Source organism: Nyctibius grandis, chromosome 5 (assembly GCF_013368605.1).
Source record: "Nyctibius grandis isolate bNycGra1 chromosome 5, bNycGra1.pri, whole genome shotgun sequence".
In the NCBI taxonomy this organism is placed as follows: Eukaryota; Metazoa; Chordata; class Aves; order Nyctibiiformes; family Nyctibiidae; genus Nyctibius; species Nyctibius grandis.
Window position 1 is genome coordinate 76,009,520 of NC_090662.1, and position 104,800 is coordinate 76,114,319.

Sequence of the window (104,800 nt, forward strand, 5' to 3'; positions counted from 1 at the left end):
AAATTTCAAGCAGGAATCCTCAATTATTTTGCATCAGCTAAAGTAATGAAATGCTGTAAGAGATCTCTCTCTCAAGATGAAATGCAGTGAGAGTCCTGAGTGTGATATCTGTATGGTAAAGCTATTTGGCTTATCAAAAATCTCTACTCTGCCACCGAAAATACGTGGAGTGGTGATGGATACATCTGAGGACAGTTTTAGAGAAGATTTTTAAAATAGCCTTGGATACAGCTTCAGTTGCTGCTCTTGAAGCTTCATCTGCATTTTCTCATTTCTGATGCTCTCCGTCAACAATATCTCAACTTAATATCCTCAAACAAAGTGGTTTGTTTCAGGATGAATTTCATAAGAGCTTTATCTAGAATACACTGAGAGGAGAAGAAACTGTTAGAGAAACAGTCATGCATTGCACTTCTCATATCATTGAGCTTAATTACACAAATCTTCGTTGCCTGTGATAGATAATGATAGGAATTTGGAGTCTCTACGTTTCACTGCAAAAGCAGTGCAGTTTCATCTGCCAAAGTCAGAATAATTTCTAAGGAACTTGCTAAACCATTAAATAGTGATGCTACCCATGTTCTTATTAATCTGTAGGAACGTGCTTGTCTATAGGTACCTGTCCCTGTGGCTAGTTTTCAGGTTCGGCATTGTCTCCTATCCCAGACTCCTGTCCGATATGGAAGTTGAGTATACTTTTGTGGTCTACCAGGGTGGGACAGCACAAGACAGATCATTCACAGCATCTAGTTGAATTACAGCACACCTGAAGTTGTTGCTTTCAGACTTTCAATTTGAAATAAGAAAGAGAGAAAAAAATGAAAGTCAGAATCTTCATCCTTATTGTCTTGTGTCTGGGCTGTTTTAGAGAATGTCATTGAAAATGAATGATATTGTTTCTACCAGTCAAGCTCTATGTTGTATAATGGATGTTAAATCCTCCTGAGACTTGCAAGTTTGCCATCCTTTTCACACACACACATGCTTCTCAAGGTCCACAGCCTTCTCTGAAATACACAGAAACACAGCCAATTATTTCTGAGTAACTGAGATCTATGAGATGTTTCTCATTTCCTCTGGTCATTTGCCAGAGACAGGATTATTTCACAAGCTTATTCTAATGAGTTTTTTTCCTTACTCCCCCTCCTTTTCCCTCAACGATACTCTGTTCATCTAAGAAAGCTGTGAGAAAGTAGCATGTCAAGATGTCTTCCATTCATGTGCTAGAAGAGGATCTCTTATCAAATTATTATGCCAATGTTAGCCATCTGTTAATTTATCTATCAACATGCCCATTGCTTTCTTAGCCAGTGCATCTCTAATGTCTCTTGATACCTTACACATCTAGAAGATAATACTAGCAAGAGTTTCCATGATGAGGCCATTGGACTCATTGATTGAAAACCGATCATATCTGCTATTTCCTATAATGAAAGAAAAGAGTGCTTCTCTCTTTTCCAAAGTAGAAACTTGCACCATCGAACAATCTCTTTCCCTTGATATAACCAGATATGTAATTAGAATGCAAATGATTACACACACACATACACACAGAGGGTGAAGGGTACGTCCATCGATGGTCCAGGTAACAGGTGTGCCATTCCTTGGCCAATGGTGCAATCACAGAATCACATCCATTTCTTTCTTCACGTCCATTCCCTCCATCAGTTGTTTCTTGTTGTCTTGTGTTTGGGTCGCAGAGAAAGAATCTTTTAATCATATACTTATACCTGATAAACTAGGCCCTGATCTGTGGCTGTGACCTCAGTGCTAGCACTTGGAGCTGTGTTCAAGGAAAGCATTGCACTGTAAAAGGGGTTGGACAAAGCAGAATATAAGAAGGACAGAGATAAGAATAGCAGCAAAACCTTCCTGAGTATTGTCTTGCTTGCAGACTGCTTTAAAACTCAGTGCTGTTGAGTTTTTACACTTTCTTTTGCTCAGATTTAGCTTGAAACGCATGCATTCTCCCACAAAAAGCTGAGTATGATCTTGTGACTAGCATGTGCCAAGGGTTATTCTGTTTACGTAGTTTGCATGTGGCCAAACTGCTCTGGAAGGAGAGCTTCACTGCAGAGAAGTGAGTTGTGTCAGATCAGATGTCATCTGAGTCAGAAAAGGATATTGGCCTATTTCACTTCCTAGAATAGACATTATGTTAATAATACTTTCCTCGTTTACTTGCAGATCTTTTTCCAAAGAGAGAAAACACGATTATTTTTTTTATCAGCAGAAAGATTTGCAGAAGTTTAAGAACGAAAGGAAAAAAAAAGATCAAGCAGCAGAGAACTGCACTGCATTGTCTCAAGGCCTAAGAACATACAACTACAAGGGCTGGAATTCAGGTAGACTGAATTCAGGTAGACGCTGAAGTTCTTATGTCCCATAAGTGTGAAACACACATAAATAGGTGAAGAACATAAAATGTTTTAGTTTATTTCCTCTAAGCTATTACAACTAGACCTTGACGCTTCCCATAGAGAGGCACTGTTTTACTATGAATGGATGAGCTGCTTGTGTTTTGGAGGAGCTTGTCACAGTCTGGTGCCAAAGTGCTGGGTATTACTGCCCCATTTCCAATCACAATTATCCATAAAATTCTCCTTGTGCAGTTGTACATTTCAGAGACAAATCCAGAGCCCCAGGTCTCAGCTGCTTGGAGACACAGCCAACAGTCCACCCTGATCTTCAAATTTATGATTCCAAGTTAAATTTTCTAATAAACTAGGTCTGGAAATTAGGGAACATAGACTTCAGAGAAAATTTTTTTAAAAAAATCTTATACCCTGAAACAAATACATGGTTTCTGAACAGGCGTTGTTTTTCACACTGAACTGGTTTCTAATGCAATCCTGACATATCTTACCCTAAATCAAATTTTCATCTTAAAATTAAGATGGACAGTTTATTCCTCACATCATGCCAGATTTGTACTTCACCTTAACTTTTCTCCCTTCATCCTAACCAATTCTGATACACTTATGGACAATAAATGCATTCCTCCATATGTGCAATTCACTAAGCTAGTCCATGCAAACTTTCTTTATCATCTCTTACAAGATCCATCCTCTCCATATTCTGGCTCTGCTAGTTATTTTTCTTTGTAATTGCTACAGCTGATGTTCAGGTTCAACATGGGTGGCTTGAACTCTTCATATTACTACAGATAAAGGTGTTTTTTCCTGTAGAATGGTAGTAATATGTCTCATCTCTACAGGAAGTATTCATCCAATACATTCTAGGACTGCACTACTTTTTTTTTTTACAGCTTTGCTATACTGGTGCTTCCCTGTCACTTAGCATTGACTAAGGTGCACAGGTCTTTTGTCATTTCCAACTGCTAAACTCCCAGTTTAATTCTTGTTATTAGTCTGCACCACTGCACTTTCTGTTGTTCCATTTCATTCAGTTTCTGTTACTACAGTCCTTCTCAGGTCATGCGGTTCTTACTGTATTAGGCTTGGATTTTTATCCGTTTTTACTTTGTCCTTCAGTCTTGCGTTATTCAGACATAAACTTATGTCACTTTAGACAGTACTAGCAGATGTCTGCATTTTGCGACAAAGCCAGTACTGAACATATTAAATATGACATTTTTTTCCAAAAAGCTTATTAATAATTTCCTATGTGGAATCCTAGTCAAATGTTTCAATAAAATCCTAATTTCAGATGAGTCAGTCATCTCAGAGAAAGCTGACCGGGAAGAGCTATCCTTGTGGTCATATTCACGTTGATTTTTTTTCTCCCGTTGACCTCTGTGATTTGTATTACCTTTTCCTTCAAAATTTACTTGAAAACTGCTATGTTATTGAGGTGAGTCTAGCAGTCTGTATTTTGTCTAGATATAAGGAACAGGCAGTATCTCTCAGAGAGGGTATTTGGAGAGCGTTAGGTGGTCCTTTGTCCACAGCAGTCAGTGAACATCCAGAAGCCCTGTGGCAGAATAAATTTCACCTGACAGCAAGTGGAAGGTGCTGTCACTTCATCAGGGCTGCATCTATGCTTTACAGGCCCTTTGAAGAAGACTGGGTGCTTTAGAGACAACAAAGGAAAAGGGAATGATCAGATGCCACAGACTTATGGTATTTACCACCAGCTTTAACACCAGCTGGCAGAGGCTTGTGACCCAGAAGGGTCCTCCGGGATCACAGATGCCTACACATTACTTGTGTCTCATATCAAATGTCTCTAAATGGCATTAATTATACCTAGTTCTCCTGTAATTAATAATTTCAAACTTATAAAAATAAATTGAATAACAAACAGGCCTATTCATTCTCTGAACCTGTGGGGTCTCCAAAAGCCTTTCATTGTATCCCATTGTGAAATTCTCGTTGAAGAAATGAAGTAACTGCAACTACAAGATGAAATCCTGTTGTTGATTTATGAGATAGGAGAGATGACTGGCATATTTCAGTTAATGGTACAGTATCTCTTAAATGTTGTGCAAGGCTGGAAGTTGCTGTTAAACGACTTGGAAAAGATGATGAGCAGGAAGTAGGAAAATAATTTACATCTGAAAACAAATTTTTGAGATTAAGTAAAACATGTTAGCATGACAATTGATACCCTCAAGTCTTTGGTACAGTTGCAAGTTTTTACAGTCACCTATGCTATCATCAGTTAAAAAAAATAATTCCTAAGCACATTAAGAACATGAAAAAGTATTCAGTCCTGTGTTATTATTTATTACAATACTAAGTTTCCTGATATATGATTTTCTGTTTGTATCTTAATTACAAAAAAAAAAATTTAAAAGTGTGTTGAAGCCCAGTGTGGAGAAACCGCTTACTCAGCAAACTCCATATTTTTCTTAAAAACTACATTTAATCTGTTCTGTAAATGCACTTTATTCTCTCAGAGGATTCCTGCACAGTTGAAATAATTATTTTTTTCTATTATGTGTCTGGTTGTTTGATCTTCAAATTTTGTCCAAGCCCTTATAGTTCTCCCTTTTGATGATGTTTTACAATTTGCACTCCTTTCCACTTACTTCTTGCAGAATATATTCCTATGTTCAAAAGAGGCCCATGGGACTCATGTCTCCTTGAAAGCTGAGCATTTGTCATACTTGTTTGTTGCTGTGTTGTTTCCTGTTCTATTTGAAAATGTGAAATGCTGTTTTCTTAAGTAATTTCTGCCACAATCTAAAGCTTTAGTCCTAACTTAGTGTCCTTTTGAACTCATTTCTTTAAAGCCTCCCTCCCTAAAACTGTACTGCAGTTCCCTTCAGAGCAAAACACCTTGGCTAGTTTTAAACACATCCACGGTCTCCATCTCTAGCAGATAAATCTAGAATCTTGGTGACACTAGAAGTGAGATTTACCTGTCAATGTTTTAGTTTCCGATTAGCACCTAACTGCCTTGATCTCCAGTCGGATTTCCCTTTGGCGACTTCGTTGATGTATTTTTGTCATAAGGCTACTTTTTCTAGCAAACCATGCTGATTTCCCAAATTCAAAAATGAAAGCCAAAACATGTTTCAAAAAATACAGTACTTCAAATATGTTGGCTTTTTTCTTTGTACTCTGGGGTTGTCTAGTTCTCTAAAAAGATAAATACACGTATATAAATACCCACAAAGTCTGGAAGCCAAATAAGCTGGAAGCCCCTGTATGTGTAAAACTTGCATTTCCTATGCTGGAAATTATCATTCTTTCCTCTCGTGGTCCTCCTCCTCATCTAGTAGTTGATCCAGCAGAAAAGGAAACATTGGAGTTTTCTTCTTTTCAGAATGGCACCTCCTTAAAATGAAATGTGGGCAGAGCTTAATCAGCAAACAGTTTTAATCAAGGAAGATTTTCAGAGGGTTAATGTGTATATTTGTGTCTCTATGTATGCATATATACACACACATTTCTTCTTTAGCATGTACTCAACCACTTAGCTCTGTTTGTTGATACTTTCATGAAGGGATCATTCTGGTCAACTAAAATCAAACTGTGCAGGAGGAGAATTGCATGGAAATCATGTTTTTATGTTAGTGGCATCACAGCTAAAAATGGAGGAGACAACTCTTACCAACTAGAGAAGTGAGGCTGGAGGAACATTGCCCTAGTAACGGAGCAGAGTAACTTGATTAATCCACTGAAGACAACATTTTGCTTGAAACACACTGGGATATAGGTCTATGAAAATAGGATAAATCCTGAGGAACACCCCTCAGAGGTGTCCCTCAGTTGCAGATTCTTCTTGATAATGATCACTGATGGAGCCTGCCTTGTGTCTAGCATGTGCCCTATGAGGCTGACACTGTCAGCCTGACCTATCCAAATGAGTGTCAGCCTATTGCCCAACTGCATAAAGAATTAAAACCAGCCTTGTAATTCTCTGTAGCACCAAACACAGAGGCTCTGAGAGGTTAGGTTTGGATTAGTTTGGGATTCCCTGACCTTGTCATGAGGATGAGACTGTGACCAAGTCAAAGTTACTGTGAAGTGTTTCACCTTTTCCTTGTAGTGGGCATGCCAAAAGATAATAAAGGAATCCCGAACTGTAAACTTAAGGTTTATTTAAAAACTAAGATAACAAAATCAGAAAAAGATAACTTTGTGAACAAAGAAAGCACAGAGATAGAGTAAATAAATCACTTCAAATCAAACTTCCTCCCTTGTTGGAGATTTCTTTGTAAGCAGTGTTTGTTCCTTAGTACTGTGACTTTCTGTGGCTTTCTGGATTTGATGGACTTCATGTAGTTCCACAGTGGCCCTAGGGCAGCTTCCCCCTTTCTGTCATATCTGATGCGTAGCTGCTTGGATCTGCTGCTTGCTGAAGCCTCCAAACTCCCCCTAGGTCCAGTGGCTCCCAGGGAAGAGATATCTTCCTGCCCCTCACCTTCAGTAGAGCCCACCTGATCAAAGGGCAACAGCTGTAATATGAAAATAAAAGGGCAATCCTCCCCCAAGCTGCTCCGTCACATAATATAGAGCCCTCTCCCACACTCTCCAGTAAACTGAGTACAAACAAATAGCCCCTCCAGCACAGCTTCCTTCTGAAATAATAGTTTAGATTCTGCCATTGAGATTATTCTGTTACAGCTACATATTCTTACTTTGTTTTTTGGTGATAAAAGCTCAGTGGGGGAAATATAAATATGTTTCAAAAGAGTCTTGATGAGCGAGGGCAGTGAGAAGTATTGCTTGTCTGAGGGACATCAAAATGTGCTTTTAAGTCAGAATGAGAGAGGTTTTCCTGTATGATCCCGTTTTCACTACCTTTGGCCACAACATTCTGAGTAGAAATGCTTTGATTAAGCAAACATTTTTTTTTCCCAATGAGAAAGCATGACATCACTGTCACTTCATCAAGGAATTCACAGAGCTTTCTCCATCCTGCAGATGAAGGAGAGCGCCATGAATGGCACCATTTTAAATAGGAATGATTCTGCCTCAAAGGGCACGGTAAGAATGATAATTTTCAGAGTCACAAAAGCCCCAGGATCCCAAGAGCCACGGAAGCATATTAGAAAAGGTCTGCTCTACTAGTACCACCTGTTTCTGCTGTTGGCTCTAACTTTTCTATGCAGCAAAAACCTTCATGCATGATTTTCTCCTTTGATCATTATCCGAGAAAAACAGGACAGTCCTCTGTGTTATCATTCTCTGTAGGTCACTCACTTCTCACCAGATTCTTCACAGATAACTGTGTTTTTGATTTGACTGTTTTCTGTCCAGTTGAAGCTATTATTGTGACTCTGTTTTTCAGGCTTTGGTGGTCTCTACTGCTCTTTGTCCTGTGCTCTTCCTCAGTAATAATAAGTCTAAATCTGATATACTTTACCTGACCTACACAGGACTAATGGTGATTTTATGCGCAGAGCTGTGGTGTAGGGTCATTTCACTTTTGGTGAATCACATTTTAGCCCCATGGGGTCTGGTATCCAGTGTGGTTTTTTTACAGAGACAGTCTTTTACAGAGTAAGGTTTATACACACACATATTTGACTTTGTCCTGTCGATCATATCTATGCCACATGACAATGAGTGTGGTTGCACTTTTCTACAAGATCCAATATGTAAGTAGATCTTCACTTGTGGCTACAGGGAAGACCAGTGCATGGCAGGGCTTTAAAGTGTCTCCTTGTGCGCAAGCAGGTCTGTGAATGTAGGGATATATATGCATGTGTCTATGAGAGAGAGGATCTGTTTGTAATCACACCTGTCACTGAGGCTGGACTCATATCACCTAACAGCAGCTGCCTGAAAGTCAGGCATCTGATATGAGCAAATCTCCCAGACTCCTAATGTGTGCAAATGCAGGCTCCTCTAGAGCGGGATCCATCCAGTCTTAGACACCCACCTTGGGAAAGAATGTGCTAAGCTTGGCAAGGTGTCTGGAGGGAGCCTGTAAGAGCCCCTTTGACTAAATATTTAGGTAGCTAAAGATAAGTGAGACAAATCCCATCCGCCATTCCTACAGGAAGCTGGGGATGACATTCCTGCCTGGACTGCTTGTTTTTAGCTCTCCTTCTGCCTTTTTTAAATATTTGCAGCTTTTTCACACATATTTTGTGTTGTTGAGGATCCACGACAAGGTGCAGTTGCTACTTCGCGATGTCCAATGACACTGCAGAAATAGTTACGGTTTCCTCTTATAGTAAACCTGAACAGGGAGAGAAAGTCAGATTTAGTTGTGTTCCTGACGTAGCTGGATGCAATGCAGTAACTATCACTTCCATGAAAGACAGAGTGGCACCTGGCCTTGCTGCTAAACTATATTATTGTCAGTGGGATTAGAAGCTGCCTTGTTGGAGTCTCCCTCCCATTCCTTAATTTTCTTCCCCAGACCTCAGCAAAAGTATATGGACTATGCTTTCCCATCCAGAGGCCTTCCCCGTCTTTGGTAGCCTCCATTCAATGGTGTTGACATCACACTCTCTCTTGTCCCAGCCTGGTACATCCTTTTTTTCCCCACTGAACTCCATCTAGTCAGATTCCTCCTTTCCCACCAGAACTACAGCTGTGTCCTCTCTTGCCATCTTGATGTGACATGCCTGTGTTCCCACGTGACTTACAGACTCCCTTTGACTTGTCACAGGGATATGCTAAAGCACCTGAATCTCAAGGAATCAGGTTGCTACAAACTGCAGTCCCTGATCTTGCTTGTATTCCCTGTTATTAGCTCTGGGTTTTGTTTTTTGTTTTGTTTTGTTTTGTTTTTTACTGTTTCCAGATGTTGCATCACAGTGACTTGCTGGAATAAGCTTACATGTCTGTCCTATGTTCCACGTTGTTAATCCACTTCCACTTCCTCTCACTCTTGGAGTATGTGAGACCAAGTAAGTAGTAATGACCTATTGATCGTGACTTAAGATAATGCTAGACAGGAAACAAACAATGATAATACATTAAAATTACATTTTCCTCACCAGAGGTACACAGAAAGCTTAGTGCTAAATAGCCACCACAGACAGTACAGTGTGCATCCAGCCACACAATCTCTTTCCACTGCTTCAGAGGCCAAGTTTTTCCATTTTTATTTAATCTCATCTCTCTTCCTGGGACTTCTTAGGAATAGACTAAATAGAATAATACACCTGTGATACCATTAAAGCTATACATTGTAGTTAGCCAGGTGTGACTTGATACCTGGAGACACTATTCTGATTGTGATGAGGAAGCCTTTTCAGTTTTTATCAAAGCAATGGCTCTCACTAATAAGTGTCTATTCGACTTGCTTGGTCTTTGTTTGTGTGCTAAATCTCTTCAAAACATAAGTCAGCTAGGCAGAGAGCTTGCTCCTTTCCATGGGAACATGCTTGAGGAGAGAAGCTTCCAGATGCAAGACCTCAACCACCCAGATGCATCTTACTGTGAAGGTGTTTGCTACTGTACAGAGGTGCTTGGTGTATCTATGGCTAGCAGTAGATTATAGACCCCCAAAGGCATCTAAGAACATAAGAAGACACAAGTGTAACCCATAAGCCCTTTGGCATATAGGTCAAGCAACCCTAGAAGCAGCCCAATGAGTTTAGATCTCACCAGTTCTTCCTCATTGTCAATGATCACCAGGTCTGAATTCATGTCAGTACATTCTTTACGAGAAGAATTCCAGTCATTTGCTTGCTGTATTTGAAAAAAGAAGTAGCATTTTTCCCCATTTTTTTCCCAGTGTTGGGGGCAGCCTGCAGGAGGGAAGAACAGGTATGGGAAAATCCATGTTCACACTAACAAAAGGATCCCATTACAAAAGAAAGGTAAGAGAGTAAGTTACAGCTGGAAAAGCACTTGTGCGGTCCTGCTTACAATTTTCTCCAGACCACCAGGGATCCCTGCCAGTCTCTGTAGCTATTACAGGCCCAAGAGTCACTAGGCATGAGTCAGAGAAGCAGAATCATGGATAACATCATCCAACCTTTTAAATCCTCGCTCAGGAGACAAAGAGAAATGGTCTGGGCAAAAAACAGCTTTCAGTTTTCATAAGTCGTCTTTGCCTGCTGCAAAGTATGGTAATAGTGATTCTACTGAAAGAAAGAACATTTCTCTCCATTGCCAGGCAGGGTACCAGGAGGAACAGAGACTGGGTCCTGGAAAGGGTGATATGATTCAGGGAGTCAGGGAGTGCATGGTATAGTTTTGATGGTTATGCAGCAGCTCCTGAACAGCAAAAGGGAATTGCACTTAGTTAAAATGCTGAAAATGGAGGGGTATTTGAAAAGTAGTACACACATTGGTCCATCACTACAGTGCTGTGATACCAAAGGGATTGTAATATTCACGTCCATTCACTTAACCGTGGTTCCTCTGCACTATCACGAAAGAGTAATCAGTTATTCTCTCTGAAACAGTAGTGCAGTGCTGACCAAGCACTATTTTTAAAGATGAAAATGTGAAACGTTTCTGGCCTTGAGAGTTCATCCTATGAGTGTACAGGATAAGGTTGTTTATTCCTGAGATGTCAGATTTTTTGTTTGTTTTTCTTCTGAACAAAACCTAGACACACACACATACACCCCGCCTTAAAAAGCAATCTAACAAGTTTCTGGAAACTGTCTTTTGAATGACAGAGGGTTACCTACCGAGTGCCTCTTCATAAGTAGTGGAGAATGTTTTTGAGTCAGGTGGGCTGCTTGCAGTTGGATGGTCTGGAAATAAGAATACAATTTCTGCTTTGAACAGCTGACCATCTTTCCATACACTGTCAAAGCTCTTCTGGACCTCTTTGACCCCCACCATCACCGTATGCAGAATGCCTACTCCTCACCTTTTTGCTCCTCCATTGAAAAAAAAACCCCAAACTGTAGTACCATATCATGGAGCAGTTTTCCAAAGAACCTGACTCTGAAACTTAACAAAAAATGCTCCACACATTTTCAGAGTAGCAGTAAATGTGGTGTACAGTATAGGCATAACTATAGCAATAAGAAATAAGAGCCGTCTTTGAGAGATCAGTGCTCAAGACAACCTGTTCCTGGTTAAGCGTGCTCCCACACAGCTTGGAGCTGCGGCCACTGTCTACTCCTACCCCAAACAACTGGGGTGACCTATTCAGGCAGAGCACACCTGTGCCCCAGCTGGAAACTGATCTAACAGTGTTGCTCCCCTATACCAAAATGAGACAACAGCATTAATTTTAAGTTTTAAAGCATATACCCAGGCTGAAATAGCCTTGATTTTCCTCTTTCTTCTGATACAGTGGTTGTGAGGGATTCGTGCTCCACAGGAGTCTTCTGACTCCGAGAAAAAGGGACTGTGGAGGAAGGCTTACAATTTTATTTTTATTATCTGATGACTGTCCAGACTGCATGAATCTATCACAGAGAAAAAGGAAAAAAAGAGTTTTGAGAGGGTGAAGAAAGTAGCTGAGGCCTCAGATGAATTTATGTTGTTTACTAGACAAGATCATGTGATTTTTATGCATTTTTCATGTCTTCTCAGGGCTTTGGTTTTATCAGTTTAGAAACTTCCTCAAGAGTTTAGATCTTGTTGACAGTATGGAGCTCAGGGATCATTCACAGTTAACAGGCTAAAGGAGGATTATGTTGTTCCAGCTGGCTCCATGTAGCAGTAAGAAAACCTTGATAGTCTCCTGGCTTCTCTGCTTAGAAAACCTCAGCTTTAAAGACACAATTGCCCATGCCATGAATGGGTATTATTAGTTCAACTGAGTGGAAGCTACTAAATCTTCTGTAACAAAGTTTAAGGAGGCATTTTTGAGGTTATTTGGAGTGGAATAATGAAGGGATGAATAATAACAGTAAAGAAACATTAAACTAAAAATTGTAGGAGTAGAATTCCTATGCTTGAAACCAGAATTGATAAATTCCCTTTAAAAAAGATTGTATAAAATGAGAAAAAATATTGAATTAAAGAAAATTTTAAGAAACTTGGACCCGAACGGTATGGAGCATGAAAGAACTAACATCTCTGCAGACTTCATTCTAGAGGCAAACGACAAAAGAAACAGAATATTAAAGGAAGAACTGTGTTTACAAGCAGTAAACTCAAAAATAAGATGAGGGAAAAGAAGTAGAGTGGCAGTTAGATTAGGTGACACCTAATCTCTTCTGGACATTAAAAACTGGTAGTGAAAGGATGGGTTACTAGCCCAAAGCATCCAAACTGCAACTATCAACAAGGAAGGTGGCAATTCTGAGCTCTTACTTTCCTTGGGGTAGAACCACTTCCCTAGTACCTACGCATCCTTACAGATGCAAGACCCTATAGTGCAGTAGGAATGATACCTTGGAAGGGCTTCAGCCCACCAGAATGCAGTCATAACTATGCCAACAAGAAGTAACTGTTGAGTTTCAGAGGTGAGCACCTCTGTTACAGAGAATCCACTTTTGCCTTGTACCCACCTCTGGAAAAAATAAGTTGTTTTATCATAAATGTAACATTTCTTCTTCCAATACATTTTCTATAGCCAAATTTTTATTGACAAAAATCCTTAGGAGCATTTGTGTCCTGATTGAATATCTTATTCTGATAAGATATTCCGTTTTCAGAGAATGCTGCAGAAGTTAATTATTCCCTCAAGAAACAAAGAATACTGGCAAGGTAAAGGTTTTCAGGAAAGGCAATACCTTTCACTAGACACACTTTTGTGTGTTATGAGAAACAACCTGTCCAGCCTTTAACATGTGGGGATTTTTTATATCGATCAACTCCATCTCAGAGAGTTCTTCATAGCCAAAATGAAGTAAATTTTAGCCCTATGACAATCGTGAAGAGAATATAGATTTTTTTGGCTGGCAACTACAAATACCCCTAATGGCTGAAATACCCCCTCAACTGCTACATTAAATGATTCAGTAGAATACTCAACATTGAAATCATTAACAAATATAAGCTTATCTAATACAACATATCACTTCTCCGTGTGCATCTTGTTTCAATTTTATCTATAGACCATCAAGGTTTCAGAAACCCTACTGCCAAAAATGTCCAGAAGGATTTCAAGGACCATCAGAGACTCCAAACTGAGCAGTGACATAAATGAATCTGAATTTTAGTACAAAGGATTAATCAGCTCCTTCCATAAGCCTAGAGCCAGACAGTGAGTGATGAAAGGAAGTAAGTATGAAATAACAGTATTATTTTGGGAAATGATTATACTTCCTTTCCCAGAAGACAGAGCCTCTGGCCAAGTTCCTCTGTTCTGTAATTTTGCTCAGGGTTCCTAGCACCTGAAGGGACCTAGGATTTTCTATACTGTCCTCTCTTTCTCTATAGCATTAGCTCTAATAAATATAATTTTAAATAAGACCTTGCAGAGTCAGGGTGCCTTTTTTTTACTGGCATTGTAATGAGCTGGCATCTCCTGGTGCAAAACAGTTGTCGAACTGCTCTTTTACAAATTGCTGAAGCATGAATTGTAAAAGCCACTACAGACTTCAAAACCACACCGCCTAGGAAGTCCCACTAATCTACATTTCTTTCCTGATAGCAAGCAAGAACTAGACTTGTGGAGCTGTGAGAAAAAAGTTTCACTGTAGCACCTAAAACCAAATGCAGGCAATGTATAATACTGTTTTTACATTTACAATTCACAGCTCAAAGCTGATCAATAAAAGTCTAATTTTGCAGAGACTAAATTGTATGGTTTACCCTGTTCCTTTTAGGGATTAACTTCCACTATATTCATGTAGGAGAAGCTGAGTCTTAGATATCACTATCAAAAAAACCCCAAGGAAATATGTATGTCTGAATATTGGAAAACAAAGGTTCTTAAAGCTCTGGTGTATACAATTACATCCAAACCTGTATACAGAGATACACATGATAAATTACGCATTATATTTTATAGACTATTAAAACAGATAATTGTGGTGGAAATAACGAAGTTAAAGCTGAAGATTGGGAAGCTATAGGAGCAACCACATGTTTGGAAGAGGGGGAAACAGAATTTACTCTTCAGGAAAAGTTCTCAAAAACGTAATATGAAAAATATAAGGACCATTTCATTTTAGAAAATGAAGAAGCTGGATTTTGCATATACCCTGAGCCTGTGGGTGGAAGCTTGAAGTACTGCTTATAAAGATACCCTGAAGTCCCTGATATATAGTAGTACCAAATCACAGAATCACAGAATCACAGAATCAGTCAGGTTGGAAGAGACCTCTGGGATCGTGGAGTCCAACCATTGCCCTGACACCACCATGTCAACTAGACCATGGCACTAAGTGCCATGTCCAGTCTTTTCTTAAACACATCCAGAGGTGGTGACTCCACCACCTCCCTGGGCAGCCCATTCCAATGTCTAATGACCCTTTCTGAAAAGAAATACTTCCTAATGTCCAACCTGAACTTCCCCTGGCGAAGCTTGAGGCTATGTCCTCATGTCCTATTGCTAGTTGCCTGGGAGAAGAGGCCGACTCCCACTCCGCTACAACCTCCCTTCAAGTAGTTGTAGACTGCAATAAGGTCACCTCTGAGCCTCCTCTTCTCCAGGCTAAACAACCCCAGCTCCCTCAGCCATTTCTCATAGGTCAAATACTGGTATTAATACTACCTAACATAATTTTAAAGCATTTATTTCTGTGAAAAATTATAAATAAATGCATACTGGTATGCATTACAAAAATGAACACTGCCCCACTCATTCTCCTGCTGGATGGAAATCAATTTACAACACATAAATGGTGGGTCAAGTTTTTCTCCTGCAGTATGGTCACTTTTGATTCTGAAATCTGCCTGAGAGATTCAGACAGCAGCGTTATTGAAAATAGTTCAAAGACACCGAAAGCTAACAAGGGAACAATGTGTTATTTTCTAATTGGAGCATCTTAACACTGTGAATTTTATGGTGCTTTTGTGATATGCTAATTGGGAACACCAAGGTTTCTTTGCCTTTTACTGAATACCTAGAGCAACAGGGAAAAATAAAACAGAAAAATCAGTTGGAAATCGTATGTTTTTCATGCATATATGCATTTAGATGCATATATCTTGAGGCTGGATATCAGCTCCTGGTTTCAGAAAAGAGCAAAATTTAGTCTATATGAAGGAGCATTTGAAACAAAGTCAGACCTGCCTGTTCTTGGAAAACCACCTCATGAACTGCAGGGCCAATTTTTTACTTACTAGCAGATAAATTTTCTCTCAAGAAAAAAGAAAATAATATGAAACTACTATAAAAATCATTAAAAATTCTGGTCAGGTTCCACTGGGCAAAAATGTTGTCAGTTTCATGAACAGAAATGGGAAATGCTTTCTGGCCTGCAGAGCTCTTGTATGATGGAGCAATATCAAGAGGTGACAGTTTAGTTCATTTAAACAAGCTGTTTGTCAACAACAGTATATTTGGCAAAACAAAATCGTATGGAATACTCATATGAAATTAAAACTTAGAAATAAAACAGTCAAAATGGCAACAGTTTTTGTTTGGAGTACAAGTGAAAACTGTGTGCTATTGAAATTAAAAACTAATTTGATTTATTTTCTCAACTTTGATCTAGATCTCAAGTTTCTTAGGAGTATTTTTTTGGTTCACTGAGGCAGTACTGAACCCAACAATGTAACTATAACTGAAGCCAGACCTGAATCAAAGTCTAATGACTCCTCATTCAAATCCTGATTTAAAGCTCTACTAAATGCTGGTAATTTCACCTTGTTATGTTGTGGGGCTTTTGTTTGTTTGGCTGTTTTTTTAATTTTGCCCTTCTTGTGGTATTTTACATTTTATAAAGGTCAGAACACTATATCAGACACCTGTCCTTTATTCTTTTTCTTGAAAAAGAAAAAACAGTTATCTCCCCCAACCCTATTTTTTAAGTTCCATAGATCAAAGGTTTTGGCATGTCTGCACAAAGAGTTTCTCTATATGCATCTCTGAGTAGGTGGCAAATTCTGTGACTTGAGTGTGATTGATTGTGGAAACCTCTTAAGCTTGCTCAACTATAAAGGATGAAAAGAAACAACCAACCACATCTGAAATTTAAAAATGATCCCGCAAAAATATTCAAAGGAAAGTACCACATGGCTCTATTAAAATCTGTTTTTTTTCTAATGGAGATAAGAATGTTTTCTTTCTAAAAAAATTAATGTCTCTTTTTATGTCATTCAAAGATTGTTATGAACTCTGACACATATGCAGAGATCTAGTACTAGGCTTTCATTTGAGTAAGGTGAAAACAAATTCCTTTAAGTTGTGACTTAGCTACCTCTTTCAAATGAGCTTTTATTATATTTATTTAAAGATTTTTTGGTGTTATGGACATCTTGGTGACATGACACAAGATCATTGTCTTGAAATGTTCTCACAGATAGCAATCATAATACTAATAGGCATTATCTAATGTTGACTTATTTCTTTAAAACATTTGTATAATAAATTATTTATTGTTTGAACATTGCCAGTTTTTTAATTGAATTTTGGCTTTTTTCTTTTGGAATTTTAAGCTTTCAAACCACTAGACTCTTACAGATTTCCTCTTACGGCCATGGTTAGCTAAAAAATACTGTCCTGTACCTTCAAACTCTCCTTCTGTTGCTACTGGTTTTGGATGTCACGACTTAGTTGTCAGTCAGTGGGCGAGATTCACAAATTAATTGCAGTTACGACATTTTAAACAGGACTTACATATGAATATCAGACACACCGCTAAGACCAGTAAGAGGATTATCACAGCAACCAATACAGTGACACGTGTTCTGGAGCAACGGCTTTTACCTACAGATAGAAAAAATAAAGATTAGGGAACAACTGGAAAAGGAGCCCTTTGTCTTCATTCAAAGATGCCCTTTTCAGGCTTATACTGAGACAACTCTTTCAAGTTAGGCAAAGCCCTTCGGTGCTGTCCCTTGAGATGTTTCTTCTTTTGTGATAGATAAGCTGTGGACACATTTTTTTTCCATTACAGACATTCAACCTGAACTCTTCTGCCATTGCCTAGAATACTTTGTTAAATTCTACTGCACTTGATACTAGAGTTAAGTGCTCACTGGGATCCTTATCTGCCCTCTCAAAATACTATTAAAGCAAAACCCAATCAACCTACCAGGTGAAGGTCCTGCCATGTTATACTCCTCAACAAAGCAAATTTTTCAGAGAAGCTGAACTGTGTCCTCTTTCTGTTTTGACTGTTGTTTATGGACTACAGGATTTACTTCAAGGGGATCCTTGTGATATTCGTTGGTCTACCAACTCAGTGGATACTGGCCAGGTGCTATAGAGCACAAGCAGGTCCAAGACGGGACAAATAATAAATTCAGTGGTTGACCGGACTCATCAGACACTGAATTAAAAGGTAAAGGAGAGCTTTCTGTCTCTTCCTGCTTTACGTATCTGCTATTTACTTACCCGTTCTGCTATCTTTGAAGTTTACCGTGTCTGTGTGACAATTAGGACCTGAAAAACAAATTGTGATTTTTACTGATATTACCCCTGCTCTGTAAAGTAAACAGAGGAAGCCATCCTGAATCTTCGTCCTAACTGCAGTCAGTACCTGGTTTGTTCTCTCTGGTAACCTCATTTTCGCACCTACTTGTGCATTACTATTTGCATTACTGAAATGCTAAGAAGCTGCCATATTTAGTATAGTATTACACTAGACTGATTTTAAAGCAGTCTTTGAAAGAAGGTGGCACACAAGAACTCCATGCTGTCAGGTTTTCTGCCTGAGGAGGTTTGGTCAGGAAATGGTTGCACCCTGAAAACATGTTGATTGCACTAATCAACAAATATAGGTGCAAACTATCTACTGATACACTAGTCCAGGTGACTACCAACAAGATTGGGAAGGATGGAGAGAAGCTCTGGTGGCAAGGAAGCTGGTGACCAGAAATCCTAAGGTGGCAATTCAAGAAATGTCCTAGTACCCTATGCAGGACTGGAGGGAGAAATGAAAAGACAGTATTTTAGCATCTGGCTGAGAAGATGGCGTAAGGATTCAGATTTCTGATTCTTCGGGAATTTGGGACACATCTGGTGCAGAGCGTCCAAACACCCTGGAGGAACAGATTTCATCTTAGCTATAAGGGAGTCAAGCTGCTGGACGTGACATCTAGAAGGTTTTATGTAACTTTTAAAATGAATAGGAGCAAGCTGGCAGGGGCTGAATGTTGTAAGTAACTCTTAAAATGAGGAAAGGGGAGATGACACAGGCTAAAGAGCAGTTTAGGGTGATATTACCATCACTTGTGACTTCAAAATCACTGTGTCATCAGGAAAAGGAAAGGTAGAAATAGTCAAGCAGGAAATGCAAAACTGACTGTCATTTAAATAAAGCGTTAAGAAGCAAACGACAGCTATGGAACACCTGCTTCTACACATATACTAGAAGTCTGAAAAATAAGATGGGAAGACCTGGAATGCCCCACTCTAGTCTAAAATACTCAGATATCAGGTACCTGAAAACGGGTGGCTTCTGGAGAACAAGTCTTATGAGGAGCAGCTGAGGGAACTGGAGTTGTTTAGCCTGGAGAAAAGGAGTCTCAGGGAGACCTTATTGCTGTATACAAGGACCTGAAAGGAGGTTGTAGAGAGGAGGGTGCTAGTCTCTTCTCCCAAGTAACAAGCGATAGGATGAGAGGAAATGGCCTCAAGTTGCACCAGCGGAGGTTTAGAATGGATGTTTGGAAAAATTTCTTCACAGAAAGGGTTATTAGGCATTGGAGCAGGCTGCCCAGGGAAGTGGTGGAGTCACCATCCCTGGAGGTATTTAAAAGACGAATAGATGTGGTGCTTAGGGATATTGTTTAGTGGTTGACTTGGTGGTTAGGTTAATGGTTGGACTCAATGATATTAAAGGTCCTTTCCAACCAAGACGATTCTGTGATTCTGCCTTCTGAGATACTCTCAAGTATCAGATAACTGCACAGACCTGGAAGATGTTACACAGGACCTCCAAGAATCTGTGGCCTTCTAGATTTGGATACTGAAGCCAGACTGAATTTCCTGATGCTTCCCAGATGGCTCTGGACACCAGTGGTTAGGTAACTGAACAGCATCCCTGTATGTATATGTATATGTATATGTATATGTATATGTATATGTATATGTATATGGGGAAGTGGTTAAAAGAAAGAGAGTCATAATAGTACTAGACTACATAAGCAAAAACAGAATGCTAATGCATAAAAGAGGGCACTACAGGAAGGTTATTAAAGAGAAGCTGAAAAGGACTGCTAAGAGAGAATTAAATCCATACAGGCAGGCCATATATTATTGAAGGGTAGCATCCTGGCAACACATGGCCAATACAAGACACTGACTAAGAATGATCTGGGAACAGGTAAAAGGAAGTTGACATAGCTATTAGAAACAGATTGTTAACTTTCCAAAGCTGTAGACATCAAATGAAGAACATAGAAAGTATCACAAACCCTGGGAGATTAAAGATTATATATAAAACCCTGCAGTTAGACAGAAAAGAACTTGGGAAGAAAAAGACTTCAAACACGTGTTTTTGAGCACATATATTTCAAACACATCTAGAGAATATACATTGCTGGAGATCTGTAGGCCAGTAGATTGTAGGCTATCCAGGAAGCATTCAGAAGATAAGGCCATGGTAGAGAAGCTAGGTTAATCCCTCGTATCAGGGTTGACTGTAAGAGCTGGGTGGATCTTACATTTCAGGGCAGTTCCTTGTGAGGAGCTGCATAAAATGGAAGACATACGGCCCAAATACAAAAATGGGTACAGTAGCAAATTCCAAGAGACATTAGGTGTGAGATAGCTGGATTACTAACACCATTTTTGCAGTCCCTCTCTTAAAGCTACCTTTCTACCCAGGGACTAGAAGGTAACAAATCTAATGTAAATTAAAAACAAAAAATGTTCTAGAGGACATCTGTGAACTTCAGGCCTGCTGTCCTGACCACGCAGTCACAGAATCATTTAAGTTGGAAGTGACCTTTTCAGATTACCTAGGCTAATTTCTCTGCTCAAGTGGAGTTGGCTAGAGCAGGTTATCCAGGACCATGCACAGTCAGGTTTTGAATATCTCCTAGGATGAAGACTCTACAACTTCACACACTAGGAATTATTCAGAAGGAAAATGAACAAAAATCAGGGATGTTTTGTCTGCCACATGGTTTTATAAATCCATGATTCACCTCTACCTTCATGGTGCATGCAGTTCTACTACCTCTCTTTCAAAAAGCACAGAGGAAAAGGTTCAGAGGAGAGAAGCAGTGAACGCTGATGTAGACTAGGGTTCTGCAGTGCGGAAGAGACATGACTAAGAAGCAGCTATGTCAGAGTTGTATAAAATCCTGAGTGTCACGGAGACCTTGGATAGGGTTTGGCTGCTTTCTGTCTCTTTCAGGGAACATCAGCTGAAACTAATAGGAGGCCAGTCCAGAGTTTAAAAATGCAGCTGTTTCTTCATGTGATGTTAAAAAGAACTGTGGATCCCCTCATCAAAGGATGTTACAGAAATCAGGGCTGTGTATAGAACCAAGGGGAGACTGAGCAAGTTTGTAGAAGAGAAATCCACTGAGGGAACAGAAACACATCTGTCTCAGCAAGTCCCTGAGTAGATGCACGCATGTGAAAGTATTACAGGAAGGTATCATATATACCTACCCTCTTCTTATTCATTTCTAGTTGTTCACTTATGCCCACTGTTGGAGACAGGAGGCTAGGCTAGGTGGTTCCTTGCTGTGGGCCAAAATATCCATGTGTTCCTATACCAGTGAAGCAAACAAGTGTTTAGTGGCATGTAATGCAACAAACCGACTGCCCCCTGCTCTGGATATGTAAAGCGGGCAACTGTGTCTTCCTGTCTCCCATACAGTTTTATATCACTGCATTTTTGGAAAATAAGGAATGGCCTCCTGTCCTCCCATTGTTTAAATCATATCAATTTAGCAGACACCTAAAAACTCACCGGACGATGTATGGCTAGCTGCAGCATTTGTGGCTAGGGATTGCACTTTCACTTCTGCGTATGTAGAACCTAAAACAAGGCAAAAATAACAGAGAACAGAAAAAGCTGAGAAACAACTTAAATGGAACAAAAATGACTGAAATTATGAGAAATGCTACACACATGACAGCAACTGATTTATATGACTGTGTTTAACTATGCCCGAATAATATTTTTGTCCATTGCATTTACACCTTAGAGGACTGGCTGTAGACAGAAACAGATCTGGTTTATCGTCCATGCAGACAATAACAGAGGAGACATGGGCACATGCACACACATTTTAAATCTAAAGAGAAGGGAAGAAAAATGTCTAAGGTTGTTTGATCGTCTTACTCAATTCACATCCGTATGTGAATGGTCAGAAGGGCTACAACATCGAAGAAAATCTGAAAACTGCAGATTATGCTAAATTTGAAGGAGTTACTAGTTAACGCTAAGACAATAAGAAAAGTGAAAACTATTCTAACATCTGCAGATAATAAGTACAAATGAATATGGAAGAAAAGGTGTGGGGAAGAAAGGAAGGGCAGGGACACATAAAAAGGGTGTAGAAAGTAAGATGTTGCAATTTTGTAAAATGTTCCGAGTCATTCTGATATACAGCACTGATCCCCTTTGTTTCTATCAACATATGCCTTCTATGAGTTTAAGTGCATTCTTCTGGCTTATGGAATTAATTTCATTCCTTTGTGAACACTGCATTTGATCCAGTGAATCGACTGTCAAAGAGAAAATAGCAAACTGGAGGAAAAAGAAAAGAAGACAGAAGCCAGCGTATGAGCTCTTTTGTGTCAGATATGTGTAATCACTGGGAAATACTGTGCATAAATTAAGTGAACACATAGAAGAAAAGAATTGATAGAGGTTTTCTGGAAAGGCACAAGCAGAGAAACATAAAAATGTTATTAAAACTGTATAAAAACTGTAAGTAAGAGTACATAGATTAAATTATAAGGAAAATGGAACTTTTAATCAGGTGGCATCTATTGTGGGTGCCTGTCAATTTAGCCATGAAGTAATCTGTCGAAAGAGGTGATAGAAAAACTGTTTCTTGGGACATTAGAAACTCCAGCCATCTGAAAATAGATACCAAGGGATCACACTTCATGCAAAAGACAAACACAGATGGCAAGAAATAGAAACTACTATTTCTGTCAAAGATATAGTAAGATTAAAAAGGAAGGGAAGAAAAAAAAAATGAAACACAGAGACAAAGTGTAGGAAGTCTGTTATTTTAGGATATAATTATATGCAGATGTAGGAAAACCAGTGCAAAAGTTTATGCAATAATTCGTAGTACATTAAAGAAAGATTAAATTAGATTAGAATTTATAAATCAAACTAAATCTGTCCATGAAACATTTTATGTTTGATTTATTAAACAAGTATTTTGTACAGACAAAGCCAGGAGGAAAAAAACCCAAAGCAATGCCTACTATGCTCAGCAAGCAGAAACAGGCTACGTGCGAGACTACTTCAAACAACAGAAACATTAGGCACTCAGTCTCCTGATCGATTGGTTTGCTGCAGAAATCAGTCTGCTGTGTGAGAACACACCTGGTTCAGGACCAAATGGCGTTCAGCTGTGGAATAATCTCCTAAATTAATAGAAACTACTCTTAATATCACACAAGAAACTCTCCCTCACACTTGCACCTTAACAAATGAAAAGTAGACCTTATAACCTCCTTTTTTTATGGTAAAAAACCTACATAGACACCCCACCTCTGCATTTTTCATAGCACTGGACCTCACATTTCCTTTGACCTATTTGGGGCTTCAGTGCTCCACGGCACTCTTTCAAAATATGTGGGAGGGAGGCTGAAGAATACAAAGAAAGCTGACCAATTGACCTACCTTGGACATCAGTGACATCCTGTAGTCTGGGCCTGGTTGATTCAGTCAAGTTCAAGTCAGCATAAATGAGATTTTCTGACATTCTTGCTCCCCCTTCTCCTTTTTTCCTCTCAACGCAGTTTTTAAAATGGTACTCTGGACTGAGGACGACTCATAGGTCCTTCCCCTCTCTAACCTTCAGGAAGAAGTTCTTTCCTCTTTCTGTCATACAGAAACTCATAGTGAGAAGGGAAGCCTACTTCTAATTTATCTTTTGATAGTAGTGTGTTAGATGTAAGGTTGTGACCTTGATGTGGTTACCTTTGTCAGGAAGTGGTTCTGGAATTAGTAGTATTTTGAGTTTTCAAATCTTGACACCTCGCCCCGCGCGCCCCACCCCCCCCCCCCCGCCCCCTCCCCGCCCCCTCCCTGCCCCGTTTTGTATTTTGAAAAGACAAGCTTTGTTACATGAAATGGAAAGCAGCAGAAAAGTACAGAGATTCAGAAGTCAGTCCCAGGAAGCAGAGCGAAGCTCTCAGGGTGGACCCACGACACGTCACGGGGAGCAGCCCTGCGAGTCCAGAAGGCAGTGCTCTCAAAAGCAGACATCTGAAAGCATGACACGTTTGCCACTGGTCCATAGAGAAATGTATTCAACGCTGCTGAAACAGGATCCTGCCACACTTTGGGGCTCTGTCATGTGTCTACAGCTCTTCTAAACCAGAACCGAGCTGACAGTCCTGAGGAACGTGGGTTTTGTGCAGCTCAGAAACATGTTCTTCCCCTCTGTAGGTAACTTCTGATGGCAAATGGGGATTCATAAAGTGGGATTGGTCCAGCCTGTTTTGAGAAGGGTGAAGGGTGCTTAACATGCAAAGGCAGCAACTAGAACAGGTTAGTCTAAACAAGACAAGCCCTAGGCTTTCCAGGTTTTTAATTCCCACATGACTAATCCTTTCATAGAGCAGCAGGTGGCAGCTATGTGGACATTGTGCTGTGAATCATTGTTAGAGGAAATATCCTATCTCATAGCAGCATTTACCAATTGAAAATGCCAGTTTTTGCATTGACGGCAGATGTAATCTGCCAGAAGAAGCCTGATCAACCAGCCTGATCTGCTGGTCAACAGCAGGCTCAATACGAGTCAGCATTGTGCCCTGGCAGCTAAGAGGGCAAACCACGTCCTGGGGTGCATCAAACACAGCATAGCCAGCTGATCAAAAGAGGTGATTAACCCGCTGTATTCAGTATTGGTGCGGACTCACCTCAAATACTGTGTGCAGTTCTGGGCCTGTCGTGGTTTAACCCCAGACGGCAACTAAGCACCACACAGCCACTTGCTCACTGCCTGCTCCAGTGGGATAGGGGAGAGAATTAGAAGGGTAAAAGTGAGAGAATTCGTGGGTTGAGATAAAGACAGTTTAATAGGTAAACAAAAGCTGCGTGTGCAAGCAAAGCAAAACAAGGAATTCATTCACCACTTCCCATCGGCAGGCAGGTGTTCAGCCATCTCCAGGAAAGCAGGGCTCTATCATGCATAATGGTTGCTTGGGAAGACAAAAAACCATCACTCCGAACATCCTCCTCTTCCTTCTTCTACCCCCAGCTTTATATGCTGAGCATGATGTCATATGGTATGGAATATCCCTTTGGTCAGTTGAGGTCAGTTATCTTGGCTGTGTCCCCTCCCAACTTCTTGTGCACCCCTAGCCTCCTTGCTGGTGGGGTGGTGTGAGAAGCAGAAAAGGCCTTGACTCTGTAAGTGCTGCTCAGCAGTAACTAAACATCCTTGTGTTATCAACACTGTTTTTAGCATAAATCCAAAACACAGCCCCATACAAGCTACTGTGAAGAAAATTAACTCTATCTCAACCAAAACCAGCACAGGGCCCCACGACTTAAGAAGGATGTGAAGGTCCTTGAATGCATCCAGAGGAGGGCAACAAAGCTGGTGAAAGAGCTGGAAGGCATGTCCTGTGAGGTGCAGCCAAGGACTCTGGGTTTGTCTAGTTTGGAGAAAAGGAGGTTGAGGGGCGACCTCATTGCTCTCTGCATCTTCCTGAGGAGGTGGAGTGAGAGGTGCTGATCTCTTCTCCCTGGTATCCAGTGATAGGACACGTGGGAATTGCTCAAAGCTGCATCAGGGGAGGTTCAGATTGGACGTTAGGAAGCATTTCTTTACAGAGAGGGTGGTCAAACACTGGAACAGGCTTCCTAGAGAGGTGGTCGATGCCCCAAGCCTGTCAGTGTTTAAGAAGCATTTGGACAATGCCCTTGATAATATGCTTTAACTTTTGGTCAGCCCTGAATTGGTCAGGCAGTTGGACCAGATGATCATTGTAGGTCCCTTCCATATTCTATGCTATGCTAAGCTATGCTATGCTAAGCTATGCTATGCTATTCTATTCTAAAGCCTTCTGCCCTAATTAAATACAAGGGAGGATGAATGTGTGACTCAGTACTACTGGTCTTGCTGTGACTTGGCTATACTGTGAGAAGGAATGTGATATATTCCCATAGGAACTTGAAGGGGAAAATATTTAGTGAGAATTAAGACCACGTTACTAAGCACAGCACAGTCATCTCAGTAATGTATGTTTTATTTGGGACATGGCTCTCAGTGTCTGGATGATTCTCTTGGAATCTTGTGGATTCTCTTCATGAACTTGCCTTCAAGACAAATATTATTTTTTTTCTGTCCATGCTGTAGTTTTAGCCAAGATAATTACTAGCTAATCAATGTGCATCAGCCTAATGAGAAAGGAATCCACTGCGTGGTTAGTTACTCTCCTAATCACTTCATTTTGTGATGCTTGCTTTTAAAGTCCGAGGGTGTTTTTATCTGGTGTACTAAATATTGTCGAAATAATCAGAGACTCTGTCTTGGGGAATGCGGGGAGAGAATTTATTGAAAAGTACCAGTATGGTGACAAAGAACACCACTATCATCAGATTTGCTCTTCTAATTCTCATATATACATTGGGGAAAAATACAAGAAAAGATAACAGCAAATGGTTTAGCCTTTGTAAAATAGGAATTCATTGGTTTGCTATATGACAGTGTATAAGGTTTATTTTTCAGTAAACACCAAGTCATTGCCTCATTATTACCTGTCAATCAGCAGGTAAATTCCTTGCCATGCAGTCATTGACGGATATGGCAGGACTAGTTTTAGAATAAATCACATTAATAACTAAGGAGCCTAGTTTTCTATACTGACCTAAGTACAGTGAATATGTAGATGGCTTGAGACTAGCTGATGATTACTGAAATAACAGTGAGCAAACACATATAGTAGGCCATCTATGAAAGCTCTGGATTTAATAATTAATCAGCAGCTATTGAAGAGATGACAGTATTCCTGTCTTTACTGCATCATAGTACATTGTTTTTCTGATTTAGAACAAACTGTACTAGAAGGAATTTTTATGAAAATAAAATAAATGCCAATGGCCATTGAACCTATTTCTTCCAAAGGGAGACAATTTTCTACTGTAAGTGTCCTCTCATGTTCAGGGCCATCAGATCTGGAATACCCTGCTACCAGGTGGTAATTACAGAGACTTCTTCAGCAGGCCAGTGATCTGTTCTAGTATTCTGCCCCTCACTTCCCATACTCAGAGGCCAAGATAAGCCAAGCAAACACCAGCTGTGTGACAGAAAGAAGAGGAAGTGAAGCAGTTTCTTTGGTAGTTGATGACTCAGAAGGGCATACTGCGGTCAAACGAAGATTTGCAGTGGCCCTCCAACCTGACAGTGAGAGGTATCCAGAAATATTGTGACAGGCAGCCCGCTCTGGAATACTGATGTCTCTGATAAGACCGGTCTCGTTTCTCTGGATTTCCTGGGGATGGAAGGAAAGAAGGGAACATAAAGTTACATGATCTGTTTTTAAGTTGGGAGCCACAAGACTCTGGCATAATACTGCAAGTTTTGGATGCGTTTTAGTCAGTTTTCTTGCTGTCTGGATGTATAACTAGCCATCTCAGAGAAAGTCACAACATGGGTCTCCCCTCTGAGAGCAGAGAAGCTCTCTGAGAGAGGAGAAGATGGAATTTTGGTCCTTTCTCAATTTAAGAGATTTTTTTCCCTAATTTACCTCTAAGATAGTAGGTACCAGACTGATGCACTGAAATGCAGTCAGATAAGTAAGAGCCAGGAAGCTATGTTCCATGTATGTGGATTTCCTGGATCATCCTAACTCCCTTTGTATGCATGTTGTCTGGGGACCTTCAGCACTATTTTGTTGCCCATTCTGTCAAAAACGTCCTTCCATGGCATCACCTCCTAGGCACTGTTATATTACCAAGATGCAAGAGTATTTTTTCTCTTTGGAGAAGGATTTTTAGCTTTTTTAGTTCAAAGTTAAGTGATGGCTAAATATGTCTTGGACAGTTACTTGCAACTGCAGCCTAAGAGACAGGACTTCACAATTCAGGCAATCCCTTTCAGTTCCTGTAGCCATGGATAAGGTATGAGCAGTTGGTGTTACTCAAGGTGTTGTCTGTTGGCTCTATCTCTCAGCTGCGCTTTACTCTTGGAATGTCAGAGCTGACTCCATTTCCTCAGCCACGAATTGCTCAGAAGCAGACTTACATTAATGGTTTTAATCATGACTACTTGATCTGCCTCCTTGGCTGCTTTCTCTGCAATTTTGACAGTCTCATTGTCCCAGTCAACAAAGTCCATGGCCATCATTCCTTCCACTGCACTGGGGAGAGAGTAAAGGGCAGTGGGGTGGTGGTGAAGAAAAACGATGAGAAGATGAAGAAGGGGGGCGGGGGGAGGAAGAGTAAAAAAAAGACAAAGGAGAAGAGATTATTAAAATATCACACTTGATAAATTCCTGCAACAACGGAGCTCAACTTGACGGATCCAGACACATGGATCTTTCTTCCCTATCAGCAACATTTCATTTTCATTATCTTTTCCATTTACCATTCTTCATAGCTACATTTTGCTCTGCTACCTCCAGAAACATGTTGACTCAGGACTCACTCTGAGGCCTCCTGCTTGAGTACATGCGCAACATACAAAATGTCAGGGTAGCCCATACAACTGGAGATGTTGTTACGAGGGTAGTAGAAGAGGAATGTGAGACACATCTCATTCATGGTGCTTGGCCCACCCTGCAAAGACACAAGGATGACTCAGAGGTCTGCTGAGACACAACAAGGAGACTATTTCTCCTCAGGAAAGAACTCTTGTTCACAGCTCATGAAGATCCTGTGTGGCGAAAAAAAAGAATTGGTTTCTTTGAGCATTAGAAACAGCGAATCGAAGTATCCTTTGACAAGAGTCTGATAAATAGGCTGCTCTGTGGTTTTATAACCTAAATCTACTTATCCTCTCCTTCAGGAAGACTACCATATTTGTATTCCAATCTACAAGATCCCAAAATCCCAAACTTTGGAAAGTTCAGCTAAAACATTCAGGGAATTAACTGAGTGTGACATCCAGACCAGAATTTTTCAGTTGATCTCTACTTCTGGAAAGGGCCCATCAGAATCACAGAATGGTTGGGGTTGGAAGGGACCTCTGGAGATCATCTAGTCCAACCCCCCGCTAAAGCAGGTTCCCCTAGAGCACGTTGCACAGGGTCACGTCCAGGCGGGTTTTGAATATTTCTGGAGAAGGAGACGCCACAACCTCCCTGGGCAGCCTGTTCCAGGGCTCTGTCACCCTCAAAGTAAAGAAGTTTTTCTTCATATTCAGATGGAACTTCCTGTGTTTCGGTTTGTGCCCATTTCCCCTTGTCCTATTGCTGGGCACCACTGAAAAGAGTCTGGCCCCATCCTTAAGCCCTTAATCAAATCAAACAGTGTTGCTCTCTGTGAATATATATTCTGTAATCCTCTTTAGTTGAATTTTAGTTACTTGTGCACATTTCTAAGCGCAATATCGTCAAATACTCTTCTACATGGCATATGCTCTAAAATAAGTAAGTTATGAAGCTTGAGTATGACAATAATTGGTTACATGTTAAGTTCTGCAAAACTGATGTCTGGTCTGAATAAGAAGAACTAAAAAGGATGTCTTCATATTTTGAGAAGTCGAAATCAGATCTAGCTGCCAGATTATGTCAGTTTCTGTATTTGTCTCTGCCTGTCCACTACATCCAAATGTTCAATGATTGAAAACCAACTCAGCTGTGAGTTTTGATACTTGCACTTGACATTTTGGGCAAGAGTTAACTTGTATGGTATTAGATGCAAGACAGCTTTGGGATCCGTCCATAAGCCTGTACTAGAAGGGTCTTGCTGGAGAGCAACTGTGCAAAGCATGCTTCAGTATTTCCATAATATTGTGTCTGACACAAGAAGCTTTTGCCAGGGATGTATTTGCTTGGGGAAGAAGGATATTTCTGCCCAAAAGATTTTGATGGTGATAAACTAATTGTGAAAGCAATGGAAGATTTGTAGGTAGAAAAAAACAAACTTACAAAAGTAACCCCTGACCGATCCAGTGTCTGAAAGTTGCATTCGACGAGGATCTCATCCCCCTAGAGAACACAGTAGGTCACACCATCAGAGCCATACATGCAAAGCATGCAAAACAACCACTCGCAACATAGGGAACCAGGAAACTGTGTGAAAGCAATGGGCCACACCCTGAGGTGGAATGAGGGACAGAATATGTCAAAGTGCTTTGAAACCTCTGGTGCTCACCACCTCCCCAGCCTGCCTGCCCATGGATACATCCCAGGGGACGAAGGTACCGGTTTGATTATGAGGATTTCCTTCATGTCCCGAATCTCCTGCAGTCTGAAGTCATACTTATTGTCCTCACAGATGATCCCCAGCTGCTCACCATTCCTTGGGAAGACAAATAAGGGAAGAAAGTTATAGTATTTCCAGGGAGGGGTATGGAATAACTGATTCCTGGATGAATAAAAGAGCCAAGAAAAATCCTCTCCAGAAATCGTGCCTGATTTCTTTTGAACCTTAACTCACAGCACGTATTTCAGCGACAGTCAGTCCCAAACATACACTTGAAATTTCTCATCCAACCCTCTTTGGTCTGGAGTCCAAATATGGACTTTTTACATGTCAGTAATCATTGTGCCTTGAAACTTTTGCCTTTCAGATAACAGTCTGGGATTCCAGAAGTAAGAACTCCAATGTTTGCATTACAAAAAAACTGTCCTAAAAAAATAAAAAAGACTCTCTGAGCCTAGCAGAGTAGAGCTGGCAGGCTGTTTAGGACCTCCCTTGCAGATGCAGAAGTATCAAATGTGAATTCTTCCTTGCTATTTCTACAGTGCATTGTGATATTGCTTCTTAGGTGGTCTCTGCTCTGCTTGAGCACTTCTCCATTCACATTACAAGTCCTTCGATCTTGCTAAGTACATCCACAGTGCACACAGCAAGGTGCATCAAGTCACCCAGCCCACAAATCCTTGTGGTGCTTGTGGCCAGGCTGTCCCAGCAGCTGTCACACACCCTGCTTGCTTGTTGTAGGCTTGCTTTGTGACTGCTGGCAGCTCTGAGCAGGTGAACTGGTAGGCTCACATCATCGTCCAGCTACACCTTATAGCAAAATGGGTTCAGGAGGGAGGAACCTGGCTTGAAGGCCAGGCTTCATAGAAGTTCAAGTCAAGAAAGAAGATGCTCTGTCACATGACACATGGTTTACGTATGCTATGAGACTTGCATAAAGAGCAGGAGCCAAAAGCTATCGCTATTGTCTGGAACAAAATAGCTCTTGCTACGTCACTCATACTAGCTATGTGTGACTTTTGGCCTATGCTGGGGTATTCTGGATTTAACACCTAAAAAGGAGACAGGCCTGCCCCTAAATTGCTATCAAAGATTACAATCCGCTATATTCTGTCAAGGTCAACCTCCAAAGAGTCTGAGGTCTCCATTAATTGGGCAAGTGACTAAGAACAACGTAGTTATCCTACATGTCAGAGGGGAAATTCCAGAAAAAAAAAAGCCACCCCAACTGCTCACTGTGCCTGAATCACCTCTGTTCAGAAGGCATTTCAAACACTTGGTCTTCTGCTCTGAAGCCTGTGCTTGAGATGGCTTCAGGACATGGTCCTAGCATGGTAAAGTCTTAAAGGTCCTTTCTCAGATATGTGCTCATCCTAAGTAAATTGAACTGTTGCCTTAGTCCTCTCTAGACTGGCCTCAAGTGATTTCTAGCAAAGAGGCAGAACCTTCCATTTTCTTCTGAAGCCTAAGGAAAACTTTCCTGATTATATCACCCCCTGCTACTTGGAGCATGCACCTGGAAGGTGCTAGCTAGTGAGACAGAGGGAGGCTCACTCGTCTTCTATTACTGTCTAGTATAGCAATCCAAGTGTCAGGCCAATTTGGGCTGGAGATCACTAGCATTGACACTGAGCAATAGCTTTGAAGCCAATAGGTTTTATTGATGTCTACTTTGCTCCTTTTCCAAGAGACAACCACGTTTGCCAGCTCTAATGTGCTCCTCATGAGAGACACACACATAATTGGGAAGCAGACATATTCACAATGCATCTTTCCAGTTACAAAATCCCCATTTATTTAGTCTAGTTATAGCAGACCAAGTTTGTTTGAAGGTTCTTAAAAAGTTTTCCCTTGCTTTTGCCATGTCACAGTTAGGCTGCAGAGGCTGCAAGGTGAGTATTTTGCAGACACCACTGGCCAGAGAGGGGAAAATACCCACCAGACAATTGTGTTAGTCCCACTTTTCTGAGGTTGCCTTTGAAGGAGCTTCTGGTCACTTGGCCCCATTCCTTGGCATGCTGGGGAGTGGGTAGAGAGGCACAGGGCCAGCGTGTTTAAACCATGTTTGATTGTAGGATGTCATTGGTGTTTAAGGATAACTGAGGAAGGCCATCTTCAAGGGAAGACATGCCATTTTGGAACAACTTGGATTCTTCTGAATGATATTTCGTATATCTGCTTAGAAGCCAAACTAGACTAACATCCGCCCTGCTCATAACTCAGCTTTGCATTGGTTGTGGGGCCCAGACACTCTTCTGCCTTCCACAGCTTGCCCACAGCGCAGTTCGGGTTCCCTACATACCTACATGATAAATTCAGTATGTGTGGAGCTTCTGCAGAGTAAATCAGCATGTGAGGCAGTATGTGAGACAGTGCAGGGATCTGGGGATTTGGTGTGAGAGTACAGACATCTAAGGACAAGGCAATGCCAAAGTTTCCCCTTGCAACTAGATGCAACTAGATGCAACTCACATCACACCCCAGAGCGTGCACGAGAAACACCATGTAGACATGCAGGGAACTTGGTCTTTAAGGTGTCGCAGTGAGCACTCTAAGATTAGAGTGTTGCTGTGACATCTTGGGCTACACCCATATTGCTAGATATCACAGGATCATGGATTGTTCTCTGGCTCACTGGCACAGACTGTCTGCCTCCCTGTAACTGTCTGCAGCATGATGCTTGGCTTACGTTGGGTTATTCTGAAATTAGAAACCTAAGGAGGAGATAGATAGGCCTTACACCTGTAGTACTGATCACTTGGACCTCTGTGATGCCTCTTTGGCCTAAAGCACAATTATTTTTTATTCCTGGGGTTTGTTTTGTTTTAAATTCTAAGCAGTTGATGTAGTGTTCAAATGCTAAGCTGCAGACCATAATTGGCTATTTTCATAGCTTGAAACTGAGAATTCATGCTTCATGGGCTGGGGTGTGATCAGAGAGCGCATAGGGGTGCTGAAGTTTTTAGTGTGGGAGGATGGTGGAGGAAATCAAACCCAGTGTAGTTTTGCCTATGCAGCCCATGGGAACTGGTATACACAGTCCCCAGAACTGTGCCCATGTAGCCTCAGGGTGAGTCTGGTTAGCAGGACCAAGCTATGCAAGGTCATTGCCTAGCAGCTGACTAGTGTGGATGAGCAGCAGTTCAGTGCTTGAGCTCACTGCCTGGACCTGTTTTGTTTAACAGGAGGCACAGTCCCTGCCTCATACTCTCTGCTCAGCTGACCCTTCTTTCCCAAGGAGCTAGTTCTTTGTACTAGTAGACACTGCAGAGTCTCTTGCACTGACAGACAGATGGAGGCTAACCTGGGAACATCATTCGCATCCATTCTAGCCCAAGAGGCAGGGACTGATCCTGTGGCATGGGCAGCAATACTGTGAGCTTGCTTCTCTTACCGGTATTGAGCAACTTTCACTCCTCTGCCAGACAGGTGGGTATGAAGCAAGTAGGCAAAGACATGCAGATCTGGAACCAGCATCCCATTCATCTGCAGTTCAAAATGAAGTAGGTCAGAGTCTGGCAGTCAGACATTAGCACTGTGTTTCAGGTGTGCCCATCAAGTCAAAAGCTTGATGGAACTTGTGTAATAGTCAGCTTAACTTTTTTTTTTAAAAGGGAAGTTTAAGCCCATTTCCTCATGTAGGTCACTGCTGATTGAAAGGTTGCTCTGGTGAGCCTTTGTGAAAATTGCTCTTCTGGCTTCAGGTACTGTTGCATAGTTGTCTGAGTTTGTGGTATCTTACACTGGGTACTGTAAGCATACCTTGCTATCAGCTATGTAAAAAACTAAGTCAAGATACAGGAGAGGTAACATGCAGATACATGAACTATAAGAAAGAGCAGATAACAGAAAGAGTAAGAGCAGAAATTGTAAGACATTGATCAATGGGCCATTAAAAGAACCATCAAAATGTAAACCTTAAAAGGTTAGAAGAAAATATTTGAAAATTGATGAAAAGAAGAAAAACAAGATTACCTCAGGCCTCAAAAAAGGAGCAAACTTATGGCTTGTTCAAGAGGGGTTGTGGGACTCTGTAAAACTTAAGGGATGTTCTAAGTGGATTATGGGAATGTGCAAAATTTATTGTGAGATGCTTAGGTGAAGAGGTCAAAGGTAAGGAAAGAGAGAAACAAACATGGGAAAATGGAGAGAGGAAGAGGAGAGTCCAGTTGTACTTAAGCAGACTGCTGGTCAGTGTGTTTGTCTGACCAAGCCTGGTACCTGATCGCTGCAACCTAGACTATGTTATTAAACTCTATTCCTAACAATTTTCTGTGTGAATGTGCTCTCTACACTGTGTATATGTGTGTGCCTGTGGTTTTGGGGTGGGATGATCCACTAGGGAACTTCAAGCTAGAAAGACCCAAGGTCCAGGCCAGGGACTGTGTAAAAGGGCTCTGGATCTGGGCACAGATGCTGAAAGGACTTATGGTCTGGATCAGAAATCAGAGAGATCAAAAAATGTGATTACATATGGGAGCTGAGTGAGTGAGCATATGGTCATGTTACTCTAGTGAACTTTAAGCCTGATTAGTCAGAGAGGAGGAAGAGGATTGGGTCATTTGTGTTGTCCATGCTCATGTGGGTGTTGTTTGTGCCTGTGTGGTGCCTGTAAAGGTACTGTACTCCTGTCTGTGTTAATCTATTTGTGGCCAGCTGAGTCTGCTCTCTGAGTGTGTGTGTTTGGGTGAGGTGGGGAGTATCTATATCTTTGGAGTGTGCTCCCAGCCTTAGCACCTCCTGGGCCTGGGAAAGGGGAAAGTAGGAACCTCACATCTAGCAGTCCTGAAAGGACCTGTGAATCCCCTTGATCCCACAGTCTACCAGAGCTGATTACTGTTAGCAGCCTCTTGGCTGTGATTTGAGGGATGTTAAATTTCTGCTCTAGAGGTATCTTCTTGACCTGAGAGAGAGCACCACATCCTCCTAGCCTAGTATCTGCCTTCCTACACCAGTATCACACACCTATGGCAGGACAAAGGCCTCTTGCATACTGTGGATCAGGCTCCCTTGGGGGTCTTGAGAAGTCACTACATCCTTTGGAGTTTGTTTCCCTTTCACTTGGATGAGGTGAATGGGTATTCGGGCCATGGTTCTGACATGCTTACACAGCTCTGCTGATGCTCTTGGGCCAAATCATGTATCTCTTTTGAGCAGTTTTATTGGAATAGATATCCATTTTGCAACATGCAGAAATGGAGGCTAAGATAGCACCCTGTGCGAAATGGCTTTTGGACTTGTCTAGAGCAAGATGAAAACCCAAATTGGGAAAGATCAAGAAGGATTTCCTATGGCTTTCCCCATACTCACTTCATCAAACTGGCTGGAATTGCAAAGGCCATAAGATGTGTAGGATTCTGCTCCAGGAGGAATGAAATGCACAGGGAAAGTAAAGATGCCTGTTTGCAGAACCCCCAAATCATATTTCCGTAGCTCCGGCGTATAGTAGATTCGTACTCCTGAGCTGTCAATCAAACCTGTAAAAGAAAAATGACCTCTCCTTCAGCAATGACTCTAGAAACAGCAGAAGCAGGACCTGAAGTAACAACACATATGTCTCTTTCCCAGTCACAGGTGCGGAGCAGGCACAGATAAACAGGAAGCCCTCCACCCTACTCCTGTGGTATGGTTCACTGTAACATACAGCCTCAAAGCCATGCAAGAAGCACAGATCTTACTCATAGTGCATCTGGATCCAGCCCTGCTTATAGTCTCAGACAATTCCCATAAAATCACTCCACACTTCTGTTCCCCCTTCTGTAAAATGATAGCAAATACTGTGGTGGCATTCTTCATCACCTGTCATAGGGGTTGAGTGCTGGAGGTCCTGGCAGAAGCCTGAGGAGGTATTATTAGGCTCTCAGGACTTCATCCTGACTCTTGGTACACCTATTTCTCCCACAGCCACTCTGTTCCTTCCCGCTCTGCTCCTTGTACCCATGATGGCCACATTTCCCTGACGTTTTCCCTGACGTTTTCCCTAACGCTCCCGCTAGTATCATAGCAGCAAGATGTGTTCAGCTTTTTCTGGTAAGATGTGTCTAATCTAAGGAGATATAACAATCTATGTTTCTAAAGTTAGTTTAAGTTTTTCCTGAATGGGAGCCCAGTCCAGTCTCTTTTTACTGTCCTGAAGGTTGTTCTGAGCAACATATGGAAGCGTTTCATGCAGAAGACGGTTTCTAATAGGCATGTAGGTGAGGTCTGAGGCTTCCATCCTGAGGCTGTTCTTTGTCAGACAACTGTCCAGCACTACCTACCTGGTAACAAGTCAAAATTGCTGTAGTGGATTTCTAGTCGGACATACTGAGGGTCCCAAGGTGTCCCTATGGAAATTGCAGCTTCATCTGGAAATTGGTAAGACTAAAGAGGAAGAGGAGGAATAATCAAGTTACATGCAGTAGTTAGCTTTTAACTCTTCTCTGTTGTTTCTTGACTGAAAACTTACAAAAAGAAAGTTTTCTTGCATCTCTGAATATTTATTTAGACATAGTTAGAAATCAAAATGTGTGAAATTCTGCCAGTTCCATTTCTTTTCCTCCTGAATCAGAACAAGGAAGAATTTTCAAAATTTATTTTTTCATTTATCCTTTTGATTGGCTTCATTTTTATTTTTACACTATATTTAATAGGAAATGGTTATAGTACGTGTACACTCTTGCAGCAAATTTCACATAAGTATTGGCAGTGCATAATGTAAAACCTGAATAAAATTAGTAAAAGGGTTTTGTCTAAAACTTATCTCCTTCCTCCCTCTGTCCCCACGTACACGCATACTATAGAAATACAAAATATGTTTTGCTCTGAAAGGCAAAGTGCCCATCACAAGATAGATGCTAAAATTTGTGCAGCACTGACTACTAACTAGGCCACTCAGCCAGAAGCACCAATTTCACTGAAATTTTAATTTTACTTGGCTGAAAAAGAGGCAGAGATAGTAGAAAAAAAGGCAGAAAGAAGGTGCACTTCTTTCTGTTACACAAGACTAGCACAAGGTGAATTTTGTGAAATTAATGGCAACATTACCAAAAGGTCAGAATGAAAGCCTTCCTGTGTGACATATAAAACTTTTTAAATGCAGGTGTGATAATAACATACACACATATGCAGAGTATCGACAGCTGCGTAGAAATCTCCAGCATCACCTGATGCAGCAGAAGTATGAGTCGAGTGGGGACAGTATAAGGAAACTTCCCCAGTTTAGTTGGCTGTGCAGGACTGTGGGGTGTTGCTGGACAAGCTGACAACAAGGGTACTACTGTTCATAACAAGAAATGGAGAAGGGAATGGGCCCTACAAACTCACCTCTCCTCCAACAGCCCAGCCCACAAGCACCTGAGAGCACAGGGCAAAATCTGGGTTGGCTCCATAGCAATCATCTATGCCACTGGGTAACACGCTGGCATTGCCACAAGCATAAACAAGAATATGATGAACCAAGGTTATGTTGTGGGGTGTTATTACAGGTTCAAACTGTAACCAAGAGAAAGAATGAAAAAAAGTTATTGACAACCCTGAAGTATTTCTTTCTCAGGCAACCAGAAAAAGCAGTTAACAATAGCTTAGGCAAACAGATATAATCTGATTGCAAAATGGATGATAAACTGAATGATGATTTATCTACTCATTTTGGTATGCACCTAGCAGAACTCATTTGTCCAGAAAGTACTTGCATCTTCCTCTACAGCACCTCCCCTTAATCAGAATCACAGGGGTGCCTATTTGACCTGTTATGCTGGGCAGTGTCGTTCCAGACTAGAAATGTAAATAGCTTACCTCATACACCATTGTCTTGGCTGCAAAGCAAGATAAAGGACCTTGATCTCAGGTTCTCTATGATTCGCTGCTCCCTCAGTTGTGCCAAAAGTACACTAATCAAGATAATTCAAAATAAACCACTCAAACTGGATCTGTTCATTAATCACTGAACTTTTCACCAGCACTGATGAGATCGGGTGTCAACATCCTGATGTTACCTCAAGAACTGACTAAAGCTCCTGAGTTTGTTTTGTAGGATTACCTGTCAAATTCTTCTTTTTTTCCAGTCCATGGAAAGTCTTGCTAATGAAAGTTTGCCTTATGCCATTGCAGTGGGACTTCTGTTTTAAATCTTCAAAACGCACAAAACTAAGAAGGGTTGCCTGACCTTGAAGCAAAGTTATCTTAATTTGAGAAGTAAGCTAGGCTTGCTTTGGAAAGTTTCTTTTTCTTTTCTTTCCTCTTCTTTTTTGCATATTGAATCTTGAAAACAGAACTGTAAAAATGTTAGTTTTGTTTTTTATATAAATATTCTTAGCAAATTCCAAAAACAAAAGCAAAAGTCCTTTCAAATATAGAAAATTTTGGAGGCTCCCTTTGCTCTCAAAGATACCAATAGGTAACATGGCCTGAGCTCACTACACTGAGACACAAGACTTGTAGCAAGGTTTCTTCAGACGTAATGTACATAAAGACAAAGGTACTTCCAAAGCTAGAAACAAGACAGAGCTTATCTCCACACAAGCCAGACAAATTAGCTGGCTCATCCCAATGGCAGTGAAGGACAGATGGAATGCTCCCAAATTTATAATAAAATGCTGTAAGAGACAGACTTGTATGCATGATTGAAGGAGCAAGTCCGGCCTGTCCTTTTTTTTTGCCCCAGTAATACAGCCTGCAAGTTTACCTTGTAGATATGGTGTTTCTGCTTGACCACAGGCAGTGGGATAAAGGTACAGGCATATTTGGTTTCTTCAACTGGAACAGCAAACTGGAAAAGAAACAGACATGAGTCACCTGAAGGTTCCCCTGGCAACTCAGCAATGTGCACAGGGAATTGGAGAAGCCAAAGGGAGGCAGTGCAAGGAGAATGAGACCCAGAAGCGGAGGGGGCAGGAAGGATTATGCATTTAGCAAGCATCTGATTGTTTTTTGGTTGCAATGGGTGAGAGGATTAAAGGGTCAAGATGATGAAACTGTATTCTGGTGAAGGGCAAACACATTTGTCAGCTCCACCAGGTCTTAAATTCTTTTTCTTTCAGATTTTTTTTGTGTATTTTTACAAAAGGGAATTACATTACTAATTTGCCTGTTGTAACATGAACTGAGCGTAGGAAACATCCATTCGGTTCAATCACCATTTTTAATTGCCAGTTTTCTGAAGCCACAAGCACAGCACATGATAGCACTAATCCCACAAATCTTTATGTAAAAATAGTGCCCCTCTTTACTATGGAATATTGCCCACACTGATCAGCAGATGCTGCTGTGTCTTGAGTGAGTGCTGACTGTGTGGGCTGATGCCGTTTAAAGAGGGAAGGTGTTAATGCAATACCACACTGAGCTGGTACTTTTGGGCTCCATTTGACAAGGATGGTGCATGTACCACGAGGTGATGCTAAAGGGGAGCTCCAGCTCTCCTGGTAAATCCTTATATCTGACACTGAGATGCCGGATAAGTTAATACTGGAGGCAGCACACAGTAGTGTGTACTGCATTTTCTGAGCTCTTAGCCAGACTTGTCACAAAGCATTTAAATGTATTCCCATTATTTCTCTTCTCTGTGATATTGTGTAGTTCCCACAAAACTAAGATGGGAATCAGTAAATATCTTCAGTATATTATAGATATTTTTCTCTGGGTCTACATGGATGGGACAATAGACCTGTATACATACATGCCTGGGTTAACTATATTAATTATATTGCAATTCAGTAGTACCACAGCGTGTGTTTGGATCCTTAAACTCTAGTCAAGGGAACAGGCTACACCTTACAGCATTTTCCTAACAAATAAGCCCTTTACTCTCCACACAGAAAGCCTTCTCTTCCCACTTCATTCCTACTCTTGCCAGCTCCGTTTGCATGTTTCCATGATCATTCATGTCCATTTTTTGACCTGTGCAATCCAAACCTCCAGCATGGGCATGATCAACTTTGCAAAGGAAGGCGGAAGAAGGGGAAATTTTTTAACATGCCAAGTGAAGCTCTTGTCCAATACTTACATTGTCCAGCCTCAGGTCATAGGTGAAGAATATTTTGGGGTCAGCTGATCCAGATGGGCCTCTGTACCTCATCAAGAAAAGAGACTTGAAAAATCTTTGGCCTTTAAAGAATTGGACTGTGTCATCAGTACCAAAGGCAGTAATGAGGCGTGCTGTGTCCATCTGTAATGGGAGCGTTTCACTGGAAACTCTTCTTCATTCTTTCCCGTCAACCACACACACAGGTATTCACCCCACATCACATGCCTTATACCACTACACATGTATTAAAATGCAATCCACATACTAACCATGTGCAATTAAAAGTAGTGTAAAATAATATAACTGTGTGTATTTGGTATGTACCCAGACACTCAGACAATATGTCAGAACACAACAGAAAATAAGCAGTTTAACTCACAAGATTTGACTTGTCCAGTCAAAGACATGATGGTTTTTTTCCCAAAGAGAGGGTACTGGCTAGAAAAGACCCTAGGAAAGCTGTACCCACTGTCATTTCACACACATTAATGAAACATGCACGGACTTAAAGTGTGGGTTTGTGAAATAAAAGAAAGCTAGAAAAAAAGCTGTAAGGGATTTGATAAGATTTCAGAACCTGCATCAATTTGTTTTTAAATGTTTAGATACTGAGTGTCTGGATACTTTTCTAGGTGTGGGAGCTGTACAATGGTGCTAAAGATCAGATTTTCAGATCTTTGCATATCCTGGAGCAAGCAGACACAGTTCATTTATCTGTATATACTGCTAATGCGCTTTGGGCAATTTTTACAAATAATTACTAAGGGACTTACACAAAAAGCTAACAAAACTCTGCTCCCTTGATTCCCCATTAGCAGCTACTGTTGAGCATAAATGCACTCAATGATCTGCCTGGATTTGCCCCATCGCGTAAGGACAGCCATGGAACTCTGTAGGTTCTTCCCATTCAGAATGGGATTATATTTCTTTCGATTAGTAAAGGTCATTAAAAAGGTTTGTGACTACGAAGGCATCTATCTAGTCATTTGCACATGTATTTGCACTCTGGAAAAATGACGAATGTATGCCTAATTCTGGACAAACATTTTTGAGTGGGCTAAACCTTGGATAATGCTGATTTACCCAGAAGTCCCTCAAGTAAAGGTGAAACAGTGTAAACAGTGTCCATATATGCAGAGTTCTGAAACTGTATGCATTAGTGTGCTTGTGAACCTTGGCAAAGTATATTTTTGAAAAATCTCTAACTTAAAATACTGATTTGTGTTGGCCAAGTTTTAAATGTCAATCAATACCAGTATGAAGCTCTTCCAAGAGAGAAGGACTGAGATTATCAAAGCGTTCTGAATTTTCTCAACATAATTCTTACCAAAATACTGCCTTATATTAGGCAAATAAAAACTTTATCTCCCATACTAGATTGTTTTTTTTATATGTGGCAAGCAGGAGAAAGACAGAGAAATGAGTAAAATTTTGAAGAGCTGTGTTCGATCTTAAGAAAATTTTGATATTTATATCTTCCCTATTCTTTGATGGAAAACATTGTAAAAAACACCAAATACATCAATATAGTGACCTTGAAATGGGCATTAAAAATGTGGCTGTATGGTCCCATATTTTTCTGTATCTTCCTGTTGTTGTACTGTTGTGAGAAAAATCTGTCGTTCACAGATCTGATTCTGGGGATCTGGGAATACAGTGGGACATGAGAGCAGGTTTGTTTGGGATGTTACTTGAGCAGTGCCCTTTCTTACCGTGATATCCAGGTCATTTGGGTCACACGTCCGGAGGTGGCGTTTGAACAGCATGGTGGTGGAGGTCTCATTCTCTGTTACTGACAGCAGTTGGTAGTCCTGGCTCTCATCTTCCTCAAGGGTTGCCTCATCTACCACATGACAATCCTGGAAAGAAAACAGTGGTCAAAGCAATAGAGGGAAGAGCTTCCTGCACTCTGGGAAGTCATGTTTCCAGGTACTGCTGGTGGGACCTGATTAATTATCAAAGCATTTCATTCTCCAAAAATCTCCTCTGCTTTTACTGGTGATTTCCACAAACCAATCAAAAAGAACCCACATCCACTCCCTGCTACATTCAGCTGTTCAAGGAAAGAGCAGCCCCTGGGTCCCATCACCCAGAGGATGGCCTGAATAGGATGGATTTTAGAGGATCTTCCCCGCTCCCTGAATGACCTGCTACACACTGGGGCATTTTAGCACATCTGGTTCAACCACACAGGGTGGGAAGTAAAATAAGCCCTGTTCAAAAACAGAGGTAGTTCAAAAGTAAACTATTTTAGGCATACCAAAGTTCTACTTTAACTCTTAGGTTTTCTGTTGCACCTGGAACCTGGGCCTGGTTGTGCATGCTAAGCTTTCCTAGAAACTACAAGCTAACCAATTGCCTTAGCAGCACAGGCATAGTGAAAAAAACAAATAATGCAAATAATGCAAATGCAATTGTTACTCATTAAAAAGCACAGAAACATGAGGCAGTGTTTGAAAAGCATCTAAATGTCTAGTTCCTGTAGAAATCTCACTGGGAACAGAATGGGCCACAATAACTGCTGCTATGAAAATACAAAGTGAAAAGGTGGGACTGTACACACAGCTGCCGAAAGGGAAGAAGGATAAAAAGGAGTAAAGCTTCAAGCTGACTGACTGAGATTGCATCATGTTTTTGTGGCAAAGGAGTTCAAATGACCAGAAATGAGAAGGCAGTGGCTGCAGACGGGATGAAAAACATAATAAAGCAAATGTCTCCCTCATGTATAGCTGTTAAATGCTGTATTGAAAGGTTTTACTGCAATACTCAACTTTGATGGGATAAAAGAGAATAGAAAAATTTTACCAGACAACAGCCTGGTCAAGGAAAAATATTTTTATGTGAAATCCTTCCTGGTATTTTTTCCTCCCATCTCTGTTCCTTTAAGTGTTTATTTCAAAACCTGTTTACAACTTTTGCTAAATTTCCCAGTATCTCCTCTAGTATTCTTTCTTCTTGAATTTGTCCATGGATTGGGACTTTCAGAATACTCTAAGCGATTTTTCTCTAACCAAAATGCTGAGTTTACAGGGGGACATATCATAGTTTGAAAATACAGCTTTTGTTTTCCTACTGTTTGGAATACCTGTTGCACTCTTTCATTAAAAGATCAAACTTCAAAGATATGTAGTCTGCAAATGAGCTACTTTGAAATAAATAAAATATTTAAAATTAAATATACCTTACGAAAGAGGAAGGCAGTAAACAACTGGGAAAAAAACCCCACCTTTGTGAAAACAAACCTTTTTGGCTAGTTTTTCACCCATTGGACATTATGTGGAAGAACACGTGGAAGAAGGCAAATGGAAAACAGTAACTACCTTGTTTTTCCTTCAAACTCTCTGTTCCACAGGTTCAGCAGATGTAATACACAGCCTACTGAGAAAATGTGGGGTTTTGTGGTCATTAATGTGTTTGCTTAATTGAATGTCTCCAGACCTAAATAATTGCGACATGTTTTCTGATATGTAAACAAGTTGAAAAAACCTAAAACATTTGTGGGACTAAAATTATTTTCTAACATAAACAAAGACTTTCAGCTACAAATGCAGAAAAACATTGAAAATGTTAAAGATCTCTTCTGAAAATAATGGAATGTTTCATATTTTTGAAACCAAACACTTCAGTTTTTCCTTTCAGGATATTTTTTTAGGAGAAATTAAATGTTTTACCCCAAATCACTTATAAAAAAATCATTATTAAAAAACAAAGAACAAGAATTTCTTCTAAATTGATCATATTTTTTCCGTGTAGTCATTCACAGACAAAAATTCCCTGTCTGTATCACAACCACAAAAAGATTTCAAATCTTGGTATTACAAGAGCAGTTTTGCAATCAACTACTGACCAGAAGTAAGGCTAGCTACCTCACCGCCTCCAAAGTTCACCCCTTTTAGACAAGCACCAATACATACTTCACGCGAAACACATTTTACTGTTGTGTGAAAAGGGAACTGAAAACAGCTGAAGAAAATAAAACCACTGTGATTGGCAAACACTTTATCAGTGTAAACTCTTTTTCTTTCTGTATCTGGATAACGTTAAACTGCCTGTTTCTCTTTCACAATCGAAACAAAAGAAAGCAAAACAGAACAAAACCCACCCTGTTTTTTTATTTAGCACCCTCAGTGGCATTTTGTTCCTCCAAACTCCAGCTGTTTTCACATAAGGCATCTATCCTTAGCAGTTGCCTTTACAGACAATGGGAAAACCAGCAAGTCCCAAGGATGTCCTATCCTATTCCTAATGGAGATACATAAGACTGTCAGGAAGAAACAACCTTTGGAGGTGAACACACATCTCCACTTACTACAAGGAAAACCAAATAAATTACCCTTTGAAGAGCTTCAGTGAGGAAAAACATGGGAGTTTCACATCTAACTCCTAGCTGAACTGACCTCTGGTTTGAATGAATCAGAAGTTACACTCCCAGCAGCTTCTTCTAACTTCATGGTTGGTAATTGTTTCAGTCATATCTAATTGGTTCTGGCTGTGGCTTTGACTTGCAGGTGGGATCAGTTTATTCACCTAAACAACATAATCTAGTGCCATCTGGGATACCATGGCATATCTCAGGTAGCTGTACGGGGCTAGCAAGCATGACACAGGACCTGCAGAAGATCTGGCCTCTTCTGGACTGTCAGTCAGAGGTCATGCCGACTAAGGATCTCAAATGGCCTCAGACATCTATCTTTAGCCAGTTGAGCCCATATGATTTCAAGCCAGTATACTTGGAGCATGATCCTTGGCAAAGGGGGATGAAGAGGAAGTCTTTTCAACTTACAGAGAAGTAGATGCTGCCATTTGGGAAGACACCTCCTATCACAATGTCAGATCCAGGCAACTCTCCATGCGGGCTGAATCCAAATGCCACCCAGCCAGTTGTATGGACGTGCAGCTCAAATGTCATCAGCTCCTGTTCGTCATGGTCCCAGCGGAAGTAGACCATGTTTGAAGGATCCAGCAAGATGGAGAAACGCAACAGTGGAGGTGTGGACTGACCAGAACAAAAGCATGGGAGGAACAAGAGGAAGAGCATACCCTTGATTCTTGAGAAGAGAACTGCCATCATCAACAGAACCACTGCAGTTTTTGGGTCTTGCTGATACCTTGGGCAGCTTTTCTGCTACAGGGGCCCAGTTTATATGGAAGTGCAGGAGGATGGGCCTGTTGCCAGAAAGGAGGAGTGGAAACCAACTGTTCTATATCCAATTTAACATGTAGGAAAGATCAACATTTTACATAACGTGTCCTGGCATCCTGCCTCAGTGAAACCGTACTAGGCCATCCCATATACATCTTAAAACACTTTTAAGAGCTGTTTTGTACTACACAACCAAAAAAAGCAACAAAGTGTTTACCTCACCAAAAAAAGCAACAAAGTGTTTACCTCCTACCTGGTACTCCTCAGGGTCGGTGAATGCTGGCTCTCCTCACCAGCGAAAAGGGTCTTTTCTGGCTAACTTGCATTTCTGTTGTAACTACTGAAATGAACCCTAACTATGCCACCCTATCATCTGGTGTGATGATTATTGGCAAGTTTGTTGGGAATGGGCTGGTGAATCTTAGCGCTATGGCTTATCAGAAGAAGATACTGTGGCACATAAGAAGGACTCCTGGACTCTAGTGGAGTAGTAGAATAAAAAAAATGCCTTTCCTCCATGCACTACACCTTGGTGGGAGTGAATGGAAGGAGAAAAGGGCATCATCTGTTGCGCTGCCTAAGACTTTTCAGCATAATGATATGAAAAACGAAGAGCCTCAGCAGGTTTCCAACCGGTTCTGCCAGGAATTGCCTTGTGCATCTCATCTCCAATTTACCCAGTTGCATAATCCACTACAAAACACAGCCTGGGTCTGTGGATTTTGAAGGACGTGATAGTTTATTCCTATTTATTTGCTAGGAAAGCCTAGAAAAGCCCATTTGTATTAATCTGCTGAGACAAGTGCTTGCAGAACAGATGAGTAACAGAGGAGGAGAGACATCTAATCTGATCTTCAGGGACAGGGCTTAAAAAGATCAAATTGCGTACAGATTGCTTGAATCCCACATTGCTTTTTTTGACAGTCCTGCTGTAGACAACAAGTATATTTGTGATTTCTTTTGTGAATTATGTAATACAATGCCAACATTTTACATTTTCTCTGCTACAGAGAGGCCCAAGACACTGTTCTAGGGGCACTAGGCAGAGCTGAGGGATGTGGTAATGCAAAGTGAGTGTTTCAAGGCTAGGAGAGCACAGGGATATCAAAACTGAAGGCCTTCAGTCCCTCTGTGGGGAGAATCAAAGACAGAGTTAATGATGAAGGGGGGGGAGGTAAAAGGGAAGGGAATCTGCATGGCTACATCAGGGTGCTTTGCAGAGCTGCTGGTGTGAGAAATTTTCACTGTTGCTAGTTCTCCACTCTTTTAAGCAGAAACTCCCTTTCTCACATGGAGAGGAACGTGAGATTAGGGAATGCAACTGAGACATTGCTGGAAGACACGACTATCCTGGGATTACAAGGAGGGATGGTTTAGCTGTGTGACAAAGATTAGAATTGCATGGTTTCTTTGATGGAGCAGGATGTGGTGTTTGCATGCCACTGCTGAGGGGCGTGGAAGAGATATCCAGGAACAGGAAGATACCAGAGATTGGCAGTGAGCAACATGCCAAAGAAGATTATAAAATTATATAGATGATCTGAGTAGAGGAAGGATGATAAAGCCCCTTCCTTTAGAAAACTGAGTGCTCATACAGGAACCAAGTGTGAAAAGAAAGAGGAGGGTCAGAACCACGGGGTGCAACAGCACTGTTGAGGATCTGCCTCATGTGGCAGACAGAGACATCCAGAGAGAAGAGGAAAGCAGTGATGTTTCACTGTGTTTTGTCTTTGGGGATTGCAATCATGTACAACAAACTCGGGAGATAAAGAATAATGAAAATGTTATGCCCATTATTCTTTTGAAATGACCCTGAAGGCTCCACTGCTGAAACCCTTTGCTGGCAGCACACACATCCTTGACACCCAGCCAACTCCAGCCCCCCTGTCTCCCCAGCCCAACAACTCCCTGTTGCAGTGCAGGGTAGGAACCATAGGATTCCTGTTACAACCAGTTGAAGCAACGTCAGTATTTAATTTCACAATATTTGACATTCTGGTGAGGTTATTTAACACCTTTGATTGTTCTTTTAGGCCAATTTTTAACAACATACTCCATTTTACAAAAAAAAAAAATGTCACAGAGTCTTGTTTTGGAAATGTGAAAAGAAGTGCAACCTTCACCTCAAAGACCACAAGCAGTCAAAATTGAATATCCAGTCAAAGGGATTTATTTAGGTTGCCTTCATGATCAGTAGCAGAGGGAGCCTAGACTAATTTAGACCAAACAACTATTTTTTAAATGACTTAAGTGACATGGAATGAATCAAAAGTGAAGCATTTCCATACTCTTGAAGTTTCTTCTCATTTTTGTTTGCATAAAGCTAATCACTCATTTTGAGACATTCAGTTCTAATCCCCCAACCTCAAACTTAGTGTGAAAAACCTCAGAATCTATGAGACTTTTAGGGGAGGATTTAACTTGAGTAACATGCCTAGATATATAGAAGTCTAAACATATACGGGTGCAGCCCTTTTCATAAGCAGTCAGTGGAACCTTGAATTAGGAGACTTAATTCAGTTGCCCACACATAGGTGTCTAGTGCTGTTTGAGATGCCCACATGTATTTCACCTGGCCTCACCCACTGCTCCAGGAGGGCATGGGTTTTCTGCCATACCTGTCTCACCTCTGTCAGCTCTGCGAGGAGATCTTCAGTCACTAGGCCATCTAAAATAGCTATCTATGCGTATGTTAAGACAAGAGATTCACGCCTGCAGAGACAATAAAAAGCCTGGATAACAGATTTATATCTCCTCAAAATGAGGGATTAATGAGGGAGAAAGGCAGCATTTTAAAAACAGCTACTTCTGCCGGTGTTCATGTGTAAGGATAGTTAAAGGAGCCTACCTCTAATAATGTTGACACTTCTGCTGTGATGGGTGATAGGAACAAAACTAAATACTGCTGTTAAAATGGTTTAAATTACCACTTTCTGACTTTGTTCTTCATTTTATCAAGCTGTTAAGCACCACTGCTCTGCAGCTATGCTCAGACTAAGATTAAAATCTATTTTTTAATTTACATTTTGTGTTTGTTTTTTTGGGGGGGAAATATGTCAATTATGGAAATATGCTAATTTTGGTTTAGAGCAAAATAGTGGGAAGACCACTGCCTGTTAGACAGTAAAGGGAACAATAGTAAAAGCAGTAGAGCTGATCACTTATTTTGAAATGAAATATTTTTCTCCAAAAATGTGGACTTACTGAAACCGCAGCTTTTCACATAGACATACTACACTGCCAACAGTTTGTCAGGGAAGGCTTTCAGTTCCAAGTGGAATTACGGGATGAAAAGAAAAAGAAACAACCGCCCAAATGAGCTAATAAGAAAGGACATTTGGTAGGTTGACACCCAGCTTCTGGACCATGTGTTGTGGTGTTTGGAGCAAGGCTTGAAGCTAAATCCTGTGTTTCAAGTCAATACACCATCAACAGAATATCTGCTATTTTTGCATTGGTTCATTACCCTCCTTTAAAAGGTCTTAGGTGTATTACCCAAGGGAACATAAAAGGAGGATGTTAATGAAAGGTGAGTGAAAGGACAGTGGCAAAGGGAATGCGCTGGGTAGAAATGGTTGTAAGCATTGGCAAGAAGCAGGGGGTGTCAGTGGGGAAACTGAGGTGTTCAAGACTAGAATAAGTGCAGGCAGCTCAACTCTGTGCCTCATGCCCAAAACAAGGTTTGCTTGATAGAACTTGTTACAGTGCTCGCAATAATTATTCCCTATTCTCTGGACAAGGCATATTGGTATGGTGCAAGTGCGTAGATTAGTGGTGTATCAGCTTATCTGCTGAAAAGGGCAGAAGCAAGGCTGCATTAGAGAATTTACTAACTTTGTTTCCTGATTCTCAGCAGTTCAGGTTTCAAGTACGACAAACACTTCTTGTCCCTCCCCATCTCCATCCTTCCCAATGACTGTGTCCTCTAGAAGGCCTTAAGACAATGCAGGACTACTTTCATTTGGGAACTGCATTATGTTGCACTATGAGCTGCTGCAGTTTAGATCGCTGTGCTTTGCAATGTGATGCACGGTACTATATCATACTGAGATGTGTGATACTCCCTTATAAGACATTGTATGATATGTTACTTTATATTATGCTCACTATTTGGAGTAAAATTACCCAGCAGGTTTAAAAATTACTGGAGACTGATACACCAACGGAGTGATAATGTGAACCTTTGGCAGCCAGGCTAAAAATATCCTTGCATTCAGCACCACACGTTGCTGCACTTCTTTGACAGCCTTCCTTTTCCGTGTTTGGATCCATCCCAGATCCTCTAGGTTTCAAAAAACTGTAGACTTTGTGAAAGATGGTGCCAAGCTGACTTACTTGCCTTTTGCCACACAATCTGCAGGACTGCTTCTACCACATCATATGGGGAGGACAGAGCAAGAAGGAGAGGAGATACAGCCTCCTCATTGAGTAAAGCATGCAATCCTGAAGGAAAGGTGCTGGCAGAGGTTTTTTCATGAGCTGCCTTGTGAAAGGTCTTCAACTTTCCTTAACATAATTTCTCAGCTCTTTCACTGCTGTTGGCTTGTTTTCCCATTGCAGTGTTGCACAAATACTCCCATTCCTGCAGTTGTCCCACTGTAGCTGTGAAAAGCTCGCTCTCTCTTCAGAGGCTGAAAATCTTAAATGCTCTGAACAAAACTCTGAGGATAGAGAGGCGATTGTTCTCTTAATATAAAGTAATTTGCAAAGTGGGCTAGGAGGGAAAGAGACAGTACATGAGCATGTGAAGGATATTTAGGGGAGGGGGAATTGTAGGACTGTAGATCTTTTGCCTCCTTTCCCTTCCCAAGCTTCAAAAGAATGACAGAAGTACTGTTGAAGGCAGGGGCATCATAGGTTATGGATAAAGGTCTTTTGGAACACATATAAACAATACAGTGTCTACATAGTCATTTTGCTGACAGACTTGTCATTTGAAAGCTAAGAGCACTGGGAATGATAGAGGGTCAAAGACGACCAGTTCCCAGGCTGACAAATTGGCTTTTGCTGTCTCACATAACAAATAGGATGGCACATAACACACCTGCCGGCTGATAAATCCTTGCACTGTAGACCACGAGTAATCAGGGGGGGTCACTATTTGTGGAGGTGACAGACCTGGGCAAGCAGCAAAACCAAAGATTAATTTCTGACAGAAGGATCATGAGAGGAAGCGAAACGTTGTTTGAAAATAGGCGTGGAATGGTGAGAGCAGAAAATGTCCCCTCCCATGCGAGTCCAGCCATGCCCCAGGAAGCAGGAACCCATCTAACTCCCACAAAACCACACAGGATCCTACTAAAGAAACTCTTGATTATTATCGCTTGTTTCTTCCTAACAGAAGCAACAGTTCAGTCAATGGTCAACCTTTTGCATGTGAAGAACTAGCAGTTTTAATGTGCTTAAATGATAAAGAGTGACTGTAACACCTTTTTTTTTTTTTAAATTTACTGTGCAATCTAGTTCCCTGTGTATGATCTGCATTATGTCCATCCCATACAGTGCAGTGCCATGTGGATACTGGTGCTGACACAAAGAAGTTCTAATCAAGTAAAAGACAAGACTGGATGTTTCGTTGGAAATAATTCTCAGTGCTTTGTCTATTCAATACTCCTGTTAAACAAGTGTTTGGTTCTCACAGCATGCAAGTAATATCCTTGGAGCATGAGCTTACAGAGCTGATGGTTAGGAAAGATTTCTTTCTAAGAGCTTTAATCTTCCTAGATTTTCCCTATCACAAATTACTGTAATTCTTCAATTTGTTTGGCCTACCAATAATTTTATTATGACAATTCTGCTTTTAAAAGAAACAAATCTGGAAATAATGTGACCAGTCTCTCAATTTCTCTGTCAAGTCTCTCTGCAGACTGAAAAATTCAAATGGCTTTACTCCATCTAGTCTGACAAACATTAACTTTTTTTCTAATAAATAGGTAGTAAAGGTTTGTTTCATAGATAAAAGCCAGCATTACAAATAATTTATACTCCTGGTTAGCACCTTGTCCCAGATGATCCCTGCTTATTCACACAGACGTTACACGAGTCGCAGCGTGTTATAGGCACATCATGCATTGTGAAATAGAAACGATGCAAAAGAAGGGCAGGAGGGAGCAAGCTGCAAAATCTCTGCTTTAGATTTCTTACACTTTGTTCTGAGAGCTTCTTAGCTGCATTGATTCAGTGAAGCAATTGTTAAACTCATTCATTTTTTCACTGTAGTACAGACATACTGCTGCACTCTCATGGCTCAACTCTACCCTTATATAACACGGGGTGCTTTTTTTTTTTTTATTTGGGTTGAGGTGTAACCCTGAAATCCCAGGTCGAGATACAATGTTCTAGGTATAAACAAGGACCCTATCACTGTTGCACATTGTTCTATGAGATATATTTGGTGGACTTATTACTCTTTTATAGTGGAGGGTAAAGAAGAGCCATTAGCAATGAATTCAAAATTGGATACAGGTAACCTGTAGTGGCACTAGATGTCATTGGAACATTAGTGAAGGATCTGAAACCAGTGTAGAGGCAGCACCTCACAACTGGCTGCACCTCTGTTACGTGAATTGGGATTGTGGTGTTTCAAGATGGTTGCAGATGATACCTTTATTGACCTGAATAAAAGATCTAACTTCAGGATCCAGCATGAGGAAGAGCATGGCATGACTGTTAAGATCTCCGTGGTGTGGTCTGGGCTCCAGCAGTGACTGTGCGTTTGACTTATTGCAATTACACTGAGGCAGCCTCCTAGGAGGGGTGGTGAAGTGCAATTTTTGCAAAATGCATTGAATTCCAGAAAGGTAGCAGGGCCTAGGAGCATGCATTATCATTAACTTTTACAGACAACATTTTCATAATGAGGTTTCAAAGACAGAAGAAGTATAAGAGCTTGTTCACTGAGCCTCTGTGTTCTCATAGCTTGATTTCCTACAGATCTGTGCCCTACAGCCTGTAAATACTCACTGTTGCTACAGTGCTGGTTCCTGCAACTTCTCAACCCAATGACACAATTTCCCAGTGCTTCCCCATACTGTGATGCCCCTTCTAGCCTTACACCCCAAATCAGTTATCATCTCCACTGTAAAATGCCCAACTCTTTCTATGTCCCACATCCCCTACAGGCTTTTGTTTGGTCTAGCTCCTGGGCAACGGGCAGCACATCCTTACAGCGATGCAGAAACATGAATGTGCTCCCTAGGCAGCCAGCGCTCTCGTGCTGCTCAGCAGGCCAGCAGAACTGACCATAACCACATTCTCCTGCCTTTCCCTCACTTGTAACACTAATAGGGTCTCACTCCTCTGTCAACTGTAGCACACAAAAGCAAATACTTTTGAGAACACTGTTCCTCTGCCTACTTCAGCTAATATCTGTTAATAAGTTGAAGAACTAACGGTGGAAGAGGACACCAACTGGAAGACAGGCAGACCAATGTGCAGAGACAGACAAGAAAGCAGCCACCTCATTTTCTTGGCAAATGTGGCTAAAAATGGCACTATCTCATACAGAAACAAAATATGATGCATGATTTGGGCTTTTCAATTGAGTAATTTGATCACTCAGTGTTTCTTTTCTCTCTGAGTCTGCTCCATTACCAGTGTGTGGGTGACTCAAGCAGAGCAGGAGTCAAAGGATTCTTCTCAACATTTTGAAGGCTGTTCTCTTACAGCACAGAGAAGAAGGTGCTACCTGTATCTGATGGATCTACTTGTTTCTGCAGAGGAATGTGAAAGCAGTGATGGTATCCGAGGGCTAGATCTTCCTGCCACGTCATTTCTGTTTATTTCTGTCACCTCTGAAAAAAATCCAACAGTTATCTAAAAGAGCCCTTATCAGGAAAGATTTTGAAGATGGAAGTCACTGTGGAGGGTGAAAGAATTAAAAAAAGATCAGCAGGTCAGCAAGGAAGGGAAGACAGGAAATACATGGCAGCTAGCTAGCTACAGTAAAACTCCATCCATCTGCCTTCTGTGAATAGAAGGATAATCAAACTGAATTGCAGTCTCAGGTGGCTTTGTTACTTTTCCCTCAACTTTATGAATGCCTTGAAAAACCCGTCAGCATATGCCATGAGAAGTAATATGGTGCTGGTTGCTACAAAATGCTACTCAGATGTATTAATTGTGAAGAAAATGCAGCTCCAGCACACAAGCCCATACATCAAATGAGGTTTACGACTTCATTGGGACTAAGCACTACCATCAAGAGAAGCTTGGTATAATTGATCCCAAACTTTACCTCTGAGGTAGAGCAGACAAATACACAAGTGCACAATTATGAAAAGACAGATATTTTAACTTGGAGCAGCCTAAGCAGCCACACGTACCACAACAGAGATCACAGAGATGGAGAATGAACAGCAACTGAATCAAAACAGTACCAATTATAGTTCCAAGGATATAAGGATCTGACCTTTTATGTTAAGTGGTATTAGGATAACTACTCTTGCTGTTCTTAGTCCACATTGAACCCTTGCGCTTAAACATAAACCCTTTGCTTCTTATCTTCTCTGTTTCTTGCAAACAAACAGCCAAAATATTTTCCAAATATCTGCAAAAACCTGTCTGAATATTCCCTAAAACTGATGATGAGTCTAACTAACTCCTTCATTCAGCTCCCACTAGGGTGGGACTCCTCTCTGAAATGTGATAAAGGCTCTGCACACATTCTACAAGATGCTCACCCACCCAGGGTATTCTGTGCAACCTCCGAAATGTGGTGCATAACAGAAATCACTTTTAGCAGTACATCATTCTGGTGATGAATGGGAGCTTTTCATAGTCTCCAGGAGGGTTCAGCTGCAAAGGAGTCTCTCTGAAGCCAGAGATACAGACAATTCTGGTACTGCAAGCTGGCCTGATGATCAGTAGTGTCTGCATCACAGCAGGATGATATTTGTCTGCCAAAATACCCTTGAAACTGACTGCTCAATTACACTCCATAATGGGCTGTTGCCCTGCTTGGGTCACTCATCTTCCAGGTGTTTCTTCATGAGTCCCGGGATTCGCCTGAAACCAAGAGAATAGCATTGTGCAGTCCATTTTCTCCAAGATGACTGTTACCATTAACTTTCTATTCAGTAGGAGAGCACACCCACTATAGGCCTTTTGTTGTGCAGGGACCTCTGTACCCTACTAGATGGCTTGTTTACTCACTGTTATATTAGAACTGTGTGAGGACCATTTTCATACCCTTTGGGTTTTCCTTTTGCACAAAGCCTGAGGGATTTTGCTGTCATGGTGACTCTTAATACCTACGAACACCTATTTCTCTTGGGATTGCTGCAATATCACTGCTACAGTAGCAGCTGCATTTTGTAGGACAATTTCCTCATTATTTCATTTTAAATTGTGGTATCTATAAGTCACAGTAAAGTGTAAGAGTCATAATGACGTGAATGCTTTACAAATGCAATGAAAAGACAGTCTATTGTCCAAGAGCTAAATGTTTACATTAATTAGACATAGAAATCATAGGGGTCATAGAAATCTCTTTTTTTTTTTTTTTCGGAGTATTAAGTTAAACTTCCTGTGGAGGACATTTTCCCTGAATCAAAATAGCTTGCTTTAATCCATCCTTCCTGTTGATACGAATACTGAGTGGAGTCTCGGCAGAAGTGGGCCCAGAATACCGCTCTTCTTTGTTGCTGCTAAAGAGCTAAAGAACATAATTTACATTTCTAAATGTACTAAAAAGGTGTGACAATGGCTTCCACCTAGCGCTTCACTATAAAAAAGAGAGAGATAGAGAAGGAGGAAAGTGAAGGTGCCGGGTTTGATTTCTCATATTTTTTATACAGAAGTAAGTTCAGTAATCCTATCCATTAATTATTCCTGATTTATGCTGATGTAAGTGAAAGGATTCAGATTCTTCAATCAATGCCTTTGTTCTTTTAGCTCTGGGAAAATCTAAAATTCGAAAGTCTATTATAACATCAAGAATAAGCCACTCTCCACCTTTACAGTCTCCATTTTATTGCTGCTGGTTGTGAAGGATCTCTGATCACAACAAGGGTGTAGATGAGGAAAAGGAATAGGTTTTAAATTCCGTTTTGGTTGCCTGGACTATTTCAGGGTAAAGTGAACATTAAATATACTTACAATGTGCACAGCCCGTGTACAGACAGATACAGCTTATATTCCTGAGTACAAATAATACCTACAAAATATACCAGGTATGCAACTCAACCAATCATCGCTTGTACTGTGTGTTACTTAATTGGTGGGAAAAAGAGAGAATTTTTTGGAAGAGCTGTTTCACCGCTGTGTTCTGCTTGGTCATTTTTTACAGGCTTTTCCATTTGGGTCTCCAAATGTTTCTCTGGAATAACATGTTTCCTTGTGTTCTGCACACCATTTTCTGTTGTGCCTGTGGAGGGCACAGTGGGAGTCAGTCTTTCATCCAGTTCACTTTTCACTTTGTCAGCCGTATCTTTCCAGATATTTTCTGTAATAATATATGAATAAAATGACAGGGTAAGACTGTAGACTGTACTATCACCTCACCTTACTTTAGACAGATGATACTAAATATAAAGAAATACCAAACACTGATATAAATGCATGTAGTTCTCCAGCTTAGCACATGCTTACGAATATTCTCTTCTTTCTTTTCCAGTGTAGAGAAAGAGCCATCACTCAGCTTCCTTGAAGTTTGTGGTTTTTGTTTTGCTCTGTATGTTTTTGGTTCCTGGATCCATGCATGCTTCATTGCTTCATCAGGAGTCATGCGCAGGGCAGGTTCCCACCTTAAATCCATGGTAGACAAATAGCTATTTAACAGTAGCTCTAACTGAAAGTCAGCTTAAGCCAAAAGATTCAGTATTGTCTTCTGAAAGTCATGTCATGAGGACATTTTTTGAAACAAAAGAATTTTAACTGAAAACAAGGAAAAATCTTACGTGATCTTCTCCATCCTTCTAAACTTTTTATTTACTTCAGCACTGTGTGCTTTGCTGATCAAACCCTCTGCAGCACCAAACCATTTTTAATATGTAGTTCACAGTGTTATTAGGGTGGGGACCCTATTGAATATTTGTTTAAAGGTTTTCACATTCTGTCAGTGCAAGCTCCAAGAAAGGGAACATAAATGAGAAACAGGGTAATTCATTAAAAGATATGTCTTTCCTAATTTAACTGCACCTGAAACTACTGTAGAGACTTAGTGTAACAAAACTCATGTGAGATCTTCTTATGCAAATGAAAGGTGATTTTTTTTGCAAAATCTCTACGTTGACTTTATCCTCTCACAGGTTTCATTCACTCAGTCCTCACACCCACATACTCACAAGTGTTCTGGCCAAGACCACTTGTGTGTCACACAGAGGACAAGGGTTGTCAGCTACTGAGTCCTCATCACAACTCTGGAGTTCTTCTTGATTGGTGATGATGTACTAGTCTTTAGACAGATCTTTTGTATCTTTTAGGAGTCACCTACTGTTTGGGCATGGTCCTTCACATCAGAACCTTGCTGACTTCAGTCTCCATAAATGTTAGGCAAGGTAGCTACTCATGGTCTGTTTTTCTTTGTATTTTGGAATATATGTTTCTTTTCCTTTTGGGCTAACAGGAAAATTAACTTCATATGTGATATTCTGCAACCCTGTTGCCATGCAATTGCTGAGAGCTTTGAGATTTTTCACGACTGGTCACCTGTGCTGTGGTCTCACCAGAGTGCAGGCTTCCTGGCTGTGACACAAACAACACACTCCCCAGTTTTACAGGTGGGAGCAGTGTCCTGGGACCACTATCCTTTGTTACTAATACACGCCATTCTTTCAACCTCTGTTCTGCTGTTTCTTCCAGTGCTTAAACATAGATACATTTCCATTTGTACTGCATTCATATCAATCCTAATATTTTTGTTACTAATTTCTATATCAGTTGCAGAATATTTCATTCTGATTTGTCTAATCTCAGTGCTGTCCAGAACTGTACAGAAATAATGTAGGAAAAAAAGATACTTTTGTCATCACAAGAGCTGAGTGAATTATTTTTTGGTCTGACATTTTCATCCACAAAACAGGTGTATAAAAGTTGAACAAAACTATTTGTGATGATCATGTTTGAGCCGCGTTTGCTTCTTCCACAGTACTTCATTTATTAAAAAGTCCCATTTACTTTGTGATAACAGATGATACGCTGGTGACACCTAATCACATCTCTCTTCCCCCACACAAACACACAGACACTTTGCCACTGACACTCTCACCATGAGTGTGGTTCGCTATTGGAACAGGTTGCCCCAAGAGGCTGTGGATCTCCCTCTTCGGAGATGCTCAGAACTCGATCAGACAAGGTTCTGAGTAACCTGCTCCAAGTTTGCTCTGTTTGAATGGGAGGGTGGGCTAGATGACTTCCAGAGATCCCTTCCAACCTAAATTATTCTGTGATACTAGGTAAAAAGTTCCTGGCACAGAGAATATGTGGGATTTATACCTTGTGTGAAGACTGTTAACAATTATATGTTATTTGCATTTAGAAGTTTACAAAAATGTGCAAATCGTCAGTTTCCTTTAAGAAAACAGCTGTGGACCACTTGTCATACTAGGTATTAGGTAGCAAAATCCTTGACTGGAGTAGAGTCAACAGTTTATCCTAAAAATGGCAGGATCTGAGACTTATTAGAGTCTTCTCGCATTCTGAGCTCCAGTGATTTATAAAAATCTATTCCAATCAAGAGAATGGAAAAATACAGTCTATCAAATAATTCTTGAAATATGCAATGTGACTGCTGTAAATGAAAAATAAGTATAACTATGATAAGAAGAAAAAGGGCTTAAATCAGCATGCAGACTACAAGGTAACACTCCAGTAACTGTGCTAAGTAGTTCTCCATGCGAACTACCACAGTCAAGAAGAAGCAAGCAAACAACACCATTGATATTGGGGTGGAGACATAGCTGAATGTACTTTGCCTTTTTATCCTCTGCTAAGGGGAAGGCATACGGTGTATTGTAACTAAACGGAGTCTAATCTCACCCAAGGGAACATGCATGCAGAGAGCAAGACCTTTGTGAGCAGATATTCAAAGAAGCAGAACTGTTTTCATACATATACCACAGCATATCACCTGATTGCCATTTCCAAGGCCTAGCACAGAAAATATAGTCAAGACATTTAAGCCAGCTAAGTCAGCTCCAACTATAACTGCTGCTGGAGGAAATTAGAAGAGTTTCTTCCCACTGGATCGAGAGTCAGATATGCACTGCCTTGGGACAGTGCATTACCATTAGCTATGTTATCTGAATGAACCTTTGTCTTAGATAAAACAGAAAGGATTTAATAAAAAGGCCTCAATGGGTAAAAACCATTGCTTTTAGAGTTTAGTCTCCAGCATGAGAAGATGAAGATCTGCTTTTAGATATGATGATGCCAGCCTTCTTTTGTACCTTGGACTAATCCCATATAGTTTTTTTGTGCAATGATTTCTCCCTGCAATAAGCTGTGAATAATAATAGTTATCTAAATGCTATTGTAAGGAAAAAAACCCAAAAAACCAAAACACCCCACCAATAAACCCCAACAGATACAAAGATTTTAAAGGCACAAGAGAATGAAAGCATAGTCAAAAGTAGCCTGCTGTGTATAAGTCAAAACTATGAACTCACATTAGACATCCTTTCAGAAAGTCCAAGAAACCAGCATCATGGGTTTTCAGCACTGTGCTTAGATCCTTGGAGTCTGGGCATCTCTTTTTCCCCTTGCTGTTAGTTATGGATTTAGGAAAACCTTTGGAATCTTAGAAAAATAAAGACATGCTCAAAAAATTACATTAAAAATCCTCACCAACTCTTTAAGAGGGCTGCAAAACCAGTACCCACATCCATCCCACTAACTGCAGTTTTGCCCTATTACATTCTAGAGCCTGCGTCCTACACAGTGTTTTTTTGTTCATTTTGTGTAATTTCCAAAACCAAATTATACCCAGAGGAATGAACTTAATCTAACTTAGTTCCCAAAACCCACTGCATTCCTTTTAGCAATAATATTTCTAAGGATTAACAGTGAAATGGATTTCTCAATCCCTTCCCTATCACTGGCCACAAAACATGAAAAGCACAGCACCAGGTTCATTTGTAGGCCTTATATTACCCATTTTCTTCTTTTCAATACTTCTTCTCGAAAAAAGTTTTTTCACCTAAGAAGCAGCTAGGGTTCTCTGACCCTACTCTCTACTGGTGCTATTAACTCGTGATTAACTAACAGGGAGGAATCCCACAAGGACAATCAATCAGAAGAAGTTACCAAAGAATGTTCGCTTTCTTGATGCAGCCTGGATAAAATCAGCTGGTGGAAGACCCAATACCTTCAACATAGAAAATTAATACATGGAGTTATTCTTCATTTCACAAACATACATAACTACTGTCAGGAGAGATGAGGTATTTCATCCTCCTCCATATGAAAAGAAGCTAAATGTAGCAGTTTACTGTGAAATGTCTACAAACTATTTCCTCTTGTGCCAATTTTTGTGGAAGGAATTAAGGGATTCCTTAGAGCATTCTGTACACAGAAATGTGATCTTATAAGGGATGACACTGGGATCTTCACTACCACAGAAGACTCTTAAGAACAAGGATCTTTGTTAATGACACACGTAGGAGGCCACATGGAGAGATGCTGTCTTTGAAAAATCTTGTACAAACTAACATGGCACTAGAAGGATCAGCACTTGGGGCTGAGTTCAACTTCAGGTTGCAGTTTAGTGATTAGTATGTAGTGACTAACTTGCTTTCTGGATCAGTTTTGCATCTGTTCTAACATTTGCACTGGGTAGGTGATCTGAGATAGGAGATGTCACAGTACATTCCTAAAACTCTTTGAAAAACAGTTACAAAGATGACAGAGCCAAACTCATTGGTAGGGGCAGACAGTAGGGGCAACATCCACAAATTGTGGCTTGAGAAGTCAGGGTGACTATTAGGAAAAACTTTTTCACCAGGACAGTAGAATAGCAGTTGAGCAGGTCATCCAGAAAGTTTCTACTCAAGCCTTTGAGGTTTTCAAGATTTGCTAGACAAAGACACAACTGACTACTCAAATGTTAGCAAAAATCTCTCAGCACAAGTTTGGACTAAAGAGATCCGATTTGACCAACACATATTTGATTTCTAAGAGCAGAGGAGCCTGTTATAATTTGGATTGCTTTTTCTTTCCCCTCAGATATGCTGCTTCTGTTCGAACTTCTCCGTACAAATTCTGACCAGATTAAAGCATGTTTCCTTCAGAAACAAGACAGTGAGTGTACAAAGCACTGTTTGGCACATAAAATGGAAATAACAGTTTTGTGTTACAAACCACCCTCTCAAAGAGCCCTGTGGCTGTAATAAACCTCCCTCAAAAAGGCCAGCCCCTACCCAATTATATTTCATTTTCTCTTGAGATTTCTCTTTGTTGCTGGCAACAAATTCGTAGTTTATCAAATGAGTATACAATTCAAAAGACGATCCCAAAAGTTACCTCCATGATGCAGGCAAGTTGGTCAACTTCATTTTCCCCTGGAAACAGTGGGTAACCTGTGTAAAGCTCAGCTATGATACAGCCTAAGCTCCACATATCAACAGCCATAGCATAAGGATGACCAAGAATCACTTCAGGTGAGCGATAAAACCGGCTCTGAACATAGGTGTACACTATATCAAAACAGAAAATTAGACAAGAAGCAAAATATCATAATCGGGACAGAAATGTGGATTCCAGATTTCACAGAAAAGTGAAATACATGTTCAGGCATCATATGTCTACTCTATCCATTAGCTGCCATTAAGGGATTTCTCACATAGGCTCTGAAAACCTTTTCTAATCTCATCCTAAAATCAATGGGTGATATGCTTTCCACTATTCTATTTGGAAATTGTTCTTCAACAAGTTTCACTGAAACAAATTATTCTACTAATGCTGTGATTCAGCTTCCTCCATGTTCATTTTCCTATTTAGAGCTCTTCCCCTTGCATCAATCAGCAGTTCTTCACTATCACAGGCTTGCACTGTAGGAAATACTGGTTTCACAGACACCTAGGGAACATCTCCTACTGCCTTCTGATTTCCCTGTTAATGCTTTATAGCCCCACAGCATGTCTCAAAAGATCTCATTCCAAGATTGGGACTCATCATAGTGAGTAGACTAATTCTTCTACCTCTTGTCATTCAGACAAATGGACATAATTATAGCATGCAAGCTTTGTTATTTTCTTATTCCTATCTCTCTGATGATCATTTTGTTTATTTTCTGCACTTCTTTGCATCCCCTCATATTCAACATCTTTCTGGAAGGAAAGGGCCCTGCAAACTAAGTGGTGCACAATATGTGATTTCACCAAATCTGTACAGTTAGAGAGTACCGTGGCGTCAATCTGTGCCCTTGTGCATTTGACCGACTGCATAATTGTTGTCTGCTTTTTGTCATTCCTGTCACAAATAAATAGCTGACTTTTTGTTTTCTACTCTCTAACCTTGTACCACTTTGGGGGTTGTACCAGTTCTTGTTTCAGCTGACAGAGTCTCCTCAGTCATGCTCCATCTTTCCTTTCACTTGTTTTGTGTTTCAATTTGTTACTCTCCGTAAATATTTTAGGCTGCATCTCAGATTACATTCTACTCAAACATGAGCAAACCTAAAATGATTAAGTGCTCCTACAAAATTGGGATGTAAATCTAATGGTCTGAATCCCAAAATATAGATGAACAGGTTTGGCTTAGCTTAAATATCAACCTTTCATAGGAAAAACGAGCCATTTAAGACTAGTTTTGTTTTTCTAAGTTAATAAAATGCAGTGCAGATTTCTTCCTTGGGTTTTGCTTTTTGCTGTTGTGTTTGTTTTTGTTTAACAGATGATATTTGCATTCCTGATGATGATATCATTCTTTCTTTACAATATGCCTATTAATGTTAAGATTTATTATTAATTAGGTGAATTTTTGTACATTCATTTCTCCTTTACAAATTTTGCTCTTGTTATCTCCTGCACATTCTACTTAAATCTTTGACAGAAAAAAAAATAAAACTGAACTTAGACTTTCTAAACGAAAGGCATAGTTCCCATTCCCTCCATTGCATTAATCAAAAAAGTAGCAATTATAATTTAAATAATCACACTGAGAAAGGCTCTCTTGACCTGGTAAACTCCTTGTTAAGTGAAGTATTGAGATTATGCTTATAGGCTTATTTTAGCTAACCACTCTTGCAAATGCAGTTTTGTTTTCAACAGGAGTAGAGGAGCTGATCAGGCTTGGGACAAAAAAAAAGCATGGTAATAGCTTACTTGTCTCCCACCAATATTTCTTCTACCACTAGTGGCTGAACAGTTCATCAGATTCTAATTAGGGGCTTAGGTCACTATGTTAGCTCAATCAAAGAAATAGTTTTTCCACAATTTTTAAAATTAAGAAAGCTTATTAAGAAAATTACATCAACTTGACTTTTCTGCAAACCTCTTTGGTGTTCATAGCAGCTTGATCCAAAATCAATAACTTTAACTGAACCTTGGCCTTTGTGGTATAATAATATGTTCTCCTAAAGAGAAAAAAAAATCACAGAGAAAAAAGGGTTTTAACACCACATTAGGTTAGTGAACACTTTGGACAATAAGCAATGCATAACACATTGGATTTATGCTTATCTGCATAATAAAAGGTTCAAACTGCAACTTCCTTGGGAATGTATTTGCTAACATGACTAGGCATCCAATAATGTGCAATTAACCAAAGCAGAGGGGAGATTTGTAAAGGTACCCAGTTTGAAAGTTAGCTAGACAGGGGACAGGGACACTAGTCCCTCACGTACAATCCAAGCCACTGCACTGTGCAGTGTGTGGTGCTATCAAGGCACCACCCAGTGAGAATGCTTGCCGTGTGAGCAGAGTGAGCTCCCCAAAACTCGTTGTTAATCTAGTAAAAGGCAAAGTGCATCTAGTTGCATGCTGTGCTAAATTAACCAGAACCATCCTTTTGTAACCACAGAAAGCCCTTGTCCATGAATGAGTTGTACTTCACAGTTCTTCCCTCCACTGCTTTCAACGTTCTCCAGACTTTCTGTAAGCATACCTCTCTCTCCACCTCACAACAGTGTGATGCAGAGATCCCAAGGCAGTGATGTATGAAAATGGTAGGGTCCTATGGATTATTAGCTGGGTTCAGATGGGTACAGCACTGTGTGCCTACAATTCCAGCTTGAGATTCTTAAGCAGGTAGCTCAGGAATATTTGCACAGATGAGTAAACATAGCCTATTAGCTCTTTTCTGCAGAGCTGAATTTTATCCTCATTAAAAATCTATATCTAAATCAAGCATTTCTTTTGATTTGCTTTCTCATCATACAGTCTTCTCCACTTCTCAGCAGAGAGATGGCTACCTTTATCAACCAGCTTTAAAGTGATTATACGTCAAAGCTTTGAAGGACTGAGCAGTTCCCAGGTTGATGCCAAATAATGACAAAGTAGTTTCTTGGGTGATTAGTGGACTCACAAGGAAATACTGTGTGTGACAGGAGGAAGAAGCTGCTACTGATGAAAGTCAAGGCAAGGACTGACTTCCACTACCCAGGTGCTCTTGGTTGTGTTATGGGAAGAAGCATCCTCTCTCTTCATCTGCCTATCCCTTCATGCTCATGGTAGGACTCTGTCTCTAATACTGAATCTCTCACAATGCAAGGAAGCTGATTAACTGCAAAACCAGGTTTTAGGGGCAGTGATTACCTAGCATTAAGTCCAGAGAAACTCCATACTCTACCTTATGTTGAGAAATATCATAGAAGGCAGATGGAATAACAGATGTGAGTTTAGGCAATGTAAATTAAATTCGTGAAACTGTACAATTGTAGAATGGGAACAAAATTCTCTTTTAGTTAACTCACTAAATGTTCACTAATATGTTACTCTGTTTAAATATAGGCTACACTGATTGATCATGCCAACCTCACTCCTTGTCAGTGGCTGCCTGGAAACAGATTTCCCATTGGGCTAATTGTTTCTGATTAAGATATTTTGGTTATCTTGCAAGCCTCCCTTCTCACTGCAAATTGGTCTGGCAAAGATGTTGGCAAGTGTCCTGGTTTGGCCCAAACCAGGCCAATTAGTCTTAGAGAACCCAAGGTCACTGCTAAATTCCTCACTGCTTACGAGTGAAGAGCCAAAGGGGGGTCGCAGATGCAGGGGGGAGCAGACAGGGCAGGTGACCCAAGATTGACCAACAAGGTATTCCATCCCACACACGTCATTCTCACTTTCCTATTTATCACTAACCCACTGCCTCCTGGAGGTGGGGCCCAGGAGGGAGGGGCCCTCCTGTCTCCCACTGATTGGTACCAGCTTTGCCAGTTTCCAGTTAAAAGCCTGCAGGTGTGATGGCAGAGGGAGCTATTGCATTTTCCCCTCTGCCCGTGCTGGGTGGAGCTACTGTATTTTCCCCTCTGTCCATGCTGGGGGGAGCAACTCTGCCTGAGGAGGATTTCCAAGCTCTCAATCTTGGTTTTGTGTATATTTGTATATATTTGATTATTTCTATTATTACTATTATACTCTTTTTCATTATTATAGTTTATTAAAACTGTTTTAACTTTCCAACCCATAAGTCTCTCTCCCTTTTCCCTTTCCCTTGGGGGAGGGGGGGAGAGGGTTATCAGAGAGCATCTGCCACCTGGTTAATAGCTGGCCCAGCTTTAAACCGTGACAGCAAGACAATGGGTACAGACAGTATGTGACTCTTCAGACTTCTGAGTCAAGGTAGATTAAGCAAAATGAGAGCAGAATTTCATCCTGAGCATTTTTACTTGAGAGCTTATTTATTTATTTATTTATTGGTTCATTTCCAGTTCTGAAAAAGAAATCAAGAGAAACATTGACGTGAAATGAAACTAGAATTAAAATACTTCAGAAATCTCAGAAAATTACAAAAGTTTAAGACTGGGGTTTAAAGAGAATGGAAATGTTTCACCTAGCGTGACTGCTTAGTAGATACAGCAGGAGGAATTGGATCACAGATGTTCCTCCAGAAACAGGTGAGCACTCTAAATACTGTACGATAGAATTGTTTTGTCATTTACTAGGCTACTTAATTTTATAGTTATGCATATGAAATTAAATAGACTTAACAGAATAACCTGAAACAGGCTCTCTTGTGAATATCTCCTTGCATTATAATGTCCCTCATATTGAAATACTTAATTTCACAAGTACTTTTTTCTTTGTCTAGGCAAAAAGTCATTGCTTGAATTTAATTCATATTTGCATACATTTTGGCAAGCAGAAAATCATGTATAATACTGCAGTGAATGAACTGAACCAATGGAAAGAATCACTGGACTCTAGTACTAGTACAGTCTGAAATAAACTAGTCCGACATTTAAGAGTTGGACTCTTAAATGGGTTAAAAACTGGCTGGATGGCCAAGCCCAGAGAGTGGTGGTGAATGGGGCAAAGTCCAACTGGCGGCCGGTCACTAGCGGTGTTCCCCAGGGCTCAGTTCTGGGGCCGGTGCTGTTCAGTATCTTTATAGATGATCTAGACGTAGGGATTGAGTGCACCCTCAGTAAATTTACAGATGACACCAAGCTGTGTGGGAGTGTCAATCTGCTGGAGGGTAGGAAGGCCCTACAGAGGGATTTGGACAGGTTAGATAGATGGGCCGAGACCAACGGCATGAGGTTCAACAAGAACAAGTGCCGGGTCTTACACTTCGGCCACAACAACCCCATGCAGCTCTACAGGCTGGGGGAAGAGGGGTTAGAAAGCGGCCCGGTGGAAAGAGACCTGGGGGTGCTGATCGACAGCCGGCTAAACATGAGCCAGCAGTGTGCCCAGGTGGCCAAGAAGGCCAATGGCATCCTGGCCTCTATTAGGAATAGTGTAGCCAGCCGGTCTAGGGAAGTGATCATCCCTCTCTACTCGGCACTGGTGAGGCCACATCTTGAGTACTGTGTCCAGTTCTGGGCCCCGCACTTCAAGAAAGATGTTGAGGTGTTGGAGCGAGTCCAGAGGAGGGTGACCAAGCTGGTGAAGGGTCTGGAGGGTCTGACCTACAAGGAACGGCTGAGGGAGCTGGGGTTGTTTAGCCTGGAGAAGAGGAGGCTCCGAGGTGACCTTATTGCAGTCTACAACTACCTGAAGGGAGGTTGTAGTGAAGTGGGAGTTGGCCTCTTCTCCCGGGCAACTAGCGATAGAACAAGAGGGCACAGCCTCAAGCTTCGCCAGGGGAGGTTTAGGTTAGACATCAGGAAGAATTTCTTTTCAGAAAGGGTTATTAGACATCGGAATGGGCTGCCCAGGGAGGTGGTGGAGTCACCATCTCTGGATGTGTTTAAGAAAAGACTGGACATGGCACTTAGTGCCATGGTCTAGTTGACAGGGTGGTGTCAGGGCAACGGTTGGACTCGATGATCCCTGAGGTCTCTTCCAACCTGGTTGATTCTGTGATTCTGTGATAGCTTATGTACAAATACCCTACTGGGTTTTAAGGATTCTTCTGAGAGTTTCTCTTGATCAATAAAAAATAGGATGAAGTTAAAGTATTCTGTACAGAATAACAGGTTATGAAATGACTGTACTTACAGGCTTCAGATCACAGTGAATGATTCTTTCCTGGTAGAGCACTTGTAAACATCTCAGCACACACTGAGCGAAGTGTCGAATTAAAGACAAACTGAAACCTTGGAAATTGTTCTTTTTGATCAACTCATACAAATTTATTCTGTGGGGGTTGTGGGGGTGGAAGAAGAAGAAGACAGAAAGCAGAAAAGAAATTAGGGAACTTATTTATAAAGGCATGATTAGTTTACAGTGCATTAACAGAGTATTTAGCCTGTCTTCCTACGTGAGGGAGGACCTATGCAGAAGAAAATGACTTTTTATTTTCCTCCTTGAGAACGCTCTTCTGCATGTAATATGCACAAACATCTCCCTGAGCCTCCAGATCTGAAGACGACATAAGGTCAGTGGACTTGCTTGCTTGCTAAACTCAGTGCTATGTTATGCAGCTGTGCTGGTTTTCACCAAGAACAACTATCATTCAGGAACTGAGAGAAATAAATTTTCTTCAGTCTTCTTTTGCTCTCACTTGTCTTTGCCTTGACACGTTGTGTAAATCCTTTTCGTCTAAAGAGTCTTTACTCAGCAGTAAATCTTTCTAGATAAATAGCCCCATAAATTAAGGTCTCGTTAGGTTTTTATATCCCTCCTGTCACCATCATATCTTAGCTCCTTCCAGTAGAGCATTAAATGATGTTGTTAACTTCTGATAAGCGTGTCTGGCAACATGTTAACACTGCCCTGAGACCCCAAGGGCACCACCAGCCCTGCTGGCCCTGCCCAGTAGCCTGGGATTCCCCACACCTGCCCACAGCCCAGGACCCCATGTCAGCACCCCAGGGCTGTCAGCCCCTGTCCCAGAGGCACCACAGCAGGGGTGATCTCCAGCTTGGGCCCCACCAAGCTGGGCCTACCCATGGGCCTATGTCCTGGCCCAGCCTCAGCCTGTCCCTGTCCCCAGGGAGGTGCCCAATGCCCAGCGCTGGGGCTTCCCCGGTGCCGCCCAGCTGCCCTGCTCCTGGCTGCCAGAACCTGCCCAAACAGACTCGAGGGAGCCCCCATAGGTCCCAGTGCCAGAGCCCTGGGAGCCCCCGGCCTGGGCTGTGCCCTAGGAAGTACTGAGTGCTTAACTTGTGGGCATTCTTTGGAGGAGGAAATGACCACAGGGATGGTGGCTATCAAAGGGATGCACAAGCATGTCCGCAGCAATATGATCTCAAGATATGTCCTCAGCAGGACCACACGCGTCTGCAAGGACATAAACAACTGTTGCTTTCTGCCTTCCCTGCTTGTGCATCCACTGGTGTCAGGCGAGGCCCATTCTTTCAGAAGTAAATGAAGTTACCAGGACTTGATGGAGAAGAAAGTTCACAAATTAAGGGGTTTTCACTATATTTTAGAAGCAATACAAATTTCACCAGACAAATAGTTTTATATGACAGACAACCAGTCTTCAACTCTTCTGTAAAGAGCTGAACATAGTGGTTATCCCATGAACATTTTCCGACCAGTTTCCGTAGCAGCTTTCTGAAAAGATTTGTCTGTGTCTTCCCTGGCGAGGAGTCAACTCTTATCCTTGTGTGTCTGTCGGTGACAGACTCACATGCAGCAACACAATGAATTTAGGTCTCTTTGAGATCAAGCCTTCTATACAATGATGAATCTTCAGCAAGGGCTATGACCTGTGCAGCAATGGGTAAAGCAACCCCATCCCTTTACTTTAAGGGATGGGGAACTGTGGGTAACTTCCATAATACCAGTTTGATGCCCTGATTACAAGATGACTGGTGAATAAAATGATCTGACTTCTCTAAAGTTTCCCCAGAATTCCTGCTAAGATGTGTCCTGCAGCACAGGTTCATAGAAAGCAAGAAGAAGCCATATTTTTAAATTATTTAATATTATTCATATTTCTATATCCTGAAGTTTACCAGTCCTGAATTCATTGTTTTACTCTTTTACCCATAGGTCTTTCAGGGAAGAATACTTCAATACATAGCACAGAAAATAAGGGATGGATCATGTCATTGTGTGAAGTCTGAATGGGGCCTTTTTCAGTTCACCTTTGGTGACCAAAGGCTCAGTTATGCAGTCTGTATTTAGACAGTATTCCTTCTTGTAACATGAAGAGCTGAAAATTCTTCTGAAGAAGACATAAAAATCAAAGCTTGTAAAGCACAAGATCTACAATGCTCCTTAAGATTTGTGTAAAGGAAAATATACTTTACCCCAGCAGTTCAAAGGAAATACAGAAGTGATTGCGAAAGTAGAAGTATTCCTTCATGTGGATGATATTGTGAGTATCATCTTTGTCCTTCTTCAGGAGAGCATCAAGGATCTTCACTTCTACCAAAGCCTGGCTGTGAAATCTGAAATATCACATGACATAGGAATGATAATATTAACTCAGTCTAGCATTTGTAGAAATACAAATACTACAAACACCACAATCTTACTGTAAACTCAACATGTGGGAAAATGATTAAAAATTTACCATTCACCCCTGTCAGCTACTGTAACTTTGATACATTACGGTTGTTTCCTAGTCTAAATATATTGGCCTTACATAACACTTAAGAGTAGTTATTTTGACTTGTCTGAAAAAATGTTTTAATAAAAAAGTTTCAAATGAGCATCCAGAGTAAAATCCTAGTGCTTTCAAAGTCCGTAGGAATGCTTCTGTTTACTCGAATAGGGCCGTGTTTCACACCTACCACAGTAAGACATTCAGTTTTGGAGAGCATCTTTACATTTAGTGTTCAGTGAAGGGGAAAACTGAACAGCTAAAACTGTTGCTGTAGTCAACAGCATCATTCTCATCTGCTTCCTTGACTCTGGTTCAAGCTAAATTCAACTAAAACTTTGTAACCAGTCACATAACAAGAAGAGGTTGCTTAGGAACATAGTGTAGATTTTTTCACGTTAAAATGAGCAACTGGAGCCTCCCAGCATATTCCTGTGGTTTTGGAGTCTTGAGGGGGAATGTGGGCTCTCAGCTCTCAGTCATGCAGGGCTGGTTACCTGGCTGTGTATTAACTGTGTCACAGATACAGAGACCTCCATGTAAGTCTGGAAAAACTGTGCCTGCTTTCATAGACTGTGTCTCCACTGGGTCCAGGCCAATTCTGAGTCCCTGACATCACCTTTCCTCACTCTGTTCTCACTGTGTTTAATGAAAGCCTGATGTACAGGGGTTTGATTTTTTGTTGTTCACATTATCCCAGATTGTCACTGCCCATGTAATAAAGAGCTGATTGTACTGGTTTAAAGTCAACAGATGTCTCACCTTTTCTTATTCCTTATTATTTTCAATGCCACTAATTCATTGGTTTTATGATCCAAGCATTTAGCCACCTGCCCAAATGACCCTTTCCCAATGACCTCCAACACTTCATATCGGTATGCAATATGGTCATGTAAAACCTTCAAAAGAAAACAAATGGTTCAGATTCAAATAGTATGACCAAGATCAGGCTTTAAAGCAGTTCATGTGTGTGTGACTTTACCATCTATGAAAGATGCTGGACTGGTAGCACATGAAGTCTACATTAAATAAAGGCGACAGAGAAAATAACAAGTGCGTGCTTCATTAATCCACCTACCTTGCATCAGTCTTGAATGACGTGCAAAGTGGGTCTCTCTTTAGGATTCCTTTCTGACCTTTAAAGTGATTAGTACTGATGTTTTCACTATGTGAATATTTATCTTCTAGAAACAACATTTGCCTCACATAGATCAGTTAGGAGCTGGCAGACAGCCACCACAAACTTATTGAGCTAAAAATGAGTACCATAGTTTTTCCACTTACCTTCAAGTAGGAACCATGCTCATCATCGTAACAGTTATTATTCTGGGTTTCAGGTAAACCTTCAATCTTTTTAGCTTCCAGACCAAGAAACCATAGCTCTGTATAATTGAAAATTTCTTTTTGCTCATAGACTGTTAACTGGTTTCTAAAATATTTCAAGGCTTCTAAATCAGAAAACAAGAATGTAAAACCAAAAATCAACAAAATGTCAGAAACCTTATGGCAAATTGCTTTTACAATGGAACACTTTACAGTAAAGTATGACACTTTGAGCAGGAGGCTGAGTAGATGACTGTTAGAGGTCCCTTCCAACCAACATTTCTATGATTCTACGGTGTTGGCATTTTCACAAACTTATGTTTCTTTTCCTTTTTCTGAATTACAGTATTAGGTTCCACAAAGCATTCATCATCTGTCAGCAAGAATTTTAAGAGATCTTAGGTAAAAATGATTTGATTCAGAGCAAAGTTATGTACTTGAAATGTTTTTGAAAATCCCGTCTGTTGTCTATCTGCTTCAGCAAAATTCATAGCTTACATAAATGGTATGTTTTTATTGGTTTGATTGTCATATGTAGAAAATGGCAGTAAGCTTTAGTTAACCAAAGCTCTCAAGTATTTGTTTTTCTGATAGAAAATGTCAGGTTCAGATGCATGAGGCAAGGAATTAAATCGGACCCAAATCTGCAGTTCTCCTAGTTCTGATTCTTCCTGATTCTGTTCCTGAAACATTTCAGCTATCTTAACACCTCTACTTACACCATTTAAATCTAGATAAATAATCAGACAGTAGCATTACAAATCAATGTGTTCTCTAGGCATGCTTGTGGGTGTTTTGTTAAACAGTGGCAAATCTTCATCCACTAATGCAGGGATTTTAAATAATTTCAAAGCAAAAGGCCACTACTTTTTTTTTTCCTAGAATCCGTCTAAAAACAGATTAACTCTGCCAGAGACTTTCCAGATCTGAGAACTCCCAAAATGCAGTTTAGCCCACATAGATTAAATTTTATCACTGTAATAGAATATTGCTGTCACGTACACGACCTGTCCTACATTTTAGACAAATATACATTATTTTGTATAACACATACTTCTCTCATTTATATATTTGTGTTAGTCTATTTGTTAGCCTATTGTGTATGTCCTCAAGTTGGATTTTTAGAAATCACTGAGCCCATCCATACTCCTTTCCTCCAAGTTGTTTGTTTAATATTTCAGTGACCATTTAGCATGGGACCTCTGGTTACTGAGTATCCTGACTGCATACACTCCCTATCTGTGCAGGCAGCCAGTCACTACAGTCTTTTTAGCATGCTCTGTCATATTCTACCTGAAGCTGTCATAGGCAGTTTGACACTGAAGCTGGTGCTTTCCAGTTCTGATGGTTTTGTCTGGGCTCTGGTGTCACTTTCAGGAAGACTGTCTGGAAGGTTAAATTGGGAAAAATTGCCTCGAGTTCTGTTTTCCTGCCAAGCAAAAAAAAAAAAAAAAAAAGTAAATTTTGTTTTCCGATATTTAATGATCATTCAACTGATCTGCAATTATATAAATATATACAAAAATATATTAAAAAATACTACATTCCCAAAGACAAAGCTGCAAGATATTTATTTTGGATTTGTTGAGTGATTTCTATGTCAATTTTGTGCTGAGGCAGAACAAGCATGCTTAGGGACTAGAACGCCCTACTTACCCAGAGAGCAAATTCTGCCAATAGCACTAGAGGCTATTGAACCATGGAAAGATGAATCTCTAAATAACAGACAGAAGTTCATCTTTCAGGTTCATTCAATATGTGGGCTCTCACTTTGTATAAATGCTACAAACTGCCATGGTGTCATTAAGTTGCAGTAACTTGCATGAGCAGGATCCAAGTAGGGTCTTCCTAGTACAGAGGGCAGGAAAGACAGTGTAATAGGCATTATCCATCTTGGATTTCTATGTGGGCACATCCACTAGTGAGTTGTGCTAGAATCCTTGAGGTTGCTTGTGCAGCCCACAGAACTGCAGGGACACCAGCTTAGGCCTGCACAAATACACATTTATAACAGAAACATCAAGATTGGTATGAATGGGCCTGTGTGGGTGCAGAAGCATTAGGAGGAAGAAATTGCAGAAAAAAAGAATATACAGATGTCACCTACATCAGCAGGTGATCAAGATCCCAGCACATGCAGATTCTCAGGGCTCCCAGAACAGGAAAACAAAGGACAGACTACAGAATCAAGCCATGAAGATATGATGGAGGGTTGGAGATAAGACAGCCAGATAAAGAGACAGAAAACAGTGTGTTCTGGGATAAGGGTGTAAGGTGTGGGAGCCCAGGTCATGTTCTTCTCAAGGGGAAAAGACTCAGCTGGAAACAATGCATGCAATGGATCAATACCTGGCTGAAGGTACACAGAGGGCTATGGCTTCTATGAACATAGGATGAGGAAGAACTGCTGAGCAGAAACAGGATTCATCTGATGAAGCAAGACAAGAGTGTCTGTAAAGAGCTTTGCTAACCTAGTAAGAATGGCTTTTAATTAGGTACATCAAGGCAGAGTCATCATAACCTAAAAGCCCTGACAGTCATGGTGTAATTCAGTCACCTCAATACCTGCTGAAGTGGCAAAAGCATTCTGGGAGATTTCTGGACTGTGTTCTTAATGCAGGTGATCAGAGATGCGCTGTTGAACCTGTTACTCAAATGCAAGGAACAATTGATTGAGGATGTGAAGGTCAAGGGAAGGGCAGTTTTGTTTGCAGTTACTATGTGATTGTGGAGTTTAAAATCCTCAGAGAAGTGAGTGAAACAAGCAGTAGAACTACAAACCCTGATCTTCAGGAAAGCAACTTTTGGCTTCTTCAGGGATCTTCTCATCATAGACCCATGGAAGATTGCCCTGAAGGGCAAAGGAAATCCAGAGAGCTCATTGATCTTCAAAGTCAATCTTCTTAAAGCACAATAGTCCGTTCCAACATGCAGAAAGTCGAGCAAACATTGCTGAAGGTCAGCATGGATGAAAAGGGAACTTGTGACCAGGAGCAAATACAGTAAGGAGCACAAAAAAGGTGGAAGCAGGGATGGGTTATCTGGGATACATGCAAGACACACTACCTGAACATACAGGTATGTTTAGGAAAGCCAAAGCTCAGCTGGAATTGCAGCTAGCAAGGGATGTGAAAGTCAGTAAGAACAGTTTCTATAAGTACATCACCAGCAAAAAAGGAAGGCTAAGGGAAATGTGAACCCACTGCCCAGTGGAATTTGGGACCTAGTGACCAAGGATTTGGAAAAGACCAAAGTACTCAATGCTTTTCATTGGTAAGTTTTTCCCTCAGGCCTTCCAAATCCCTGAGTCTAGAAGTAGAGTTTGTGTAAAGAAGCATTACCTGCAGTAGAGGAAGACAGTTAGGGCCCACTTAAATAGCTGGACATACCTAAGTCTGCAGGATCAGATGGGATGCACCTGAGGGTGTGGAAGGAGCTGGCCAATGTCATTGCAAGGCAGCTTGCTATCATCTTTGAAAGACAATGGCAATCAGCATTTCCTGACCATTTGGAAAAGGCAAACATCATACCTACCTTCAAAAAAGGCAAGAAGAAGGCTTCAGGGAACTACAGGCTGACCAGCCTTACCTCAGTCCCTGGGAAAGCTGTGGAACAAATCCTCTTGGAAGCCATTTGCAACCAAATGAAAGACAAGAAGTTGATTTGGAACAGCCAGTATGGATTTGCCAACATAAGTTGTGAGCAAATGGTGTCTGAACAACTGGATTGCCTTCTCTGATGAAGCGATTGGCTTGGCCAATGAGAGAAAAGCAGTGGACATCGTATACTTTGACTTCAGCAGGGCCTGTGACACTGTCTTTTACTGTATGCTTGAAGCCCAAAGAGTGAGATATGAACTGGATAAATGGATCATAATGTTAGTGGAAAATCAGCTGGATGGTCAGGTTCCAAGGACTGTGATCACTGGCAATTGGTTACTAGCGACATCCCTCAGCGATCAGTTCTAAGGCCAGTACAGTTTAGTATCTGACCTGGACAATGCACAAGTTCACTTTCCCAAATTTGCAGACCAGAGCAGGGCTGCTGTTCAAAGGGACTTCAGCAGGCTGGAAAAATGGGCTATGGGTATCTTCTAAAGCTGAACAGACAAATGCTAAGTCCTGCACCTGGCACAGAATATACCCATGCAACGGGACAGGCTCGGGGACAACTGAAAGGATGCAGCTTTGCAGGGAAGGGCTTGACAACAACCTGAACATGAGGTAGCAATGTGCCCTTGTAACAAAGAAGGCTAAACACATCCTGGGCTGTATTAGCAAGAAGATAGCCAGCAGGGTGGGAGAAGTGAACTCCCCCTCTATTCAGCATTTGTGAGACCACGCTGGGAATACTGTGTCTAGTCTGGGGTTTCCCAGTACAAGAAAGACAGCAACCAACTGGAGCAAATTCAGGGGAGAGGTCAGGGCATGGTCAGGAGCCTGGAGCACATGATGTACATGGAGAGGATACAGGAGATATATTTATTCAGCCTGCAGAAGAGGAAGTTTCAGGAATGATCTTACTGGCGTCTACAGTTACGTGACAGAATGGTATAGAGGAAGCAAAGCCAGACTCGTCTCAGAAGTGCACGGTCCTAGGACAAGACGGGTATGTGGCTAGTGGACACAAGTTGCAACACAGCAAATGCTGATTAGATATTAGGAGAAACATGTTTTACTGCAAGAGTGGTTCACTATTGCAACAGGTTTCCCTGAGAAGCCATGGACTCTTCATCCTTCGAGATATTCAGTACCCAGCTGGGCAAAGCCCTGAGCAATCTGCTCCATGTTTGCTCTGCTTGGAGTGGGAGGTTGGGCTAGATGTCTTCTGGAGTTCCCTTCCAACCTAAATTATTCCTTAATTTATTTATAATTCCTCATCCTTTGAGAAAGTCCTGATGACTCACAGATGTGGGACAGGATGGAGACACAAAATATCAATTTCTTTCAGTATCAGAAGGGTACAAAAACTATATTGAAAAACCAGCACATGGTTGCCAAGATAAGAAGAACCCAGGTGATGTGATATGGACTAATTAATGGGCAATACCAGTACACTATGCCCTTGCAAGAAGTCCTGGCTGGTACCACCTGGATATACGCATCTTGGTGCTTGTGAGTTTTGGGTTAAGGATGTGTTAGTGCAAGTGAAAATGGGTTTGTTTTAAAATAAAATCATTTTCCCATACTTGCATCTAACCTTGCTACTTCTTTTTTGCGATATTAACTGCTACAAAAGCAGGGCAGTCAGGTATGAGGGGCACCACTTGAACAGCTCAAGTACAGGTCTGTGCTGACACAGGTCAGTCCTACCGCTATCCTGCTGAGCCCCAGCTTGAGGACTGCATTCTGTCCCCATTCCAATACACACTCCCTCAGTTCAGCAATGCTGTGTTATTTCTAAGGAAGGGTAAACAAAGAAGGTCTCATAATCATGCTTTCTAGATTGAAATGTTTATTGTCCCCTGGCACTTCTAAGCCAAGCAAAAAGCTTTCTTAATGGTGTTTATGCCATTTATAGACTTCTTATAGAAGTCTTCTTATAGAAGTCTTCTTATAGAAGTCTATAAATTCCATTTAAAGAACAAAAAAACCCCACCTCTGTAAAACGCTTGGCTTCAATCTTTCCACAGAAAATAAAATGGGGGGCTGGTTCATTTTCAGATGCAAAGCTTAACCATAGGCTTTTGTAGGAGATGAGTGCAGGTTTGACTTATGAAGGCCATAGAATTAAGCTTTAAAGAAAATTTAAATTATTTGGAGACTAACCCATTCCACTTCATCATTCATGCTATCTTGCATCAAGCTGCCAATTTCAAAGACAAAGTATTTGAGAAGCCTTTTGACTTCCCAAACAAAATGCATTATGTGGGGACTTCCAGTGCAACAGATCTGAAAAGACTTCATACCAGAGCCCTATAGAACCTGACAAGTCTCTTAATAAAGAGACTTCTTTGAAGCAAAAGATAGATAGGTGAAAAAAGGAGTGATCAGAGTAGTGGTGGTGAGTAGTGCAGGTTCCTGTTTTGTTGGGGAGAGAAGCAGCAAAGGAAGAAGAGTGCAGATAAGGGATGGACACAGTATTTGTGAAAAAAATGAGAAAGAAGAAACACCAAAAGTGAAGATGAATTCAAAAACTTCCTGTGATGTTGAGTGTCCGTTTAAATATCTGGAGATACATGCCACCATGCTGGTAAGCAATTTATCTATTTGACTGTTTATAGCTCTTCCTTTTTTTTTCCTTTAACTGTGGCTAAAAACAGAAACTGATGCAAATGCTGACACTAAATTATTTCTCTTTTCCCACACACAAATGCACTTGTGACACTTTGCCACTGACACTCTCTCAGCAGAGAGAAGCTGATAAACCACTCAAACACAAGGTGCCTAAAAGCTTTGTAACTCACCTGAAGAGGGGGGAGGACATTCTGCAAGCTCTTATTTGTTATCTGAGGCAGGCTGCTTTCAAGGGGAGGAGGGTTTGCAGTGTCTGCAACCAAACCATGCTTTGCTTGACCTTCCAGATGTGGGAAGGAAAGAACGCCACGGCTGACTTTCTAAATAGAAAGCGTAAGTAAACATTACATAACGACCTAGAAAGCAGTTCTGTGTAACACCTTCGAAAAACAGAGGGATTTAAAACCTTGGAAAATGTGTATGGTTCACTTCTGACACCTAATGGCGAAAGGGAAAAGAGCAGATACTCTCCAGCAGCTCCCAGTTGTATTAATGGGCAGGAGGAGGTTGTCTAGGCAATCGGGCAGCCTGGCACATTTTAGGGCATGCAGGTTTCCCCACAAGAGGATCTCCATGCAGCATCAGAGCAGTGACTGGTTCGGCTGGAAGAGGTAGTTGGGCTTGGAAACTGAACAGTCGTTCCAGGCAGCAGGACTCCTTCAAGTGGGGAAAATAAAGCATGTGTAGGGTAATAAAGAGTAAATGGCAGGCAACACCATTAGCTATTCCCAGTGGCAGAAGAGAAATTGGGACTGGACTGTTGCCAAACACCAGGGATGGAGACAGTAGGAGGGTCTTCCGTACACTCTTTTCTCAATATTTCCTTCCCCCTCATTTCCCATGGAGTTCGCTTTGACTAGGCCCTTTGTTGTACCCCTCATTAGTGAGGAAAAGGCAAGCTCTGTGCAAACTTCATTGAAAAATAAATGCTTATACTCATTTGAAAACTCCAGGATTATTAGTCCTTCCTTTAGACTTCTCCCATTTGTTATTTGCAAAACATTTATATACCACTTGTTCTTTAAAGTCAGTCATTTAAGGATGCGGTTTTATGAATGTTAGGACTTCTAATATTCTTGGATATCTAAAGTGAGAGAAATCACACTCTTATCAGCAAAGAAAATTTCCAAGGTAGACTATTTTTTTGGCAAATAATTAAAAAATTATTTGAAATTGATCTGAAATAGATCAACTATGTGTTATCAAATGCAGAACAAGGTGCAGAGACTTAAGGCTACAACACATACACGCTTGTGAAATTTTTGCCATTGGGGAAGGATAGAAACATATTTGTCAAGCTTTTGACAAGAAAAGAGAGGTTGGGTATTTTTTTCAAAAAGCAAAGAAACCAAGCTCTCAATCCAACCAACTTGAATGATTAAGTTTTCTTTTCCAATACTACTATTGGAAAAGTCTTTAAAACCTTAGAACTGAGATTCCAGTGGACTTTTCATGAAACCTTCAGGAAACAAAAGTGGCTGGGCAGAAGAAATGCCTCAAATGCTACTGAACAGATAGCAAAAACAAAATACTCGCAGGCACTTGGGACAGTCATACAGCTACAGGGGAAATGGAAGAGTGCAAGGAATAAAGGACTTCCCTCTGCTCAGATTAATTTATTAAAAGGGGTTTCTTACAAAACAAGCATTCAGATATTTTTAAAGTCAGCTGAAGAGTCACATACCTGATGGAAGACTCTGTTAGATCCCAGATGATCTCTCTCTTGTACAGTCAGTTGAGACTGAGAAAATGCATCCACATGGGAAGACTGCAAACATGAAATGATGCTTTAATAAAAATGATACTGTAAAAAAATCCTAAAATCTCTGTATGGTTTCTGTGCTTCTTTCCTTTGTGGCAACACCTGTGCCAACACAGTGTATGACAGAAGATCACAAAAGCTGCTGAAAACGCTTGACGCCCTAGCAATTCTTCTCCCAGTCAAACAGCTGTTTTGTGGGCAGGTGCAGAGACAGCTTGCTTTGCCTGTTATGCCTCTCTGCATGCTTGATATGCCCATGTGGTCAGCAGAGGGGAAGGGGGGGGCCTTTGCCATCCCTAAATATGTGCTGAAAAGCAGATAGTGAGTCTGCTTGGAAGGACAGCTTTAAACTGCCTCACAAGGTAGATTGTGAGCCCATCCATTGTTAATAGCAGCATTAAACTGATTCAACTAGTGGTACAGATTTTATAAAAACACAAATCAATGTTTAAATTTACTGAGATACAGAAAAAATCCATTGGTTCCAATGGATGGATTATATTAGCAACAAATAAAAAAAAAAAAAAGAAACATGGGAAAAGTGCTAAGCAGCTCATCATTCTTAAGATTCTACTGGTGCTTTCAGCAGTTTTTTTATAAAGATGAACATGATAAGTAGCACTGTACATTTCTGTCCAATAACAGATTGTAGTGAATTGCAGAAATCTTTACGATAATTTAGATACTGAAAACTCTGTGGCTACAGCAGCTTGGAGCTCTGCTCTATAGGTTGGCGTGAACCCCACTGGCTTTGGTCAAAGGTGCTGCCTTGTCCCTGGTCTCTGAGACACAATGTCAATCCACTCACAGTCAAAAAAAATCATCTTTACCCAGGTAGACACATCAGTTCCACTACAGAAGTTTTGAAGTAGCAGAACAGCAATATTCTCTCTAGAAACAGAGGAATCTGGAGGCATGAGTGGGGAACTTAAATTTAGAGTTGCAAAATAACAAATTTGCAGCCAAAATTGTCTTACAGATGTGAGCTGCAGATTAAAAATACTTAAATAAAGCAGCATGGTATTCTTCTTTATCTGTTTTGCAGCCAGGGCTTCCATGGCCTGTACCTGTCACAGTCTTAAATGGGCAGAGCGCCTACTGATGATAAAGTCGTTGCTCTTCAAAATTACTTTTAGCCTATTCAGTGCCACTATCAGTGCCAAGGGATCACTTTTTAATGGCCTTTGTCATGGACTTCAGTTAGTCCACATGAAAATATGTCTGCATACTGGAGGAGTATGCTTAATGTGTTTTGTACTGGCTAGTGCCATAAAATATCTGCCATGATGCAGGCTAGCCATGCTGAAAGGGCCTCTGTCTGAGCCTGAAAGAAAAAGGGACAACTCAGATTAAACTGCTGCATCTATGCCAATACACCGCCTATGTATAGGATCTCTAGTGGGTGAAGGATGCTTGTGTACAAAGTGATCCATGCACATACAGCAACCCCGATACATCCAGGGCACATTGGCATTGCTACAAAGGTGCAGATCAAGCTGAAGATACACGTACAATGGCTCTGACACATCCTGCTCTATAAGTATGGGATAGGTGTTCAGAGAGATTGTGGGATCTCCATCCTTGAAGATGAGGTAAGAGACCTCTAGAAGACACTTCCAAACTAAATATGGAGAGAAAACTCTATGTACAAATCTACTTGACCACATGAAGGAAATGTCACCCTTTGACATGCAGGTTCAACTCTCTCACCATCAACCATGAAGACACCACTAAAGCTGGGCAGACCAGCTTGAAACTGCCCTTCGGACAACTGTGCGGTTAGTGTCCATGGCAGGTATTTTCTCTTTCTTCATTTGAAAAGTCAGGGAAGAAAAAAACTCACAAATAAATAAGTCCTCCTGAAAGCTTAAAGGGTAAACTTCAGATTCAGAATAAGCTAAGAACAGCAGCTCTGGGTTTAGCCTTATTACGCTAATTGGGTACAGTTTGAGAAGAAAGGTCGTGGATATCTGTGGAGCAGAGGAGAATATTAGGAAAGGTACTAAGACCTGTCTTTGCAGGACCTAGTAATTCCCGTCTTTGGAACTGGAGATCGGCTGGCCAGGGGTAAGGGATTATGTGCTGTAAATCCAAAACATCCCCAGAGCCACCACAATAAATGCCCCCGGAAGAGAACCACTGGATTACTGCATCCTGCATATCAATGTCCTAGAGCATGATATACTTTGCACAGGGCACCCAATGTCCTTGTGGTCACTATCCTCCAGTGTGATTTTACATAGATGATCTATGGAAAACCCAGTGCCAGAATATTTTTACAGACAAACACTTCACATGCAGACTATGTATCCTGCATTTCAAGGGAGAATCACATTTGTTACGAAGATGAGTCTGGGATCCACATTCGTAACTCTACTAGATATATCAACCCAGGTCTTAATAAGACTATTAATTCTAGTGCATGTTATACTTTTTCCCACACCTCATCTATACTTTACCCCCAGCCAGCTTTATTTTTCGGTTTCTGGAGCTGATGAAAGCAAGACACCCTATTTAGAGACAGTTTCTTAAACTCTTTTTGCTTTTCTAACTACAAGTCAATATCAAGCCACAATTTTAGACAGAAACAGCTATCACTGAAAACCAAAGAAACAATTGACTTCACATACTTGTACAGACTGAAGAGTCTTCACTCCAAAATGGCTTTTTATTTCTTAGCAATACTTTTAAGGCTATGCAGTGATGTCTATATTACTAAATATAAAGTTCAAAATATATTGTATTTACTAATAGAGCATGAACAATTCCCATAATGTCTTTAAAACTCAGTAAGAGCTAAGAAAGCAGGTGAGTGAGCACCAAAACATGCTGCCAGGATTTCCATTCATCAGGGAATGACTGGCAAGATTTTGAGATGGACATTTCTCCTTTTACACTGCAAAAGCAGAATCAGTCCATCAGCCCATGGCTCTTTGTCTCTCTTTCTCAAAACCTACTTATTAAGGGTTTGTAGTTCTTCAGCACTCTTTGGGAAATTTATTCAAAACACTTTAAAATCAATCACTGATCAACCCTCATAACATTCCCCCAAACAGGTAAATAGAATAATCTTTTACCAGTGAAAAACTGATCTGTGCCTACAACAGTTCTGCCAGTGGCTGAATGGGGAGCAGGTGGATTGATCAGTTAGTCCACAACAGTAACTTATTTGATGGTCTTGATCCAAATGACCCATCAGCTGCTGCTCTAGCAAAATCCCATACATCTCGTACGGGATCTACAGCTGAGCTGTTGTGACTGGTTTAATTCTGGCAGATGCACTCTAACAAAAAATGGCAGCAACTGTTACTATTGCACTTCATTTCATTCCTGGCTGTCCTACTCCTATAGCACTCGGCCTGTCCTACAGCTCCACTATTGCACTTCAATCCCAAAACTATCATCTCCTGCTATTCCAGCCCTTCAAATCACGTATTACTGGTCATTACCTTGCTAATTCCAATTGTCACTCAAGAAACAGAACAATGCCCTCATTCACTACCTAGTCTGCATTCATAAGGAGTTTTAGGTACTCAGCATACAGCATTCTGCAAAATCAGAAATTGTGACACATTTTCACAATTCCCAAAATGTCAGCTTCTTTTTTTCAGTTCCCATAGAAATCAGAAATGCATTAGAATTTTAGAAATTATAAAATACACAACTATAAAAAATATAGACCCCATTGTCTCCTCATTTAAATGGGCACTTTCTTCTCTCTGTCCTCTATCAAAACTGAATAAAGCCTGTAGAATACATAGAGAGAATGCAATGTAGGTGTTAAATCATGCAATATATTAAAAAAACATAGCAAATGCACTCTCATTCACTCAAAATACAGTAGGAACATAAACATTTTCCCCACCTTGTCAACTATTTCTGTCAGCATAACTGCAAGAGCCATTAACTGCAGGACAGAGGTTGTTTATTCCATTCGGTGAATGCATTTCAGGAAGCCCACCTTCCAGTCAGAGCATAGCAGGATCAGTTTCATACACAGTACCCTGATCAGAAAAAATGGATAACCCTTCTGCTTCCCTTCAGATTTAAATTTTTATCCCGGAAATATGCCAGTGACTATTAGCTGCTCTAGTATTCTTTTGGTGGCCATCTGTTCCCTTTCTCAGCCTCCTTCTAGCCAAATATAATTTTCCATATTTATCATGGCAAGTCAGTAATAAGAAAGACAAATATAACAGGATTGGCTGTTCTCCTTGCCATCTCAGTCTGTTCTTTCTCACTGAGCTCATGTGCTTGTGAAACCAAAAAACACTTGAACTTGTATTTTTTCAAAATTTGTCACAGCACCCTTGCTATATAGTGAGTAAAATCTATTCACCAAGACTGCCAGCCTGGAAAAGGAAAATAAATTAATACCTCAAGCATTGATTTCTCATTGGACATTATGTTTCATTTACTGAAGACCAAACTGTGGCACCTTGGTCTGTGGTTCTTGTTGGCATCAGTGCAGAGGTGCTGTGCCCTGTGAGATAATGAGGCTCTCATTTTGGTGTGGATAGTGAGACAGAGCTTAGCGGCCATCCTGTCTTTAATTTTCCTCTTTTGGGTGCTGTGCATGTGTGATGGAGCACTGATGGAGGCATCCAAATCCCGCCCCCATCTTAGGGGAATATCTAAAACCGAAAATACAATGTGCTCTCCTCCTTCATACAGCCAAGGAATGGCATGTTCCCTGCTGGTCTTAAATCTGTTGACAACCCAGAATAGTTCTACTTTCACTCAGAAACCAGGGTTTTCAAAGAATAAATACATGCTCACCCACAGAAGCTATTCTAGAAGGCTGCCACTTTTACTGATGCTGGTGGAATGAGCACCACTTTTCACAGTGTAGTCAAAGGACAGCTATTCTTTTGCATTCATGGTGGTCCAGGAAATGCCCTTGCCTAATACAACTGCTGAGGTGCACTGTCCTAAAAGGCACCTCACTCCCATTTCCATCACTTCCACTTTTCCATTCTCCCAAGTCTGGCAACTCTCTAGTCAACAAATCCTCCCCAGTATTATACCTCATGTACAAGAGAAACTTTTTATTCTCTAGCCAAATAACCACACAGACTGTCATGCCAGCAGGGCAGGTTCAGCCCTGGGAATGCATGGAGATGCCATATGCTGGAACACAAATTAAACAGCACAAACACACACCAAGTGTATTTAAGTTAGATCACTCCCCCACAAACATACACAGACAAACAGGCATGTGCAAGCACATACAGCTAGTTACGTTCCAGCTCTTGCATCCCACAGGTATATCAAGCATTTCTGAGCAATTTTCACCAAGGTTCATAAGCAGAGATTTAACTAACATAGTTTGTGGCATATATTCTAACTGTGAAAATACAGATTTGTGATACTGGAAATTATCAGTGTAGTCCACTGTTGATACCATGTTTATGTACTATATAGATGGGGAAGTACTGCGATCACTACTGGCACTTGCTAATAGCACTCAGTGCTCTTCTTTTGACAGCTATGCTAGGTATATGAGGTGGGGTACGTGACAGAAAGCTGCACACTGCGTTCTCTTTGGTTTTTTGTAGCACGGCCATTCTTTTAATTAGAAGCTTTATAATACAGCTTTTCATAGCTCCACAACCCTCTGGGCCATACCATTCCATCTCAGGTTTTGACTCTTGTTGAGAAACTATTAACATTTCCAGGACAGCCTATACAGAAAGGAGTGAAGGACACATCTGGCCATGCATTCAACTGTTCCCCATTAAGAATAATGTCCTCCACTTTATTTTCTTTGATTTATTTCTGTTCTTTGTAATGCTTTCTATTCTCTTCATTTTATTTTATTACTTTCTTGTAAGCATATTCAAATTTCCTGTGCTAAGTTATGCAGGAATAAGAACAATCTTCAGAATGATTCTTTTCTCATACCTGAAGAGGACCAACTAATTGTTGACAACACAAGAAACTGTATAAAGTTTTCTCCTACATTTCTCAACAATACTCTCAAAGCAAGAGAAACCTGCCAGGATTACTACTAAGTTTCAGTCATGATACGCTGAAGTAAAAACCAGTGCATAAAATGTTTCAGCTATAAATTACAAAGCAGTTTTGTTAAGTTTAAAGGAAATATTTATGGTCTTTGTAACACTTCATTAAAAAAATACCTGTTTCTGAAAGATACCTAATTAAAGGAGCCAAGTGTAATGGTAGATAAATTCCTTGTGGATGTGATCACTGGCTGTGATCATCACGTAGACTAAACCTTAACTACAAATTTATTAAGTTTGGCAACACCTCTGTGAAGTAGAATAATATTGGAGGTAAAGGAAATTAAAGAACTTCCCCTGCAAAGGAACAGGCATTCTGGAGTGGGGAGAGGATTCACAGCATCTTAGCCTAAATGTTCAAGGTAAACAAATTTCCCTCTGGAAGTGCCCCTGTCTTTTTATTGGCTTGACTTGAGAAGAAGCCCATGCAAATAATGTAGATTAGCTATCTATCTCAAATTTTCATATCCCTAAAATTAGATTAGATTAATTCTACTCTTTATACCCTTTACTGTGCTCCTCTTGCACTTCAGTCCTCCTGATTTGAGTGAGGACAAAAAATAGAGAGGAACAATGAACTGAACCCTTTTTGTCCAGCCCTGTGCTCTGGCATACATAGAGGCTTGCCCAGTGCCATGAAGAAAGCTGCCACTGCAGGCTGAAGCAGGGAAGGTAAATACCATAAGTCCCTAAAGAATAATGTGAGTGGAGTCACCAGAAAACTTCTTAAAACACTCCTGTTCTATTTGTGATAATAAAGCATATGAACTATGTCAATAAGACCGTTGCAAAATCAGTGCAAAGGGAATGAGTGATTTAAGGTCTTGCATACATTTACTTGAGCAAAGATCCTACCAGATGAACCAATTAGTCCAAGTCTGCTGGAAATGGAAAAACCAGTCGCACAGTTTCTGACTTCTTGAGAATGTGTCTTCCACAGAAGAGTGCAAAAGCTTGGGATATGATAAAGTCAAGTTTCTAACATTTAAATTATTTGCTAGGAAGTTGTCTCTTTAAAGTTTATTGACAGTTCCTATCATGGTTAGGATCTTCTCTTTCTCCTAGCAAACAAGAAAAACAAATTAATAGTGCTGTTCAGTTCTAAAAGGACTCAAAAGCTAGGTGAGAATCATGAATGCAATTTTACATAGGAGAAAATTAAGGCATTGTCTAGGACAATTACCATAACCTCGGAGATAATTGCTAACATCTGAGCAAGTGTCCACAACTGAATTCAAATAGAATTTGGGCACGTGGGGATTTTCCAAACAGCTGTTTGACTGGATGAAGCCACAAGGACCCTAGCAACGCCATCTTTCTAGGAAACAGACTGGGCAAACAAAGGACATAGCCTAGAAATCAGTGCTCAAACAGGTTTTTCTAAAGCATCAATCTGTTCTTAAGACTATTCCAAGAACAGAACATACCATTATTCCTGGACTCACAAACTGAAGAGGAATCATATAAGAAGAAGGAATTGGACATGGATCAGATAAACTGATTTAAATCGAGTGGGGTGCATAGATTAAACATAGCTCTAGATATGTTGAAAAGTCAGAGTCAAAAAGAGATGATAGGCAAATAAGATCATTATCACGATGGAAAAGAATTTTCAACATTCCTATCAAGTCCTGAAAGCCTTGCAAGATCTTCCTTTCAAGAAAGACCTCCAGCTGTTTTTACCAATCTGCAGGTCAAACTTGGGAAATGTCTGTGTTACCCCTGTGATGACTGGAAGTGGAAGCAGGAGAAGCTAGTCCAGAAGAATCAAGGCCTCTCAGTCCTTGTATAGTTCATAACTGCACTTACTAAATACCTTCCCAAATACTATAGACCTCAGACGTGCACCTGTATATTCAGATGACTTCCTAAATAATGCCATGTGGGGAGGAAAACCAGGGGCATCATTTCACAACTTCATAACTTAAGAGGGGTTATACTAGCATAAAATTGGTCACACATCAATGAACGACCCCTCACATTGATTTTCCTGTAGAAGGTCAGTTTAAACAAAATGATCAAATGTTAGGTTTAAACTTAGAAACACGCATTTTTTAAAAGGCGGAATTTTTTATTTCAGATTAATATAACTCGCTGGGATTTCTACAGAGCATTGTTTTCCTCCAAAATAAAAAATAGACCAGCTGTCTACAATATACCTATAGTTTTAATAAACCACAAAGCCTCTCACATAAACCAAAAGGTCAATCAGAAATCTTTTGCAGAACCCTAGGTACTCTGGGATTCTACAAATTAATCATTTGCTCACTATTTATGCAGAAACCTAAAAGATACTCCTGTAATTTTAAAATGTTAACAGTTCTTAACTTTGCGGCATTAGTAATGTTAATGTTTTCATTAAAAATTGTCATCTGAATTCCCCTTCTCCAAACAAATTTAAATCATGATTAATCCAATAAAAATATAATATGGAATTGATGGTAGATGGTACAACTGATCAAACTGTCTTCTTTCTGTTTTCTAACAGTTATTTTCCATTATGACAGGTATGTCATAACCCAATACAAACATTTGTACATTAAACAATAAAAACAAATTCCAACCACTATTACCTTAGGCTGGATTCTTCTATTTCTTCTCATTCGTAAACAGGAGTTATTGAAGAAGCTGAAATCACAGCAGCTCTCGCTGCTTCTTTCTTTCCCCATAATGATAAAGCTCCATGTTTTAAATCTGTCTCCATTAAATTGTTCTCTTTGTAATTTAAACCTGATGCTACTGTTCATCTAATCCAACGTGGCCACACAGGTGCCCCCCTGTGAATAATAGCATGGGCTGATTGATGATTTTTATGGGTGAGCTGGCTGGAATCAAATCACATGTTGTTTTACCACAGTTCCATAGCACTAACACAAACCAAATAATATCAAACTGAACTGCAAATAGCATATTTGCTGACGTGCTATGAAATCTTTGAGGACTTAGTGCAAGCACAACAAGTTCGTCAATTAGGCTCAGCATGGTTGCAAAACCATCCCTTGAGGCACCACAAGGTGCATCATTTGCTTTCCTTTTCTTTTTTTTTTTCTTTTTCAAAGACACAGCCATAGCTTTAGCTCTCTTGCTATAAACATAAACTGTCTGACAAAGGTAATTTAAAGGTAATTCAGAGTTTTCCTGAAAATTCAAAGAGTGCCTCAAGCATTTCACTCACAGCTTCCTCTTAGTCCTCAAAACTACTTCCAATCTTCGAATGACTCTTTCTAGATAGTCCTGTCTCTGCTTAAATTTTAATCCTCTATGCACCCTGACAGCCTTTCAGATATTCCATCAGCAAAACAAATGCTTGCAGAAGGAGCAGCCTAAGATTGGAATATTGAGGGAACAGACTTCAGTGATCTTTTATTCGGCACGCTGTAATCTATTTTTGTACTGCTGACAGGCTCCATGGGGGAATAGCTAACACTTAGTCTCAATTCATTATTTTCTTTACTTTTCTCTGAGAATGATAAAGCAATTCATGTTTCATAAAGAGCAGAAAAATGCAGACAAAATCTTTTTCAAAGTGAAAGACATTTAAAAAAGCAGAAGAGCAACACAAGCCTTATGACAATAAAGCCACAGTGGGTTTGGAATAAAAAAGAGAAAAGAAACCTCCAAATCTGCTGTTTGGAAAAGACTGAAATTAATACCAGTTAAATTTCTTATATTTTTAATGTTAAAAAGTCATTCTACAAACACTGATATTATTTGATCATTATTTCAAAATGTTTTCATGAAAAAAAAGATTCAGGACCACAGAGACACTGAAATTATATTCTCTCTTTATTCAATTTTTATTTCCTTTGGAAATTTGAAATAAAAAATGAGAGGGAAGGAAAGAGAGGGATGAGAAAAAAGACAATTGGATGACAAAACATAAATGCCACGAAGTCAAAACTCAAAACTGTTTTAATTAAAAAACCCCAAAGAAACAATAAAATCTGAAGACCATAACTTTTCTTAGAAAACAAATAGAATCTCAAAGCTTGAGAAAGATTTTAGAGAATCAGCAAAGAGTTTGTTCCACATGGCAGGAGATACAGCAATAAAAATAATAAATGTAAGGGCTTGCACTATAAAGTCTATAATGAACAAATTCTGGCTTTGTCTTCATATCCTGCTCCAATTCACATCAGTGAAATGTTTTTCTGTTTCCGGGAGCCAAATTTAGACCTTGAAAGGAGACAAGGAAAGTGATGGAAAATGGAGAAACTTATGAAATCAAATAAGTTTTCTGTGAAGTGTAGTGGAAGATGGATCATTCCCCAGATCCTGACCCACAGTCACTATGAACTGAGAAAGTCAACAAAGGAAATGTGAGCTTTCATTCAAGCACTGAGAAACCTGTCACAACTCCCCTAGTTTTCACAAACACAATACTTATGAACCTGACAATCAAAAGATGCCAAATAACTCTGAACATTTTAGTGTAGCTTACAATACATGCCAAATTAATTTGGAGGTGTTGGGAGGGGGAAAACTGACTCTGGTTTCAGCTACTTAAAAAAGTTAAATTGATTTGGGAGGAGAGGAGAGACAGCTAAATGAATCTGCACCAGCTCCTTGTAGAGCTCAACAAGTGCTGCTGCATGGCAGTGACTTGACATCAGCATACTGCTAGAGCAAATACTATTGACATTTGGAAAATAACATATTAAGAGGTGCTGAGCCTGTGTGTAAATTTAACTTGTACCTCCTGCAAGGGCATAATTTGATCTCCAGTTGTGGAAAACTGAATGGATATGTACCACAGATGGGAGTCTGAGCAGGGCAGAGTCCATATCTCCCCATTTCCCAGTGTGGATCTCCCAGCCAGGCATGTCCCAGACCCTTGAGAGCTGAACCATCTTCTTGGAAGTCAAAACTGACAGTGTGCTCTGCCATTGCAGAATCTACTTCAGTGGTTAAATGTTAGCCCACCTTACAGTGGGTATCTCCTGCCTCTCTGCTGAATAGACCTCAGGCCTAACCAAGCAACAATGCCACTGACATTATGTGTCTTCCCATACTTTTCCCATTTATATTACACTAATATTTTCATGTCGGTCTTGCACATAATTTACTGCTGTATTTCCCTAAAAGTTTCTAGACATCTACTACTAATCATAAGCCACATCTCTTCTGTCATCAGAGAGAATCACTTCATTTCTTCATACAGAGTGCTCAAGTAAAATAAAATAATTGGTTTATTAAAACCGTGCATATAACAGTTCAACACGCTACGCTTGCACACTGCTTCACTACACCTCTGATTCTTGCAGCTACCTGTATGGAGCAAAACTCTGCTATACACAATGAGCCTAAATACAAAAATTACAAAGCAAATTAATGCATACTAATCAACATAGATGCATATAATGAATTACATTTGTTTGCTGCCCAGGTTTGGGTTCTTTGAGGAGTTTTTATTTAATGAATCTTTTTTGGTTAATGGTTTTATACATTATTTGACTGGAGTTATCAGCCAAGTGTCAGGACAACTTTGTGCTGTTAATGATACTTAACACTGCTAGGCAGGGACTGACCCACAAAATGTGGTCTCATGTAAAGCTGACACCAGTGGTCATAGCCAACGGGAAGGCAGAAGAGAAGGAATAAGATAAGATCGCTGCAGAACAGTGAAGTGTTACACACCAAGAAGCAATCACAGGCTTTTGCAGCTAAATATCAAAGGTTTATAGTAGGTAACCTGGGAAGAATCTTGGAAGAAGAGACAATTCAAGAAAAAGAGTGAACATTTTCAAGACTGGAAAGTTCAACTCTGAATGCAAAATGCAGGTAAAGCAGATAACTGTATACAAAAGAATGGGTATGTATAATGGATAGCTGTATATGCAATCACCTGCAAACGTGAAACTTCATAACTTTTTGTGACTCCTAAACCAAGAGAAATCAAGTCCCAGTCGACAAAATAGATGGCCACAGTTTTTCTGGGTAACTGCATCATGGCTGCCAGTGAACACTTTGATAGAAAAAATACATGGCAAATATAATCTGAATGAGTGGGTAAGTACAGGAACAAACTTTGCCTCTGCAGATGAACTGTCTAATTATTATCAGAAAACAGAACCCAGATTAAAAAGAAGAAAAAAATAACAGTAACAACAACAAAAAAAGAAGCAAGTCTGTGTCTTTCCAATATTTTGAATTAGGCCGATGAAAGAAATTACCTCTGTCTCCAAAACTTACTTCACTTATATCCTTAGTCATCACAATTGCAATTACGTGGCTCCTACTAAAAAATAAAGACAGCCCTATCCATATGTTTTTGATTAGGAATAAAAACAGATCTAACGATTAGGCGGAAGTATGTAAAGGCAGGATGCAACTTCCAGGCACATCCCTCTGCCTACATTTTACTTTTAACTAGGTCTGCTTGATTCCCTCTGAGTGTTTTGAATAGTTCTGCCTTCCTGCAAGGGTTGTACGTGAAGCCCAGGGACGTTATTTAAGGAGGCTGGACTGTCTACTGCTAGTATCTACTTTTAGCTATGGCAAGGTATCTACACTTAGCTACACAGGTTCTAGTGGCCAAAACCCAATTTTCAGAAATGCTGTAGGCAAGTAGGCATATCAGAAATGCAGACGCATGCTGAGTGCGGTGGTTCACTGCTGTCACTTCCTCCCTCTCTCATCCCGTGCCTCATTTAGGAGTCCACGTCCACCTTCTTCTCCAGACCTGCAGCAGCACTGAGCCTCTGTAGAGGCACAGCGCTGTGGCTGCAGCCAGAGGTACAGAGACACTGCAATATGAGGAGGAAGGGGCACACAACATAAGAAGGCTCTGAACTGCTTCCCATACTAGCAGCACTACCATCCCCGCTGCAGCCTCCTCGGGGTGCTAACAGCTCCTGGCCCCTCACTTTGGCAAAGGGGCCAAGTGAGCAAGCCTGGCAGACCTCCTTGATTCACCTCTGATGTTGATATGCATCATCGTCTGGCAACCACTGGCTGAGCGAGGTATTTCTCAGTGCCTGGACACCACAGGAAACCCCCCGGATTCAGACTGCGGTCTGCATTTCACCTGCTGTTATTAAACTGAGCAGTCAACTATGACTTGAATAACATGTGGTTAATACAACACCTCTGTGGGGGAGACATGAGTTAATCAGCGGTCTGAGGCACAGATTCAGCAAGATATTTCAGCACACAGTTAATTGGAAGTATGCAAAGCGGTTCTACGTACTCCAAAGGTGAGCACTTACAGTCTTTGCTAGATCCGGGTACTGACACAATCTCAGTACATGTGCTGAACTTTAATACATTAATATCACTGTATTAAAGATAGATGTGCCAAAAAGTCCATACCTAGCACATGTGTATTGCTACTATTAATTGAAATAAAAGATTTTAAGTATATATTTTGCCTCACTTTCTTTTTGGAGAGGAGGAATGTGTTACAAAACATGCCCCAGTGGGATTCCAGGAGAAATATCTATTTAATAAAGGACCTTTCCTATTCTTTGGGGAAAATACTTTGTAATACTCTCTTCACATGCATTATAAATACACAGAATATAAGAGAGATTTCAAAGGAGAATTATTTGCTTAACCATTACATATTATTGTACAAATAATAATTGGGGTTGAAGTAGATGATCTCAAGAGGTGCCTCCCAACCCAAACAGTTCCATGACTGTAATATTGCAGAATCACTGCTTACCATACACACAAAGGCTGTGCTGACTTATCTTTTTACTGGTGTTACCACAGTCTTGTCTCACACCTTGGACAACAACACTCATTTTCTTACCCTGTGTCAAAGATGCTCCCTGCATGTTCAACTACAGAGTATAAATTGGACTAGATTGGACTAGATGATCTTTCGAGGTCCCTTCCAATCCCTAACATTCTGTGATTCTGTGATTCTGTGATAAAATATTTTCATAATCAGAACAGTAATAAATCATATCACATGTTAACAAAACCAAAATTTGTTCACAAATCCTTTTTCCCTTGCAGGGAGATGCACAGAAAGCATAAAGAGTGTACAGAGGAGCTACTTCAGTATGTGCTGGGTAACACGTCTCAGGAATGATATGGATCAAAATTATGGAGTCAGGCACAGTTCCTGCTAAGGAACAGGCTGGCTGTGATGTGTGGAGGACAGAATGCTTCACATCACTTTAACAACATACTTCCCCACTCTTTCAGGAGCAGCTGGAAAAATCTGCCTCCAAATTTCTTTGGCAAATGAAAAAAGGGGAAGCAGGAGCTGATCTCAGCATGAGCTCACTCATGCTCCAAAGTGTACACAGTTCAGCAGAAAATATACACTCTATTATTACTTACTGTTTATTACAACCTCACTGGGGCTAATGAAGATACAGTGCACAAAGGTGATTGATAAATGAGGAGAATCAGACTTTCTATATATAACTGCATAAATTAGAGGTGGAAAATATATCCCATACAGACCATGATTTTTCTTTATATGATGGTTTCAAAACTATTCAGTGCTATATCTATTTTTTGCTGATTTAAATGTTCCCAGGAACTTTGGCAGCTCTCCACTTCACATTTACAGTTCCTTTGCAGGTAGCCTAAATTCAGCCAGCTCTTAGTAAATATATCTCATCTGCTTTTGCTTTATGGGCACAGTTCAGCCTTCCTAGAAAAGGCTTTGGGCCATCGTGTCTGCCCAACACTGGCTGCAGGGATCTGTCAGAAGGGGCAGATGGAATGGGTTGGGGCAGCCAGGCAAGGCACAAGAGTGGTGAGACCCATCCACGTGGCAGGAAAACAAGCTCAGAAATGTTCACTTAAGGATCTTTCTCTCAAACATACCATCTGACTGCTTTTCCAGCTTGCAGGCTGGCAGTGGCTTCGTGGTTACTTCTGCATAACCGTGTGAACACAGCCGAAGAAAACATCTTTTACACGGGATTTGAGTTCTACCTAAAACCACTACAAAAGAACTAGATATCATTAAAATTATCATGATGAACCTGCTAGGTCTTCATATACATGGACACAGAGCTTTAGCATACAACATGTCCTGCAGAAAATTAATGCCTTTGATGTAAGATATGACTAAATTCAATGAATGCTGAAGTGGTCAAGGACAAGCAGAATTTTAAAACTCTAATGGTTACAGATTATATAAAACTATCATTATGATTTCCATTTTAGTTTCAATTTCCTTAAAGAGTTATAACCTTTAACAAGCAATAGTCCAAGATTTGTTAAAGATAGAGCAACCCATAATCAAGTACACTGTACACTGGAGGCAGTGAACATGATGAATTTTAGCAGAATTTCTATGGATGAGGTTCTAGTATTTTATTATATTTCAAAAACACCTTAAAAGATTTCAGAATATAAACATTTCCTTTGGAGCTCTCCTGCTTATGGGTCTGAATACCGGTCTAGGAAAAGAAATATTATTACCAAAATTGTTCATTTTTAAAGTTTGGAATCTTATGACCAAGCATAACTAAGTAAGAATTGTCACTATAAATGGAAAATGGGGAAAGAAAAATGCCTGTGAGTCTTCAACCAAGGGTCCTTAAAGGCATTTTAACAATATTATTTGGGCACCAATGAAGGGAGTGAGAAACTCTGCACCTTAAATTAGTATAATTCTATTGTCCTGCTACATTTGAGACTAAGGCGGTCCTCAGTGTTGAAAGCCCTTCTGTCATCTTGCCATAACCTGATTAAACAAAGACATATTTAATGCTCAGCCAAATTCTTCTACACTGAAGAGGATGTGGCTCAGCCACACTCCTCTATGAGTTTCAAACCTGGCTGGAGGCTTGAGAAAAGACAGCCATGATCAGTGTTTTCAGCTATGCACATCTACACACCCCAGTAGGTATGGGAGGGTGGATGGATTTAGCATTGACCAGCTGCCCACAGAGTCCCCAGCAGAACCGCTGGCTCTCAGACTTCAACGCCAGCCTCTGAGGCGTTTAGATCACCCGCTTTGGCAGCGGCACCTGTCACACTGCCTCTGTCTGCTCTGGTGATGGGAAGCAACAAAGAGGACACCCTAAAAGGCAACTCTCTCATTATCTTGGTTCCATCTCAAACAGAGATAACATTCCCATGCCAGCAGAAATTATCCACCTTGTTAAAAGAAAGTGACCAAGTGCAAAAGATCACAGGTAAAATTAAGTCTTTACATGCCAAGCAGTGAGCACACAATGATGTCTTGCTTTAAGTTCTTCCTAAGGTATCCATCATAAGTCAGCTCAGAATTGCTCCACTCAGTGAATTCTGATGGGCTTTTCCAAGGTCATCAGGAAATAATTTATTAAAAAAATAAAATTTACAGTCTTAGTTATTACTGGATATTATCCTCAAAAGACCTGATCAAATTCTCCTGAAATCAAGACCGATCACAATTTCAGTTGGCTTTGAAGCAAACTTCAAAATTCTGGACCTGGTAACATAAATCATGTTGCTATCGTTAAGAGCATATTTCCTGAATTGAGTTGGTTGAAATTCAATGTCATATTCTGCGAGGATAAAATGTAGGTAATTGTCAGATATCCTTCACATACCACAGTTTTTCCTATTGGGATGTGTTGTCACAGATAAAATGCCAAACACAGAAGAAAATGCATATATCCAACATTGCTATTGTCTGCTCTCCCTCACCATGGGTTTAAGTAACATACATTTCAAAAAACATTACTCTCTCATACACCAAGCTAATATTTAGAATTAATAACAGCAGTCTGGATAGGTCCAGACTGATTGAGAACAAGATGTCCTAGATGTCTCTTCATGCATACTGAAACTACAGCAGCACAGAGAAGAGCACTGTAGTTTCATGAGCATTTTAAACCAGCACTGTTGCTAAAAGGGGGCTGGGGAGTGGAGGGGGAGAAGTCTGCTTCTCCCTTTGCTATTTATTCTTAATCCTCAGCTGTCCCCTTTCTCATGCCAGCACAAATGTTCATAAAGTCCTACAATAAACTGGATCAAAAAATAATGCAGGTTAAAATTAAACCAGCAAAGCAAACTCAGCTTAGTTTTAACCTGCATCAGTCCTCTTCCAATTCACCATACAGTGGTAGAAACGTTCCCTGGGGTTAAGGACAAGTGATCAGGGTCGGGGAGGTATTTGAGTGCCTTTTTCAGCAGCTGCTGTCAGTTTATGCTGCCTCGCCGTGCCAATAGAACTGTTGGTAGAATTCCTGTGGTGCTTTGACACTGCCATTACTGTCTGACGTTTAAACTGGGAGCACAGAAATATCTCAGCAAGCTGTGGCCTCCTTTGCTCAGATTTTTAAAAGTAGAATAACTAATATTCTCAGTTCCTAACTGCTCACAGTATCAAAGGCAGCCATACCAGGTGAGAAAGATATATGTCAGAAGGAAAAGAGAGAGAGACACACTGTTTAATAGCTAGTGAATAATTCTTAGCCACGAATTCTGTGTCAACCTAAAACCTTTCACCACTTAATTATTTTAAAATTGACTGTTATTAAATATTGAAATTTTCTCCCTCTTGTGATTACATTTGTGAGAAAGTGAAAGCTTGTGCCCCTGCTCTGTAGAGCTGTAACACCCACCATACATTAGCTGAAGCAGTGTTAAAAATCTTCATTCTTACTTAATTTTGAAATGACTGTACAGCGTATTATATATACCAGGAACTTGTTTAGCTTCCAGTTTCTTACTCTTTGTTACTTTCACATTCCATAAAGTGTAGCTATTCAATAGCAAGGTCCACACAAGCATTAGTATTTCCAGCAGTCAGTTCATTGGATGACTGATTTTCCCTTGTAGCACCAAAATAACAGATCAAAATTTATGCCAAATGCTAACGATGATAATTAAAATAGTTGTCAACACTCAAGTAGAGACTATTTTTATTGTTGAGAATCAACATCATCAGAATTTGAACAATTAATCAGGACTTGGCTAATACAGCAAAAGTGAAAATCACAAGTAGCACTCAAAAGAAATCACAATATCATGAAATCAGCTATGAACTCCACATCTAGTGACTTCTTACTGAGAATGAATTGACAACATCAGGAGTACTGTGATTACTTGAGTTCAAATAAGAGCAAAGCAGCTCTTTCACAGTCTGAGGGTTTTACACACCTGTGAAACTACTGATGTATGGAAGTTGCCCCTTGTGTCAAATTTGATCGGAACAAACATTTAATACAAAAAAAGGTAATTTTGAATTTTTCTCTCATTCTTATTCTATTGCTACCTCCACAAGTCTCTCAGTGACCAATTCCCTCACTTTCATAGACATTTAGAAGAAAAAAGAAGACTGCTTTCCCCACGTTGCATACGCACTCTGCTCGTGGTCCTCCAGCAAAACACAATCCTTCCAATCCCCTTTATAATAACCCAAGATGTGTAACACGTGGCACAGCATGGCTCACTTACTAGCACAGGTTAAAATATGTAAATGATTGTGTAGAGAAACAACTTTATTTTTCCATTATTTGTGCAACCCTGAGTTAGAAAAAAACATAAATTTTGGAGGAGAAGAGAGGATTAGTTGAGAATCTTGTGCTATTACTATCACTTTTTGTTTTCACACAGGGAACTCACAGTTAGCAGTTCCTCCAGTCAATAGACCTCTGGGTCTCCTTCACTCGTCAAGGAGACAGATCAACACATCTTTGAAAACTTCGGACAATCTTTGGGCAACAATGGTAGAAGGTGATCAAGAATATGTTGTCTGCATCACAGAGGAGGCTGGAGGTGCAATGCACTGAACGACACAGGGTGCCAGACTGCAAAGGAGGGTGGGAGCCACCAGCTATGTTCTTCTGAACATCCTACACAGGCAAAATCGGGAGACAAGCACCTTCTTGAGACAGTAATCAAAAGTCTAAGGGGAAAGGAGCAAGCCAAGCTAAGACATGGTCTACCCTGCCACCGCTGGGGCCTTGGTCCTCTCCGACTCCTTAGCGGGAGGTTTGTCTTAAGGCACAGGAAGACAGATTTCCTTGCACTTCTTCAAGTACAAGTGCATAATTGCAACTGGCCTTTGTGAGAGGAGCATGGAGAATGAAGGAGGATTTGAGTGATTACGTACCATCTGGCCCTGGACAATAGCTGCCCATTGCTACCTAATTTCAACACAGGGAAGCACTATGGCATTCTGAATTATTGCTAAGTTAAATCTATGCCTCCAAGTTTTGAGGTCTGTGCAGTTCTCTTACCTTTGGTTGTGCTGAATGCATTCCTTTTCCTGACATAGCTATGCTGGGGAAGATGACAGATCTGGCTATTCTTACATTTTCTGACTTGTAGGTAACTTTTTCCTATGAAATGGTGACAAAGAAACTGAATCAGCTGGACTGTACTCACAAATTACATCAATATGATTTTTATCCAGGTAGGGGTAGGTAAAAATGATTGAGAAAAATTATAGCAAATATCTGAAAAAGAACTATACAGTAAAGCTTATAACTGAATGAAACAATGCAGGAAATACCTACTAACATTATTCACAGAATCAATCAGGTTGGAAGAGACCTCTGGGATCATCGAGTCCAACCATTGCCCTGACACCACCATGTCAACCAGACCATGGCACTGAGTGCCATGTCCAGTCTTTTCTTAAACACATCCAGAGATGGTGACTCCACCACCTCCCTGGGCAGCCCATTCCAATGTCTAATAACCCTTTCTGTAAAGAAATTCTTCCTGATATCTAACCTGAACCTCCCCTGGCGAAGCTTGAGGCTACCTCCTCTTGTCCTATTGCTAGTTGCCTGGGAGAAGAGGCTGACTCCCACTCCGCTACAACCTCCCTTCAGGTAGTTGTAGACTGCAATAGGGTCACCTCGGAGCCCCCTCTTCTCCAGGCTAAACAACCCCAGCTCCCTCAGCCGTTCCTCGTAGGTCAGACCCTCCAGACCCTTCACCAGCTTGGTCGCCCTCCTCTGGACTCGCTCCAACACCTCAACATCTTTCTTGAAGTGCGGGGCCCAGAACTGGACACAGTACTCAAGGTGCAGCCTCACCAGTGCCGAGTACAGAGGGACGATCACTTCCCTAGACGGGCTGGCTACACTATTCTTAATAGAGGCCAGGATGCCATTAGCCTTCTTGGCCACCTGGGCACACTGCTGGCTCATGTTTAGCCGGCTGTCAATCAGCACCCCCAGGTCTCTTTCCACCGGGCTGCTTTCTAACTACTCTTCCCCCAGCCTGTAGCGCTGCATGGGGTTGTTGTGGCCGAAGTGTAAGACCTGGCACTTGTTCTTGTTGAACTTCATGCCATTGGTCTTGGCCCATCTATCTAACCTGTCCAGATCCCTCTGTAGGGCCTTCCTACCCTCCAGCAGATCGACACTCCCACACAGCTTGGTGTCATCTGTAAATTTACTGAGGGTGCACTCAATCCCTATGTCTAGATCATCTATAAAGATATTGAACAGCACCGGCCCCAGAACTGAGCCCTGGGGAACACCGCTAGTGACCGGCCGCCAGTCGGACTTTGCCCCATTCACCACCACTCTCTGGGCTTGGCCATCCAGCCAATTTTTAACCCATTTAAGAGTCCACCCATCCAAGCCCCAGGCAGCCAGTTTGTCTAGGAGGATGCTGTGGGAGACAGTGTCGAATGCCTTACTGAAGTCTAGATAGACTACATCCACAGCCCTGCCCTCATCTACTAAGTGGGTCACTTTGTCATAGAAGGAGACCAGGTTGGTCAAGCAGCACCTGCCTTTCATGAATCCATGTTGGCTGGCCCCGATGCCCTGATTGTCCTGCATGTGCCGTGTAATGGCACTCAGGATGATCTGTTCCACCACCTTGCCTGGCACCGAGGTCAGGCTGACAGGCCTATAGTTCCCTGGATCGTCCTTCCGACCCTTCTTGTAGATGGGCGTTACGTTTGCTAATTTCCAGTCAGCTGGAACTTCTACAGTTAACCAGGACTGCCGGTAGATAATCGAGAGTGGTTTGGCAAGTTCATTTGCCAGTTCCTTCATTAGTCTGGGTTGAATCCCATCTGGGCCCATAGCCTTGTGGGTGTCCAACTGGCACAGCAGGTCACTAACCGTCTCCTCCTGGATTACGGGGGGTTCACACAGCCCCCCGCACCTAACTTCAGGCTCTCATTTCATCTGTGAAAATGTCGTAAGAGTAAAACTGCGTTGTTGATATACTTTTACAAAAGGTAAGATGATTAACACTTATTAAATTTCCATTAAACTAGATAGTTTAGATTCAAAAGAGAGAGTTGGAAAATAGTTAGATAGAATACTTTCTGGTTTTTTTTTTTTCCTGTTTGGCAAAACATACTAGGTTTTGCCAACATAAACCAAACATAAAAGCTGCAAGATAAGTTAGGGCACTAGTACTGTAATGTAATATTTTATTTATTGATAATTGCATTTTTTTATAAAACACTTATGTTCAAAGAATCATAGACATCAGATACAGAAAAGATTAATCCTCAAAAGTTTATCCTCAAATCAGTGTGTATTTGTTTTCTATAGGAATTAGAGTCGAATCTCACTTAGAATTCTAAGACTCACTGTCACTGGATAATCAAATGCTAGGCTGTTGATAACTGAGAAGTGCCAGTCACTGCTGATGGAAGTACAGTATAGATATCTGAATGTCTTCATTCTTATTTTGCCTTCTGCCAAAATACTACATACATTCGAAAAATCTCCAGCAGACCTGAGGAACAGCTAACTACACTGGCAACTACCACCTAACAGTCTCACTGTCTGTTTTTATCTTTTTTTCCTAATTCCATTTACATCCTCTGGTGCTCACATATGTCATCCAACTCTTTGATATGCGTACACTTTGCATATGCAAATGTTAACCATATAGCTCTACTGTACTGGAATAATAACTTAATGTACTGCCCTCTAACGCTGATTTCCAACATAGTTAGAAGCTTCTGTTTGCATTCTAAGAAATGTGCACCTGTCTTCTAACGTTTCAGCTGAGATGAGGTTCACAAGGTATTTCTAAAAGAACTACCTGATTATAAAACCTTAGAATCCATCAGTTCAATGAATCCTACAAAACTAACAGAATGAAAGGAAGATTTACACAGATTTAGTGGAAGTAAAAAAAAAGTGAGATACTCTAGTAAGATCTCTCATCTGCTCAAGGAGGGAAACAGAAAGATAATGTCATCTTTGGCTCTACTTCACAAGATGGTCTATCTCCAAGCAGATAAATATCATGTCTTTCCTGTTTGATCAGTTCTATTGTCTCATATTTCAGGTGATTTCTTTGTTCTTCAGAGTCTGAGAATTTTTAATGACACCATAAATATGATTGCTGTGGCTACAGGGACTGTAATTATGAAAAAGAATTTGGTGACAGGAATTGAGATGCCTGAGCATTACATAGAGAGAAGCTTAAATACACTAAGGAGCATTTAGATTCTATCTTTTACACACAATGACAATTAGTCAAGCTTTAAGTCCTTTTGTGCTCTTAGTTAAGGCTAGGGAAAACTAATCTTTAACTTATTAGAAATTAGAGTTATATTCAAAAGCAATTAAAATAAAAAAGAAACAGTTTGAAAAAAAAGTTAAGAAAATGAAATTTCAGATTTTCAATATCCCAAATGTATGGGAACAAACACATGCTCAAAATCTTAGTTTAAAACGTGCACAAGCATCGTGGATATTGGGTGTATGAGGATTGAAGGATTCAGCACAGCAGAAACAGTCTTAATTCAAATAAGATCTGTTTTTTTCACAGATTTTTGGCTTCCTCTCAAGAGAACTATGCCACACATGAGTGGAGACAGACCAATAATTCTTTGAAGCAGCAGGACAAACTGTTTTAAAATGCAAAGAGCAGGTTTCTGCACAGAGGATCACAGGAAGTGGTAACATTGTTTTTTCATCTTTGTGGTTTGCACTGATACGTTACTAGTCTGTTGGGTAAAAGAGAGTTGATACAACAAAAGTGATCAAATATGAAAGACAGATGACATTTATCTGCCTAGAGATAGTGCATCTTGTAAATAGCACCCAACTCCTTTGTCAGAAAATAAAAAGCAGTTTAGGGAAGAGCAGCCCACAGAGTTGCATGGAATTCCTGATGCAATTGATCTCAGGAAATAGCATTTGGGCACTCTTGTTCCTGTTACAAAAATAATGGGGCAAGGTTTGTTTCCCTTATTAAATCCTGTGGCTCTGAGTAAGCATTAAGTTACACCTTTATTATTTAGCTACACCAGAGATACAGAATTTCACATTAACAAAATATCTGAGAATAACCAATACAGACCAGGAAAATGAGGACCAGGTCTCAACCTTTTGAATCATATAACAAATTATTCACAAGCTAAGAGCTTCTGAATCAAAAGTAAATTCAGTTTTTTCAGAAATAATGGAAGTTGAAATAGTGATCTTTGCCTTATGATGGTAACATGATCGATAATACATTAAAAGCAAACAGACAACCAATCTGCAAGCAAAAAATCAGTGAAGCCATTGATGGAATGCTTTGCAAAGGCATGGATTAAGGACAATGGTAGCAGCATGTGTATTTGACTACATATTTAGTGGTAGCTAATGATTTTTCATATTTCACAGAGATATGACATATATAGTCCTCTGCACATACCATTTTCTACAAGATAATGCTAAACAATGGAAGTGATTGTTCACTAAGAATTACTGGTCAGTTAAGTTGCATTAATTTCTCAGCTTCAAAATTCTGGTATTCTCACATGCTGCTTCCCAGTTGTATTACCAGAAACAGCAGAACAAGACAGAGAAACACAAAGGAAAAACTCAGACTGATAAAACTGTACTAAGACAACATCCATGAGCTGGCTAACAACATTTTGGGGAAGAGGAAGAATTACACTGCATAGAGTGCAACAATGAGACAACATGTCAGCATTAGACTTTGACTAGACTCCAGCTCTACCAAGCCTGAAGACATCAGCTTATACCTAGAGATGCAGGAGAGAGTAGCAAGCCTACAGGCTACATGAAAAACTCAAAGGTCTCATCTCATTACCACTACTGAAAAGCTTTCTAACAGTGTGCTCTGCTAGACTCAAGTTCTGGAACAGATCACCTGAGGAAGCTGGGGACTCTCCACCACTCTCAGAGAAAATTTAGACAAGCCTTTGTCAGGACACGATTAATGGATCCTGCCTCCAGGCTGGGGATATGAACTGCTCAGAATCTCTTCCACGCTGACTTTGTCTAATCCCCAGGAAAGGAAATTTTACAGGTAGTTTCTGTTACAACTTCTCAGATACCTTTTGTTGAAATTCAGTGCAGGGCTGAGTCTAAGCATAGAAACAAAGCCTAAACAAATTACTTTCAAGAACTTACAAGTTAGTAGAAAAATATTTTCTAATAAGCATCTGAACAATAAACACCAGCTCTTATCACAAAGATTACTCTCACATTATATAATTTATTCCACTAAATTGCAACTCATGGGTCACTACAACCAATTATTTATCTATCCCCAATTCCCTCAATTATAATTGTATACAATGACTCTACTTACTTTTCGTAATGTTATGTTTGTTGTTTTATGTCATTAAATTATTTACCTTTGTATATAGACTAGAAAACCAGGATGAAGAAAAAAACCACATTTATAACACTGATAAAACTCTACTTTGAAGCAGACTACTTGTTCTTCCAAATCAAAATCTTTTACCCCACTGTGATATTTCAACACCATAAAAATAATCATGTGTGACCATGTTATCTCCACTGTTCTCTGAACACCACAGAGGAATTCAAAATCAGTGCAAAATCCGTAAATCCAGTGCCTATTTCCTTAGCACACTTTCAAAATTCATTAGTGAACAAAAGTCCCACAGAAAATAAATGTGACTTTTCTAGGGACTAAAAATGTAGGCTATGCAATAGAGGTCTTCAGCATGGGTAAGAGTCAGTGAACATAAATGAGGAAGCTGGATCCAAGAGCTTGGTTTTCATTCTCTTTAATGAGACAAGAGGCCTTGCAGAGGGATCTGGATAGATTGGAGCATTGAGCAATCATCAATGGCATGAAACTTAGAAGAACAAATGCTGGATTCTGCACCTGGGACAGAGTAATGCTGGGCACAAGTATAAATTGGAAGAGGAGTGGCTGGAGAGCAGCCCTGCAGAGAGGGACCTGGGGGTGCTGATTGACAGCGGGGTCAACTGTTATATTTAGTTAGTGCGGCCTCACCTTGAGTACTGTGTGCAGTTCTGGGCCCCACAATTTAAGAAGGATGTTGAGGTACTTGAATGCCCAGAGGAGGGCAACAAAGCTGATGAAAGGGCTGGAAGGCATGTCCTGTGAGGAGCAGCCAAGGACTCTGGGCTTGTCTAGTTTGGAGAGAAGGAGGCTGAGGTGCGACCTCATTGCTCTCTACAGCTTCCTGAGGAGGGGAAGCAGAGAGGGAGGTGCCGACCTCTTCTCCCTGGGATCCAGTGATAGGATGTGGGGGAATGGTTCAAAGCTGCTCCAGGGGAGGTTTAGACTGGACATGAGGATGCATTTCTTTACTGAGATGGTGGTCAACCTCTGGAACAGCCTTCCTAGAGAGGTGGTCGATGCCCCAAGCCTGTCAGTGTTTAAGAGGCATTTGGACAATGCCCTTGATAATATGCTTTAACTTTTGGTCAGCCCTGAATTGGTCAGGCAGTTGGACCAGATGATCGTTGTAGGTCCCTTCCAACTGAAATACTCTATTCAGTTCTGTTCTGTTCTATCCATTCTGATGAACAGAAGTTCCAAATACATGTCTGCCGCAGGTCTGTTCAGCATCTTCTGAAACCCTGTGTCCAGCCAAACCAGGAAGGCCAAGCCCTGCTCTTGCTTTATATACTATTTGAATATTCTCCTTTAAATAATGCTCTGCATTTAATTATTAGGAATATCAAATGTAAAGTCTAAACCTTAATGCATTATAAGGTACTGTTAAACCAGTTCTTAAGAGTTGCTGTGGCAAAGCATCAATATTAATTGCCAAGCTGTCATTCACGGATCTTAATGTGGAGAGACATGACTTCCGTGAAATGCCAGACAATCACCATTGTCTAATACAGGGTCTCTGTGGCACAGAGTGAAGAGGCGCCATAGGTGTCCCCAGACACACAGATTTATCCCACCGATCTGCCATACTTAACTTTTGCTTTGTAGGTTTCTGCTGGTCTTGTTTGCCTGGCAATTTCCTGCTCTTTTTGTGGCATTATCAGTACTCTCAAAGAGAGCAGGAAGTGAGAGATGCACTGATGACACTGAACGACTGGAGGTACATAAATCTGCTTTATGAATATTCGAAGCAATTTCACACTGCTGTGTCCCTAAATTTTAGCCATTTTCAACCTGTTAAGCTTCTCTCAGACCAAGCCTATATATCAGTCTTGGAGCAGGCTGCCTTCAGGCTGCTGGAATTCTGCTGAGTGTTTTTGTGATGTAGCCCTGCTCCATCTAACCAACCTGTG

At 40.6% G+C, this 104,800-nt stretch overlaps 3 protein-coding genes across 3 annotated transcripts; all 3 read right to left on the bottom strand.

Annotated features, from left to right (window-relative positions):
* Positions 1–8,477: 8,477 nt before the first annotated feature.
* Positions 8,478–23,258, bottom strand: LOC137664461 (C-type lectin domain family 5 member A-like). The gene is made up of 8 exons (XM_068402520.1): positions 23,177–23,258; positions 21,278–21,346; positions 17,023–17,112; positions 11,018–11,083; positions 10,227–10,307; positions 9,981–10,123; positions 9,208–9,317; positions 8,478–8,601 (listed from the first exon to the last, which is right to left on the bottom strand). Exons 1-8 carry the CDS (start codon positions 23,256–23,258, stop codon positions 8,478–8,480), a joined length of 765 nt encoding a protein of 254 aa, XP_068258621.1.
* A 3,502-nt stretch (positions 23,259–26,760) lies between these two features.
* On the bottom strand, positions 26,761–44,826 carry LOC137664067 (DBH-like monooxygenase protein 2). Its single transcript, XM_068401791.1, has 12 exons — positions 44,662–44,826; positions 41,591–41,737; positions 38,541–38,624; positions 37,181–37,348; positions 36,136–36,238; positions 35,186–35,352; positions 33,270–33,361; positions 29,875–29,971; positions 29,599–29,658; positions 28,155–28,285; positions 27,753–27,867; positions 26,761–27,000 (listed from the first exon to the last, which is right to left on the bottom strand). Exons 1-12 carry the CDS (start codon positions 44,824–44,826, stop codon positions 26,761–26,763), a joined length of 1,569 nt encoding a protein of 522 aa, XP_068257892.1.
* Positions 44,827–55,229: 10,403 nt separating this feature from the next.
* DYRK4 (dual specificity tyrosine phosphorylation regulated kinase 4) lies at positions 55,230–82,273 on the bottom strand. The gene is made up of 14 exons (XM_068401526.1): positions 82,250–82,273; positions 78,307–78,390; positions 76,793–76,942; positions 71,680–71,815; positions 70,348–70,511; positions 69,826–69,962; positions 68,768–68,908; positions 66,564–66,702; positions 62,452–62,533; positions 60,481–60,653; positions 59,266–59,326; positions 58,629–58,758; positions 55,612–55,766; positions 55,230–55,465 (listed from the first exon to the last, which is right to left on the bottom strand). The coding sequence occupies exons 1-14, from the start codon at positions 82,271–82,273 to the stop codon at positions 55,230–55,232; spliced, it is 1,812 nt and encodes a 603-aa protein (XP_068257627.1).
* Positions 82,274–104,800: the final 22,527 nt, after the last annotated feature.

Coding starts and splice junctions, on each gene's coding strand:
- LOC137664461 (XM_068402520.1), bottom strand. CDS start 23,258: ATGTCAGAAAATCTCATTTATGCTGACTTGAACTTGACTGAATCAACC. Junction 9,318..9,980: donor TTGACAATGAGGAAGAACTG/GTGAGATCTAAA, acceptor TTTCCTGTCTAG/CATTATCTTAAGTCACGATC. Junction 8,602..9,207: donor GTGGAACATAGGACAGACAT/GTAAGCTTATTC, acceptor CTCCCTGTTCAG/GTTTACTATAAGAGGAAACC.
- LOC137664067 (XM_068401791.1), bottom strand. CDS start 44,826: ATGGTCTACTTCCGCTGGGACCATGACGAACAGGAGCTGATGACATTT. Junction 28,286..29,598: donor ATCGGTCAGGGGTTACTTTT/GTAAGTTTGTTT, acceptor GTGTCTTTGCAG/GGTGGGCCAAGCACCATGAA. Junction 27,001..27,752: donor TCATGATTAAAACCATTAAT/GTAAGTCTGCTT, acceptor TTCCATCCCCAG/GAAATCCAGAGAAACGAGAC.
- DYRK4 (XM_068401526.1), bottom strand. CDS start 82,273: ATGCTGACAGAAATAGTTGACAAG. Junction 62,534..66,563: donor TTCACTGTGATCTGAAGCCT/GTAAGTACAGTC, acceptor TTTTCTCTTTAG/GAGAACATATTATTATACCA. Junction 58,759..59,265: donor AAGAAAGCGAACATTCTTTG/GTAACTTCTTCT, acceptor TATTTTTCTAAG/ATTCCAAAGGTTTTCCTAAA.